Genomic DNA, 134039 nt, shown 5'->3' with positions numbered 1-134039 from the left:
ATTCCAGATACTTACTTTTCTAAGTATTCGATAAAAATCCACCCCTCGAGGCCGTGGGGACCGATACCTTCGAATCTTGTAGCAAGAGGGTCGTGAGGTGGTTCTATAAGGTTTACAATGTGCCTGGCCTTTTGCATCATCTATAATCATGTGAGCTACTATCATGTAGTGACTGAACTGGAAATAATTGTAACAAACCTTAAGACCATTGCGCTCGTTCACGAGATGATGAGCGGAGGGGTCAAAAGTATACGGAATCCGGCCGTCTATCTCGTCATTGTAGTCAATGCCCTCATTTTCGTTATTATTCTGACTGTCATTATTATCTTGACTGTCGTTATCATCTTGACTGTCGTTATTATCCTGACTATCGTTATTATTCTGATTGCCGTCATTGGCTTCATATTCATCTTCGTTGTTGCCGTCGTCGTTGCCGCCGTCGTTGCCGTCGTTGCTGCCGCTGTTGTTGCCGTTGTTGCTACCGTTGTTGCTACCGTTGTCGAAGTCGTCGAGGCCGTCGTCGAGGTCGGCGTCAAAGTCGTCTTCAAGGTCGCTAAAGTCGCCAAAGACATCGACGTTAGGCATAGGTGTATCTGCTTCGGCATTGCTTTGAGACAGCGGCTCTTGAGGGCGGTCTACCTTCAGGACTAAACGCCTTGTTTGTGTTTGCCCTTGTACTCGTTCCTTATACTTCACTTTCCATGCTACTCCGCTCATTCCGGCCCCGATCGCTCCTTCGAGTTCGAAGCGTTGTTCTGGGTCGCGTGAGAAGTACGTTCTCAGAAGAGTTTCCGCTTGAGCAGTATCTCCGGCGTGTAGACTAAATACAAGTTAGCGACTCCTCTACGTGACGCCGTGGGGAAGATAGCACACATAATCGCAAGGCAATACATACGTCATCTTCACTATATTCTCCTTTCCTTTCCGTTCGGATATTTGTTGATTGGTTGTAAAAGGAAGTTCAATATGTTCGCTAGTGATTTAAATTATGAGCTATCAATTTTTGCTTTATAAACACGGGTAATAAAGCAGATCCTTAAGAGTAGCGCTTTGGTTCCCGTACTTATGTTTTCTCAAAGAAACCGTTTTATTTTAACTATCTATTGTTCCATTAATTATATAGATTTTGCTTTCATGGTTCCGTAACAATCTATTATTTAATACTTTAATATCGAACAAGACTCCCTAAAACTAGAGGATGTTTCATTATCCCTTTCTCTAGAAATGGTTTAGCCAATTTCTAAATCGGAACCTTACATGGTAACGGTAGTAGAATCGAGCTGGAGGCCTGTTATTTTCTGGGACAGCTTTCCCTTGTCCTACTTACCCTAAGCTGGTTTGCTTTTTTTAGATTTTGGCATCAGATTTCTCAATCACCACGCGAAGGGACCTTTCAGCAATGTATAGCAGTCTTTCGTAGGGAATACGCATCACGACAATCTGTTGAAGTTGACTAGCTTGATGTGTATAAAGCCATCCTTAACTTGACCTGTCACAATAACAGGCCTGTGCACCTAGGCAATTAAACAGTCATTTACTTAAATCCTTCCCAGCTGGTAAAATAATAGCTAGAGGCAGAGATAGCCACCCTCGAGAGCAGTCTGGCAGACGTGAGTTTCCGAGACGGCGTACAACCAATTCATGAGTGAAATAGGGGCAACATCAACCGGGATTTGATGGGCCACGATCACATATTTCTGGGTGATATAGAGTTTTCATTTACATGTTATCTCTTTCATTATAAATAGTATTGCATTGCTACTTTCTACGCTTTAGGGAGCCTGTGGAATGGTAGGTAAAGTGATGTTGTATCGTTAAGATTCTTATACCTCTACTTGGGTCAAATCTTATATATGCACTTATACCATCATAACTTCCCCTTATAACACTTGCCAACGTAGACTTTGCAAGCATGACCTGACCTTTGTTAGTATATTTACATATATAAGTAGAAGCCACGTTTTTAATTTATTTAAAGGGAGTCTTATCAGCAAGTATACCTGTTACTATAACTTCAAAAAAATATACTTACGAAAATGTAAAGGTAATGGTGATAGTGGCATAGACCAATGTACTACAATACTGGGAATGGGTTTTGAGTGGATTCTCTATTGCGTGATCATACTCAATATACATGCCTCTGCGTTAAGAAAGAAGGGGGGGAGCGCAGGTAACCCGGCCACTAAGTACGCTAGATCGTGAACCTGAAGATCATGCTTTGCAAACAATTCTCACAGCTGAGCTTCGTATGCTAGATACGGCTGTAAGAGTTCGCGCGTTGGGGTTCGAGGATGATTGGCAAGGTACGACATAAAATGAGAAGACGGCGTCGAAGGCACGAAACTGCACTCAGATGTTCTCGGAAGAAGACTCATCGATATATCCGCGCCGGCTGGTGCGCTGTTGGGACAATCTGATGCGATCCAAAGCATCATATGAGCAAGTGCTGAGAGGCAGCACATTTGTGTGTCTGGAGATTACTATCTCTACGATAGTAGTTTCGATATAATGCTCTTAGAAACTGCCTTATACATATAACAGGCGTCTAATATGCCTAATCCATGTCTTTAATAGGAAGGTTGCTCTGAGACAACACTCAAATTTCTATACATTTGGATGCGGACAATTAGGATTGGTTGCAGTAATGAGCAAAGGAGGTAATTATTGATAGCCACGTCATCTCAGCTCATGAATTACAAGCTAATAAGGAAATCGACAGGGAAGAGAGCATCCTCTTGACTCCTCATTGGACTACTAGGAAGCAGGCTCTACTACAAAATATGAGTATTATTGGCTGCCTCAAAATTTTAAGTATACTGGTATATCACCCCTCTGAGTCCTATCATATGGACCAATGTTATAGTCTTTACGAGCTAAGGGGAAAAAATTCGGCATGCTCGTGTTTAAATAATTATGTACCTACTTGGGGCAGATCTATGGCCTAAACTCTCCGCACCTTGAAGCACTAGCCAATCAACAGACTTGCTACTTCTCATCGTCCATATTTCCCCATATAAGCCGAGCGAGCTTGAGACTAAACTACCTCATGGTAGAATTCAGGTTTACAAACCAGTTGTTCACTTCTGCCTTTCAAATAAAAGCAAAGAATAAAATATATACGGCAATCGAGAAATTTAAGTGAATCATGGCAGACTCTTGTTCAAAATGGCAAATTCCAGAGCGGCCCAGGCACTATCTGTGCAGCATCTGTGAGAAGTTAGATCTGGAAAGGAGGTTTGGTAATGAAACACAAGAACAGGCTATTGGTAACCCTTCCAAGTATAACGATCTTGGCTGTCCGTTCTGTATTCTTGTTTCTAGGGCTATCAACCGTGCATGGGGGACTGACTCAAATCCTGCTAAGGTTTCATGTCGGCTCTTCATCCAAAGTCGAAGTCCATTATCCGTCAAGGAAAACGGACATATTCACCATCCCCAACCCAGGTTGCTACTCGCGACTGATAAGAAGCCACCAGAGTTTCATAATAATAGAATTCCGCTCAGACAAATAGATCGGGTAAAAAACCGATTTATAATCGCCGAGATCGAACGTTTCCCGAGCGAATCGGAACCGAATTACCTCCCTCGGCTAGAAGTTGGAACCCGGCTCAATATCGCGCTTCTAAAGAATTGGTTGAAGGAATGTCAGAATCACGAGCATTCGAAGCTAGCCATTGAACGAGGAAGCAGTTATCTATTTCAGTCTCAACATCCCTTCCGTCTCATCGATGTCAATCAGGAGTGTCTAGTGCAGAAGGATACGAGATGCGACTATGTGGCACTATCTTATGTCTGGGGTCAACGCCCGACTCTCCAATTCCCTGGCAACAACGAACAAGAGGTGCCAATCCTCCTTAGTCTTCGAGAGAATGTGAAAGAACTGAGTGTTCCTATGGGATTATCCAAGTTAAGGCCAGAGACACGGAAGACCGGAAGGATACCGCGGACAATCCGCGACGCTATGGAGTTTACTCGACAGATGGGGATGAGATACTTGTGGGTTGACACATTGTGCATTGTACAGGACGACCTGGAAGACAAAGCACGATTGATAGGGCGCATGGACGATGTCTACGACTGTGCTGCTGTAACCATAATCGCTGCGGCAGGCTGCGATGCGGATGCTGGGTTAAGGGGGGTTAGTCCACGGGCAGGTCATCCTCTCAAGCCAGCGAAGATTATTGACGCATCAGATGGATCCGTTCTCAATATTTCAACTTGTTTACGGTCCCTATGCGAGGAAGTGCGAAGTGCGACTTGGAATACGCGAGGGTGGGTTTTCCAGGAACAGTCGTTATCGCAGCGCTGTCTTTACTTCACATCCGAGGAAGTCTTTTTCAACTGTCGCGAAGCGCAGTGGAGAGAAGGGTACGACTATTCACAAAAAAGGAATGCCCACGTCCACATCGATGTGAGGACAGGACCGCCTTGGTGGACGAGGAGTCTCAGGAAGGATCTTGATCCAACACCATACCATTATCTCGGGGGTGTAGGTGCAAAACTAGATATCCAGGCTTTTCAAACAGCAGTTCAGGAATACAGCAGAAAGAACCTCACATATGCACATGATATACTTAACGCGTTTGAAGGCATATTTAATAGGTTCAACGGACATAGAGATGCCTTGGGTTTAAGTATTCGTCAAGCCCAAGGAATACCTCCTCATTTATTATATCAGTCAATCCTCTGGTTTCCTTATGGCCAGCCTAAGAAGCGCCTATGTCAATCCGAACTGGAAGCTGATCGATTTTCAACATGGTCATGGTATGTGACCTCCTTGGTCCGATTTAACCGAAATTCGGTCGGAATCAATGTTATAATGCTGATCATACGGTTATAGGGTATATTGGACCGGTCCTGTTGAGTTTACCTTTGCCGATAGCCTTTGGTTATCTCGAAACATTTCCCAAGCCCCTATCAAGCGAGTGCCTATTTACGTTCCTATTATATGCTGGTATTACGGAGGTTCTAAAAAGCAGTTCTGGACCAGAGATGTCTGGAAGACTATCTGCGAAACCCAGGATTATGCAACCATGAAGACCCCCGAAGAATTCAGACGCACGAAACACTATCTCAGCCGCATTGGGATGGATATCGGCGTATTGCTGGACTGGTCACGTAACACACAGCCGCCTGATCTTAACTACGGCGAGCTTGGATTTGTCGGGCCTTATTTGAAAGCAGGACAGTTTGAAATAACAACTGCGAAAGATGAACATGCTTGGATTTTAAAGGTATCTTCCCATCAAGGCCAGTTCAGGTTTGATAATGAAATTGAGGTAATCGACGAACTTGTCGTCATTGTTGCTGCCAATACTATTACCAAACCGCCCGATACACAGTCAATTTTATTGGGTCTGACTACAAGGGATGGTGTTTCTAGGAGAGTGGGCATCGGGTATATATACTACTCCAGGGATACAGATTTCATTAAACCACAGTGGAACTATAAACTCTTTAGGGTTCAGTGAGTGTTATTATACCTCTGTTGATAGAGTATAGATAAAGACATAATATATGGGAACTTGGGAGGATTAACGCTTAATGAAGCTGTAATTCTTATTTAGTAGGTGGTTTAATAAATTTACAGGAGTTAAATCTTTGAGGGTGGCTTGTCAATATGGTATTGTGAGTCAGGTGCTAGAGTTGTCTATTGATTAGGTAGTTTATTTGAATATTAATATGTAGGTACCTGTCACGAAATAGTATAGTTGCCTGCCCCTTATTGGATAGTTATCCATTATTATAACTACGCCACGATGAGTCAACGTAACGACTCTCAAGGTCTAGCTCCAACACTGGGCTTACTTTCTGACAAACTCAACACATAATTGTTTCTTGGCGCCAAAGAAAGTCTTACGTATTGCAGCTGCATGTCTTATTGCGTCTTATGATATTTCTATATTATGGCTTGAGAGGTATTATAGTTGGCCGTGTGAGTAATTCAATGTCATCTCCGCACCCATTGTTTCAACATTAGCGAGATTTAACGACGCTCTAAGCCACCACGTAATATTCTACGGTCAGTATAGGCATACCCAATCTACCTATATATTGTCTATTGTCGCTTTGTGTGAATCTCAATCGACTCGCACCCAACTACCTAAGGAACCTAAGCCTTACCCCTGAGTACAGATACTCTACAATTCATCATCACTATCATATATCACTCATCATGGACGTTTTCCACTCCGAAGCTTTTTCTTCTAGTATCAAGGAATTGATGGATGAGCATCACGTACCTGGTTTCTCTATTGCAATTGTTCACAACGGCAAAGTTGCTTCTGCTGGTTATGGATATGCAGATGTCGAATCATCGAAACCATGTACAGCGGATACGCTTTTTGACATCGCGTCGTCTTCTAAATCGCTTACTGCAGCAGCCGTCGCATTACTCATAGATGACGATGAAAAGTATCCCGAGGTGCAGTATGAAGCGATCATGTCACGCTTATTACCGGATGACTTCTTGATGCCCAGTACCGAATACACAGAGAGCGTTACTGTAGAGGACATCTTGAGCCACAGATCTGGCATGCCCAGGTAAGAGCTTCGTATCTTTCAATTTATTACCTATATTTGGAAATAATAACCGTAGAACCAGGCACGACGATTCTTATATGGGTCCGCACGCAGCTCATCCAGATGATGCACGATCCGTGACCAGGAATCTGCGGAATTTGCCTGTGGCTGCCCCTCTGCGAGTAAAATATTTATACTGTAACATGATGTATACAGCAGCAGCATATTTAGTCGAGGCAAAGACTCAGCAAACTTTCTCCAGTTTTCTAGAAGAACGCTTCTTCCAGCCACTCGATATGAAATCAACCAGCGTCCAGCCCGCAAGAGCTCGAGCAAAGGGGCTCGCAGACCGCATGGCCACTGGATACTGTTGGAATGAGGAGAAGTCTACATATAAAGGGTTCCCGCCCCCGGATTGTCCAGAGGGAGAGGGTGCTGGTTCGATAATCACCAGCGCGAACGACTTTATTAAATGGGCCAAAGCACTACTCTACCACGAAGGCCCTATCAACAAGAAGGTATATGAAGGTCTCGTGCGGTTGCGCAGCCTAGCAAATCCAGATGCTCAAGATTTAGAACCGTTTACATCTCCAATTATATACGCAGCTGGTATAGAAGTATATTATTACCGAGGATATACGGTTGTGGGTCACGATGGGATGATCTCTGGGTTCACGAGCCTTTTTTTCTTCCTCCCCCAGCTAGGATTTGGAGCTGTCATGATGGGAAATGCGTTAGGGGCAGAACATGTTGCTAATGCTGTGCGCCGAAAGTTATTCAGCGCAATACTGAAGGTGCCGGAAGAAGAGCTTGCCAAGAATGTTTCTTCGGATAAAAAAGGAGACAATAAGGAAGATGATGGTACTGAGGACAAGGAAAAGGAAGATGACGAGGTACAGCCCCAGGTAACACCTCTAAGTGCTTATGTGGGAAAGTACTGGAACCCAGGATACCACACTATTACGGTTCAAATTAAAGACGAGAAGCTCTTCATCGACGCTACCGACCGCTCTTTTAGATCTACGATTACTTTCGATCACGTATCAGATCAGACAAAATATACCGCTCGCCTATGTAGTATATATGAAGATGGCGACGAACTGCTCAAAGCCGAATTCGTGTTTGGGGGTGGCCGAGCTATTAGATTGGGCATAGATTATCAAGATATCTTGAACGAGTTGATATGGTTCGAGTTTATGCCTGAGGAAAAGGCTTGATGTGTTTATTTCCACGTCTCGTCAAGTACCTAGGTAGGTAATCTATCACGCATAGATAGCATTTAGGAGACTATTAGAATAGGATATCGATCACTACCTTAGGTTAGGTACTTTATAACTTTCAACTTTTTATTCCAAAGCCAATAATATCGTGAGTGTTTAATACTAATAGGCCGATTGTACGTTAGTTATGTAGGAGGTACCTAAGTATATTTATTAACCTAAGGAAGAGCTTAGGTTACATTCTTTCCTTCTGTACAAGATGCCTAACGTACTTACCTCAGGTATATATTTTTACCTGGTCATTGCCATGGCAGGCGGCATTATAAGGCGGTGACGTATAACCTTAAGTACTTCTTGAACTAAATTCTTCGACGGGGTTTCAACTTTACAAATTCATAACCAGCTACCTACCTACCTAACCTTAACCAAACCAAACCAAACACACAACATTACTTCATCCAATCCTCCCTCCCTTATTTAATACCAACTCTTCGTTTTCTTCAACATAAACGAGGATATTTCTAAACATATATAAGCTCACCTATCGCAAACAACCATCTTTCACCAAAGCCGAGGTACCGTCTCGGTCTAAGTACAAAAAAAAAAGACCATAAGTCAGAGCCTATCGCGATGATACTTCCTATTGATAACCAACTTCTGAGCATACTGCAAAGCTTGGAAAACACGACTTCACAAGCACGTGTTGCAAGAAATACGCGATACATTCAAACGTCAGGCTTCAGGCACCTAGAAGAAACAACGCAGCCAATTCATTAATGGCAACTGCGCTTTCTCAAGGATGGAGATGCTAAGAAGAATGAGGATGATAAAAATGGCCACCGCTATAATAACACAGAATAACAAAATTCTATTTATCCTATACTAGCGTTACGACCGACGATCTATATTCCATTCTTATACGAACTACGTCGCTCTCAAGCATAGCAAGATAGGGCAAAATCATAACGAACATGCTCATCTTGCAAATGATGGTTCGAGGTGAAGCAAGTAGCGAACATATTGGTGCGTTGCAATTAGTTACACTTCCGTGTTACACAGCCCAGTCTTGGCGACGGAGTCCTCTTTTACTTCGTATTACAAACCCGCCGACTTAGATGTTTGAAGAACACAAGTCTTGGCCACTAGCTTACATGCCGAACTATCAAAAGACCGGGAATCGGCAAAAGAAAATGACAGAGAGGCGAGATAACAGATCACAATCCTGGCAGGTACACTGACCAAATTGACGAAAAGCCTTGACGAACTCTGCCAGACACAAAAATCTTTTTTAAAAGACCTGAAAACAAACGCACAGAAGCCTGGCAAGCCTTCACCAGCAAAGGCGGCACTGCCTAAGGTAAATATACCTAGTGATATAGTAAAAACGCTGGCAGATAGAAAAAATCGTGAGGAAGAAGAAGACAAAGACAAAGATAAAAGACGATACCATAAACGAGGTCGTTTCTAAGAATTTTCGCGAAGGAGGGGGTTATGTAATTAGCTGTAGCATTAGCTTAGCTTACTATAAGTTTTACATGTATGTTCGAACGTATATCTTGGCTAAAGTAGCGTGAGATCAAGAGCTACTTACCATGTAACTAGTAACACGTTACTATGTTACATAAAGTAGACAATCAATTGAATATTACCATCTCAAGTCTCAAATAACACAGACATATGTAATATCAAAGTGCACCAGCGGCAGAGTCTCTATTCTAGACCAAGATGATGCTTTAAACAACACATGCAAATTGCGATGTGGCTACTCAGCCGATGAAAAAAGTCAGCAGGACATCTCCCGCTCAGATTTCATCTACTTGTCCTTTGCCAGATTCCGCAGCCCCTTTTCATAGTACATACGATTTCCACCCCCAACTCCGGGCGTGACCATTGTCATTCGTCAACCCGTTTCCGTCCAGCCCATTCATGCAGTTATATAACCTGAACGCCGGGTCAAGGAGAAGCCCATGTTCTCCCCACCATTCTCCCCCCCGAGTAAAAAATAAAAAATAAAAACAAAAAGCAAAAAGAATTTGTATATAATGCTACCCAGCCCAAATAGGTCCGTTGCGCCGGTGATTTTATTCCAGAATGCCTATGACGATGCAGGCCACAAATGAGAACGACATATTCGGGCGTCGTGATAGTAGGATGCGTAGATAGGTACAGGCCGCAGGTAAATACAGGGTAAGCTGTACTTCGACTGCGGTAGAAGTGATATTAGACAAATGAGAGTCGGTAAATAGCCGGTCATCATATTCTAGGTGGGCAAAGCCAGGTAAATTTAACCGCTTTAGATGCTGAATGTTGGGGTATATATTTCGGTTTCTCTAATTATTAGGCGGCATGCGTGATGTTAGTGATTGGTAATGATAAAATCAGTATTTTCGTAGAGCGCGTTATCTTCGGTGTGGATCTCTCGGATCCTGGAATTGTTGGTTGCGCCGACCGTTCTCTCCGCGAGCAGCAACCCATTCAGCATTACCGCTCTGTCGGGTGGGCTGCTCAGCAGGCAGCTTTTGATCATCACTAGTAGAAGAAGAGACGGGAGGCCGACTTGTAGAGCTAGAGCTAGAGCCAGATGTAGAACTCGATGGGCCGGGAACCATGCGCGTAACTGCCTGCGTGATCGAAGCGACTACGTAGCCTCGAAGCTCGCGATCTTCTCTCGAATCTTCCTTCTCTAATCGGAATCGATCCTCCTTGCTCATGTTGGCGCGCCGGATGGTCTTGATTTCCTGCATGATGTAGAGCATTACCTCTTCGGGGCACTTATTCCTCTCCAGCGCATGCTCACTTTTGCGCACGTATCTGCGGGTGACATCGGTTGCACCGTCGGCGCTGAAGGCAATGCAGTACGACATCTGCTTACCCCAACCTTCAGTATAGAGGCGTGGGTTATCCCACGCTTCTTCGCACGCGTCGACGTGGATCCATCGCTGCTTATGTTCCGAATAAACCTCGGTCCACACGTGGTCCTCAGCGTTCCATACCCAGCGCACGCGGCCGCCGACGGCTCGACACAGCATGCTGAAGCAGTTAGCCCACTCGCCGCATCGGCCTCGTCTCGTTTGCAATAGCCGCCAGACGTCGCTGTACCGCGGGAATCGCTCGTATGCTCTGCATGCTTGGTTGGAACATTCGTACAGCTCTACGCGCAATGCTCCAAATGCGTTTTCCTCTGGCGTCGGTTGCGTCATGCCCTTTGCGACGGTTGGCGAGAAGCACACGGGGCACGGCGGGTTATTGACCCATGAAAAGAATGTTCGCTTGAACCATCTGCAATCGAAGCGGGTTAGGGATTCAATTCTCAATAGCATTGGGGGTATTGAGTTAAGAGGCCGACTCACCTTAATAGTGCTCGAATCACGCAATCTTGGTATCCCCATTCTGGCTTGCGACCATCACCCATGCTTTCCGCCTGCGCCTGCAATACCTGAGACTCCTCTTCGGCTTCGCCGTATATCCTATCCAGAGGAATCGCCTGGAGCGCTTCATCGAGTAGACCGGGGTTCTCATACTTCGTCGGCGTCTGCGACAGCGATAGCATCAGGCTACGAAATTTCTGCGACTCTTTGTCGTGCGGTGATGGCGGAGTCGGAATCTTGGGTAGGTTACGCAAGGAAGAGTACGAAGGCGGTAACGCGGGAGAGCTGCGGCTATGGCTTGGGCCGTAAGAAGAAGAAGGTCTACTATTACTACTACTACCGGAGGGCGTCGCTGGTACTCGGAGGTTTGATGACGATGCTCTTTCTCGGGGATTTTGAGAGTCCGGACGTGATCGATTCGCTCGCGACTCCTCGATTTCGGTTAATCGCTTTGTTCTCAGCAGCTGTTCGAATTGAATTCGCAGATCCCGAGCCCAATCCTCCCCATAATCGCCCTGGCCGCTGCCGGGGCCATCACTACGACTAGCCATGATGTTGCTGCCTAATAATTGAACCGGAGAACGGTTCGAGGTCGAGACGGCAAGGTATCCTATAGCGTAGAATTCCTGCAAAATGGCCCGACTGGTTATCGGTTGGGATAGTGCTTGCTAAAGATGTTATTAAACTCGAGCCTAGTACTAGGCGGATTCGAGATTACGCGGAACGAGACGATAGACTTCGTCAGCTGGAGGATTGCTGATGATGTGGACTCGGCCACTCCCTCCGAAAAGTCAATCGCCACCGGTTAGCAAGGTGCCCGCTTCGTCGAACAAGACAAATCGGTCGTGGACAGTTAATTAATCCCCCATAATCATCGATCGCTGCATTCGTGTGTCGTTGCCTCTATGCGTCGTACCGTAGCGTATACTCCTCGTCTATTTCTTATTTAGGTAATCCTACAGAGATATGTGTCCCCTCGACGTTGCGCAGTAAAAGAAACGAGCGGACGACAGAATCGGCCAGTGTCGACTGCCTGGGAGGAAAGGAGGCGACAAGATTCTGGCGAAGAGGTGTAAAGGCGTAGAGGAATATGTGAAGTAGACGACGATGAGCAATGAGGAATATGCAACGAGGCGGAAAAGCGGGAGAAGGGACGGATGGATGAATATGGATTATTAGATAGGGTAAGTAAGTTTGTAAATGAGGTAAGGTGTAGTAGTGTAGGGTGTAGGGTGTAGGGGGAGGACCTAGAAGATGGGGAATTATGAATTTACTAAGTGTAACATTCGTAAGTTAGGAAGAGTGTAAAGTGGTCAATGGTGGGGGGGCGTGTGGATGTATTATTTCTGGGTGTGTATTTCTTTTGCAGGGAGGGAAAAGCCGACGACGCAAGCGCAAGCGGACAATTCGCTAGAAAAAAAATTAATGATAATAATACTAATAATAATAAGTAACAGTGACAATAAAAGCAATAGGCAGCATAGGCAGCATACATAAAAGTAGGTAATGTACTAAATTAGATGTAAATGCCAATGTAAGTGCATGCGTACTTGGATGCGCAACTCATAGTCCGGATAGGGATGGTTTTAGGACACATGTGGTAAGAAATGGGCTTGGAATTATCTTAGGCTTGCTTAAAGATGGGTAAGAAACGGGTATGGGAAAAAAAGGGAAAGCCCCATGGCAAGCAACGAAAGCTACGAAGCGATGAAGCAATGAAGTGATGGGCAGGGTTTGCGTAGGCTGCGTAGGCCTTCTCCGCCTACTGTTGTCTAGGACTCGCGTAATTGGCCGGTACTCGCACTAAGTACAGTGCACAGCACTAAACTGGGCTTCATCGATACTGTACTTCGCGGCAGAAAGCACACTAGGGCGCAGAAGAGAAAGCGTGAACGCGCGTCTCCTACGAACCTCTAACCAATCATCTAACACGTATTCGGCCTTAGGGACCTTAAGGAGTGGGGTCACGACGACTACGACGACTACCTACACTTTAAGATAGTGTTTCTTCTTCATCTTCCATCGACACCATCTGGACCCCTTCTTTTTTAGAGTCGCAATTCCTTTTTTTTTTTCCCTTCGCGTGCATACATCCACGTAGTCTTGGTTTGAATAGGATAACTTAGGGTAGTTATTTTTTTTTGGTACGTACGAAATCTCTAATAGTTCTTGGGGTTTGACGTATTGTAGTTACAAGAACTAAAACATTTAAATATAGGTACATGATACATCATCTAAGTACATGTACGTACATGTAACCGAAGTCTTGGAGCGAACTCAATGATTGGGCTAAATTATAGTTCCGGTCTACATCCGAGTTTTTTTTGTACCTTTTTGGTGGAGGCGATGACGAGGCGTGGCTTTTTTTATAGTGGCTGAAAATGTTTAATGAGAATGGAAATGGAAGTCTGCCACAGGCGTTTCTCGCTTCGCCCGAACCGCTGTGCCCCCTTCGGCTTTTTTAGTTACATTTATTATTCTAATAGCAGAATTAACGATACGATTCTCTTCACTTATGATACGACTAGGCCTACTTAATAGTAAGATATGTATGTAATTGTCGGTATGCAAGCTCTACGCTTCAACGCGTTCTCCCTTCTATAGCAGATAATAGCCGTTACGATTCGGTCTTGGCCTTGTTACCGGACGCAGTTGTAAACTGACCCGTCCAATTACTGCTAGTTATAGATATATATTGGTAAGTATGTTAGTAAGTCACTATGTTGGTAAAGGTACGTCGGTAAGTAACCATAGTAATGGTAATGTATGTTCGGGTTTGATGCCCGGTTACATTTCGACGAATAACATCAATACACTAATATCTAATATCAATGTTATAACTACGAGTCTCATCACGATTCCCACACTCTCTTTCAGCCTCATCCTCGAGCAGAGGTCCTTTCATGCTTGCGGCTGATACCTAGCACGTACACAAAACATAAAGCATATAACCAAACCAACCAACCTTTCGGTAACCCGGGAGGATCCAACTCCACGGCACTGAAGATAAACTTGTCGGTCAACACGGCGGTAAGCTTAAATCTGCCTACTATCACTCGACAATTCTCCGGGCCGATTGTACGCAGCTACGAATGAGTTGTACGTGGTCAGCAATCCCACGTGTCGCACCGTATGCAGTTCAACGAGCGGTGCGTCACCTAACCCTTCTTCAGTGTTGGTTTTCTTACACGGACCATCATTTATAGAAGCCTCAAAGTGACTGGTCAGTTGCTTTCATCGGAGTCTAGAAATAGTTATCTCAGATTACGTGAGAGATTTCTTCGACAATTCAACTTCTCATTAGATAACTGATGAGAGGTTTAAAAAAAAACAAGAAAATAAACCTAGTCGACTTCAATTGCCTCAACCCTCATCTCATGACTATTTTCAGATATCCCTTCTCAGACTGTAACATACACTACATATCCCATATCTCAAATCCCATCAAAAAGTTGTTATAAATCACGTGTAGATTTATGGCCCCCATGGCGTGGTCTTAGTTAGGCTCTCCTTTTTAGTGTCGAGGCTGCTTGCGCGTCCTCCTCCCCTTCAGGAGACTTGCGTGTTTCTAACCAATAGCAACATTGCCACCTCTTTCAAATGTCGAATCCCACCGCTCCTGTATGATGATTTGCTAAGCTAGTTGACCTCTCATTCTGGGTCATGCTACGTTGCTTGCTTCGGCTCTTTACATATCGTCTAAATTTCGAGGCTTGGCGGTCCTTCTAATTCTAAAATATGCGGCTGACTGCTACGGATTGCTACGGATTGTCACGGACTGCCACGAATACCGTGTCTACTGGTTTATAGCATGTAACATTATTGACCCGATCAAATTCATCTCGCACCATTAAGTAAATTTACTTCGTCGCTATACCCAAAACATGACGGGACGGGAATATCCTTCGCGTCGAGGATATCAGATGAAAATCGCATCATAATAGATGCTACACTATTACGCTATTACGCTACTACGTATAGAGAATATTAACTGATCAGATATCTTCCCGGTAACAGAGCATGTTTCATCTTCGGCTTGATCCGATCCAAGACACATATTCCCCTATGGGGGTCGTCATCCGGGTACCTAGATTTATTCGGATGGTCCAAGGTTCCGAAGCCCACACTGGCGCGGCGCCGCCTCTTGGATTTGAAGGCCCCTCTATACTACATACCTTAGGTATGTACAGGGTTGATGATCTTTCGTAGTTTTAAAATTACCGTCGCGAAATTCGCATTTCGTAAGCCAGCATGCCAATTAGTGTCTTCATATTGCCGACCTTGTCGTCGTAATATGAGTGACTACACTAACCTAGTAGGTTAGATCACTACGAATCGATATGTGCGAGACAGGCTGACAGGGACTTGCGTTTGTATTCCCCAGGACGCGCGTCTCTTGTCTTCACACGGACTTTGTCTAGTGGAGAAATTCGCCCTAGGCCGTACAGAGAAAATCCCTGTCGATCTCCAAATGACGGCATAAGATCGTGCACCCCTGTTCGATATCAGTGTATGTAGCGGGTTGCTACCCAATAAGCTACGATGCAAGTGATCGTAGGGGTCGTAATACAGTACGACTACCTTCAAGATTCGAGACTCGGGTCTCGATAGCCACGAGGTGGCAATCCGGTGACGCGCAGCGACGACCCTTCAAGAACACGGTCATATCCCTTCTACTCCGGATCCCAAATAACCGGGCGCACCGACATCTATATCCTATATGCGAGCTTTCAGGTGAAGCGCCTGGACCTCTCAAAGCCCCCTCGTCTCTTATCATGCTAACCAGGTTTCGCCCTCACTCAGATACGAATGATATCTCGCCAAGCTTTTTATATATGACATTATCAAGCGAACCGCAGGTTATTCAACACGGTTCCTCCAAAAACTATATATGATAAGGCGCCCGCACCAGAAAACCCCCAAGGAACCCCCATCTTATCAACCCACGCGCTCTGTCTCGAAGTATTGATCCTACGGTGAAATCAGTCCGGCTCGCTTATTTAGGAAGCCATCGCGATCTTCCATACGTCCAACATAACTTTCTTACACGTTAGGTTAAAGGGGTATCGGTGTTAACGCCGAAACTTGCCTTATCGTGACAATTAACCGCAGACGATGGGGAGATTCAAGACGTTCTTCTAGTAGACTCGCCGACCAGTAGCCGAATATGGTGGTCTAGAAGGGAGACTTAATTTCACTTAGCCTAGAGACGGACCATTCTAGAAATATTCTAGCATCTTAGTCATAACCACAGTCCTTCCATTGTAGTTTCGTAGTCACTTAGGTCTATGCAAGCCGCACGTATCTTTATTTATACGGATACCTAGCGTCTCGTAAGATTCGGTACGTAGTTCTAAGAAATATACTGAACGCGCGGCCGTAAAGTGGCCCAATATCGAAGTAGAATGATTATGATATCTACCTAAAATATCTGTTGACTCTTACAATAGTTAGGTAATCATACGTTAGGTACGTACGCATGTCAGCAAGGAGCTATTCAAGAGCCTAATTTATAATATCACCTTCACACGTGTACGACTATAAACTTTACCGAATAATACACGGGTGACTTCCTCAGTGTAGGAGTTGATGTACTAGAAACTCCGTGATGACTTATAATTAGTGTCTCGCCTAGGTCCATTCATCCAGTACACCCTTGTTGAAGCATAAACATGGAGTAAGTGTCTAAAGAATGCGCAGTTTTCCACATCTCGTCTCTCGTAGTAACTGCGCTAGGATCGTCGATGTCGTGCTTCAAGATTAGAACAAGAGCAGCTGCATATTTTAAGTACAGCTTCTTTACCGCCATGTCCATTCAAGATTCATAAACTACTCGTATTGAGTTGATTCTGGGTACTATGCGAGCCATAATTCTAAGATGATGTAGGCTGCTACAAATCTAGGTTAGGGTCATTCACTCTTCTACATTTTAAACAAGAAAGACCGGCAATCCGTGTAGAGTTAATATATTGTAAATTAAATGTGTCTCGAATCGGGCGTCTACTTTAAACATATCTTCTCACTTAACCGCCGACTCTTATCTTCAACGAATGTCTTCGAAGACACTCCGAACACCGTAGGTGCCCGTGGGGTAGGACTGGCATGTGAAGTACCAAATAGCACAGTGATAGACCTCGGAGAGGGATTCCTCAAAAGTCTGGGCTAGGTAGCATCTATAGTTTGTCAATGCGGTTGTATTATCCAATGTAGGTAGATCAAAACTCTTCCTTCTACTCGGTCGCTTCAGGATTTATATTATGATATGCGTCAAATTCTTGGTCATATTACTAGACCCTTATATTCTATCGTGAAATAATGGCTGTATTTTACAGGAGGGCCCCAAAATAGGAGCCCAGAATATCTGAGTAGATATTACATAGGTAGTTGGAGACTTTTATGAAGGTACAATTCTGTTCATAGTCCTTTAGCCTACCTACCTGGAGTACGTATAATTGGTATATTTATACCGATAATTAGTATGATAAAGTTACTGGAATAACGCTGACTCTGAACTGAGGCATATTCTAGGAGGAAAGGGACCCAGGGAACTTGATGTTACTTTTGTCTCTTCTAGTAAGTTACGCACATTAGTGTCAATATTTATGTCTCCTTTTTTTATTAGTTAGATCTTTAGCTCTAGCGCATTGGTAAGCCTATGGCTCTTTTACGTGTTATCCTAATTCCTAACACTATTGTGCTCTCATTGCTACTAGTAATGGGCATCTTTCGGGCCTTATCGTTCAGGCTGTAGTAACTCCTTGGTTAGGATATATTCGATTAATAGGCTTATCCCTGAATTTGCTCCTTGAAGTATGCCCTTCAACAGCTGGCCATTCTCCTTTTGGGGATATCTATGATATCTATTCAATGATTGAATGACTGTTAGGTAGAAACCTGGCCGCCCAATCGGGAAGAAGCTTGTACTTTGTAGTTCGTGAACCCAGACTCTTAGCATGGCTATAATTGAATTGCTATCGCCTCGGGTTTGCTCTTTCGATTTTGATTAAGTAAACTCAACCCCTTCCTATTTGCCTACCTGCACTAATGCAATATCCTAAGCTCTTTAATTAATTTACGCCAATGCTATGCCCCTCCAGGACCTTCTCAATAGTCGCGAAATGCCCATCTAGGTCACAAATGTCTTCGATGATAAGTTAACTTCCACAGTATCTTTCCGGGATTTTAATCATTTAACTGTTTAATATGCATACCTAAGGTAATGACATACCACCATCCCGTTATATAGCGGAGCAATCAAGTCTATTGTAGTTCGACTGAAGAAGCCGATTGCCTCATAGGTATTTATATACCTATCTAGGATGCTTAAGCCCAACACTAATATTGATAGTCAAAACACTGACTAGGATATTATATTTCTTGCCTAGTCTTTTAGAACTTTAGTATCGAAAAAGGACCTAGGATCTTGGTATCAATACTAGATAGTAAGACTTTTATAACACGTATTATTGTAGTAGGCCACTTGTAGTTGATCATATTCGTGAGTCCCTCTGGAGTTTTTTTTTTTTCATCTTATATTCATCAAGTATTGTTCACAACTCATCGTGGATTTGCTCCAACCTTGGTTGAGTCATTATTTATTCTTTCGTCTAATAAGTTTACTGAGATAACCAACTGGAGTTTTCTATCTAAAGACTTGAGCACTCAGTGAACTCTGCTTGGACCATGATTCATTAAGCGCCAAACAAATTGAAATTGATTAATTCTCATGATTTAGTTTCACGTGTCATATAATAGCACAATCACAATAACTACTATAGTCACAACTAGTCCAGGTGTGTTAGTTTAAAGTGCCACTTAGATTGACTCAGGAGTGAGTTGGGCAGTTTTCATTTACAAGTAACTACACGACATAAATCTCATCTACAGAATCGCATATAATTTCTCGGGCAACCCATAACTGCGTATGGAACCCAACATAGCTCATCTACCACTAATTCGCATATACTACCCGATATATACTATCCATCATCATGCCAGACTCTAGACCAGCCCCGCAAGAAGTCATCACCCGACACAAGACAATTCCACGCATGAATCTTCCAGAGAGTAGATGTGTGTGGGAACGAATTTTCATATTAGAAAAGTAGCTCACTTAGTTATAGTGTACTCTTAGTTTCAGAGGTTTGGAGAAAGTTACCTACCACGAAGCTTCTCTGAAGGAAAAGAGGGAAGATGAGCGATGATTTATCGATTTTTCAGGTCTTACAACGACTTTCAGTTATTGGACCTTCTAGTTAGTCTGCGGAAAGATCGCCTTGTGTGTTAGCGTAGCAATCTATATGACTTCACTTCGCCTCGGAAAGCATCAGGGGGATGAACATGTCCCTAAATTATGATTAATCTTGCATGAATATAGGAATGCCAATGCTGCTTCTTATGTGGCTCTCATCCTATTAATATTTACTCTATTATCTTACAATTTAGGCTTAAGTGAGTCTTCGAGTGAACAAACTCCATCCCTCATAGCAGCCATCTGCTTCCTTAGTATCTTCCCCGTCGCATTTTTCGACAACCTCTTGATCTCCCAGACTCCTCCCCTGAGCTTCTTGTAACCGCTCACCTGACTGTCAACCGCCTGATGTACCTCCTTGAGAGCCCTTTTCTTTTCTTGCGGAGTCTTGAATCTATCTTTCAATATGACCCAAGCTGTCGGGAGTTCCGTCAATTGACTTTCGTCCCAGAGTGCACTCACACCCCCTTCCACCACGTTAGGATGGGCGTTAATGTAACTCTCTAGCTCTGCTGGCGATACCTGGAAGCCTTTATACTTGATAAGGTCTTTTGTTCTCCCTACTACGCTTATTCGACCTTCTGCGTCGATGGTGCATACATCTCCCGTGTTGTACCATCCTTTCATCGGAAACCCTTTCTTATTTGCTTCCTCGTTGAAGGCGTATCCTCGCGTGAAATTCGGTCCCCTCAACCAGAGCTCGCCTGGTTGACCTTCGGGCACGTCTTCTATACTTCCCTCTTTCTTGAGGCAGGCCTCAACGTTGGGTAATAACTTGCCTGTCACTCCATCTGGTGGCTCCTCGCTTGCTTTCTGGTATGCGACATATCCGGCAGCTTCCGTCATTCCATACACTTGGATGAGCTTCCACGGCGCCTTGCTTAGCAGCCGGTCTTTAAGATCATTCTTTAGCGGACCGCCGACATTGATATATTTTGCACGACTGAAATCGAATCGACTGGTTATATCAGAATTTGCCATCTGAAGGACAACGCTTGGCACACCTTGGAAAGTTGTAGCTTGGTTCGATCCGACTAGCCTCGCAAATTCTTCGATGTTGTAACTTGGCATGGCGTGGTGCAGCATCCCGGTGTAAGGGCCCAAGAAAAGCGGCAATGTGGTCATGGCTATATGAGTCCATGGCGTGAAAGCTACCGTCCGAGAAGACGGATTAAATTGCTCTCGGTCATGTGCGACGAGTTGATAACAATTTGAAACGAAATTGTAGTGCGTCAGCTCAACTCCCTTCGGTTTGCCTGTGGTTCCAGATGACAGGTGAATTGATGCAAGGCGATCTGTCGTATCGCGCCAATGAGGGATTGGTAAACGCTCTGATGAGATGTAGTCATCTGGTAAGTGAGGAAGTCCGTTAATTTGAGTGATAATCGTTATTATTTTAGGCTTCTCCCAGCTTACTCCTTGGTCGGCAAGCTCTTTTTCAGCGACTCGTAAGGCTTCCTTGACAATCGGAACTGTGGCCCCGTAGGATACCACAAAGTGTGGTCTTGCGACAACAAGTCCATGACCGATCTCCGTAGCTTTTAGTGCGTGATTAATAGGGCATACGACGCCGCCCGTCCAAAGTATCGCGTGGAAGATCTCGAGAAAGTCGACACTATTAGGTAGAATAATGGCCCATCTTGCTTGGTCGACTGGCTTCAATTTTATTTTGAGACCTTTCGCAATCTTACCAGCTCGGTCGCGTAGCTGTCCGATCGTAATACTTCGATTCGTTAAACTATCCTTGGCGATTAGATGAGACTCAGGAAGGTCTGAATATGCTGATCTATGGAGGAGTTCTGTTAAATTCAGATCTTTAGGAATGTCTATTGTGTCGGAGCGATAGACTTTCATGGTTGCTCGAGAATAGTAAGGCCCGTGAATATAAGCTTATTAAGGAGCTACCGATAGAGATTTGGATTAATGAGTAGTAGATCGACAGTTGAGCTGCCAAAAATTGATATCACAAACAGCCTTCAACAAGACTCTTGTTCCATCGTAATTATCTCTTTACACAAGTGACCTCATTCTCGTTAATATTTACTAACCTCTTTTGCCAAGTTTAATGCTTGCTCCTATGTATGTATGTATGTATGTATGTATGTATGTATGTATGTATGTATGTATGTATGTATGTATAATTATTAGTTATTGCCGATGTGATGCTATCTATGGGTGAATGCGCCGCGAATCCTCTAGGGAAGTTCCGATTGCAAGGTAGCCAATGGAGTATTCTTTTCGTGTATATCCGCAAATAGTATTTCTTACATGGATACCATTCAAGTGCCTACCTATGTAGGTAATCGCTAGATACGACTATGTAATTGTAACGATCAAACGTGGGATGAGAGCGGGCTCTATGTAATTAATCCCCGCCTCAGGGGTAGAATATGCTTATATCGGGGTATAGTATTCTCATCCTTACAGCGAAGTAGAACTGAGAGAGTAGAAACATCAAAAATATGGAATTATTAGTCTTTGGGTGAGTTAGGTTGGCCGAGAACCATTTAATTATTTAGCGATAGGATTGAAATGCCTGTATACCACCCACTTTGGGCCTTGCCGGCAACCAGGTTCTGGAAGAGAATTCGGCAACTTGAGTGTCGCTTAATAGACACCAGGTATGATGATGTTAGCTTCATGCTGGCGCCGGAAAGATGCTTTGGGAACTAGTTATACTAAAACAATTCAATTAAACAACTTTTCTGGCTTTTAATAACTACCTACCTAAGTTATAAGTCCTATGTTTGATGAAGTACCTCTTATCATGAGCAACGTATCTAGATATGGTGTAAATATGTAACTGTTTATCGATCTATCTACATCACATATACCCCTCTGTATTAGTGCAATATAGGTGCCACTTTAAGTGTTTTAGTTGACCATTTTCTCTTGATTAATGCTGAACTGCCCCCAATGCCGAAGACCCTCCGCTACAATAGCTGCCGAAGCCGCCGTGGGGCAACCCAAAGACAACGTCGTTTGTCTCAGTATCAAGGACTCTAAGTTTATCTTAATATAAAAAGTCTTATATTTATAGGTAGCAATGGTGAATCTGGTCATAGTCCAACATCCTTTAGGTATTTTTATATGTTAGGTATTTAAGTAAATGGTGATTGTAAATAGTAATATCTTTGGTACTTACCTCTTATGTACCTAGAATTCATTTTCGCAATGATGCCAAAGTTGCGGCACAGAGCTTAGTTTCCTACTGCAAGGACTGCTTTATCGACGGCCAATCTCGGTGTTAATTACGATATCTGTTTTCCGATTTCCTTCTTTTTAGACCCTAGAGATTCGTTATATGGTTCTGACAGCAGAGAGCAACGTTCGTCTCGAGGTCTGAGCGGTTCCATACTTGGTGGATCGCTTTCCCGGGGTGTCTGGCATTAACTGTGGTATGGTATGCATGGAGTGGACTTGGCGGACCCCAGTTAAGAGTTGGCGAACTTCCGAATACGCTTAAGCGATGATACAACCTCGGTTTCTTCTAGTGCAGGTAATTTGTTTTGGTCGTATATATCACAAATCCAGCTACGAATCCAAGAGTTTCGCCCCGTAGTTCGATATAGTACTATGTAGACTTTCTTGCGTCCCCCACGCGTTCGCATGATTGGAACCGAGAGTCATTTCCTGCTAATCAAGGAGACGAGAAGCCGAAGAACATCACTGCCGAGAATATCTGTTTCAGAGAAGAGGCTCTAAATCATTCGTGATAACACATTAGATCCATACCACTCTTCGAATACATCGCAATACGAAACTTCACTATACACTTTATAAAGTCATGGCGCCGACAGAGACAGAACCGCCGGCAACGCCAGCTTTCCTGAGACTATCATATCCGGCACCTCGTGTGCTCCTGATACGAATGGATCGCCCAAAGGACTTGAATGCAATGTCTACGGCGGCTCAATGGGAGATGGATTCCGTCTGGAAATGGTTCGACCTCGAGCCTCGTCTAAGCGTGGCAATCATCACGGGAACTGGCCGTGCTTTCTCGGCGGGAGCAGACTTAAAGGAATGGAATAATTCCATGTCGGATAATGCAGACCCGAAGAATCGTATGGGCAATGCACCGGCTTTCAAACCATTGAGTCGTCGACTTGGAAAGAAACCGGTGATCGCAGCAGTAAACGGGTTGGCAATGGGTGGTGGATGCGAGTTTGTCATCAACTGCGACCTCGTCGTCGCCGCCGAAGACGCCTACTTTGCGCTTCCAGAGGTGAAGAGAGGAATAGCTGCAATCGGCGGTGCGTTGCCGCGACTAATCCGTACTATCGGATTACAGAGGGCATCAGAATTCGCACTTACCGGCCGGAACGCCACGGCGCAGGAGATGTTCCAATGGGGCATCGTCAACAAGGTAGTGCCGAAAGACCATGTGGTAGCGGAGGCTGTCAAGTATGCAGAACTTATCGCGAAGAATAGCCCAGATGCTATAATATGCACACGTGCCGGCCTAAGGCAGGGATGGGAGACGGCGAGCGTGGAACGAGCCGTGGAGTGGACGCTGGAAAAGGAATTTGCTGAGCTGCAAAGGGGAGAGAACATGTTGGAGGGCCTAAAAGCGTTTTCCGAGAAAAGAGAACCTCAATGGAAAGGAAGCAAGCTTTAAGATACCCTACTACGTTGCTTGAGTCAGAATATAGCTTCAAATGAATTTATTTACGAGTCAGATAGATAGAGAATGCCTGGAAGAGATCTGCATGAGGATACAGAGGTATTCTGGAAGCAGGGTATACGAAGATCAGAGGCGAAACGATTGGCTGTAGATGCTGTGTTAGTAAATCTCGTCAGATTTCGTACATGATATTCACATCAAGTATATCATCATGTACATAATTATAATTCCTAACCTAGACACTTGTCGAAGGTTCAACATATTCTAAATGCTACTTTCCTCTATCGTAACTAACGTTGGGATCAATTTATATTCGTTCAGGGGTGGCATGACAAGTGCCGCTTGGCATATGCAACTAGAAGGATGTTGGATGGCATAACGACTTTGCACCATACCTGAAACTAATTGACAAGATACAAGGGCTCCAACGTCTTGCAGTTCTTGGTAGACACCGTAACATTTGAATTGCAAATCCTTACCCGGGGCACCGCGAACGAGAGGCACAGGCCCTAGCATTTTTTTTCGCCGAGCCAATGCAGCTCGCGGTCGTCCACTCGGGTTGATCTCCTCGTCTTCGGCCGCATCTGTGGCGGGTGCTACGAAGGTCGTGCACATTAGGTTAGCGAGGTATCATCAGCTCCAGGATATGCCTACAAACCCATACTGAAGTCACGTCTTCCGTGTTCCCTAAGCGTATTTTCTCTCCGACGAGCCTCTACTTGCCACCCGCTTCAGGAACTAGGTCCGGGTTGAACTATTTTATCTAGACAGCGATCTGCTCGGACCCCCCCAGTATAGCAACTTACGGTTGCTTAGTATGGTAAGTTCATCATAGCCATCCTAGCTAAACCAATAGACCCTTTCTATAGGATCTCGACGATCTCTAGGAAGACTAAAAAGAGGGATTCCCACTTACATACTTTATTCTCCCACCGTCGATCACTCATTTCACGGCCGCATACCCCTCGACAGAGCGGCAGCCTTCATTCTATTGTCCCGTGCGGCTCGACTCTGTCTGGATTCTCTCGTTTAAAGTGCCTCTATAATATGGACAATAAAGCTCCGGTGCCCGTTGAGCGGGTTGAGAAGTTTGGCAAGGAAGTAGATGACGATGCTTCATCGATTAGGTCGGCGGCAAGAGGAGATGACTTGCCAAAGGGTTATTTCTACTCTATCGGATTCCTTGGGGCCGTAGCCGTGAGTAGTAATAGGCCATATAACTCAATATATTTTTGATACTGACGATAACCAGGGGTTCTGCTTGTCGGCTATATCAGCTTTCATCTTCTTACTCTTGCCAACCAATGTGTTAACGTACATCAACGCAGATATAGGTAAGACTAAAAAACATGATAACTATAACTAGGATAAAAAAGGAGCTCTATTAGATTAACAATAGATTAGGTCCAAGCCCTTATATCTCGTGGGTTAATATCGCTAGGACTCTATCCCTATCCTTTACCTATACGATTCTCGGTCGATTGTCAGATCTCTTTGGACGAAGATGGTTCTTCATTGGAGGCAATATTGTTGCCCTCATCGGTATCATCGTGTGCTCAGTCGCCCAGAATGTCGATAGTTTAATCGTGGGTAGTGCGATCTACGGTCTGGGGGAGACAGTTCAGTTGAGCTTCAATGTGGCTGTGGGCGAATTGGTTCCTAACAAGCATCGCCCGATGGTCCTATCGTTGATCTTTGCAACTAACGCACCAATTGCCGGCATTGGTCCTATGATTGGTAAGATATGGTTTAAATTTTAATAGGCAGGAATAATAACTGATTTTCGCGATAGCCCGGGCTGTATTACAGCACCCTAACATGGGATGGCGATGGTGCTACTATCTCAACATCATTGTGGTTTCTGTAGCGATAGTCCTACTATTCTTCTTCTACCACCCTCCAACTTTTGACCTCCTACACGAACGAAAGACTAAGACGCAACTACTTAAGCAACTTGACTGTGAGTTTGATTACCCCTTAATCATTGACACGAAGCTTATGAGGATCAGACGTCGGAATCTTTATGTGGACTGCTGGTCTCACTCTCCTACTCATGGGTGTGAGCTGGGGTGGCACTATTTACCCCTGGAAATCAGTCGCGACTATCTCTTCGATCGTAATTGGAATTGTTCTTCTTATTGCGCTATTCGTTTACGAAGCATATGCCAAGCTTGAATATCCAGCTATTCCAGTTCAGTTCTTCGCCAACCGAGGATTTATTAGTCTTGTCGCTTGCGCTACAGTTGCGACTATGTCCTACTACTCTGCAGTTCTACTATGGCCTCAACAAGTCAAGGCTCTCTACACTTCCGACATCACCTACGGTGGTTGGATCTCTGTAAGCATGCTTATGTATAAACAGGGTATCATTAAGAAACTAACTGGGAATCTAGTGTACCGTGGCCAGCGCTACGGCCTTGGGTCAAGCATTTGGCGGTTTCTTCGTAAAGTGGGGAGGAAACGTTCGATACTGGATTATCTTCTCGACTTTTTCCATGGTCGCATTCGTCGGTGCCTGCGCGTCGCTTACTCCAGATACCTTAAACGCTGGTATTGCTTTCACGATGATCGGTCCTTTCTTCGTTGGCGTCATCGAAGTTTGCGCACTCGCACTCGCCCCCCTTTTCTGTAAGCCTGTCGATATTGGTCTTGCGTCCGGCCTGTTGGCTTCAATTCGATCCGCCGGTGGTTCTATCGCCGTAGCTGTCTACAGTAGCATCTTGTCGAATCGTCTTGCTTCGACAGTCCCCGCAAATGTTGGCCCGGCTGCAATTGCTGCTGGTCTCCCGGCGGAGGAAGTTCCTGCTCTCGTTGCAGCAGTCCTAGGAAGTAAACTCGCTACTTTCCCGGGACTGAGCGACGCCGGAAAAGCTGCCGTTGCTGGTGTGTTACCAATAGCATACTCTCAAGCGTTCAAGACCGTATACTTAGCTAGTCTGGGATTCGGAGGTATCGCCATCGTTGGCTGTCTCTTCTCCAAGAATGCTCAGAAGCATCTCACCGATAAGGTTGAGCGGAAGATGCACGGGAAGGTAACCGGGAAAGATAGCCCAGACTCCGCATCATCGGCATAAAGGGGGGATTAATTGAGTCAAATGTTGTGTTTGTCTTTATCCTTAACGAAAGGACGACGTCTAACGTAGGATTCGTTTTACATGATTTGAACGTATCGTACTTATCTAATGCCTACCTACCTATGTTATTACCGTTCTAAACAATGATACCTATTTGTATTTAAGTAGCAATATTTTAGCGAAAGGTGGAAATCTGATTTATATTATTGATGTGAGAATAGTACCTAGTTGGCCTGCTATTGGTCCTTCTTAGGTCTGCAAACCTCCCTATATTCATGAGACTAATATTATTTTTGGTACTCTTACACAGATGTCGTTATTATGAATATACTATTATTATAGAAGTGACTCAATATTTGGAATGGGTTACCATAAAGGTTTAACAGGCATCTGAATTGAATCAACTTATAAGCTTAATCGGTCCGGGTATGGAACTAAAGAATTGGACCGACGCTTATGGTTGGAGAGATTACCGCTTATGGAAATAGAACAATGATCTGATTGGTGGAGTTGAGACGATAGTGTTGTTGACAAGCCCTATAGAAGTATATTGGAGGGGATACTAGCGCTGAAGGATTAAGTTATGTTATTAAGCTCTACAACGTGGTATTCGGTGCAGCATTTAGCGAACTCTATTCGTTATAGAAGCTACTGATCTCTTAGGTAATTTAACTTGCTTCCGTTATCTTAGGTACCTCTTAAACAAATCGACATATAAATTCCAAAGCTACATAGATTTAACAAGTGACATTAGGGAAAGCCTCAAAGTCTCAACAGGATCAACATCACCCAACCACCTATTTAGCGAGATTACTTATAGCCAGATACTTGGGGAAATGGGAAGCTACCCCGCAGTCGTCTCCTCATTAACCCCAGATTTACTATGCAAACATTGGCATAAATGTTTGGCACACGATGGAGAAGTGCAACGTTGACCTGGAACTATTCCGACCGTTCCATAATACTGCAAAGGAACTGCAAAGGATTCGACCTGGATCATCCTAGCTTTTTGTATAACTTGCTCACCCCCCATGCATGAGTGATTTCGAATCGCGAATGAGATTCCATGCCTTATACCTAGGCACTCGCTAAGATGGAGCTGACTTCAGACCGCTTGGGCAAGATCCGGGCAAGAGCTGGGAAATATCGTTCCACGGCATCGGATCCGCATAAGAGGGATAGGAAGGTAGAAAGAAGTATATAAGATGGATATCCAGGTTCCATGCGAGTGCGTTCCACCTAGGAACCTTCCCCCTCTTGCCTCTCGTCAGTCTAAGCGACACACCAGTAGAAGTTAGATTCACTCCCTGGCTACGTCAAAATGAAGGGCATCTTATCCTCTCGGCTTGTCATCCTCACTTCTTGTCTGTGTTTAAGTACGGTCACTGCCCAGGTCTTCGACCCGAATAAGGGCAGCTCATCGGGATGGGATCCAGCTGTAGTCGGAACGAATAAGACCACCAATGTCACCTTCTCGAATCCCGTCATGACCCTCAATGTTGGAGATCCTTTCATGACCAAGTACACTGCCGACGACGAGGACTGGTATCTTTTCACATACACAACGAACTCTAATATTACGTTGAAGCGTTCGAGATACCTCACTGACAATTGGGATAATGTCGAGAGTAGGGTCGTCTTCAATCCGGATCCTACTAGCGGAGAACCATGGTCGACAAGCTTATGGGCTCCTGAGATTCATAACATATCCGGTTCTTGGTATATTATCTTCACTGCTACATCTGACGGTGATAACCCACCGCCGCTCCTCGACGCCATGTGCCCGATTAACTGTCCCGTATGTCTTCACCTTACAATAAAGCAATATAGTAATAAAAAGCGTATATTTCAAATGGGAATCTAGGAGTTAACATAAACTACAATAGGCAATTAACCATCGTATGTTCGTTCTTGCAGGTGATGGGCCCGATCCTTGGACAGCTAAATTCGAGATGAAACCTATGCTGGATACTTACGACATGTTCGCTATCGATGGCACATATTTCCACTTCGAGGATAAGCTATACCATATCTACTCCTGCTGGGAGCAAAAGTACTCCTCATGGCCGGCCAACTTGTGCATCACGCGCATGTCAGACCCGTGGACGATCAACTCGACACTCTCCGAACGCCGGATCATCAGTATACCAAACGAGCCCTGGGAGCAAGTCCCGTATGGCCGTCCAATACGACTTGCGACGAACGAGGGACCTCAGCAGCTCACGAACCCCAAGACGGGCCAGAACTTCGTCATCTACTCGGCAGCACGCGTAAATACGCCATTCTACTGCCTAGGTATGCTTGAGCTTGTTGGTAACGACCCAATGGAGTACCAATCGTGGAAGAAGCACAAAGATGGATGCGTCTTCCATCAAAATACAGCGACGGGAATTTACGGTACGGGTCACGCAAGCTTCGTCTCTTCGCCTGACGGCTCCGAGGACTATATCGTATACCACGCGCAGACGACGCCGAACCCAGCTTCAGACCTGTTTCGCACGGCTCGGATACAGAAGTTCACATGGAACGAGGACGGCACACCTAAGTTTCCACTTGCGGAGAATGGTCCCTTCTCTGTTCCTGCTGGGCAGAAAGCTCTCACGCATTAATAGACAATAAGAGTTACGATAGAATATATATTTGCATAATAGATAATAGCGAGTATTTTTCTACGTCAATGCGACTCTGCTAATATGATAAAGAGCCTATAATATATACATTTCCATATCCTAACGGCTGTATAAACCCCTAATCTACCTACCTGTATATAATACATCCTCTCGTCCCAAGCTCTTTTTTCGTTTATGCAAATTCGTTCCGAGTCGTATAAATAATACACACAACCTTCCTTTTACCATATATATATAGGTACCCAACCCTAGACGCCCAAATTTAGATATACCTACAAATTAACCCAATCCCATTATCGCGCTTTTCTCGCATATACTTCTTGAGCATAAGAACATCATATCAACCCCCACCACGCAACCATCGTCGCACCAACAACCAACACCTCAGCAGCCCATGAGCCCACCCCTTTCTTCGTCCTCAGCGCCGCTGCACCGCTCTCCGGCTCAACCTCCTCGGCAAACGCACCGATAATGTTCCCGCGCGGCCAGTACTCGCACGCAAGATACCAACCGTAATTCCCAGGACACAGTTTCGCTCCACAACCGACGTCGGTCGTATCGCGCCATACTAACTGCGTAAAATGCCCCGTCGCCTCGCTGAACCCCGGGTCATCATAGTTATACTGTGCATCTTCGTTACCCCATAGATCTACGCAGTCTCCTACGTCAGAGCATCCCAGTGCTAGGTTTTCGCCATAAGGGCCTCCTGAGTGCTTCATGCGGCAGGTCTCTTTTTGGGAATGTGGCGATGAGGAAGAGTGTGAAGATAAGTATCCCGAGGCGAAGGCCGCTAGGGTGTCGTTCCAGCGGACCGTGGAGGCGTTGTGTGCGGTGCGGTGGAAGTTGGTGCTATTGATGATGGCGGAGGTGAAGGTGTCGTGGTTGGTGAATGAAGGGACTTCGCTGGGGATAGGAGGAGCGACGGTTATGACGATTACGGTTTGGCCGCTGACAAGAGGGACAAGGAGGAGGGAAGATATGAGGAGAGAGCGTATGAGGGCGCCGAAAGGGGATAAGGCTTTAATTAGTGAACGGGGGTATATAGCCACCATTGAGGCTATCAAGAGGTTGAGGCCGGAGGGTATTGTATAAGTCGACAGTGGGTTAAGAATTATGGGCAACGCAACAAGTCTATATTCGACTTATACGTTTTAGATTATTGATAGCAATATCCAGCTTGCTAATTGATTTTCCCTTCTAGAGTAATGAAATAAAACTTGGCAATTAATAGTATATGGGTGATGTAATTGTATAAAACAAGGAAGAAGACAATACCACCCAACTCAACAAGAGAAATAATACTATGGTGACTTACAAAGGCCTTTTTCATCCCATCTTTAAAGGTGAACAAAAGAATCCAGGTCAACCCTGACTACGACCCAGACTCACCTCTTAATGTTCCTTACCTGTTAATGACAATACGACATCTAAGCGCGGGCGGCTAAGGACCCAGGTCAGAAGGTTTTTTTCGAAGCGCAGATGGCGTGGAGCTGGCGAGTTTCTAGGAATATGAAGACATATATGTAATAGAGCTAAGCTTGACACGGATGACGTAGCCGCTGAAGGAATCGTAATTGGCGCTTCTCAGCCTATCATGAGTTGGCGCCACTGTCGAGGGGAAACATTTGGAGATAACTTCCTTGGCAGGGGAGTTTTCCATATAAAAAGCGAATAAAATAGGTAACTACCTCTTGGTTAAAGTATGGATTATATAAGCTTGTTAACAATTAGTTATACTTTTTTATTCTATAGTTGTTATGAATGGAGTATATATCGTATCGCATACTTGAATATTTCCATTTCGTCAATAATTCCATAACTAATACCTTTTTTTTTTTTTTTTTTTTAAACATGATATATATTCTCCCACCACTCTATTCAACGCTCACAATGCATTAACCCCTCTTAACCCCTCTTATGGAAGCAATACACCCCTAAAGCGGGCTTTATTCGCCGCACACGACTCCATCGCCTTCGCCGCGTCCGCAAGCGGATACTTCTCAACCCAGCATTTCACGCCGTGATCAACCGAGAACTTAATCGCCTCCTCGGAATCCAGCGCGTGTCCGTTTGACCAGCCGTGCACGGATAAGCTCTTGATATTCATCAGCAGCGTATCGAACGGGACGGGATCGTGCGGCGGGCCCAACACCAGTAATTTCCCTCCAGCCTGCAGCCCGCCGACTAATGGACTAATAGCAGCTGCATTCGGTGCTGTGGACACGATCATCGCTGCACCCCCTAATGCTTGCAGGGCCTTGACTGGGTCTTCTTTGCTTGCATCGATGTAGCCATGCGCCCCGAGCTGTTCGGCGAACTTGCGCTTCGAGTCGCCGGAGCTGATGGCTACGACGTGGTATCCCATCTTGTTCGCGTACTGCACGGCTAAGTGCCCTAGGCCGCCGACGCCCTGGACCGCTACCATATTTCCCTGTTCTACGTGCATCTTACGCATCGAGTTAAACACGGTGACGCCGGCGCATAGTAATGGTGCGGTTTCTGCTGGATCTACTTCTGAAGGCACGCGTACGACAGCTTCTTCTCGGAGGAGTGTGTACTCGGCATATCCACCGTCCCGGCTAACGCCGTTGACTTCCTGGTTATCACACATTTGGAATTGACCGCGTGCGCACTGACGACATGTCCAGTCGTGGCCTATTAGTTATTAGTCTTATTGAATTTCAGTGTATAATATCAGAAGGGTAAGAAGAAACTGACCTCCATGCCACGGCCCGCCTACTCGTTCACCACCCTTAAACCTCGTCACGTTGCTACCGATAGCAACAACATCGCCAACGAGTTCATGTCCCGGGACGCGTGGGTATACATCGTCGCCATACTCGCCACGTTGCGCACATACGTCCGAGAAACACACTCCGCAGGCAAGTATTTTGACGAGGACCTGACCAGGACCCGGGAGCTTTAGCTCTCTATCCTGGAATTCGATGGGTATATTTTTCCCCGTCAGGACGCCGGCCTTGAAGGTCTTCGGTAACGAGTCCGCCATTTTCTCTTTGGTTGATTTATTTCGAGGTAGTAAAATGCCTTATTATATCAAGTAGGTAGGTAAGGTCGATATTTGTTTCAACAGCGAGATAACTTTTACTACTAAGAGCGAATCAAGTTGATAAGCAAACGGCTACGGAAGATGGAAATTTAAGTCGAGGTATAAGACAACCACAATAAGACAAAACGAGACAAGACAAGACAAAGTTTTAATATAGGTAGCTAGGCGCATTAACCAGTAAAATCATCTCCTACTTTACAAAGAACACTCCGATCTAATTATCGTCGTAATAGCTAGGTATCTATGTAAGACCACATGCCTACGATAAGGTGAGTTACTTTCACTTACTTACTATGTAAGCTTATACCCACAACCCGTTCATCACCGAGCCAATAACGGGCGGAGCACCTCCGAGCCCGTCACCACCATCGCGTACGCTGTGTGATCCGTGATCCGTGATACCGTGATACCGCAATGCCAGTGGTTACCCCTCCTCAAGCGACGTCGTACGGCAGCGCACATAGTCGCAACGTAGATCGGGTAAATTGCCTAGCTCATTATTAGCATATACATACCATGTCTGAGCAGCAAAATCTGGGTCTCGGAGTGACGGAGTGGCGGAGTTGATGTCTCACCGGGAACTGTTAGGTGCTACGTATACTACATATATTACATTCCATAATTTACTTACCGCCTCAGCCTGCTCCTTTTTTTTTCGTTTTCTTTTTCGGATATAGGATTTAATCCATCAAGACAAAGTGAACACGTAAGGGGGCCTTTATCTTAATCTAAATACCTCCCCGTAAATACGTTCCAACACCGCTATTATTATGTTCTTAACAGGTAGGTAGTCGATTACTTACTTACCTATTCTTAGACAATGGCGCCAGTCTTATGTAGGTCTCATGTATCCCTATATCTAGTAACGTTGGCATAAGCCAACGTAACACGCGGCATGATAACATAATTTTATCAATTCTCCATTAGTCTCGGCTAGAAACCCTTCAACCACGTAAATACTGAGGTATCAATCGCATTATGAAATATCATACTATAACTATCGCGCCCCTAATGTAGCCAGCGCCGCCTGCAGCTCTCTCACTGCCGTTGGTACGTCCTCGAAATTCAGCGCTGAAATTGCCCACTTGGCGTGTTTCTGTGCTTGCACGATCGCCATGTCATCTGTATTCAGCGCACCCGAGGACCCGCTGTTACCGCCGTACTGCTGCGCCGGGGCTACCGGCTGTGAAGGCTGTGAAGGCTGTGGATAGTAATTCCGACTAGCTGGAGGTGCCTGGGGAGGGACCTGTCTCTGTGGCGGCGGCACGACTGGCGGTGTAGGTGTAGGGCGATAAAAGTCTTGAGGCGTTGAGGCCGCGTCTGGTGGCGAAAAGGGAGCAGGAGGTAATCCGGCTGGATCGTGAGAGCTATGACTGGGTATTACCGGGGGAACTCCTCTGGGATTGAAGGAACCCGAGCCTGGAAGGGGCATATTCGTTGTGGATGGTAGATTTAAGTCATCTGGGGCGCTGGGGAAATAATTTCCTGGGTCTGATGTAGGCGGGCCGGGAGGCGCTATAGGAGACACTTGCTCGACCCCTAATGTTGATGGAGCTGGAGGTGAAGTTGGCGCAGATACGGGCGCAGGGAAGGTTTGATAAGATCCGGTCGATGTTGGATGTGGTCTACCATCTTCGTCGGGCGCGTCCTCTATGCTCACTGGTTTGGGATGTGTACCTGCAAGCATCCGCACTTCTGGGTCGTTCGGGTCTAGTGCCGGCGGCATCTCTTCATGTTGAACCTCTTCCTGTTTCGGGTTTGACTCGTTGGGATCTCTTCCCTCTTTGACCGCCTTCAGTATGCGAGCAGCATTCCACTTTGCGTACTTGACCTTCTCTTGCGTCTCGGGGTCAGGCGTTGCCCAGATATTAATCAGTTGGAAGAACGTCGCCGCGGCCTCAAATGTACTTGCTGTCTGCCTATATTAATTATTAGCATCGGTCTATAGGAACCGCATTACTCTGTAAGTAATTCGTACTGTGTGACTTTGTTGGCTTTCAACGGTCGTAGCGCTCTCTCGAAGGTCTCTTGCGCAAACTGCTCCACGTATGCTTGACCAGCTACATCGTCATGAATTGCATCGTTTCCTGCTTGATCCCCCTTGATCTATGCGAAGATAAAACCTGGTCAGCGCATTGTAACTTGGAACAAGTGATAAATATCTTGCTATCGTACATTCTCGAGTTTCTCCATAAGGTTCGTAGTGAAAAGGTGGCATTCTTCGTCGGCGGAGTGTAGGTTTTTACCAAGGATCTGATTTACAGCCCAGTAGAAGCCTTTAGAATCGTAACGTTAGCAAGTAGAACTCGTGTTAATACGACGACGACGACGACAATTTAACTTACACCAATAAGCTATAACCGGTTTCGCGGCTTCGAGTTGCGTAGCGCGCACGATGAAGGGCGTGATGCCAGCCTGTTTTAGCTTCTGAGGTATGTTGGCCGCCATCGTGGACGTATATGGTCTTCTTTAAGAAGCGCAATTGAGATTCGATGGATTGTAAAGATGCTCGGGATGTATTTGAATTAGTTAGTACCTAGTATATAGACGGCACCTGAATATCAGCGGTTCTTAATTTATGACCGAATTGGGAGAAAGCAAGGTTATTTGGACTAAAATTCGTGATAATGTAAGGTGAGGTTTAAAGCTAGACCATTGATGTCTACGGGTATGTAATGCGTAACTTGCATCAGGCACGACATTTCCAAAACTCCAAACCCCGCTGAAGTCACTATCTGGGTATCTGTGCTAGGAGGTACCTAGTTCCCCACTTCTGCGGGCAGCTTCGGTGTTATGTATTCCTTAAAGATAAGCTGATAAAGATGAGAGCTCGCGCCACAGATTTCTCATCAATATAATGGATGTGTTCCGTACTCTTTCTAGCCACAATGTACCCCAGATTCTTCTATCTGACCAATCAATTTCAATCAAGTAAGCGGGGCAGAGGGGCTTGCATATATTAGCGTCGTAGTTCAACAGCGAATTGGATCGAATTTCCACGGTGGCCTTTTGCTCGATTTAGTACCTAAAGAAGACAGAAAATCATTTAAAGCTTCACCTCTGTCTCTACCACATATCGTGTGACGCCAGTGACCGGATGATCTGTCATGTTCATGTCCAGCATCTCTTCGATTATAAACATATGGGAGTGGAAACACCTCACGGTTTGATGTAACTCTTTCTTTTTCGTTCATCTCATCCAATTCTCTTTTTTAGCTTACCCTGTGATTTTTGCATTATCAAGTCTTATACCTACTTATACCTACCTCTTATAACTATACCTTATTCTATCGTAAGATTTTTTTACCAAGACAGGCCATGCACGCCTTCAATATCAACCCTACTACAGCAATTGCTGCGGTGGCTCTGCTCTCTGCCCTGCCGACTGCCCAGGCTGGCTTATATCTTAAGAGCTCGCCCGTAGTCCAGGTAGACGCCAAGAACTATGATAGGATAATTAACAGATCAAACCATACTTCTGTAAGTATACATGCCTATATGTATATATATATATATACCGTAATAATAGAAAATTAGCCAATAGGACCAACATAAACTAATGGGTTTTATTCTAGGTTGTCGAATTTTACGCGCCATGGTGCGGCCATTGCCAGAACCTCAAGCCCGCCTACGAAAAGGCAGCTAAAAACCTTGAGGGTCTTGCCAAGGTCGCCGCCGTAAATTGTGATGAAGATGAAAACAAGCAACTATGCGGCATGATGGGCGTCAAGGGTTTCCCAACGCTCAAAACCGTGCGCCCTGGCAAGAAGGGGAAGCCGATCGTGGAAGACTACAATGGTCCTCGAACCGCCAAGGGCATTGTAGATGCGGTTGTTGACAAGATCAACAATCACGTAAAACGCGTAACGGATAAGGATCTTGATTCCTTCCTTTCGACCAAGAACGATACGGCCAAGGCTATTTTATTCACGGAGAAGGGTACTACGAGCGCTTTACTAAAGAGTATCGCCATTGACTTCCTCGATGTTATCACTATTGCGCAAATTCGAGACAAGGAGACCAAGGCGAATGAATTGTTTGGCATCAAGTCCTATCCCACTTTCGTATTACTACCCGGTGGCGATAAAGAGAGCATAGTATACGACGGAGATTTGAAGAAGGATGATATGCTCAAGTTCTTGTCGCAAGTTGGCCAACCAAACCCGGAGGCAGCACCCGCTAAATCAAAGGGGGAGAAGAAGTCTGAGAAGAAAAACAAGAAGGCGTCTCCCAAATCTTCCGACTCCAGTTCCAAGACTACCTCAACTGAATCGGAAGAGTCTACCGATGCTCCTCCTGCTGAAAATTCCGTCGAGGTCGCTCCCCCTATCCCAGCTATCACCGAGGCGGACAAGCTAACTCAGGAATGCCTGAACCGAAAGGCTCACACCTGTGTTCTTGCTTTCGTGCCCTCCGCTCACGGAGAGATTGCAGAAAAGGCTTTGACTAGCCTAGCCGAACTAGCATTCAAACACGCCCACGCCCACCGCCACTTATTCCCCTTCTTCGAGGTTCACCACGACAATGAAGCTGCCGAGTCGGTATTCAAGAGTTTAGAACTCTCAGGTGAAGTTGAGATTGTTGCTATCAACGGCAAGAGAGGATGGTGGCGTCACTACGAGGGAGATTTTAGCTCTGAGAGTGTTGAGAGCTGGATTGACGCTATCCGTCTTAGTGAAGGTGCCAAGAAGAAGTTGCCAGCGGGCGTTATTGGCGAGGTCGTCGAGAAGCCGACAGAGTCTGTTGAGGTAAAGATTGAGGAGGATGTTAAGGTCGAGGTCGAGACTGAATCTAACACGTCCACTAAGGGTGCCGAGCCGACTCCTGAGGCTACACCCGCGGTAGAATCGAATGAGGTACCCAAACACGAAGAGCTATAAGTAAGGACTTTAGGTTAGTTAGTATAGTACTAGGTTTTAGTTTCGATCGGGTATAATAATAAAGCAAAAATGCCATATTAAATTTCCTGACAAGGGTTGACTTACCCGCGAGTAAATGAACCTCAAACCTGAACACCTGTCATACTATACCGCCAACCCAAACTCCTTCATAATTCTCTCATCATTCTATTAACTGAACTCCTTCGACGGAGCCTAAGCATCAATATCCATAGCCATACTGGCACCCTTCTCTATCGCCCCTTCAGTCACCATCCTATGTCCCTTATCCCTCACAACCGAATCAAGATACGCGCGTATATTGGCACAGCCGTCCGCCGCCGCGACCATCATTCCCTCCAACCTACTAACCTGGACTCTGCTCTCACAGACAAGTACGACGACCTTATCAGTAGCGCCTAACGTACCGACCGTCAAAAAAGGTAATTCCTGTTCTTCTTGGTTATTCAAGTCAATAAGCGGGTCAGCATTCTCGTCAGCCGCCGAGTGCGAGGATGTACTACCCGCGCTACAGGCGACTAAGTAATCCGTCATAGGGACACCGGCATCGACGAGCGCGAGAGTCGCAGCGTTGATGAGGCAGGCCAGGAGGCTACCGTCTTGTGATAGGATATGTAGGGATAGTGATATAGTAGAGCGCGGGAATAGGTGCGTGTGTAGGACCGCGGCTAGGGATTTAGCGAGAGTAGCTTGGAGTTCTTGGATGCGCCTATTCGGACAGACTCATTAGCATTTGTTCTCTGTACATCTAACTATCCAGACTAGATACTTGTTCAAAGGAAAAGTTACATACTTATCGCTCCTTGCCCTCTTTTTCCTATCCACGGTACTAAACCCGCCGACCACAACACTAACCAAGATATCCGCAGCATTGGTTGTCGAAGCAGAAGTTAATGAGCTGGAACCAGCGGCGGAGGCAGAGGAGGCGCCTTGGTTACGTCGCTTTCCGTCTTCGCTGGGGCCGGTAACCACGCACATGATTTTCGTATTGCCCATTTCGAGGTATGAAGATCCGTCGGCGGCGGCCTGCGTCCGGATCTGGCCGCGCAATTGGCGTAGCTCGTTCCATCTGCGACCGTCGATGCGCAGGAGCGCAAGGTTGTAGGTTGATGTGTCGAGGGGCATTTTTATTTATTTTAATATATATTTTTTATATATATCCTTCCTCTTCCTTTGCTACTTCCAAAGGGCCTTTAAGTGAATTCGTCGGTAAGTTTACTATTTGGTAGATTATCAGGAACCTAATTTGTTGATCGAATATGTAAGTTGATTAATTCAACTTTATCTGTCTTAAGGTTTAAAATTGTTTGTTATCGGTTGTAAAGCACCTGAGCTCTATTTCGTATCTGCCCGTTAGAAATTTTTGGTGGGGTTCCGTGCTACATTCCCCAGACCAAGGCCCAACTTTGTAGCTACCTCTAACTTGTATTAGCATTTATACTAGGTACTCCTTGCTTATATAGAAATAAAAGACTTGTCAATATTTTATGTATGAAGGCTTTAATTTGAACACAACTACCTAGAGATAAAATTACATATCATATACAATAAAAGTGTAATAGATAATACAGTCTTCATTGAGATGCTATTGATTCCCTCCTATGCCGCTACATTATCCAAATGAGAGGTGAATTCCGTACATAAGACAGGTTGCTATAGCCATTGCTACGATAAAGAATAGTAAGGAATAAATAACCCGCCCTTTGTCACCTACTATCTGGCTATCCTTACCATTTGCCTATTCTAATTTGAGCGGGTTATAATACTTTCAATGAAGAATCCGCGTCCTTGTCCTACACTGCGACCATAATGTCTGTATTTCCGTGATCTTTAATAAGGGGGGCGTTGAGGTCCAGCGCGGGAGGTGGTTCTACCTCATCCGCATCAGTCCATCCTCTTTCCTTACCCCAAAGGATCTTCAACCCCCGAGATTTCACTACGTCAATTAGCCCGCGCATGAGCACCCCTGACTTCTTCACGTTAAGCCAAGCCTCGAACTCAATCCGTTCGACCCACGGCATCTCGTCGAGAACATTAGTTAGTAGCGACTTCGAAAATCGCTCATAGAAGTTGTCCGGCTGGCGGAATCCTCTGAAGAAATCGTTTCCCGGGTCGCACTCGACGTAGACCGTGATCTTAGTAATATTTACGCAGTCTGGTAATCCTAACGCAGGGTTTACTACCCAACCGCGAGGAGGGCTACTCCAGCCTGGACCCAAGCGTAGCTCGAGAGAGGTCAAGCTAGCTCGCTGACATGGCTTCATACGGGCCAAAAGCGGCTTCTTGGTTTTGAAATAACGTCCGGGATGCGTCGGGAAGATGCGAACAGGGTGTGTACTGTAGAAAAAATAAGACGCTTCCCGGTATATGGTACTACAGGATCGCAGGATAGCTAATTTTTGGTGGATCCTCTTATAGTTGTCCGGATCAAGGTCAAGTACTCCGCCGGTATTGGCGAAATGGTAACCGTATACCTTCAAGCGCAGTTCGGACGGTAGATCGAGAAATCGAAAGGGTCGAGGTTTCTCTCGTTTCGGTTTGCGTAGGTCTGACGCTGATGCACCTAGCGTGAGGGCGCCAATCTGTAATTTGGATACCTCGTCGCTAACATCGTATTCGGCTTCGGAAGCGTAGGTCAAAGGGTAGGCTGAACTAAGAGGAGTAGGAAGGGTGGAAGAGATAGGTGTCGGGCCCGAGGCATGTCTTACAGCCCGCGAGCCTTTCGCCTTGCTAGGTTTATGACGCATTCTGTATATAATTATGTATATATCGAGTTACTCTAGGACCGCAGGTGACTCAAACAACGCGACGAAACTACTATCGCGCGACAGTCGATGTAAGTTTATAAGAGGCGATGCGAGGTGAGAAGGAAGGTTCTGAGCTAAGATGGAGTTTTGCAAAGATTCGCCCCTACTTAAATTAAGGCAATTGGTGATTAAATCGAGGTACAAGGTGGCATCCCGAGGGTGGTGCCATCGCGATATACTTCAACGACTGCGACCACCCTCTAGAACGCAGCACTCTTGGCTGCCATGTTGGATGAAGAAGGAAATCGGTCGTATGTAGCGGGATTCATAAGAGAGTTGAGTAGTTATGGTTGTTATGACAAATAGGCTAAGAATCAGCAGCCAAATAAATAGGAGATCTCAATTGCCTCAGAGTGAAGAGAGGGGGAATCTACCGGCAGAAGAGAACGGAGAGAAGAATGAATAGTAAGTAGGCGGAAGGTATTGGTATGTAGTACAAGTGGTAGTAGTTGGAGAAAAGAGGTCGAGTCGATTCGATTCGATCTAATATTGGTCGGAGTAAAGTGAAGGTTCAAGGAAGTCTTACTAGGTAAATCGGATTCAGTAACTGATTGATAACATTAGATAATAGGGAGCTAAGTAAGTGGGGTCGAGTCAAGTGATTCGGGGAAGACGGATCAAAGGTGGCGGAGGCCCAATTTTTACAGGTGGACCGGCATTACCTATGCCTAAATTAGGCTTAGTTGATGAAAGTCTTTAAGAGAAGTTTGCGACGGAAAGTCTACATAGGTGTATGCCTTATATTAGTAGTCAATTCAGCTTTTACAATGGTTCTTTATGTATTACAGTTTCTATGTTAACTGTATAAACAATATCGTTTAAATTCCTTACAGACTATTTACTTATATAAAAAGGTTATAAAAGCTAGTACCTAGGTAACTTAGGTACCTAAACATTGAACCCTCCGATGACGTGACGTGGGGCTTATACAAAACGGAGAAAATTGGCGCCGATGCACGGAGTATTCGAGAATTGAGACATGACCTAGGTATGCCTCTAGTACAGATTCTACCTATTCTCATGCTAGGGCAGTACAAAACTTACGTAGTGCGGGCAGAACTTCGGTAAGAGGAAAAAAAATTTGGAGTTTGTCTTCAAAGGTTTTTATCTTTTATCGGTTTATCGTGCTGCGGGTGAGGGTCAAGCTTTAACCTAGAGTGTACTTTAAATTTTCCCATCAGCTGCTATTCAATCTTCTTCGTCCCGTCTTTTTAACGGAGGAGTCGTCTCTGATTTATCTCTGATCTATAAATAAATCCTTCCCAGTATAACAAAAGTTAGGATCTGTGATACGCACTGACGACGATAATTAAGTTATAAGTTGCTTGACCTGCGCAACAAGGTCGGCAACCCGACGTCATGTTGTCTAGAGCCTTCGCGCACTCTGCGCGATTACCAGCGCTCTCAAGATCAGTTATAACAACTTCGGTATTTTCTAGAGTTTCTAGCAAAGCAATTCCAATCAGCCGGCCAGCTCCGATATGGGTGCGAGGTATGGCTAAGGACCGATCTCAAAAAGTGCCACCAAGTACGAGTTCAAACCCTCAATCTACTCCCAACCAACCTTCACCGAGCGCTACTCATTCTCAACCTGCGCGATCCTCTGAAGGCCCCGAATCCGAGTCCCCTGTCTCCAAACCCGACTTGAACTCTCTTCCCGATCTCACACAAGGTATTCCTTCAACTCTCGAATATGAGACGAGTGGCGCTACCGATAAGTCGGCGCTTACAGCCCTCGAAGAGACGCCAGAAACCCAAGCTGGTGGCCGTGGTCGTGGGGAGTTACCTGCGTCTGCATACGTAAGCTCAACAGAGAAGCGAAGGGCTAAGGTAGCCAATCGCATGTACGCCGCGTCGCTCGCACTAGGCATTGTTCTCTTAGGTTATCTAGGCCGGGACTGGGATGAGGAAGAAGCCAGAATGCATACCGATATCCCCAACGGCTGGTCGCTTGGACTATGGTGGAAGAGAATGATGGCTCGATTTGGTGACGTTACAAGTTATTATAGTGAACCCGCCTTCGAAAAGTTACTACCCGATCCCGACCCTATGTTCGAACGACCTTATACGCTATGCATTAGTCTCGAGGATCTGTTGGTACATAGCGAGTGGACGCGGGAGCACGGTTGGAGAGTCGCGAAGCGCCCCGGGGTAGATTATTTCTTACATTACCTCAGCCAGTACTACGAACTGGTGTTGTTTACGAGCGTTCCTTTCGCTATTGGAGAGCCTATAGTCCGAAAGCTGGATCCTTTCCGATTCATTGTGTGGCCCTTATTTAGAGAAGCTACCAAATATAAAGACGGCGAGATTGTCAAGGTTGGTTCTATTCATTTTCCGCAATCGTGTTCGTTCAGTGTCACTAAAACGTAACCTCGAAGGATTTATCTTACTTGAACCGTGATCTTTCTAAAGTCATTATAATCGATACGAAGGCTGAGCACGTTCGGAATCAACCCGAGAATGCGATCGTGCTTAACAAATGGACTGGAGACCCGAAGGACAAGGAACTTGTAGCATTAGTTCCGTTCCTAGAGTATATTCACACTATGCAATATAAGGATGTGCGCGAGGTTCTCAAGTCTTTCGAGGGCAAGCATATCCCAACAGAATTTGCGCGCCGGGAGGCGATAGCGCGCGCCGAGTTCCAGAAGCGGTATGAAACCGAGAAAAGGAAGCGGAAGAGCGGGATAGGTGCTCTAGGAAATATGCTCGGACTGAAGCCGAGTAACATGAGTTTAATGGTCCCTCTAGAAGGCGAGATTAGTCCGAGCGAAGCTTTTGCGCAAGGCAAAATGTTACAGGATATTGCGCGGGAGAGAGGTCGACGCAACTACGAAATGATGGAGGAGCAGATCCGTGAGAACGGAGAGAAGTGGCTTAAGGAGGAGCAAATGGCGAATGAGAAGCTCCAAGCCGAAGCTATGAGTAGTATGAAGTCGTCTTTCACGAACTGGTTTCTACCCACGAAAGAGTCGGAAAATTCTACCGACCCTAAAAAAGAGGCGTAGAGGGGTTAGGAATGCATGTAATCTATGAAAAATTGTATGATATGGAGAGCGCTCATTGGGGGGGGCGTCGAATTGGTCGCATCACGGTTGTATAAGAGGACTATGAGAACAGCCACTGCTACCACTATTACTACCATATTACCCCGGAACGAAACTCTACTCTGAAGCGGCGGCATCACACTTGCATAGGATGGATTATATTAAGATAGGGGAGAATCCACCACGGCTACGGCTAAAGAAAAAGGTGCTCATATCATATCTGAAGGTGTACCTGGAGGAAAAGGGACAACTTGAAGAAGGAGAGAAAGACGAAGGATACACGCCGAGATAAAACCTAATCTCTGTATTATTGTAGTATAAGTGAGCGACTCGAGGCTCGCCTACCCGGCCTCAGATTGCGGTGTATAGAATCCATCCAGCAGCTTCGAAGGAATCTTTTTGAAAGGAGATGTCATCATCATGTGATATTATGATAAATATTTTGCATCGTATTGTTTGTGTTGTGGTTACCCCTTGATACCAAAATAGCAAATAAGATGTAAATTTGATCTCAGATTTCCAGAAGGTGTACGTAGCAAAGTGAAACGACCCGTCGCCGCTATCATTGTCGCTATCATCCTTCTAGCCTCCCGTTCATGTAGTATCTCCCTATTGTTGCTTGGCATGAAAATGGATAATGATAGGGGGCAGCCACTTTAAGCCTTCGACGATGAGGTTGGGTTCTCGTCACCCCAAGCGTTGTGGTCACGACACCATTCACAATTCAGGTTGGTCTCGCATTGGAAATCTCTATAAGGGTAAATTAGTCGGTTATGAATAGTATATGTGACTATATTGTAAGAAATAAATAACGGGAAATAAAAGGCGGTCGTACTCGTCCTTGCACTTGCAGTACTCCTCGATCGAAGTGCAGTCCGGAGTGGCAGCAGCCGCAAACTCGGCAACCGGAGTCGGCGGAATCGGGGCTGTGTTAGATGGGACGGCCACGGCGACCACACCACCACAGATGGCGAGAGCGAGGGCAAAGAAGCTTGAAGAATGCATTTTTGGTTGGTTATATAAGACAGCACAGAACAAAATGTTTGAGTTGGTTACTTCGATGAGCAAATTCTCTCAAGAGCTGATGTATGAAGATCTATATATTTATAGAAAAAACGTAAGTACATTACCTACCTAAGTTATCTATAATGTTAGATATAGTTTCATAATCAAGATCCAAGCCGACTCCGTATGAATCTTAGCCGAAGGTATCACATATTCCCCCTTAGTCATAAGCGATCTTCGTTTACGGCAAGTAAACAAGCTGGTTTGGTAGACGGGCGCTTCTTGTACTCGCCGACTCTGACTCAAGCCCTGACAGGCTACGTGAAACGGAAGCATGGTAGAATAGTTACAGCAGAGATGGCTAGATGATATGAGGATCAACTTATCCCGTGGTCTTCTACCGCTAGATTTTCACCGCTATTTATTCTATTATGATATTACGGCAGATGTTGCAATATCACAACGCATCGTGTTCCCCCCCCCTTTTTTTTCCCTCTCTCTCTGTCTTTCGAGTATTCTTCCTCCTTTTCAGGCCACTTGCTAAGCAAGACTTTCGAAGAATCTTGAGGAAGCTTGATCCAAGGCAGGTACAAGCAGAACCAACGAATCATCTTGCCGTAGCACGATATCGTCCATGTGGATAAGTTCCCCTCGTGCTTATAGTTATTGTGAAGCATCCTCATGCCGCACAAAGGAAGCGAACCGTGGATGAGGATCTTTGTGGTATCAACCAAAACAAGAATTACTTTGAAACAGGAGTATGGTGAGCCGACGGGGAGCTAGGTATAGAGCCGTTATTGTAACTAACTGCCTGTATACAGAACGTTTCGTGCAACTAATCTGGTTTGTCGGTGTGTCAGCTATCTAAAATAGATCAATTTTAGAATTTACTGGTTAAGTCGCAAGGTATATATGTGAACTGAGAGGTTAAGTTTCTTTGACTTACAACATAATTATTTTTAAAACTAAGCCATAGTAATACTAATAAACCCATATTTCACTCTTCTAGATAAAATAATGCTTAGTATATACTATTTAGCTAGAAGAAGAGAAAAAAAGGTTAACTACTCCGAATACTGGGATGTAGAATTCCCCTGATCTTCTGATTTATGAAAATACATATCTCTTCCATATTCGATTCATCTAACGTGGCTTGAGTCGAGCCAAGAGATCAACAATCTTAGCAGCATACTTTTCATAATCTTCGGATGATGAATTATACATAATTCCCTAAAATTACGCCGGCTTAGCACTTGTAGAGATCCCAGAAGAGTAGAAGTAGGAGAGGCCGTAAAGCTTCAATCCCCTTCAATCCAGTACCTCACCCGTCCGTACCACCGAACTCCGGCCTAGAACAATCCAAAGGCCGGCTAGAGACGAATTGGAAAGCCATGTGCTACCATCCCGCGGTAGCACAACGACGACTCAGATCAAAACACCAACCCTATCCCTCGATCTTTTACGATTCACATCTAAGCGCCCAACCCCCCACACCTCAGGTCCCTCACCCGGTAATGATGCCGTCACACCAAACAATGGCAGATGACTAAGTAACTGCCATACATGGCCTGCGTATGCATGCGTACAAGTACGACATTGGATCTACCGAACGCACATAACCGTGTCGCCAAGCAGGGCGGTGTTCCACGTCGATCGGATCATGTAGCCTTCCGCCACCGTTAGCTTGACGCCTGTAAGGAGCAGCATATACCCCGTGTGCGATTTGGACTACTTACCGAGATTAGATTTTGAATAGAAGGGAAGAGAAAGAAGGGATGAATAAGAAACATCAGCACGTATTCTTAAGGTATCAACATAATAGCATCTCTTACAGACGGGTCGCCATATTACGAGGCCGAACGAGCAATGAAGCTTCGTAGTGGTAAGTGGTATCTTTAGTCACGATTAAATACTAGGTATCCCGGTCCCCTATTTCGCCGCACGCCCGTCTCCAGACCGAGGAGTCCCCCCCTCCTGAGTTTTATGTACAAATATCTAAATATACAGTAGCCCCTTTCGTACCCCAAGCTGTCATATGGTACATGACCGTCGTTAGAAGTAACCACTCGGATAACTAACGCCGCTTTAACTCCCCTCAGATAAACATTTAAAATGCCAGCTAAGACTCTGATATTGGTGATAACGATTAAAAAAAAAAAGATCTCCTCCCAAAAATGCGCGCTCGTGAGAGATAGCGAAACTTCATCTAGACGCCCCCTCACCCGTAAATATAAATACTCTAGATTGCTTCCAAAATGGAGTGACAAAGTCGGTAATAAAATGCTATTTTTCAAGTACCGCCGACCCCGTCTGAAAAAAGAAGTAATGGCCACTGCATGGTGGCCGTAGTGGTCGTAGGAGTCCCGTTGATAGGCACTGCCATACCCAGCCCGTTGGCCCCGGTGCCGTCAACATGTGTCCCGGGTCTCGGATCGGAACTACCTAGGGACATCAAAGCAGTAGCGCTATATCTCTCTTGGTTATCTACGATGGCGGCCGTCCAGTCCTGCCAGGTATTTCCTCCCGAAGGCTGCTGCCGCCACATTATATGTGCTGGTTGCGTCATCTGCGTAGTTTGCGTAGCGAATGTTGTAAGTGGATTGTGGTCCGTTGCTTGGACTTGAGCTTGAGCTTGTGCCTGCACCTGTACTTGGGCATGCGCGTGAGCATGAGCCTGCGCTTGAACTACGGCAACCTGCCCAGCTGCTTGCGCATATAGGAAAGGATTGTTCGGGTCGTAGGCGATAGTATTGGTTGGATGCGTAGTAGAGTCGGCGTACGAAAGCGAAGTGTATGTTCCCGACTCGGAACCTGCTTCTGTGTAGTAATTGTTGCGCTGTGCTGCGATGACGTGGCTTGCCGAGCCATTCACCGACTCTGTATCGTTATGGTTGGGGTTAGAATTTGGTACCGCAGGTAGACTAACGTAAGCTGGCGAGTGCGGGGACTGTTTAATTATGTCTTGTGATAGAGGTGGTTGCTGAACAGGATCGTTGGTCTTTTGAACTTGAGCGTGTTCTATCCAGGTGATGGTGCGGTCTATGATAGAGGATACGGCATCATGGAGACCCATACCGCAGTCTATGATAGTGGGCACGCTATTAGTGACTTACGAAATCAAAATCGAAATCGAAATATAAACTTACCCATCATATTGCCAGTCTCGGCGAGGAGAGTTAACCATAGTTTCATATCCTCACGAAGGGATTGGACCTCGGCCGCGTCGGTCTCATGCCGTCTCTCCCAGTGTGCAACCAAAGTCGAAAATATCGCTGTGACGTATATAGCAAGACAATACCATGTGGTGTCTAGAGACTTTAATCTGTACAGTTTATATAGAATCCCAAGCAAATCTTTTGCAGTATCTTCACATATCTTCGTGTTTTCAGCCATTATTTTTGAATTATTTGCTATACAGGCGGCCGGGTGCCGTAATGTGATCCCTAGAATACTTGTATTAGTAACCGGTGTGTAGATATCGTATTTGGGGTGAGGTCTAAGGGATCATTTATATGATTATCCATAGAAAATCCCGAAATATAAATCATAGGTAGAGTTTGTCGTTGAGCGTTTGGGGGCGCTTACTAAATTCGAGGGCCATATATTCAGCATAAAGGGCAAACATGGATTGATCATGCTCGGATTGCCCCATGCCACGGTACTTTAAGCCGGGAGGGAGATTTTCTCTCCACGTTTCGAGTTGTTCTTCGAGCGCCTCAATTACGGGAAGATATCTGCTCGGATCCTTTCTTGCGCAATATATGTTCGCAAACATCTCAAGAAATAACGCAGATATTCTGAAGGCAGAGACGCCAATCTCGTAGCGGCACGTGGCTGTTCTTGTGGTATCAACTCCGTCCTCAGTTAGAAGTTCATCCGGTATCGTCTCTGGAAATTCAGTATCGATATCTTCCAACCGAATGGGCATAGGACGTCCCATTCGGCCGTTTAATGTAACAGCTGTCGAAACAATGGCCCACCATATCCGTTTTCGAAGCTCATTCTCAAGGTTAGTTTCCTCGCCGGGGCTCTTCCAGGCGCGGTGCAAGTTAAGTTCGATAGCCATAGCTAGAGTATAGTTGCTTAACATATTACTAGTTGTAGACTTAGGAAACCGCATTGTGTGCACACAGAGCATAGCTAAGGCTTGAACGTCGTACAGGGTCTTGGATGTGGAGAGGTCGAAAAACTTGCTTAAAGCAAAGTGATAATGTTTATTAGATAAGTCGTTTAAGCGAGCCCTCTGGTCAGGTTGTTCCCGATTCCGAATTCCATATTGGAGGTATATCGAGGCAAATACTAGATGAATCATGGTAGTTTCGGCTACCGTAGGCTTGAAATTAGGGTCGTCGTAAAGACGCGATAGCTGAGGCGATTATTTAATGAGTTAAAACTAAATATATGTAGGTATAACAATGTGTACTTACGAGTGTCATAAAGGTGGGCTTATGTAGGATTGGGTGAAAGGGGTAAATCATGAGGAAATACCATTCGGCGTACGTGAAAGCGTCATCTCTAGGTGGATAGTCGACATGTAATACCGGGTTGATATTCGTAACAGACTGCATCATAGCCTGGGCGGATTTGTTGTAAACCGGAGTGTGAGCTGGAGCATCAGGAGAGGGCTCGTCCATGTCCGGTGCATCGAACGATCCGATATCTATGGTGCTTCCGAGAATTGATAAAGTCGTGCCTTTGATGGAACTCAGAGGAGCCTGGTCCGCACCAACTCCTATATGAGCGTCTGTCGGTCTTGGCTCGACAGCAGAACGCAATGTGCTTGCGTAAGGTATACTAGAGAGTCGATTTCGATCCTTCGTCCAAGTAGATGATCCAGGTTGGTTCCATTGAGTCTTTCCTATGGAAATAGAATCTGGTATCTGACCGCTTAGATTATCAATACCCCCATCAGTAGAGTTATTGGCCGAAGAGAATGAACGCGAGTGTTTAATTTCAACACCATTTTGATAAAGAAGCTTTTCCAATTCTCGAATATGATTTAACATATCAGTCTTCTCGCGCTCTAACTGTTGCATATATCCTCTTCGCTCCGTCCGGCCTGTGACTCGATCTGTTACGTAACATTCGAGGTTCTGATTGATGCAATGCGAACAACCCTCGGGTAGAGCATCGCAGCGGATCTTGCGAACCTAACGTGATCTATGTTAGATCTCGGCTGCTTGGTATTGGACAAAGGAGTGAAGAAGCACGGCGTGGCTAAATTCGAAGAACGGTGTCGTTTGGGGGGAGGGATTCGGTGCAACGATTGTCTCTCTCTCTCTCTCGTTCCTCCTTTATTTCTTCCTCTAATGTAACCGGATGTTCAGATTAAAAAACATACCTTACACCGGTCGCATGCTTGTCCGGTCCTTGTGTAGGATTGAAGTTTGCTCTTTACGACACTCGAGAAATCGCTAGGAGCGGCACGGTCGCGGTCTAGGCGAGGCAGCTTGCATTTGGCGGCGCCATCGGAAGGGTCGAGGTCGGTAACGTCACCAGGCCGTTTCGGCGGACGGCCTGGAGGCATGGCAACACGAAGCTTTAGAGGCCCGCGATTTAGGAAAGAAAAAAAAAACCTACAAACCTACAAGACCTGCGGTTCGTTGGCGCACAATGGTTGGAGCTTGTTTCGCGACAAATCGAAAATGGAGTTTCCCGAAACTCTAAGACCGGACGACTTGGGGAGGGCCTTACCTAATAAGAGCTAGCTAACAGGTAGCAGGAGAACCTTGGAAGGCAGTACCTAAACAGCAGGAGGCAGTTGAAATTCAGTACAAGCACTCAAGGTACGCAATGCAGGCTTGCAGGCGTGCATGTATTGTATGTATTGCATGTATGTACCTATATTAGCGTACATTATGTACATCTTACCCAGATAAGGGTGCATTTGATACATGTATACATATATACAAGTACACGGACTCTGAAAGTCTATGCCATTGTGCAGTTAGTCAATCTGAGCTCAACTTTAAAAGAGCTTAATCCAAATTAGCTTTATGTGCACAGCCTCCCTTTTCAAGTTTATTTTCAAGTTTACCTATGTATTAATTATTGTGTATAGGAAGGAATACGAAATGTCCGTCACAGGAAATGTCAAGTCAACGGGGGGAAACGGAATATGCCGCCGTGCTCGGTCTTGATTCTAAAACCCGTCGCGCATTATTCAGATCGAACGGGTCTCAACCAACGATATGGAGATGACGGGACCACGGGGATTTTTTTATTTTTTTTAATTGTTAGTGATATCAACGCAAGGTGCAGTCAGGGTGCCATCAGGGCGTCTACTTGTCTCATTCGCTATTCGCTATTCGCTACCCGCCATGAAAACCTCCACCTAAGAACGACATGTCTGTTTCTGCATAGCTCGTGCCAGCCAGGACGCAAGGAGCCGACCAAGTCGGGGTTTTGTCTAGAATCAGGAATCCGATCGATAATCAGAGATTACGTGCGAGTGCGAATCCGAGCATCATCAGCAGACGATACAAAGCTTCAAGCGTCTCGATCGAACCATCCTGCAAATCAATAAAGGTATTCATCGGTAATCGGATTGGAATTCTAACGACAGCCGATTATGACGGACCTGTGGCTTACTAGGGAGATCAACCTCATACGATACGGATGTTTAAAAGATAAAGTCAGATCATAAAATTAACGGTATAATTATAGTTGTCATATACTAGGTTAGTTAGTTAACTATACTATATTAACTTCTCAGTTCTAAAATTGCAGGAAAAAAAAAGGAAACACTTCCAATTATACAAAATTTCTGTTATACAAAAACCGTACTAGCGTCCTTCAGGAGCCTCTCGACTTTTGCTTAAGCTCTAGAGATAGGGTCTTGGCTTGAAACCTAAGCGTATATTAAACCAGGTTACTAATAATACGTAGGTAAGTAGCCCCGGTCACAATGGGGTTTCTAGAAGGATGGGTAACATAGATGACGGAGCCGCCATAATTACGCAACAAAATAAGAACCTAAAATAGACTTACCATGATGGATATTAAGGGACTATGCTTCAATTTGAATAGGAGAATATAATTTTCATTTCTATTTCCATTTCTGTTTATATGTTCATAATTTGGCTATGCTAGGGAGTGTCGGTACCGAAGCCATAAGAATCCCTATCTTAGATTATCATATCATAAGCTTTACCTGCTTCGTCCGCTTCACTTTTTTCTATATTAGTATACACGGCGAAGAATGTTGGGGGCGGTGATGGCTTAAAATGTGATTGATGAAACGAAATGAACCAGATGGTCGGGTCAGCACAACATTATCAGATATCCGACACGGTTCCAATTATTTATTATATTTATTAGATCTATTTATTAGTATGTCATGAGACTTAGTGGTAGCCTCGTCATACCATTCCTTAAAGTTGAGATGTGACGATTGTCTGAAAAAAGGGGTTTAAGTTACCAGGAAGCAGGAAGATACATACCGATAACGAAATATCTAACATAAAATAGTAAGCGAACCAGCTGCTGTCAACTGTTCGTCGTGCCCCTCCAAGATACCTAATGTACCCCTCTCCGCTAGTGAAACCTAGTGAAACCCACTATCAGTTATCATTCCAAACACTTAACTACACTACTGCATAGTTGAAGTATCATCACCATTCACCCCGGCGACTTAAATTTATAACTCTTTTGATACTACAAAGTCGGAATTACGGAATTTGCCAACGGGCTAGCTAATAACAATGGCCCCTCCAAGCAATATTCAAGTAGCATCATCAAGCTTCATAGAAACTATCAAACTCGAACACGTGCCTTCAACATATACAGTTCTCGTTGGTCTCTTTAAGGACGTTACAAACGCAGAGTTCCTACAACAGCAACTTCTTAGTCGGAATGCCGAGTATGAGTATGCTTTCATCGATGCCAGTTCTGTATGTTCCCGTCTTTTAAATTTTATACCTATTATGTCGTCTATGTACTCTCATTTCCTAAGATAGGTGTATAAATACGTATACCTATATAAATCGGAATATGAAAACATTTACATACTTGTTATATTTATACATTCAACTTATAAGACTAAAAATAAGTACAAATAATGTTAAAAATAAGCTATACTAATCTGATTATCTCACCACCAATAGATAATATCTCGTGTTCAAGTCTTAGCCGCCGTATACAAAGCGATAACGATACATATGAGCGGTAGCATGAAAACGCCCAATGTTCATTCTGAGATTGTGTGCTCCCTCAGCCCAAACAACAATGTACGTAGCAATACGTCTCGCCCCTTCTTATTTCACTCTCATCCATAAACTTGTTAACTTATTCCTATATCTAACAATATCCAGATCTCAGAAGCTTACCGCCGCTTCGGTATCACACCAAGTAGCAAATACCTAATCATTGTCAAAGTACTAGTATCACCCTCTACCCTCACACCCGAAGCAGTACAGCAGCACCTCCTTGATAATGTTCAAGGCACACCCACCCAATTCACAGACGAGGTCCTGCAATCGGGCCTTACAGATCGGGCTAAGGTGCGCAAGTACTACAAGCTGAACGGCATTGGCTGGCTAGACGGTATTAAGGATGAGTCCCTCCAACGTAGAGAGACCGAGCTACTAGTGATTGGGAGCATGGCACTGAGAAGTCTCTAACTATAGATATTAAGGCGAAGCGCAAAAAGGACGTAGTTAGGTAACCATATATAACATTAATAGTGGCTATTGATAGCTTTCGGTTTTACAACCGTAAGTTTCCCCCTAGCAAATTGAGGTGATCCTGCTCTCCCCTGATAGTAAATATTTATATCGAAATCCTATTAATTCGTAATTCATTGCGCCCGCACACCTAGACGTAGTAGGGTATTTGTGTGCTTCTCTATCGAGTCCCCTATTGGTACTCAACTCGCCTTATGCTGCAGCTGTTCTAACTCGTAACCCCTAACTTTAATACACCTCACGCCGTCGCTAATCCTAGAGAAGTCTTAAAACGCCTCTTAATCTCATTCCACATGGCATCACGCCCGCTCTTCGTTCTTGCTACTGCGTCCTTATTTTCGTTCGCTCTCCTGAGTAAGTACTTCATGCACTCGCCTGTTGTACCCCAAACGATGTACTTATAAGCCTTTGGCACGTCACCCTTGTCCCGGACATAGCCGTCGCATCGCCGTGACGCGCAGACTAGCTCGCAACTGACCTCATCCGCCATGCCCTGTAGCTGTGCAATCGCCAACTCCGTGGTACGGTCGGACTGCTCGCTATCTCGGATTGCCCGTGCCCGGCGCACCGACTCTAGATTATGAGACCCTAATATAATACTGACACGCGGGAATTTGAGGTCTTCTTCCGGCGACTTTAACACGGAACCCCACTGCCGGCAGATAAGGCTCGTCGTTATTCCATTGTACGTCGCGTCTGTGTCGGCTTTGGTATCGTGGATGATGTACCGTGGATCTGAGCCGAGGTATGCGCCACGCACGAGTTTGACACCTAACGTGAATCCCTCCTTGGCCGCCACCGCGAGGTGTTCACCAAGTGTCGCTGCTGTGGATTTCAGATAAGCTTGATATGTGCCATAGATAAGAGCATGACCAGGTATCTTGTTATGCTTGCGCTGGTACTCTAAGGTCCAGTCGTCGATGCCGGCCTGAACCGTCATCTGTTCGGCATCGAATAGCAGAGGCACATCCCTCTCCGCAGCCAGGGCACATATTTCGTCGATAGCCTTGCGCAGATGCTTCGGCGGTGGTAGGCGATTCTTGAGCGCATACAATGCTTGTCGTCCGGCACCAGTAAACTTGAGCGCGACGAAGTCCCCAGGCTGCGCGAGTCTCACCGTCTCTAAAGTTCCTGCCGCCCAGGGACTAATTTCGTTACGTACGCATTCCTCGGCTACGGATCCCTCTTCACACGCCGAGAGCTTCTGAGTCTGTGCGTCGGTGAGGACGATCTCTCGGGCGTACCCCAGGATAACACCCGTAAAGCCGATCTTCTTGAGGCTGTCGATAGTATGATGAACCTCAGCCGCATTCTCACCCGCGCAGAATTGCGCGTAGAACGTCTTCTTTAAGAACCAGCGGAGCAAGGGGTTTTTATCTGGGTTTAGGACTGGCTGGTTGGAGTGTGCGAGGATGTTCATGATGGCCAATGAAGGAGGTAATAGAATTGGAGAAGATGATATGCTAGTAGTGGCTAGGTTACGTAGCACTGTGGACAGAGGAAGAACTGATAGTGGCGCGGATTTTGCCATCGGAATCGAGTCACCCGGTACTTCTGAGGGAAGATGGCTTACAGATGCCGTAGCAGCTAAAGCAGATTGGTCTGCGGGTGGTGAAGGTCTCGTTGAGGAAGAGTGTATCTTCCTTCTCGTCGTCGAGACTACCCTGAGTTTTTGGTTCGAGCCATTGCGACTTACGACATAAAGGCCGCATTGCGGATTCCTTATCGCATTTACATATATTGGCAGAAGGGACGACCTGCTTAACACCGAACTTCGTATCATTGTTAGCGTTTCGCGGTACTTGGACGACCTTGAAAGTTGAAAGTAAACTGGATAGGTTATGAGAGATAAAGGATGGTAAAGTATGAGCGAGGGATATAGGTAGGAATAACACGAATGGGAGTGCTTATGCAAATATAATGAACAAACAGGAACAATGGAAAGTATCAGTATGGGAGCGGGATGCTGTACTTTAACTACATATATGTATCTTAGATTTCTACTGCTGTGTATTTTAGGTGAACTCTTTATCTCCGGCATCGCAACGATCTCAGTCGCGTTGCTAAATGAAACCCGACTGGAGCGCATCGAACGGCATCAAGGAAAAACCTCGAGAATAGCGAATAGTCTACCTCGAAGCTCCGATATTCCAATCACGACTCAATGACAATCCACCGGGAGTTCTTATCATTGATGATCACGTGGACCCATTGAGTTCAAGAATGCCGTCTATAGCCGTGATGCAAAGATGCAGCAAATGCAGCCATTGTCCAATCAGAAGCCGCATCGTGGGGCAGCGGCATGAGAGGACCCGGAAGAGTGAGTAATAGACTGAGGCTAGTGCGCGTAGTCGACCTGACAATCCCCTGGCATATTGTGGTCCGGTCCGGCTGCTGAAGGTGGCCGAATATAGCAAGAATAACCTGCGCAGAGATTCTCCATGGTTCGAGGCCTCCGCGCTTAACGTGGGGTACACTAACCTAAGCCGACTGGTAGACCCTGACATAGGTTTGCAGAGAGATTATATGCGACGTTGGCCGAACCCGCTGATTCATAATGATGGCTTGTCGGGTAAACTATAACGTAACTCGATCTCATGGAAGTAAGCCATGTGCCTTATTAGCCAACTAGCAGCCCGTGATCATATCTCTTTGACACAATCCTCACCAGCCAGAATGCTGCCAAAAAAAAAGGTCCCATACTATGATGACCAGTATCTCTTTTTGAGGGCATTCTGCCAGCGTCTCAGTAGTCATGACAACCTTTATCTTTCTCTGTGGTGTACCTAGGTAGATACCGCGTCCCATCCGAACAAGTGGGTAAGCTGTCTAGTGCGGTTATTATAGTACTACTCCTATGCATGGAGCCGCAGTGTAGATATACTGTTAAGGCCGAGACCGAGCTAAAGCCTACAGCCCTTTGCGACGCTCTCGGCACAACGCGGATGTAAGTGGGTGTCTACAAATCCGTGATGTTAATAACCCTAGTTTCATGTCGTTTTCTCCTCAAGTTGGGTGACCTTTCCGATATGCCTCCGGATGAACTCGATATATCCAACAGACCGGCCTTTAGCAAGAGACACCATATCCTGGGCAGCACCGTATGCGAATCCGAATATGAGGCCTTTTCTAGCAGTCCTCGCAGTTTCCGCAGCTGAAAAGCGATCTACATTGAGATAAGCCATTAGATCAGGATAAATCAAAGCGACTAAATCAAAAGTGAAAAAAGAAAGAAAGAAAGAAAAGAAAAGAAAAGAAAACCCATACTCCAAAAACTGAAGCCACCAGCTACAGCTAGACTGGCCATCACGGTGCTGAAAAGATCCTTGGTGCCTCGGTATACATCAAACAGATTCTCGGCACAGAACATGGAGGTACTCAGAACACTGAGTCTCACACCGACCTTAAATCCTTCCTTCAACCCACCATATGCCAAATGGTAGTTCTTGCTCTTGTGGTATAGGTACCACCCGGTTGTAGTTGTAGGTAGTCTATGAGCATGTTCGGCTCTAAATCGTAAGCCGGCCATCTTACTACCTTGAGCGAGACCCAAAGTCATGCCTACACCAAATGCTGTCAACGCCGCAGCTGGAATACGAATTAAAGGCGGAATGGATAAGCGAGAATCTTTCCATAGCTGAGCATATTCTTCTCGAGTGGGAGACCACTGACGTCTAACCTCGCTGTCGCTGTCGGATTCTGTCATATTGGACTATACTGGACCGAACTGGACTGGACTATAATCTTGATATAAGTAGTTGTACAAGAATATTGTATGGTGTTAATTATGGTGTTAATTATTCGGTTCGGCAGAAATAATTAATCTTTGCAGGTTTAGGCAAGTGGGAAAGCTTTAAGAACAAGAGGCAACCCCGTTGGGTTGCACAATAGCCTTGAGTTTACGTCGAAACCAAACCAAGCCAAACGATTGATTTGATTGGTTAAATCTCGTAAAATGGCCATCTAGCCTCGGCGCGCCAAAAAAAGTCGCATAACCATATTTTAAAATAAAAAATCTTTTTTAAAAATAATATAATTTTTAAATTTATTTAATAATAATAATAATAATAATAATAATAATAATATTTTAAAATTAAATAAATAAATTTTAAATAAATTTAAAATAAATTTAAAATATTATATAAAAATATTTTTTATTATTTATATTAAAAAATAAAATATTATTATAAAAAATTAATAAAATAATTAATAAAAAATAAAAATAATTAATAAATATAATAAATAAAATTTATTTAAAATAAAATCAATTATTTATATTAAATAAATTAAAAAACTATTATAAAAAATTAATAAAATAATAAATAAAAATAAAAAAATTAATAAATATTACATAAATAATTAATAAATATAAAAACTAATAAAATTTATATTATTTTATTATTTTAAATTTAAAATTATTACATTATAATAACAATATTAATTAATATAAAAAAATAAAAAATAAAATATAAATTTTTTATTAAAATTATTAAATTAATATAGTAAATTAAAATAATATAATAATATAAATTTTATTAATTTATATATTTTTTAATAATTTTTATTTTAAAAAAAATTTAAATTATAAAAAAAATTAAATTATAAATAAATATAATTTTAAAAATATTAATAAAATTAAAATTTATAAATATAATAAATATTTAAAAAGTTTATTTATTAAAAAATTTAAAATAATATAAATTTTAATTTTTTTTAAAAAAAAATAAAAAACTTAAATATAAAAAAAAGTTTATTTTTTAAAAGTTTTTTTAAAATAAAATAAAATATAATAATATTTTAAATAATAAATTTCGATTAAATAAAAAAATATATAAAAATAAATTTAAATAAAAAATATTTAAATTAATAAAATTAATAAATTATAATATTTTAAAATTTGTTAATTTATACGTTTATTAATCATTTACGTAATATTTATTAATTTTTTATAATAAGTTTTAAATTTATTTAATATAAATAATATTTATTATTTATTATTTATTATATTAATTTTTTATAATAATTTTTTAATTTATTTAATATAAATAATAAATTATATTATTTTTATTTATAATATTATTACATTATAAAATTTAAAATTTATTTTATTATTAAATATATATTAAATAATTTTAAAATAAATAAATTATAATTAAATATTTTTATAAAAATTTTATAAATTTTTTTAATATTTTAATTTATAAATCATAATTTTTTTAAAAAATTTAAAAAAAATAAATATATTAATTTTTAATAAATTAATATTATATTATAATTAAAATAATAATTTAATATAAATAACTTTTTAATATTTTAATAAATATTAATAAATAAAAATAATAAATTATTTTATTATTAAATAAAAATATATTAAATATATTTATTTTAAAATATTAATATAATTTTAATTAAAAATAATAAAATATTTAATAATAAAATATAAAAATTTAAATAAATATTATAAATAATTATAAAAATAATTAAATTTAAACATATTAATTTTAAATAAAAATTTTAATAAAAATATTAAATTTTATAAAATAAATATTATTATTATTATAATTTATTAAAATAATAAAATTTAAATAAAAATAAAAATAAAAAATAAAAAATAAAAAATAAAAATAAAAATAAAAAATAAAAATAAAAAATAAAAATAAAAAATAAAAATAAAAATAATTTTTTTCATATAAAATAAAATAAAAACTATTGCTATTAATACACCCTCATTTTGCTATCGAAAGTTTATTGGTACACCTTATACAATAAGTACATCCCCACCAATTTTTTCAATTTAATTAATTATATTACATTTTAACCTTTTAATTTTCATAATTTATTTAATTTTACAAGTTAATATATAAAATTTATATCATTATTTTCGCTTTAATTAAAGCTTTTTAATAATATAATTTTTAATTAATTATATATATTATTTTAAAAATTATTTAAATATATATATATATTTAATTAAATGTAAATATAATTGTAAAAAAACCTTTTTATAAAACTTTTTTTTAAAACTTTATTAAATATATTAATTTTAATAATTTATTTAATTTTATATTTTAATATATAAAGTTTATATCGTTATTTTCGCTTTAATTAAAGTTTTTTATTAATATATATATTAGTTTAATACAAGCTTTTAATATGGAGTTATTCGAGTATGTGTAATGGTGGCTTTTAGGGATACCACGTGATATCCTTTCGTGTGGTCGCATTTGCATTAAATTAAATATATATTCGAATAACTTTTAATATAAAACATGCATTTAATTGAAACTTATATTATTAAAAAGTTTTAATTAAAACAAAAATAACGATATAAACTTTATATATTAAAATATAAAATTAAATAAATTATTAAAGTTAATATATTTAATATAATTTTAAAAAAAAACTTTATAAAAAAGTTTTTTTATAATTATATTTACATTTAATTAAATATATATATATATTTAAATAATTTTTAAAATAATATATATAATTAATTAAAAATTATATTATTAAAAAGTTTTAATTAAAGTAAAAATAATGATATAAATTTTATATATTAATTTACGAAATTAAATAAATTATAAAAGTTAATACATTATAATACATTAAAAGTTAAAAATAAATGGGATGTATTTAAATGTATTAAATGTATTAATAAGCTTCGATAGTAAAACGAGGGTATATTAATAATAATAGTTAAAATAAAATAAAAATATTATATATTAAATTTTATTTTATTTTATTTTATTTTATTTTATTTTTTTATGGTATTTTATTTTATGATATTTTATGGTATAATTATAATTATTATTATAATAATGGTTATTATAAATTACATTTTATTTAATTATATTATATAACGTTAAACCACGCTAAAATTATTGCCGTAACCCATTTTATTTTACAATACATTTAATTAAATTTTAACTTAAATTTCACTTTATTTTAAAACTTATTTTAATGTGTTAAAATTAAAGATTTAAAAAACAAATTTTATTTATTTTTATTTTTTATTATAAAACTTATGGTTTATATATTTATATTTATAAATCATAAAAAAAACGTTTTTTAAATTTTAATTTTAAATAATTTCGTATATTATAAAACAAATTAATATAAATTTAAACTTTTAATAAAATTATATCGATAATAATATAATAAATAATAATAACGTTTAAAATATCTTATATTTTAATTATTTAAAATTAATTTTTTACTTTTATTACTTTTTTATTTTTTTTATATATTTATATAATATTACGTTATAATATTACAAGTTTTAACGTTTAAAAATATGTAATAATTTTAAAACGTTATATTTACGCGTTTACATTTACGCGTTTATATTTACAATTATTTACAACCATTTATAACCACGTTTAAAATATCTTTTATTTTAATAATTTAAGGTTAATTTTTTATTTTTGTTATTTTCTTGTTTTTTTTACATATTTATATAACATTACGTTATAATATTATAAATTTTAACGTATTTATTACAATTATTATATATAATTAATGTTATAATTAATTTTAATTTAAAACGTATATGTTTTATATATAATAATTTATTTAAATGATTAAATTAATATTTATTTTTTATATAAAAATTTTATTTATTATATTTTTAATTAATTTAATTATTAATATAACCGTTTAAATAAAAAATATTTAAAATTACCTTAAATTAAAAATTTAAAAATGTTTTAAAAAAGTGTGTTAAAGTGTAATTAATTGGAAAAAAATGTAGTTAAAAAAAGTATTTTTTTTTAAACCATTTTTAAATTTTTAGTTTAAACTTGTTAAAATAATTTAAAATGCAATTAATTAAATTTTAACTTAAAAAACTTTAATAAAATTTTATTTTATTTTAAAATACATTTAATTAACGTAAAAAAAAGTTGTTTTTTACAGTAATTTTATTAATTTCAATTAAATTAAATAAAAAAAAAATGTCGATTTTTATATAAAAAAATCGTAACATAATAACTTTTTATAAACTTAAAATATTATTTAAAACTATTATTATAAAATTATTTCATACATGTATTTATTACAATAAACCATTATTACAATTATGTTAAAATTAAAAAAATAAATTAAATTTATCCAAAAAAAACTAATATAAAAAGTATATAATATATTATGTAAAATATATATAAGTTTTTTTATTATTTATTTATATTATTAATAATTTTTTAAATATTTATTTTAAAAATTAAAATAAAATATTATTATTTTAATTAAAGTATAAAAGAATTTATTAAATTAATTGTATAATTGTTTAAATTTATTTCGTAAAAATAATATGTCATATATACATGATGTATATATGGGATTCCAAAGTGGTCATAAAAGGTATCACGTGCTAGCCTCTTTGTATAAGACTTATTAATATTAACACAACATGCCAACTAAAAACTATATAAAATTTAAGAAAACGCATGTACTCGCAAGCTCGCGCAAACGTTTTCACGTGCTCGTAAGTTCGCACGGTAAAATCTATCGGAAACATTTAATTTTTTATTAATTTTTTATCATTTATTAATCAATTATTTATCAATTATTTACTAATTATTTATTAATTTTTTATAATAATTTTAAAAAATTTAAACGTAAAAAATGTTTTTAATAAATAAATGTAATTTACATTATTATTTTTACATTAAATAAAATTATAATATTATATTAATTATAATATTTAAAATAATATATTAATAAAATTATTTAATTAAATATATATATACGTGTAAATAAATGTTATTATTAAATTTATGTATTTTATATATATAAAGTTAAAATTAAAACTAAAATTAAAATAAAAACAATATTTAATTGGTTAATTTTTTAAAATAAAAAAAATTACATGTATATAATTATTTTAATATTTTTACAAATTTTAAGTTAAATCGCATATAATTTAAACAATAATTTTTATTTTTTTTTAATTAAAATATTAATAATTTTAAAAAAATATTCGGATAAAAATTCGTAAAGTTATTATGGTATAAAGTTAAAAAAGGTATTAATTATATATATAACGCATATTAATTAAGCTTATATTATATTTTTACTTTACTATTACTTTATTAAATATAATGCCACTTATTTTTTTATTTTAATGTGTTAAAACTAAAGATTCGAGGAACGGCGGGGTTTCGCCTGCCTTCGCCTCCCTTTCGTTGGCGCCACAAGCGCCACAAAACCTTTAATTTGTATGTTTATATTTATGGGTCTTAAAGAAGGCGTTTTTTAAATTTTAGTTTTAACCACTATTTAACATTTTAATTATATTTGGTACATATTTAATAAAACTATATTAATAATAATATAATAAATAATAATAATGTTTAAAATACTTTTTATTTTAATTATTTAAGATTAATCTTTTACTTTTGTTATTTTCTCGTCTTTTTTATATATTTATACGGCATTACATTGTAATATTATAAGCTTTAACGTTTAAAAATACGTAATAATTTTAAGGTTATACCCACACATTTACACCTATACGTTTGCATTTATAACCATATTTAAAATACTTTTTATTTTAATTATTTAAGGCTAATCTTTTATTTTTGCTATCTTTTTGTATTTTTTATATATTTATATAATATTACGTTGTAATATTACAGGCCTTAACGTCCAAATAACTTTAAAACGTTATACTTACGCATTTACACTTATATGCTTATACTTGCAACCACGCGTTTACACCTATAACCACCCATAACCACGTTTAAAATACCTTTTATTTTTTAGTTCGAGGCTATTTATTCAATTGACCGGTTTTTTTAACCTTTTTTATATATTTATACGATATTACGTTGTAATATTATAAGCTTTAACGTTTATTACGGCTATTACGTTACGACCGGTACTATAGCTAATCTTAACCCGAAACGCGTACGTTTTATTTATTAACTTATTTAAATAATTAAATTAATACCTACTTTTTATATAAAAACTTTACTTATTATAAATGCGTTAAAATTAATGTTTTTAATTAATATTTTTAATTGATTTAATTATTGCTATACCAAATAAGGGGAAAATATTTAAAATTACCTTAGACTAGAGATTAGAAAATAGTTTGGGGGGGTGTGTTAGGGTGTAATTGGCTGAAAAGTTATGTGGCTGGGGGAGGTATTTCCCCCCGAACCATTTCCAATTTCTAATCTGAGCTCGCTGAGATAACTATTTTCTTGATTTTAGCACAGTTGTAATAATGGTCCACCGTACCTGCCTTAGAAAATTCAAAGCTTAAAAGCTTAGACCCACTCGTCTAGGTACACCCTCAGACCCTGCAGGCACTTTACGCGGGCCACGTGCGGTCGCGATTTATTTAAGTTACAAGGTGGGTACATCGGCTCTACATATCCTCATCCCCGCCATGAATAAGAATTATCGCGTCGTAAAGCTGAGAATTTACACAACAAAGAGTAATTTACAATTTACAAATTGCCATCAGCAAAAAAAAGGTGATTGGATATTTCCCATGAATTAAGATGGTAAGTTGTTTTTATTATATTCTCTGTTGTTTTCATTAAAGTACCACACTCTTCATGTTTAATCATAAAGGATTTATAACTGTGAAGTACATCTCAAACGTTGTATAGTTATAAGCCTCTTGATAGTCCTTCAAATTTCACGTTATACAAAAGCATCCGTTTATTACTCATTTTCTCACTTCGGTATAGGATGTCAATGATATCGACCTATCTCTACGCTTCAAACATGGCATTCATACCATATTCTTATTTGTCGATCCATCAAGACCTTTTGGAAGCATAGCAGAAGATCTTTTGGAAGCTCTGACGGCACGCTACCCATCGGGATTGACTACTTCCCTTTCCTCACCGGACAAGACCGAGCTACCGAATGATCATCTACAGATCAAGTTCGCCTCACCAAAGATACCTACTGACCTCAGCCAAGGTTGGAATCCTCTTGAAGTTGGAGAGAATGATACCCCGGTTAGCAAAGGCATCAAGGACAACAGCATTTTAGCGTTCGCATTCTGCCCTGAGGATGCAGATGAGGACTACGAGCCTGAGTTCACAGTCGAGTTCCCTAGCTTCGACGAGGAAATGGAGGAGCAATGAGGATAGTAGTAGAGGGATGATGTTTATGAGACATGACTTGGGATACGATGGCTAGCCGTGATGGGATGCAAGTTCGGAAGAGGAGCGGCTTTCGGATCTCTAGAGACGCGGAATAGGCAGTTCTGAAACTCATAATTAGGAAAACCTTGTGCAATCTTGCCGTAATTCGAGGATGGAATGACAACCGCCCTATGGGTTATCCCAGAGGCTCGTATTGGCATATGAGATTTAAATAAGAAATCGACGGTAAATAATATGCAGTAAGGCACTCAAATTAGGTAAACCAAACATGAGTGAAGTTGTTGCTATTTTTGTTGATTGCGTCGGGAAGTTTAAATCCCAACCTACAATATTCAAATATTGAATGAAGTAGTTTGCCAATAATCAATAAAAGGTATGAAGCTGAATCTGTTTGTGCTTTCGGTTCGTATCGGCACATTTAGCAACAAGAAACCGACGCGCGGTTAAGGATCCCAAAGCACTATAATGTCCGAGAGCCGGTCTTTCTGTTAGTGGGCATGGAGGTGGGCTAAGTGGAACATCGGTACCTAATATAAGGTACCAGAGCCACCAGGGGCCATCAGGGGCTTAGGCATGTAAGAGGATCGACCCCTATTTTTATCTTTTTTTTTTTTTTCTTCCTAAAAACTTCTTTGACAACACACAACTACAGTACCTAGTTCAGTTATGCCTGAAATGTTTTTTCTTTTCCTTCTCAAGTACCATTCTTAGGTACAATTTGTTATCAATAGGCTTCGGCCATATGCCGTCTTCTACATGTCCCCTGCGACTCTTCTTCGCAATGCTTTGCGAGCCCTCATTCCTCTCGCTGTAGCTTGTACTTTTTACTTGTATCTTTATCCTGTCTTTCTTGGCTGTGCGTTCCCACTCCCACAAACAGAGGACAACGTCGCCGCGTTTCAGGACACGGTCCGACAGCATGTCCTTCCGCATTCGAGTATTGCAGCACCGTTTCGGCTTCTCGCGCTTGGTGATCCCCAGTTAGAGGGTGATACGTCTATCCCAAATTATAACCGCGAATCTTTCCCTCATTTGACATGGGCTATTCGTCATCTTACCTACAAGACTGATCACCCGTCCCTGCGTAAACGCTTACGACAGGTGGTTCACGATATTGTCGACGTCTTCTTCGACGATATTCCCGACACGCTTGAGTCGATTCGCAAGCGAATAGACTTGTTTGGAAACGATTTCTACCTTGCCCACATTTATCGAACGCTACGATGGTGGACAAAACCCACCCATGTTACTGTTCTGGGGGACTTGTTAGGAAGCCAATGGATCAAGGAGAAAGAGTTCAACCGGAGAAGTTGGAGGTTTTGGAACCGTTCGTTTAAAGGGGGCGAGCGTGTCCCTGATGAAGTTGCTGCCTATCCTGCTGAGGAATATGATTTAGCTGGATTATTGGGTGTTGAGGATGACAATGCTGCAGCCTGGCGCCGCAGAATTATCAATGTAGCCGGCAATCATGATGTCGGCTACGCTGGTGACCTGACGGTTGAGCGACTGGAGCGATTCGAACGTGTCTTTGGCAAGGCCGCATACGAGCTGCGATTCGAGTTACCCATTACCAACCCAGCAGCCAATGCGACTATCTACAACGAAGAGACAAACCCAGATTCCGATCGTTTAGCCCCTGAGCTCCGGATTCTTAACGTCAACAACATGAATCTTGATACCCCGGCTGCCGACCAGAGCCTCCAAGACAAAACGTATGCCTTCGTAAACGATGTCATTAATACGGCCACTGCGGTCGAGTATCAGGGCCAGTTCACTCTTGTCCTAACACACATACCGTTGTACAAACCTGAGGGCGTTTGCGTTGATGCCCCTTTCTTCGACTTCCATGCTGGTGGCGGTGTTAAGGAGCAGAACCATCTATCGGCAGATGCGTCTCGTGGATTCTTGGAAGGTATCTTTGGGTTGAATGGTGATCCAGGCGCACCAGGGCACGGTACAGGTCGCAAAGGTGTCGTGTTGAATGGGCATGATCATGAAGGCTGCGATACATACCATTATATCAACCAAAAGGAAGAGGGTGAGGAACGTCAATGGCGAGTTACTCGGTGGCCCACTGCCAAAGCAGACGAGCTTCCTGGAAAATCCGGAGTCCCAGGTCTAAGGGAAATCACTGTTCGAAGTATGATGGCTATGTATGGCGGTAATGCCGGCTTGCTCAGTGTTTGGTTCGAAGAGGATACCTGGGAGTGGAAATACGAGTTCGCCACTTGTGCCCTAGGTCGTCAATATTTTTGGTGGTTTGTCCATGTATTTGACCTAATCGTGATTCTTGCCACTGTGGTCTACGTCGCCTTGCGGGCAGCAGTAGCGGCAGGTTTTGATATCGATAGATGGCCGGCAACGAAAACCGATGCCCCTCCTGTTACAGTCAGCGTTACCCCAAACGGAAATGGTGTAAAAGCGCCCGTTCGGGCTGGTAACGGCGAAGCTAAGAAGGTATAGATTATCTTGTATAACAAGTAACGGATCTACAGCACGGAAGTGTAACGAGTCATGAGTACCTTGTACCAATATAAAACATAGATTAGACAACTAGTAGAATACCAATATTAGTATCAGCATTGTTATACGTATGAATTCCTCCTTTCTTATACGTGATTTGAGTTTCAAGTATAGAATTCGAACTACCTAGGTTAATAAATGAAACGAGTGTCTTGGGCCTCATTATAACTTAAAATCAATAACCACAACATCAACTCGTGGGCTCGACTCTATATCTGCTCCATTAGTAGCTCGTGTGAACACCGATAGTACGTTGTCATAATCTAGCCGCGTAGTGTCAACTAAGGGCTCCGTCGGCGGGAATCCGTTCTCCCGCCACACGAGCTCGTATTCGGAGTAATTAGATGCCTTAGATGCCTTTAAGACTGTCAATACTGGCGTCGTGTAGTCCGGTAAGATAAGATACAAGTCGTCATCTTTGCTCACGGCTAGCTGTCCTCTCTTGCCTCCTTTTACGCCCTGGACGTGAGGGAGGGCATGTTGCGTCCAGACGCCTGCTTTTTGGTTATCACTTCTTAGCACATATTTCCATAGCAACAATTAGGGGAAAGGGAAAGGCGAACGAGGGGGGAAAAAAAGGATAGACAAACCTTTCGGTGATCGATAATAATGTTTCCACTTCTGCTCACCATCTACTGCATCCCGATTCAACACATGTACCCCTCCCTCATGATCGATAGCCTGCGCTTCCTGATTCGAGAGCCCCGAGCCCTTAGGAATCTCAAACGCCACGATTCCCGGTGCATCAGGCTGTACACTCTCGCCCTTCGCCAAATCCGCAATCAACTCTCCCGCCCCGTTCCGCCACGACCAGCCCCCATCGTCGGAGTACGCATAGCAGATATTATGATTATTCTCAGCGGAATTCGGTCCGCGTTGTTGCTTGTGCTTGATATCTAGAGGGTCGTCCCAGCCCTCGTACCACACGAAACCTCGGTATACCCACGTCGCGTGTAGCCGGCCGGCGCGTATGTCTAGGCCGTGGATATACGGGTTATTATCGATACCTTTTAGATTCGTGCCTAGAACCGTGTACCCATAGGAACTATCTTTCTGCGGTCCATATACAGCCAAGTGGTCGTCGCCTAGACCGGCCTTGCCAGTGCGGAACGAGAAGAGTAGGTTGCGGTTCAGTTGTACGAAGCGCGGGTATGTGACATAGCTAAGTAGCTCGTCGTGTTCTTCCCCGAGACCGGGGAGCTGCGATAGGTGTGGTGTGAAAAGAGAGGCGGACCACAGGAAGGATTCTGGGGTGTGGGCGACGCCGGGTTGGGAGTAGCGATATCTTATTCTACCATGTTTGTAAGTACAGAGCCTAGTAACTACGTATTTTAGGTATATCATGATATCATACCTATCGCAGTGGTGGTCATACGAAAGATGGATGGTGCCGTCTCCGGGACAGATACCGAGCTTACTTCTTACTCAGTATGCTTCCTTTCTCTACTCTTGAGATATTTGTTTATATTACCTGTATAGTGTTGTGCCCATCATCTGTTGTCTGAGGATAATCCTCAAAGATGAGAGTCTCCCACTTTCCCTCCGGAAGTTTCCTACGTGATAGATGGATATACAGCGGCTCTTGAGCGGAGTCCACCGATAGAGAGCTGTAGAAGCTTGCATACTGCCACCCGTTGTATGATTGGATAACATCTTGCTGAAACGCGTTGCCGTTCAGGACGCAGTTCCGGTGCGTCGGGTCCAAGCCAAGGACCGATATGGATGGTTCAGCCAGCATTTTCTTTTCTACTATTCCGTTAAAGAAAAATATATGAATGATAACAAAAGATAAGCCTGGAAGGAATGTAGTAAAACGTGGCGCGCCGGTAGAAGATGTTAAGAGGCTAAATGCAATTACGAAGATCTGCCGTTTGATGTAACAGTATCGACTTCTAGAACGGATCGAGTGGTTCGTGATAGTGTCACAATAGATTGCGCGCAGCTTAGAGGTTAACAGATACTATATTCAATTGTGACTATAGCCTATCTCCGTAGTCGATCGATTTTACAACAACACTCGTATGATGGAGCCGATATTCAATTATGTATTGTTTAGACGACCAAGTGCCGGTATAGCAATCGCCCGAGCTGAAGGCCGATAGGATAGACAAAAGAAGTCTCGAGTTGAGGTGTGATCCGCAATAGTTGAACCGACCCATTAAACGATACGAAGTACCCCGCGCATGTAGGTGATGAGTAGGTGATGAGTATGAGATGGAGGATTTTATTCATATTATTCGATAACTACGACGTGCTGCTTCCTTTAAACATTGCCGTATACTACTTCAAGATAATTTTTGTAGCTTTAATATCTTGTGGTACGTATCTTTTATATTGTTCGCCCCTGAATGTATTTACACATATCTTCCTTGCATGCAATTCTATGTTTTAATGTTGTAATGAGCTCTCGAGGACCTACTTAAACTAAATAACCTCTATCTCGAATTGACTTCTTTGTAGTTGGAAGGAATATATCCCATCAACAATTACACCGGTATCAAGATTGTCGTATATTATTATTTGTATAATGATATCTTCACCATCAAATACGAAAGCTCTTCATATTCGTCATACGAAGTAATCGTCCCTAAGCCTACCTTTATTCGGTTGGCCCCGGCTTGTCCCCCCCGCATTGAGCCTAAAATGAAGTCCATCTCCGTAGTGGAGGTCGACCGTCACCCTGAACCGGTCAGGCTGGTTGGTCGGATCTACGCTAAAGAACTAGGAGAGCTTGCCACACCACCTCAATATTCGGCCCTCAGTTCCAACCCCCAGAGGTACATCTCCACTTCTCCTACAACCTCGACTTCTAACCCTGTCAGCATATACCTAGCGCTAGAAGGTGTTCTGCATTTGAACCATTGAAATTTATGTGATGGGACGATAATGGTTGGCATCTTTGCTGAGGATATAGAATCTGTAGTCGTGTGAAGTTTCCTATATCCAGAGAAGAGAATGTAGCTTCAAATATCTTAAATCTAAGCGCTATTGAATCTCTCCAGTAAGAATCTAACTCTAAATATATGGAATAATTCCCCAACCTTGGCTACTCCAGTCCCCAGATCCTTTAGCTTAGTGTCCCTGGCGGCCCATGGGGTAAAGAGGACCACAAAGCCTACACAAGGGTAGGCTATCGGTGTACTTGCTAGGATTTCCTCGGTACAGCGAGCCCCAGCGCCTTTCATCCAGGCTGTCTAGTTAATCTGTTTGGTGGAAGAATAATAGAGCCTGCCGATTTCCTATTTTCCACCCATCACATGTGTTCCCTAACGGGGCTCCAGGCCCCAGATCTCCCATTCCGCCAAGTTGTGCCTTATCCTGACCCTGGTCCCCCAATAACGTGGTACTGCAGCAAGGCGAGAGAAACCTCTATCGGCAGCTCACCCGCAGCGTGCATCTTTTAAAGGTAGGGTCTCGCCGCCCATCTCGCCCGGAACTACTTGTCTGTCCTCCTTCTCGCGTATCGCTAAATATTCCCGGACGATAGCGGCGTGCCTGTTCACGATAAAAGAGAGTATCGCGGACAAATAAGAGACGTTGAAATAGGGAATAGCGGTCTGGGATTTATCCCATCTGTCGACAATCATGCCGTCCTTATTAAGGTATATCGTCAAAAATGACGCGATGAAAAATGATCCTAAGGAGATATATGGATGGAGGGTCTATCTTCTGGCCTGTTCTGTAAGCAATTGTTCTTTTATAATAAAATCATCTCTTATATAGGTAACTAACAGATGTTTTATTAGGCTTGCTTCGGCGCCATGTCTTTTGGTTGGGATAGCGGTGTAATCGGAGGAGTTATTAATCTTGACTCATTCATAGCGTAAGTCTCCCTATAAGAAACTACATTTTTGTAGTCTCAACTTAGGCTCAGAATAATTTCTAACATTCCCCTCTGTAATAGTGCATATGGTCTAGGGAGTAAAGACGATGTGGCGACGGCCAATCTTCAAGGAAATATTGTTTCGGTATTACAAGCTGGATGCTTCGTAGGCGCTCTCGTTGCTTACCCCCTAACGGATATTTATGGTCGCAGGCCCTGCTTGATGGGCGGTGCTCTCTTCACTCTTGCTGGCGTAGCTATGCAGGCTGCTGCTTCTGGTCATCTTGAGCCTATGTATATTGGTCGATTCATCTCTGGTAAGTCCGTCCTGAATTTATATCTACCACCTCTTTCGTACGCTAATATATAATCTATTAAATAGGTCTTGGTGTTGGTTGCTCTAGTGTCGTTAACCCAATATATGTTACCGAAAATGCTCCTAGAGCCATCCGTGGTCTGCTTACCGGATTATATCAAATGTTCATCGTCACTGGTGGTATGATAGCGTTCTGGGGCAATTATGCAGTCAGTATACACTTAAGTGGTCCTGCGCAGTACATTGTTCCACTGTCGATTCAAGGATTACCCCCTCTACTACTTTTCTCCCTTATGGCTATCTGCAATGAGTCGCCGCGTTATCTTGCTCGCAAGGATCGTTGGGAGGAAGCGAAGGCGGTGCTTACACGGATCCGACATCTCGCGCCTGACCATCCCTATCTACAAGATGAATTCCAGGAGATTGCCGATCAACTTGAGTACGAGCGACGTCTGATTGGTGACGCTGGTTTCTGGACGTTACAGAGGGAGATGTGGACGATCCCCACAAACCGGAAGCGAGCTATCCTGAGCATCGTGCTCATGATTTGCCAGCAGATGACAGGTACTAACGCTATCAACACATATGCGCCGCAGATTTTCAAGAATCTTGGCATCACGGGTACCTCCAACTCGTTACTTAGTACCGGTGTTTACGGCATTGTTAAGGTCGTAGCGTGCGCCTTGTTCTTATTGTTCATGGCCGACTCTCTTGGCCGCCGCCGCTCGCTGCTGGTCTCATCCGTCGGGCAGGCTTTCTGTATGTTCTATATTGGTCTATACGTACGCATCTCGCCGCCCGTCGACGGAGCCCCTGTGCCAAGCGCCGGCTACTTCGCATTGGTCTGCATCTTCGTTTTTGCCGCCTTTTTCCAATTCGGATGGGGCCCTGCCTGCTGGATTTTGGTCTCAGAGATTCCAGCTGCTCGCCTACGACCCATGAATGTCGCACTAGGAGCTGCCACACAATGGTTGTTTAACTTTGTGGTGGCTCGCGCTGTGCCAAACATGCTAGCTACCGTCGGAGAGCACGGATATGGTACATACTTAATCTTCGGTAGTTTCTGCGTGTGCATGTTTTTCTTCGTCTGGTTTTTCATCCCCGAAACCAAGGGTGTTTCGCTCGAACATATGGATGAGCTTTTTGGAGTTCCCGAAGAAGAAAGATTAAACATTACCGAGGGTACGAAGCGAGATATGTCCAGGATTGAAGTTGAGGAACATTCCAACCGGTCGGATAACAAAAGCGTTTAAAGGAAACGATGGTTATGAAACTGGAGATACCCTTTCATGCTAGTTAAGCTATTATAGCTCTAGGTAGCTAGCGATCTGCCACTTTAAAAAAAGAAATTATTTTACCCGATCTCGTCTTTCTGCCAACCCCTTAACTTGTGATTGGTATATAAGGTAAGGACGTACTTAATGTATCCCTTATATTTGGGCAATTGATAACTCTACTACCTCGGGTGCACCAAGCATAGGATGTATATTCTATTAAATCTATTAGATATTCATACCGTCAGATACTCGTTCACGTCACTTACAGATACACTTACAAGGATTACTATGGATTCAACATCTCAAATTTGTACAATTATTCGTGCTTGTAATCTGAGTAATGACTCCCGCGCGAAGTCCTTCCACAGAAAACATAATGTCCTACTCCAATTGGCCAAAAACAAGCATGATAAGTAGTAATCAGCCACATATACTCCTTTGCACAGAATATAGTTTATTTATTGTTCGGCATAGTATAATGAATAGAAGGCCTCGAATCAACAGCACTCCGGACTCCAATGCTGGACATGTCAATCTCACAGAGTCATCAATAATAGATAAATATTACTACGACCCAGTTGTCGTTTTTAATCCCACAGGTACTAAAACGCCCCTTTAGCTCGTCCATCCTGATTTTAGATAAGTTCTCGTCTTCGTTGGGTCAGCCCAACACCTAGTAGCGGGTGATCGCCAAGTATATGCGCTTCGCGCTCGCGGGTTTAAGTCCGGCCAAAATGCTTTCACATCCATTCCCGAGGTAGTCAACATATACGTAGCAGCAGTTCGTCGCTAGAATTGTTAAGAGTATCAATATTTTCCATGCCGAACTCCTTAAGGTTGCTACGGCATCGAGCAAGGAGTAGGTACATAAACATCTTAACCGATGGAAGGAATTTCGTCGAATAGAACCTCGATTCTATGAGGCTCAGGGGCAACATTATACTATGCTTGGGCAGGATCATGTCTTTAGCTTTTCTGACAAGCTACGGGCAGCTTTAAGGGATAGATGACTATAGAAATGCCTTCACCGATAAGGATATATTCGCAACATTCTCATCATCTTGTTGATAGGGACTAGCATATGAGCTTTATATGATGATCTAGCAGCTAATACGGCAGGGGTGGTTAACCTAGACGGTATTTTAGCTCTATCGAAATTATAGGAGGATCGGATATAAATATCTCTGGAACGTCTGAATTATGTTTATAGTTCGCAATTCTAAGCAGGGACGTAAGCATCTTTTCGCTCGGAATGGCCCCGGGAGATAGTTAGTTTAGGTACCTAATTGGTTATCTTGCAACGCTATAAATACTTCGATCGAGATGAAGTGGTATTACCAGTTCATCGATCATAGTATTAGGATTGAAATGGACACAAATCTCCCATAAACTACCCACCCAGCGAAAAAAGCTGATGCGGCTACTTGTTGACGTCTTGCTACGGCTTTGAAAAAGTTAGCAGATTCTATTGAAGATACCGATGGTACCATACACAGATATAGATACCTATATTGTGAGATAATCAAAAGAAGATATAATTCATTTCTTTGTGAGGTTACTAATAACACAAAGGCAACAATCTAGGTAGGCTTTAACCTGAATATTTTCAGGTTTCTGGATGGGGTAGAAGGCCCTTACACGGGAAAGGAAGTTGCTCAGTAGGTAAATTCAGAACCTCAATCAAGAAGTACGGAAAAAAGAATTATTGAACCAATCTATAGTTGTTTAATCTTCTATCGGAGAAAATTCGTCGCTATTATGCCACAGGCAATATTGTCACTCAAGTCTCTTCGAATAGACACACGCGTACATATATTACCGAGAATCCTACTTAGAAGATCATGAAACCGGCTCTAGGACGTGAGTACGTTTGATATTATATGGTATCTTTAATTGACCCCTTGGTCTAGGTTTTAACTTAACGTGAAGTTGTGATGTAAGCTGTTGAATGAGTGGGCAAGGGGCTACTTTAAGATATAGCACAAGGTAGAATGTATAAAAGACGTACCTCCTCACTCACACAGTTGATAGAAGTTGATAGACAGAGTCAATGTTTAAAATACGGCTCGTATACCGTATCCTTTTAGGACAAGCCGTCAGCACCAGGCTATGCCATCCTACTTAATTTGCATAGAATAAGTAGTGATATTAAGAGGATTCATTCTTGTAAACATAAGATTAATTATCAATAGTTACTTGGTTAATTTCTGCGAAGTCAGACTGGTTTTTAGATATATACAGCCAATTGAATAGTATGTGGACATTAGATGTTAGCGAATCGGCGTGTAAAGTCACTTCTCGCCTGTCTCTGATTTGCGTAGATTAAGAAAATGTTTGAAGAAGCCACCCTCTAACAAGCCAAACGGCCATGCTGATAAGCATGAGAATAAAAAACCATGATAAACAACCCGCTGTTACATGATCCCGGAAAGTTTGCGCCGCATCGCCTTTGCTATTATTATGCGGGAATGGGCGATCAGGTATAGGGACGTTCAGGATTTTGCATAGTGGCTCCCACCCTTGGCTGACCTCGTAAAAGAATAGCTTCTCTGGAGGTACGACCTGCCTTAGATGTTCCTCGTGCCTGCGAAGCGTGTCCTCTTCAATCTTATCCTGGTGGTAGCGCCATTTCATAATTTGATGGAAGCGTTCGCGCCAAACTCCGTAAACTTGAGTCTTATGCAACCATAAGACCACGATAGGGAGATACCACGTCCCCATTAGACTATTCAGATAGTTCATACTCTTCCACCAGGATTTTTCCTCTCTGGTCGTTGCTATCACTATGGCGTCGGGATAGACGCGCATGATTTCAGGGGTGAGAGTCGCAGCGGGGCAGTCCATGGTTGCAACATAGCCGTCAAGCACCTCCGAGATGAGCCAATCAAGCTTCTTCTGTTCAGAGAACGTCTGCACCTTTGGAGCGAGCTCCATGATATCGAGCCAAGCTTTTATTTGAATAATTGGGCCCCCGAGGGACTGGATCCCGGAGTCGTGGACGGGGCCATCGAGAAGAATGGTGAGAGCTTCGTTAAAAGTCTTCGTGCCGGTACGTGACCTGTATGGAGTTAACGATATTTCTTAAGAGTCACAACGGTACATGTACACTGCGCTATAATAATTCGGCCCATTTCATGCCCAGGGACATATGGTCCTAGAGTAAAATATTATGCGACTCGCTTGGACTTACATTCCAGCACCAATGACGCGAAACTTGGTCCCAGGCGGACCCGGTAGCGAAGGACCTTGACCCATTATGACGACTTCGATCACCAATTAGGTGTTCATACGACTCCACAGGACTGCGATTTCAATGTCGATATCTCGATGTTCTAGACGCTCGAACTGTCAAAGTATTAATGGCGTCGTATGAGCTGAAAATGGTGTCATCAATGGTGTCAATAGCATTTTTATACTTTTGCCAATCGTACCCCCGTACGTAGCTCTCGACAAGCTGCAGCAAGGTTACAGAGCGCCAAGAACCGGGAAACGTATAGATGATGCACGTTTCTCGATTATATTGCATTGGTTACACGGGTGATCTTGATGGCTAAACTGCGTATACTACGCATGCTTGAGTATCTACAGGGCTTATGGTCAATCACTCACTGCCGAACGACTGAACCGGCTTCCTCATGCACTTTAATCGGTCTACAATATAGTTTCCTAGCAGGCTTATTGCCTCGTCTGTCTATACCGTAGCAACATTCTCCGAAAAAATCCCCAAAAATCCCCAAAGCTCTCATCTTCTGCTTCAGCTGTACGCGAGTGCCAAGCCGGCTGAAAGTAGACCCAGGAACGCAGATCTGGCATTCCTTAAGGCTTGCCATATGCCGACGCAGATCAAGCTGAGCAAGATCAGCATAATCCCTCTCGTGATAATCTATAAATCAGGGTGATCGTCGCTCCTAGTTTCGCGAAATGGCTAATAGGCGGGCTTTCAAGGCCCGTATAATGCAACGAATTGGTTCCCGGACTTAGGTAGCCTAGGTGGTAGCAACGTTGCCCTTTAGCATTTTCGAATTCGGATAAGAAAATAGGAAGCCTCCATATCGCATCGGACCATAGTTGGAACTGTCGGAACCTTCACAGGAAAAACAGCGGATAATATGTTCCCTAGCTAGTCAAGACTTACTGATACAGCCACTTCGTCACAATCTCACATTTTAACGCTGGCCGAAGTTGATACTCATCTTGTGCCCTTCGGGCAGTAATGCGCTTCAATTAAAGCAGACAACTAGATTATGAGTAAGTAATCATATATTAAGGTCCATGATTTTTCATGTTTTCCAAAGCGTCGTAGAATAAGACACTCACTGTTTACAATATTTCATAAACTATATCACACTTCTACCAGACATCTCGTCCCCTATCAATGAGAATTGTCTGAAGAGTGTAATGAAGATTTCAATCCAGTAATAGTACAACGAGTTATCTTTATTGTAGTATTAGGAACGCCGCGATCTATAATGTTTGGCTAGCTATCAATAATATTTCACAGATAACTTACTAGAAGCTCAGAATAGGTCGATTAAATTTGTTTGTTCGCGCTGTACCATGAGAGTTATTTCTGTCTCTAACTCTTGTTGGTTATCAAAACTGCATATTACGTTAGAAACACATAGTCTACCACCTAAGCGTATATAATGAGATTCGGTTTAAGACTTTATATATTTTATATTTTACGAATTTAATACAGAGTAATAACTCTTTCGCATATGTTTCTTTATGAAATCCTCTCAATCTTGCTGTTATGGAGAAGTTCCATAATAGAATCGCTAAGTCATAAGATCACAAGGTTGTCCTGAAAGACACTTTAAGACAGGTAACTACAGAATCACGCGGTCGTACATATTGAAAGTACCTTGTGTTCTAGATGTCTCATTTGGAAACTTTACATATACCAGGTTTTCGTAAATGATCGTCTTATACTTGAAGTGATGACTTAGAATAGCCCTACGAACGGCATCAGCAACAGACAACTGTAATTATATGAAATTCAACTATAGTATAAAGAGTCACTTTTATATGATAATTATAGGTAGGTAGCTTTGGTTTGTATGGATTCTGGGGCTTACTATATAGGTGTTACATAGCAACCACCATAACAGTCCAGTCAGTGGATTACAACAAATTCAATACGGCCTCGTGGCGCAACGGTAGCGCGTTCGACTCCAGATCGAAAGGTTATCCGTTCAAATCGGGTCGGGGTCAGATATTTTTGCTGTTGGGATGTATTATCGTGGGAACCCGTGGATCGGTTTCTAGTGCTTGGGTCTAGACGGTCTGAAAAGTGTATGCCCTCAATTTAGAGTGCAAACACTTACCTGTCTAAGTGGAGTAGCCCTAAACGCCTTGTATCCTGAGAGGAGCCGGACCCGGCGCTAGATACGCATACGTACGCGCGCGACTAGTCTAGGGCTATCTTGGACGCTTAAGTTAGCCCCTTATCCTTTATCGAGTAGTAGTTTGAAGCTGACTGTCGATGTTAGTTTTATTGGCACTCTGGATATCAAATGTCTTAGTTTCGTGTCTTTGATTTGTTTGATGCAGAGTAGATGGGTTTAAACTGGTAGCAAACAAGCTCCATAAATTCCGCCCTTGTCACTATATTAGCGGTTTGCTTAGAGTTAGGTACAGAAGTTAGTAAATCTCCAAGTTTTGACACTAGTTGGAATCATATGTGTTTTAGTCTGAGTGGTTCTTATGTAGAGCCTCATTAATCACTGTTCTATTTAAATATATGGTAAGAATGTAGACGTGTAACCTTTGTTATAAACAGCCTTGATGTTTGACTCTTTAGTTGGATATAGTTACTAATAACTAAACTAATGAGATAATATTCTGCTTAAAACGCCTATCTAATTTCATACTAATTATTCGGTTTGAGCTGTAATACCTTCGGCGACATGGAGGCTTATCTTTGGAATATAATCACACCTTTTAAATGCCGAAGGATTCGGATTCGGGTTTAGGCGTATAAAAGTTCTATACGGGTTTAGTTTAAATAATAAGGCCGGCGTGGCAGCGTTTTTCAAAAAATTTCTTTTATACCAAGACTTAACTCCGCTATTCAGTTTTTAGTTTTGGTTTTTAAAAGATAGAGATGAATACATGTACGGCCCAGTAACTTTCTACGTACGCTAAGGGCTGTAAGCTACCTGCCTATGTGGGTATGATCGTCGTGTTTCCGTGCTATAATCGTGTTTGCATTAGTTGATGCGAATGTTGCGTCCCTTTTAAGATAGGAAAAGTTTAGGATTTGAATCCTCTAAGAAAAGGTAGGTCGCAATCGTTGACTTGGTGAATGCTTTTATCGTATATCCAGGTAGTTATCGTTGCTCAATTCTTCTACCTTTTTGTAATTATGTACTCCTTTTAATTTTAGCGAACCCTTCCTATTTTAGGAGTAGAGTACCAGGTAGGAGGTAGTCTTTATCTTTCCTATAATAATATGGACACGACTGTGCTTTTCTTCTGGATCGGATTATCTTGCTGCAACTTGCAACTCTTAGATGAAGAATTTGTTACTTCAGCTTTGCAACTATAATAATTGAATAAGCGCCTTTCCACGTATTCGACTTGGTCATTTTTGACGTGTCATATTATGAGTAAATTTTTAAGAAAAAAATTGGTGATGATATAAACCCCATAGCACTGCAGGCTTATGTCGTGATCAATGTAGTCCTAAAACCTATACGCAGTGAAAGCCGAGAAGATGCATAACGTAGGCGCTATAGGTAAGTAAGCAACCTTACGAATCAAGTAAACTTCCCGAACTCGGCTAGATCTTCGGCTCCAAGCGCGAAGTTATGTCGCGGTAACATTCAACCCTTCTATCGCTGATATGCTCAGATGCAAGGTTGAACTCGGGGTGCAACCCCCCGTCTCTAGTATTATTTTTTCAACATCCTCAACTATACCCTCCCGTATAAAAGTCGATATTTTGGACATAGGGAATTACCGATGGCGACGACAATCCTATATCGTAAATATCCTAATTAGAAGATTACTACATTACATCATAACTGTACTATTCCAATGCTGCTTCTATATATGCTGGCTGTGTACCGAGCATATTCGTACGGTAAATACATAGTCGTGACTGGTGGATGGAAATTATTCTTGACGAGATGTACGGATTAATAGTAGATTCTTACGGCGGCAATAATTCAATTAGAAAGCAATCAGTATAGGTTTGTTCGACTACTGTGTACTTCTTTCATAAGTATGGCTCGGGATGTCGGATAGTCTCATGTATGCTCCGTAGATCATACTTTCGGGATGTCAGCGACAAGACTACACCCCGTCCGATGACAAACGGACTTTTGCCATAATTTACCATAGGTAGTTTACCATAATTTTAAAGTCGTACGCGTCTCGAGATCTTCGGCACAGTGGAGCTATATCATACAAAATTAGCATCATACAAGATTAGCTTGGTCTATCACTTGCATCGCTACCACTTGAACTGGGAAGCAGAGCACTGTTCTCTCGGGAGTCATGCCGGTGGGTATTATCCTCGTCGCGGCTTTGAAGGATTGCCTCTGGCTTCAACCAAACTGCCGGGTCAGGGACCTCGATCAACAACTTGGCCATCTTGGCAAATGCCTTAGAAGCTATATTAAATCGTTGAATTAGACTAAAAAAGAAGCTCGCCTAGGAATTCTGTCTAGTTTAGGTCCGCGCTACGGATCTCATATCCGCTGTTAGGCGGGCTTGGACTAAATAGCTTGATTTGGCGCCACCCGCTCGGGAGGTGGGAGAGGTCCCACAACGGACGCCTTCTCCCAATAAAGGTTTTCACGCCGGCGAAGTTTTATTACCATAATACACCACGAAGCATCGTCAATGGTTCATTTTCATTTCTTGTCCAGAATCGATCTAAGGCGGTCATACGGGAAGGACGTACTGCAGGACTGTCAGCTTCGGAGAATGTAGAGAGCAACTCGGATTTTAGACGGATATGAACTAGATGCACGTTGGACGGCGGCAGCGCTGTAATTGGGCGAGATGGTCGCCTAGACACGTTCAAGTGGTTGTGAGGGGGCAAACCCGCTGTTGGGGCCGAGACGAGCAAGATCAGCAGGGGAATATGAGGGTACAGAGGTTATATGTATTAATAAGGCCTCAAAGCCTAGCGATTGCGTTTTCCTACGATTGACATGATTGACAAGATTGACGCGATTGTCGTTCAAATACGAGAGCCTCACCATGCAAGACTATGCGCGCTGGCAGATGCTGGGCAGATTAGGTACTGGGTAGGCACGGGCAGATAGATAATGGAGACTGTTACGGATATTAGTAGATATTTGCAGCATATTTTTCCGTCCTTTTTTTTTATTTATCTTCTATATTCGTATACACCGACAGAACCTTGGGAATGAAAAATCGGAGCCTACGATGTGCCAAGCCTATAAATTCTTATGAAGACCTATAAGTATTATAAGTATAAATGGGGAACGTGGCTCGATTAGGAACTCGTTCCAATTTCTTTGATTAATGTGTGCATTGTCCTCTGCCCATCACTTGTTCCTATGGTGGCCCATCACACTTGGCTTCTCCGAGAGATCGTCTTGGAGGGTTTCTCTCACGGGCGAGGTGGACACGATCAGGAGACGCAAACACCACATCCGGTCCGTTTATCCCCAGAAAAATATTTTATTACAAGCTTATTGCAAGCCTATTGCACAAGTCTACTGCACAGGCGTATCGCAAGCGAGCAAGCTTGCGATTTGCCAGTTCGTCGAAATACCTACCTCACAACAAGCATACATACAACATACAACATACAACATACAGCCCAATATTCCCGCACCCTGCCAACCGTCTTTCGGTGATCGACTTTATTATTTCTGATGTGTCTTTCGCTACCACGGTTCTCTCTTTTTCCATCGAATTCCATTCCTGCGAATGGGGATGTGATACGATATCGGCCGAAAAGGTATCCCGCAGTCTTGGCTGCGTCTTTAACATCGCACCCTCGCAGGGCAGTGGTCAGACTCGGTAGGAGCCGACGATGCCGAATAAGACGGGCATTCTAGGCGAGCACCACGTGGTAAACGTGGTCAGCTTCTGTCTTTGGCATGTCTGTAGAATATTGGACGGGACATGCTTCCTAAATAAATTCGACCTAAGCCTGTAGGCACCTCTCTCTCTCCATTCGCTTAGGCGGCAACCCATTCCATCTATTCCCTGTCCCGTCCTGCCTAAGCTGCCTGTACATATGCAGTGTATGTATGAACATATGTAAGTATGTATATACTATTATATATGTATGTATATTTTATTTGCCTAGCTTCTCTGCTTGGCCTGCCTGGCGTTACCCGTCGCGCTATTGGCAAAGACCCTTACATAGTATTGTAGTAGTACTGTAGTAGGCAGGTGGTGTTGTGGGTCTATTCCGCCAGCCATCGTGAACTTATTGATGGATCGTGCATTAGAGCCAAATTGGGATGGATATTAAAGTTGTTAATCCACATAGACGATCCATCCCTCAAGGGACCTTGGACCTTGCTGAGCAAACCCCCCAGCATACAATTTCTAGTCTAGCTTCCCCAGAAACGGAGGGGAGAGCCATCACTTTGAATTTATTCTTTTATCAAACGCATCAAACGCACAATCTTCTCTTCGTCGCCTCAGCCACAGCTACAGCTTCAACTTCTAATACCTAAACACTCCTTCACGTATTCATATTCCCATCTCAACAAGAAATCTAAAAACACCGAACACAGCATCCCAATATAGTACTCGTAAGTTGAACTGACCCACGCTTCCGTATCGCCTAGGGTAAAAAAAAATTTGTCTGACTTGGCAGCAATAGGTGCACCTAATCCGCCGGCTATCATAGCATACATACATCCTACCCAGAGGAAAACATCATATATATCGACAATATGCAGATGCATACGTGTGGCAACTGTGGAACCGAGTACACGACAGGCAGCTGTTGGTACTGCCATCCTCAAAACAAGCCTCAAGTACCTATGCCTCGACATTTGGTAACAGCACACGCGACACATACCCATTAAGCGGATGATGCCATCTCCGCGTTAATACAAGGGGAAGAGAGCGTGTGTTGTTGGGTTTAAAGGAAAGGAAAAAAAAAGGACGACTTTCAATACGGGGTCCCACGGCCCCGGAACCAAAATCACTCGTTTAGTCTCTGAGGAGACTGCTTCACGAGACATGTTATTTCTCCTCCGTTACACTTTGCGTCTTTACTCGTCCGCTGTTCGATTTGGAACAGCACGCACACACATACCTAGACGTCAATTCGAGCTTTTGGCGTAATGAATCTACAACAGGCACCGGATTCCTTAATGGACATTGGTTCCAGTATCCCTTATTTCCGTTTTAAAATTTAGAGGCCCCTGGGAGCGCCTCATCGGCCTCTGCTTCGAGGTTTTGATTTACATTTGATGGCCTTCTGGCTAAAGCTTTACGAAGAGATGATCAGTGGGTTATTGAGGGATTATCAACACCTCGGAGACAGTTGGCATTTTACCGGCGTTATATGATATCACTAAAGGGACGGGCATATTAATTGAGGAAAAAAATTTCACGATTGTTCAAACGGAAGCATTAATTCATTAGAATCCACCCCCTGGCCTAGCATGCGATACCTTCACGATTAAGAATGTCAGGCGCATCATACTAAAATAAAATATTTATAGCTTGTGTCTACACTCTTTGAAGTACTGTAGTATCGCTATTGCTTAATTCTAATAGAATGGTATTATTATGTATTATCTTAACAATCATTACATCGTGATATTAAGCTTTAAACTGTTAACACCACCATCTTCAGTCTAGCATGGCAACACTCTATTACGATTGAGCAGTATAGTGAATCTAATCAACATCTATCATTGTTATTAATAGCGTACTGCTCATAAACTTGACGGAGTGTTTGCCGTAGCTTAGTCAAACTTCATAGCGGAATGCGACATAGACTGATCTAGGCGCGGCACCTATTGATTACGTCGACAAGGAAATCTAAAGCCATACCGATTCCAGCATACCGTCGTCAACCCGCACGATACTAGCTCCAGGAACATCGGGATCTCAGCACCGGGAAGTTCTAAACACGATCCACCTAACTGCGAACCCGCATGAAGAAAAAGAGTCCGAAAGAGTAATATAACATGCAGTCCCGAAAAGGGTGAAATTTTCTATAAATAGCGCTTCTAGACCAGACCCTGATATGATGTCCTCCCAGGATGGGAATGTGACACGTACATACATACCTACATACCTACATACATACATATATAGGTACATATATATATGCCCATGTACCGGATTTCTACATACATACATACATACATACATACATAGGGCGGACCCCTATCCGGGGAGCTTCGAAAGCTTATTTGATTTAGCCTTTTTGGCCCGATGCCCTCCTCTTCCCCGTGGGGATGGGGCTCCCACGTATCACAACAGGAAGAGGTGGATGGATGTTTAAGGCGACAGCGAATTCGGAAGGCTAACCCGGCTGAGTACGTACTCTGCATTAAGGCGGACGTCGTACAAACTATAGTATACGGGTCTGGACTTTTGTTGACACGGGTCGGAGGTTTACGTGCATCAATAGTACATCTTGGGTATCACCGGTCGAAATTAGATATAAGTCACGAGTCTAGAGTTAGGATCGGAATATCGTCATTGCTAATTCGTAAAGAAAGCCTTGGCTGGTATGTATCATACATATTATACGAATGTTGTGTCATCTCCGAAAGATACTATGTCCTGCGGTGGTAGCCTCATGTCGTTCGATATTATCGTGAGATAAGGCTGCTAGGATCGTGATACCTATAACAAAATTCTAATGCAGTTTCTTAAGCGCGAAAACTGCTTAGTTAGTCGTCCTAGCAGATACTAGGAGAGGGGTTTAACGAGATCAACTATTTTAGCCTTCGATTGGACTCCATCTTTCTGTGCCTTTTTTCTTCAAAATTTAACTATCCCCTCGCTTTTCGAGGGTCTATCAAGATTCATATGTAAGCAAACTGGAGATAAACGAACCAATGACTGAGAGTTTAGATTCAAAAATAACATGGCTGCAAAGAGCCTCATTTGGAAATATTAACTAAGCTTATATGCACCTAAATATATAATGGCACGGTGAGCTCCTGAGCTGATCCGATTCCGTTCCGGCTAATAACTGCAACTGCTGTTGCCAATGATATGTATATGTATATACATACCTAGGTAGGTATGTATGTTTAATCAGCACAATCAAATCGTTACACTCATACTCTCCCTCATCTCCGCGATCCTGGTTCAAGGATCCCGACCCGGACTCCGAGGCCAGGCTCTTCGTATCCGTGTAACGCGGTCCCAGCACACATTGCCGCATATGCAACCGCAATTAGAACCACTATATATAGTCCAAGTAAAATGTATACAGTAGCCTAGTGATTACTGAAATTGCGTGGTTCTATATCCAAAATATACCTTAGCCAAGATCAAGATATCGAGCCCACACTGACGCACCAAGAAGCGAACTTATATTAACGAGCTTATCGAACGCGCGCAAAGTATCATAGAAGAGCGACCCCCAGTGTCATTCGGGCAAAAACGGGTTCTCTAGCTGCTTCTCAACGTAGACGGCGGTGCCCGAGACTGAGACCTGGATGAAGCCTAAAACCTCTTTCTCTTCGAAGTCCAGGCCTACAACGGCGTTCGCGCCGCGCGACACGCAGTCCCGCGTCATTCTTTCAACAGCTTGGTCTCGCGCGTTGTACATGATATGCGTTAGACTCCTGACCTCGCCACCCGCGGCAGCCGCCTTCAGTAGGGTCTTAGTATCTTTAAGCGCGTAGGTAGTAGAGCCGTATACGGCGCCTAGGACGCGCGCGACGCGGTAACCGGGTAGTGTCGGCATCGTAGATGTCAAGATGGAAGGGGCGGTGCAGTGAGGTTCGTTTTCCGGCTTCGCGCTACCGAGGGTAGGCGGTGCACCAGGGTTCGGGCGCCCGTTACCGTTCGACGGTATCATCAACGTTGAGCGACGGTTGGTCAGCATTTTGGCGGTGAACTTCTAGCGAAGAAGAAATATGTATATATAGTATAGTTATATAGTATATATAGTATATATATAGGGGGTTGTCGTTAATAGCGATATACGCGGACGTGGTCCCACAGACCAATTGCGCTTTGGCGAAGAGCAAGCGAAAAAGCAGGTAGGGATGATGCCGAATTAAGAATTGTACTGTGCAAAATGCGAACCAAATAATATCGATATACCCCTAAGCAGATCGATCTGTCCCAGAGATCGAGTGAGTTTTATCCGATCAGAAGGTAAGTACCCACGTCATTATTTGGGTGAGGCCTCACGAAGCGAGCGTAGCAAGAAGAACCGCATCTGCTTGAAATTTCCTATCGCCTGAAACGCGGTTTGGAACGTGGCACGAGCTATCGTCTGGACATGCCTCGATCTTCTTCTGAATTGCCTTGCTCGCAGGGATCCCCCACAGGGTTCTGCAACGCGCCAAGGATCCCCTTGCCATGGGCGAGACTTGAGGCACATACAGATACCGGTCCAGCGTGACGGGACTGTGACTGCATTGCAGACTGCAGACCGCAAACTGCAAACTGCATGATATACCAAGGAAGCAATGACGTCGTTGATGATCGAGATGTTTGGAATAGTAACACCTGTTCATAAGAGCTAACTCACCCACGGGTAGAGTTGCATGGAAAGGGGCAAGTCTAAATGCCTCGATTATGCCTTTTTAATGGTTTGTTAGAGAAATAATGCCTACGGATTTAGGAGTTCTCACCTCCAGGCTCAGTCCAAGTTTAGGAGTATAGAATTGTTATGGTATAGTTAGTTAGTATAATTAGATGTTATGATATAGTGACACACCGTCATGAAGAGATGAGAGATCTTGATTGTTTCCAAATCGATTGCGGTACCTATTATAAATAATTGAAAAAGAAAAAAAAGAAAGAAACTTAAATTATAGCCAAATAAGAAATGAGGTTATTCAAGTCCAAATTATCTTGTCAACATTGATAGATGGAATCTTCGTAGGGCTGAGCTGAGAAGGCTTACATAAGATGAAGCCTTAGGTACCTAAGTACTTCGTACGGATCCGTATTTGGAATCTGCATTTTACGACTGGAGGGCACCCCAGAGGGCTGCCACAATAGCCCGAGTTTACAGAGTTTATAGTTAAATATATTGAATATTTTGAAAGAGGACTCGGCACCCAAGAAAAGGGCTCGGCATCCTGACCTCGATACCCTCACCCACCCAAAAGGAAGACTCGGCACCCAAGAGAAGGGCTCGGCACCCTGACCTCGATATCCTCACCCTCGATATCCTCACCCTCGATACCCTCACCCACGGCTCGGCACCCAAAAGGAGAACTTGTCACCCAGGAAAAGGGCTCGGCACCCTCAGCACCCAGTAAAAGGGCCCGAAGCCCTTACCTATAACACCCTCGAAACCCTCACCCTCAATACCCTCACCCTCAATACCCTCACCCTCAATACCCTTACCCTCAATACCCTCACCCACCCAAAAGGAGGGCTCGACACCCAGGGATTCGGAAGCAAAAAGATACGTATTTTAAGAAAAAGATGAAAGTGGGGACTTTGGAAAATTCCACTTATTTTAGGGATGCACCCAATAAGAATGCCTAAAATTCGCGCACAGACGAACTTCCTACTTCGTAAACCAGACCCTAAGACAATATCCCTCGTAAACTCGGGCATAGGAAGCTTAGGATGGCACGGACCACATATTTAAGTTCCCCCCTACCCTTGTTCCTCGAATTAGATCACATCATTCTGTAAACTGGTGGCGTCGACCGAGATTTGTCATTGTTCGCGGGAGCTACGTTCTAAACGTCACCGTTATGCCCCTCCATTCGGACTTTGATGTGGAATCAAGAACCGCATTATGCTATTTTGCTCTCTACACTAATAGCGTAAACGGGAAGGAATTGATCCGTATTATTTACTTATTAATATAAATATAATTATTTCGAACCTATCTTCAAGTTAGCTTCATCAGTTTATGGCCATATCGTCAATCGCAGTAATATAATAGTCGCTATCGTAACCGAAGCCCTTATCTTATCCCATCCCTCATCGTGCCCGCAATTGTAGTCTCAATCGCAATCGCAATCGCAATCGCAACTATCACAATAATGGCTTTCACGATGCCTAACTTCGTGTCGCGGTTCTTTCGACCCTTCATGTCTAGTACGCGCTTAGGAATAACCGCTGATACTAACGCGGGCACCAACGGTGCGTCTGTGGTCCCCGAGGGCGCCGAGAAGGCTACTCTCGCCGCCGGATGCTTCTGGGGTGTAGAGCACTTATATCGTAAACACTTCGACGGAAAGGGACTCTACGACGCCCGTGTCGGCTACACCGGTGGGGATCTAAGAGGTCCGACTTACCGTGTCGTGTGCTCGGGGCAAACAGGTCGTATGTTTCTCTCCTAGTTATTCCATTTTTCTTTTCTTTTTTTTTGTCTTTGTCGTACCCTTCTCTCTTCTCTCCTACTTTTACATATTAGCTAATGTGCCATCGCAATCGCAACAGACGCCGAGAGTGTACAGCTGCACTACGACCCTTCGCGCATAACCTACCGGCAGATACTCGAGTTCTTCTACCGGCTACACGATCCGACGACGGCTAACCGCCAGGGCCCCGATGTCGGACCTCAGTACCGCAGCGCCATCTATTACCACAGTCCTGAGCAGGAGCGCATCGCGCGCGAAATCACGAAGCAGGCCAGCGAGCAATGGTATAAGGGCGCCATCGTTACTGAAATCGTGCCCGCTGACCAATGGTGGGATGCTGAGGATTACCATCAGCAGTATCTGCATAATAATCCCTCGGGCTATGAGTGTCCGACCCACTTCCTGAGGACGTTCCCGCCGTTGAAGTGAGGTGGAAGAAATAAACAGCTGGTGTAGTTTACCGCGTCATGTATTGTAAAGAATCTGATCATCGTGATATTAAGTCCATGCCATGGATAGCTCTGCGATTTCAGAAACATGTTTGGAATGTCGCAAACCCAGGTACTTGAGGCATATTAGCATAGATGGATGAAGGAGAGATGGAGGCAAAATTATTAGTGTAGGCTTCAAAACTGCAGGTTGAGGCTCTCCTAATATATATGAAGAAGCTAATATTAATCACATGTTAGTTATAATGCGGACCTATAGACTCCTTGCCCTATTCTATTAGTTCCTTACTGAAACGAAAATACCTCCCATGACCTTGAAACGCCCACCCATGCATATAAATCCCGCTTTATCAAGATTGAATTAGTATGGACATCCCACCCCCAAGTCTTCGTGACGATGATATCTGGGCGTCATATTCTCTCGTCAGTAATCTGCCTCATCTAGCGGATCTGGATCCTCTATTCGACCCGTCGCCGGATTGCAGGTGTGCCCAGAAGACCAGTTAATATGTTTTTCTTTCCCGCTCATCACCCGTGTACTCCATCCGTAGTTGTGCATCCTCTCTATATTAAGCTCACTGATCTGCGGCCGATGATCGTGCTTCGATGTTATGTCCTCGAATCTTTGACATATATCGCCGCCAAGGAAGTCTCGTTTAATCTCTCGGCACGCCCGCGCGTCCCTGTGGCTGTCCCATTTCTTACAGAAGTCAATCTTACCAACATCAATCCACGTTGTTAGGATCAAGCCCCAGTTGAAAGGTTCTGGTAAGGGGATGACATCGATGCTATAATCAGCCGTACATTTATCACAACCTAGAACATCTCCCAATAGCACAGGTACGTCCATCGGATTCCATCTTGTCCCAGAGGATAACCATTTAAGTCTTTCGTAAATCATGTGGCCATCCTGTTTTGATACGTCGACCGACTCGCTACTAAAACAAGATGGCAGATGCTGCACCTCAGTTTCACCAGTATGATCAGCAGTGCAGAAGGGCTCGATCCACTGCTTTACCATCGGTGCGTAGACCGTATTCCAATTTTGATGGTTGCATATTGGATGAATCTTCGGTAACGATATAAACGTGTGAGATGGGTCTCGCAGTATCTGCCCGAACAACCATAATGCCAGCACCGACTTATCAATGGAGGAGACCACTTGCTGTTTTCTGAGAATTAGATCATCCTCGCGATATCTCATGCGAAGGGAATATTGAATCATGAATCCCTTTTGGTAAGATGTCTGTGTATTATTGACCTGCTGTAACAGATGTCTATATTCAGCACCATGAATTCGGCATTTTGTAATGGTACGAAGCAACTTCCTAGTTGCACGCGAAGGCATATGATGCTCCATAGACCAATCAATACATTTGGAAGCTTTCCGCGGCGCAAAAGCGCGGTCTTTAAACGTTAGGAATGGATCGTGGAGCTTTTTGCACTTATAGCAGTAGACGCGGTCCAACAAGTCATAGTCTAAAAGGCTAAGCAACGTCCCTCGTATCTTGGTTTTAGAGCCATCCGATTTTTTAATAAATGCGTTTAGAGCTTTATATGAAGAGGGTTCACCGGGGCCCAGTAGCTCAAGTTCCGTACACGAATACAAGAAACGTGATAATAGTTCTTTATTAACGAGGGCCAGGCATACGATGTTGGCATGGGAGAGGTAGCTGGTTATGTTGTCAAACAGCTCCTGGGGAAGAAGTAATAAGCCAGAGATATTCCGCTCGGATTGATTTTCTCCAAGTGAATGAGTTATGCTGGTCTTGAGCTTTGACGTATCGCTGTTGGCGTCGCTAATATTGGTCATAGCGGTGCTAGAATCAGCAGGGCTGACTGGGTTGCCGATAGATGACTGATCATCATTATCGACAACATCATTAGAATCCTCTCTATCATCGATATGACTCTTGCGTCGCTTGATGGATAATATCTTCAAGATATCCTGCATTCGATGAGATCGCCTCAACTTGAAACATGCATTACTTTATCAAATGGTCAGCTCTTAATCAGTGACGATGAGATAGCTTGGAGGAGAGCAGGTAACTTACTCAAATAATGATTTGCTATTAAACGGAGCCATATTGTATATTTGGTATGGAAGAGGGTTCCAATGATTGATTGGAACCCTCTTTTGTTAAAAGAAGGTAACAAATAACAAAGGTAGATTTAACCTAAGTATACCTGTAAAAGTTAATACGAAATATGGCGATGTTTAGGTAAATTAACGTGTTGTAATGTATGTAATTGTGAGATATTACAAGATGATGTTAAGTAGGTAGTTTGAAGACTGAAGGTTCCAGTTGAGAGGCGTAGAGGTAGGTATATGGACTTTAGGTAGAGAGGTACTCACCTATGTAATATACCTCTAGGTAGGCACCTAGGTAAGCTTTGGTACAGGTACTTTAGGTACTTAATGCAGCTGCTTAGGCGGGAGTTAAACGTTATTAATAACCTTGTGTCATCAATTGAGCTGAGAGTTGTTTTCTCTCCCTTTCACTGTTAGAATCAGAACTTACGTTAAATTAGGGTAGTTAACTTACGAAATAGTACGAACTATAGTATGAATTATGGCACATACCTAATAAAAAGGGTTGAGAAGAAGATCGGACTTACCGGCCTCTTCATTCAGGTGTCAGCCTCAAATTTCAATGGAATTCGGGGGGGTCGTCGAATCAGCTGAACCCCTTACCCGTATGTACATGGCGTATGTACATGGGTACCTAGCGGTGAGTGGTTGGTGACTCTATTACTGTTGCGCGTGTTCGGATTGTCAAGTCACCAGTCACCCGAGAATATCATACTACCTTATACCTACCAATCAATCTAGCCAGGGGGGGCTGTTCGCCCATGCAGTTCTTATGCAGTTCTTTAGGCAGAGTCCTTGGCATGTAATATCAAGATCTTATCAATTACTCATAACTACGGAATACATACTGGTTATACATATTTGATACCTAATAGTTATTCCCAATTGTTTTACTATTTTTATTTGACTACGCTAGTTAATACATTCGTATAGTCCTAGACAATCCTTACGTTGCCAGGAGAGGAGAGTTTCCATTCTGCCTCTGATACCTTAGGTAGGTTAAGCTATCATGATAATATGCCCTACTAACAAGTCCTTATCCTAATCACCACCCGATTATTTCCTGCGGTTCTGCTGCATCATCAAGATCTGAACCATCCTGATGAAAATGTTCAAGAAGTCCAACTCGAGCGAAATGCTCTCGTTGACTGGGTCCTTCTTTATGATACCCTGCTCAGCCAAACGGGAGTGGTAGAGGATCTTTTGCACATCGTATAGCGTGAAGCCACCAAAGACTGCTAGACCACCGTACAGCCAAAGATTCTCCGTAATTGCTAATGTTCGGACGGCTGTAACTGGTAGGACAAGCGGGGCAAGACCCGAAACGGCAACGATTGCAGCTCCGGCAAGGAGAGGGCCACCAATGTACATGTACTTCTCTTGTTTAGCGGTAGCACCCACGAACGAGATGGATCCCATCATCGCGACAGTATAGAGACCGGCGCGAGCGATCAGAGCACCGGGAGCGAAAGCGATAAGAGGGGCGATGAAGGCAGCCTGAGTAGCATTGAACGCGGTCCAGAGGGCGTACTTGGGTACGTAGCTGTCTTCTGTTAGCTATGTGTTGATTCTTCTTCTTTATTCCCCTAGGAATCGAAAGGAACTACTTACTTATCAGGGTCGATAGCTCGAGTTCCAAGCATGGTACCAAAGCTGAGAGCTAGACCTCCAATAGCTACAACCCACGGGCTCGTTACCATTATTCTATAAACGAAACCGCTCTGAATCATCTGCCGCGCCGTGATACCGATGATGCCGATGCCAAGGCCAGTGTGAAGGAAGGTCTGATTAAGGTAAGATCGCTCGAACGGTGGCATACCGCCATCCTCTCGGGTCTCGCGGTTGAAAACGGCGTTGATTGCGATGAGAGTACCACCGAAGATTGCGCCACCGGTTAACAGTCGGCGGATCGTCGAGCCAGAGTCGGTCGCGGGGGCAGCAGGCTGTTGTATGTAGGTTCTTGACGATTTCGTAAATGCATTTTTCGGCGTCGTCCGCGATAGCGTTGATACGAGTGTCGTACGCGATGTGAAGAAGTTGGATGGTCTGGTGGCGGACTGATGGAAAGCTCGGGCGGGAACTACGGTTCGAAGAGAGGATTTAGAGATTTTTGGCAACCTGGATGCCAGGCGCGCAGGTCCTTGGCGGAGAGTGATCGCGAATGACATTTTTGTGTGCTTCACAGGTAGGTGGTTATAAAAAGCGACAAAAGGAATGATTAAGGTTGGACGATTTGTTCAAGTTGTAGAAGAAGATTGCGAACAATGACGACGAGTTGATGTTCAATAGAGGAAATTGCTGATGTAATAACCCACTTATGACTGGTAAAAAATGATAAGTGGAGGCGGAGAAGGAGCTGGAAAGAGCCGACGGGTTTCTGTAGGATGGAAGCTAAGCTTCTTAACCCCGGCATTGCTCCGAACATAGGAACCTACTATGTACCTACATAGGTACTATTTTCTTACCTGTTATCAAGTTAGGTTCTTATCAAGTTCAAGTTCGTAACATTAATGGCTCGAACGTAACAGAACACCTTTTCATACTCAGCTTTGATTCGATTAAATTCATTAAATGTCAACAAAAATTGCCTTATAACACCCATAGACCTTCCAGAGATACGCTTCATATTAGTACCTTTCTTCATGAAACTAAACTCACCCAATTCGGGGTTAACACGCAAGCAGTAAGTTGACATAGAAGAATGAGAGCAAACAATTGGTATACGTGATTATGAGAACTGACTGACTACTTCCGTAAACCCGGTGCGTTGCATGTAAGCAGGCTCTGGTGTTTCGAGGCGATGCCCCTCCTTCGCAAAACGCCGTCGCTATTGGCGAAGGTCACTATGTTTGGGCTATGGAGAGGTAGAAGAGACTAAGAGAGCTCTCTTCAGAGTTTTCTGTTCTTTTTCTTTTTTCTCTCTATTCAAAATGGCTCGGTATCATTACTCATATCCAACTACGCGTTGTATATTTGTATTCGAAACTTTGGAAACGCTAGAGAAAAGATGTCCGAGACACCGCCCTCCGTGCTTCAATGGCTTCGCCTCTCAAACCGTGATGTCTCTGACATATGGATTGGGTGCCTAGTTACTATCTCGGCTAGCACTTTCTTAGCACTTCATCTCAGCGTGAAGCCCTATAATCCTCCGGCGACCCCAGGGTCATTGCTAAAAAGGTGGTGGCTATCACGTTTTAACCATGAATTCTGACGGCAAATACTCTGGACTATCGTAATGGTTATTGCGCCCGAACTGATGGTCGGGCTCTCATTTGGTGATTGGCGTGCGGCATGTGTAGGCTCTCATATGTTTAAGACCTTCGGAGAAGGACACGTTCACGACTGGTCTAAGACTCATGCTAGTTTTGCGAATATGGGCGGGTTCAAATTTAGGATGAAGACGGATTCACTCAACGGTGCCCAATTCAGGCTGATTGATGAGAAGGCCTTGTTGGGAAGATTTAAGAGTACCGATGTTACGACTTTCAAGGCCCTAAGGTGTCTCATCGGAACCTATACCACGCTACTAATCTCATGGCTGAAAAATACCTCCAAGCGGCCTGCTGAGTATTGCAAGGGTATCCGGGATTATATTAAAAGCCTTGCAGGAGGAAAAGCACCAATTACTCCCCCTAACGATAGATCATCAGCTATAAATTCCCCCACTGAGAATATCGAGCTCGCCGACTTAAATACCCAGCTCCGAATCTTAGGAAATAGTGAAACGTCCTCGACGCAAGCAGAGAGTCCAGCATCTCATATGCCAGGCGAGGCTATGGGTTCTACAGCAGTGTCAGCCACTAGTGCTAACAATGTATCTCAACATTCACGCACAGCCAGGAACGAAGAAACGACGGAGTTAGTCCATGGCGAAGTAATTCTCTATCTAAACGCGGCGCAGATTGTCGTAGCCCAGTATCTAGAGATTCTCGACGAAGGACCCTTATCAAGCGAAGAAGCTATCGAAGACAAGAGCAAGACCAACCCTCTGGCGAAGGGCATCGCAATTATATCACTGTTTTGGTTCATCTTGGGAATATTCATCCAGCTCTTCCAAAACGAGGAACTTACTCAGCTGGAGCTGTCAACTTTTACGTATGCGACCTGCGCAGCTATTGCGTATTGTCTATATTGGACCAAGCCCCAGGCCGTCGAAGTTCCGATAGAGCATTCAGTTATGAACTCAGATGCCGTCCGCTCGATAACCCATGACGATATTCAAATTCTCAAGTACTTTAGTGGCAGTTCCTTCCTATCGCGAAACTGTACCCCGCGGTTCTACACAGACAAGAGAATAGCAGAGCCATCAAACCCGGTCCCCACAGACGTATCTCTCACGGTATTTGCTATTGTTGGGTCTAAAGACCAAGCTGTATTACTATATGATGCTGATCTGGCTAGCATCGCCATGGGCGTGGTATTCGGAGCGATATACTGCATTGGATGGAACAATACCTTCCCTTCGCACTGGGAGCAACTTGCTTGGCGCATATCATCTTTAACTATAACAGCATCCCTCATACCATACTCTATCGCTAACGCTATCTGTACAGTAGCATTCGGAAAGTTCACCAGCAGTAGGGCACGAATGACGCATCCCGTGCATATTCTAGCGCTTGTTTTCCTGGGAAGTATTTACGTTGCCTGTCGATTTTTTATGCTATACGAGATGATTAGGGCGCTGATAACATAGGCTAAACAAGGTAAAGGCCAATATCTCCTGTACAGGTTGAGGGAATAATTTGATACGGAAACAATTGTTAACTCTAAGGGGTATCTTCTACTAAGCTTGAATTATACGAATAGAAACAGTGTATAGCGGCATAGGTACGACGATTCTTTTAACTAAACGGGGTCTACGAGATTGCTTTAGTCGATCATATTCCTTTCCACGTTCTTTAGCTTCATGAACCTTCTCTTATTTAGGGGGTTTCGGGCTATATTTTAGGTCGAAGACAAGATACGGGTGGATATAGGGGTTTGACATATTTCATAGTCGAATTCAAATATTTGAAGTAACTATAATAAATCATTACACTTTTTAGCTTGGAAATAGGTATATCCTGAAAGGTACAGTAATATTCTATTCCTGTGATAGCTCGTAATAACGAGCATTTAACTTCCGCGGCGGATTTGCTTTATGTCTCATAACATCTTTCCTATGTTAAACTTTAACTTTCAAGTCCACCATTGATAGAATCAAGAATACGGATGTCTCAATATCTCTTGAATCACGGGATCCGTGCGACAGTCTATTATCTAATCTTCCGGGGGGTTATATTTAAAGCATTTCAGCCCCTCTTGCTGGTATTTTTATTCGACTACACAAACAACACAAACAACAATAAGCACCATATGAGAACGCGATATATCTACCTGATAATCTGCGCTGTTATGAATTTAAGCTTAAGATATGGATGGTCTATATTTTGATACATTTGGCGAATACCCGATCGATAGTTCCATCTCGACTGGTGTCCAAAGCGGTTACTCGTCTTGTTCCGAGGCAGAAGACACCCCTTGTCCTAGATGTCTAAAACTGCGTGGAAAGCTTTGCCGGAAATGCAAACTTAGGTTACACGCTCGTGATGCCAAACAAAATGTCAAATCATCTTTAGAACTCGTCTCAGGCAAGAAATCAAATATATCAGATGACTATACCACAGGACAGTATCTGGAAGGCTTTGGCATATCGATGTATAAGATGCCGTATCGATTTTCATCAGATAATCCGCCCACAGAACATGACGAACCTGCGGGAATTAGCGGAGAAGAAATATCGCAGTATATGACGTGGGGAGAGAGTAGCCGCGAAGGCTATAAAAGACGAACCGATAGAGACATGGGCTATAACAAGTACCATGAATGGGAGCACGTCAACTACGTGGAGTCGAGCTATATCACATATCAAGAATGGAACCGAAATGGAAACCAAGAATGGAGTTATGGCAAATATGAAGAATGGCATCAAAGGGATTATAGAGAATGCTGGCGCAACCAAGATGAATATCGGCCAAAGCGAGATAGAGAGCCTATTTACTTCGTACAGGGAAGGGCACTACAGCCCTGTCAGATTCGGTCGATTAAACCAGGCATTGACCGCGACGAGCCGCGCTACATGGCTGAGATATGGCAATATACTTCTGGCAAGCGAGCGTCAAGTACATGTTTGGTACTTTACGGCCTGCAAAGCTGCGGGATATTAACACTTCCATATGGCAGCAGAGTGTATGCTCGGCAGCGAAAGCTATACCTCGAAACTCCTACTAGCTATCTTTGGTTTATACTTTCGAGATGGGTTATAAGGATGTGTGTAAGGATTGTCGCATTTCCCTACACACTCCTTTGGTATAGAAAACTTCCCGACCCTGTACCGGAGGAGCTGGACTAGTTTCTATCTTCGAGGTAGGAGATTCGACGGGGTATATTTGATTTGATATATTGGAATACGTGATAGGTACCTGGGTAATTTATAGAGATGTCCGAGATATTAAATAGTTAGTATAGAATATGTGGTGTTTACGAGACAAATATGAATTAAAAGAGAGAAATCGTAATCAGAGCCTTCCTCTCTATTTCTCTCATCTGACACTGCGTTGACTTCATGATCCATCAGTTCTCACGACGAGGAAAGTTAATTTCACGCATATATGGGTACGCTAGTAAGGCTGAAGGAAGCGGAAAGGAAGCGGCAGGAAGATTGATCTCTCCTTAATTCCTGTACGCCATGTAGGAATCCCGAGGTTCTCTTGAGTATTCACCACTGGTGCTTAGGCTGAATTATAGATAACATGGCGGTAGGGTATATCTATAATTACGAGTGCCTACCTTTATAATGGCTTTAAGGTTTATTTTGCTACCGCGGATTACCGGTGTTAAATTTTGCGTATGAACAACAAGAAAAAAAAAACTACTGATGATAGCAGTTATCAACTCAAATAAAATTGGGAGTATATTAGGCGTGATGAACCTGAAATAGAGATACAGTGTAATCTGTACGCCCTAAGCGCAGAATAGATATGAGAGAGAGAGAGGGATCATATTTTCGCTTTTGGGGACACTTTGTTAGACTGTGGGAGAAGAGGTAGATTATAGCTTGAAACTTACCTACATATGCTTGCTCCTTCATTGGGAACATGTCTTTACGCTATCATGCTTATTGAAATTCACAATTCGGGTAGTTATACGAACATGACTCCGCCGGATTTTCTTAAGGGTATAAGCATTTGGGGTTCGTACCTAAGCCAGTCAAAATCTGACATATCACAATCTTGAAATTTTCAAAGCCAGCGCTAGAAACATGGCTGACGTTATCGTACTTAGATATAATTGTACACTTATTATGTAGATACCCGTCTTAAGAGGAAACTCACTGCCTTCCTCTTTGACACTCTTCGGCGGTAATGTAACCTATAAACTAAACGGAAAACAGAGGGTTACATTTTAACCTAGACCTTCCCGTTGTAGATCAATAGTCTAAATAAAATGAGTTGTGTACGTGTATCTTTCACGACTTTGGTAGTATTGCAGCCAATACTCTTCAGTCCTCAAATCGCGCGTATAATCTTAGAGTCCTTATATCTACAGCTATATCTTCGGCATTTGAGAAATTTGAGCAAATCCTACATCACCACGGATTACTTACCATACGCGTCTACTAAGCACTATGGGTGATACCAAGACCTAGGAGGGGTAGTGGTAGTGATAGTGGGCGGTAGTGGGGGATAGAAGGGCGCTAGAACTCTTCTCGAAGCTCATTCGAGTCAGGCAATCTTCTTGGCCGTGGCCCGTGTAGTCGTATCTTCACGACTTGACATGTTTCGGGAGGGCTTCGAGAATGGTGACACTATGTAGGTTAGGTACATACGTACCGAATCGCCGACCAGGATTCGATCCATCGCATCTCCCGATTGCTAGTAATCAAGATCTTTTATTTCACATTGGACGTCATCTACATCTATCTCATATATCTCATAGCCAATCAATTAGTCTAAAGTCCTATGTTGGTATATCCATTCCAACTGACACAGCTATGCACCTCTCGTCTGATGCTGCATGTATTGCCAGGGGTCTTTGCGCATTAACAATTGCTAACATCATGCTGATCCTACAATGCGTGGAAGGCGTAAAGAAAATTTCTTCCAAATTATTCTCGCCCCATCCGGATCGCGTTTTTCTTGTGTTTTCATAACATTGAGTATATAAATAGACCTGTACGCGGGCTGTACGAGCGGAGTGGTAATTAATACGCTTACTCCGAGAAGGCTGTTGGATGTTACCAGTATCTGGTAGCTGTTTCAGTATATATTATGGGCTTGGCTAACAAGAGTGCGACTACTGCATGTAAGGCGCCTTTGGTCGCAATTCTGGACTTTGAAATAGAAGCCTAAATCAAGTCTTACGCTCCTAATATAGCTAAGCACTATAGATACGCCGTCTGAGAAGTAGGCTAGGTTAGTTTAACTCGCCAAGGATTTCTAATCATAGCTATAGCTTCGTAAGGCTAATGGGAAGAGGGAACAAATCTAATGGCTTTTTGGGGTTCTGTCGTAATCATGTTTTCTTATAGCATCCTTGTTCTTTTGCGTGTAAGGTTCTCTTACCCGAGCTCTCTCATGGCTTATACATATGTAGGTACCGAAGCGAAATGGTACCTTGAAATCTCAGACTGGTATACATAATCCTAGTAGCCATGGACCCTACAGTTACTAAGTTTAGTAACTGAATCCTCATCTACATACGACCCCAGAGGGGTTCCTCGTGTAGCCCGTGCATTTCAGGGGTAGTTCGGTGCCAGTATGCGCCCCGTGCTGAGAGCTTCTTTGTCCACGGAATCCTTCCATTCGATCTCCAAAAATCTACAACGCATCATTGTCATAAAATACGTACAAGACAGGGCTAGGACAGGACGAGACAAGAGAAAAAGCAGCCAGAGTAGGCAAAGTCGATGAAGAGGTCCCACAATCCCCTCACATATCGCACATATCGCACATATCGGGATAGATCTGCATCAGCTCGACGTGTTTCACCTCCCGTCATTTTTCTGGCCCTACAGCCTCGACACACAACTTTTCTATACCGTCTTCTCCGCGTTTTTCCTTGCTTAAAGCACCTGTCATTAGGTACTACGGGTACCTCTTAGCAGTTAAGCACCTAAGCACACTAAGCCCAGCTCCAACCGCCCCGGGTAGCGGTTTTCTGCAGCTGCACGCACATTAAGTCGCATACGACAAAGAGGACGACATCTTACATTACCTACATGCACATCATAATTTGGATTCTCACACCAAAAAGAGTTATCATGATTCTTTAAGTTTGTTCTTATTATTGTTATTATTGTTTGTAGCCCTAGTTAGTGTGCTCTCCCCCTGAAAGCACAGAGGACCCCCGACTGTTTCTTTTCTCTCATTTTTATTCTTACATGCAAATACGTATGTATATACGCATTGTCTTTGGAAAGTTGCTGTATCTCTAAAGTACCACCAAGTAAAGCTTCTCTCGGCGAAGGCTTACGCCTCATTAACATTCAGCGTATTGAATTAACAAAACACCTACCTTGGCGCACCTTTCCGCTTTCTCCCCCCCTCTCTCTGTTCTATCCCGGGGCAATTGAACTTCAACAGTCTGCCTACCCACCAACTGAGTAATTCAAGCCAGGTTCTACATATGCAATAGATTGTGAGTTCTATATCAGCCCTATTATATATCTAGATCTTATTGAGAGAGTAGAATAATCTAATATAGATTTGCGTTTAGAATCAACTCCGAACGATCTCCGTTAGTATAACTTCTCGAACCGGACTTATTTCCTATGCACACACGCGACTACGACTACGACCCCCGCCATGTATCTTAGCTTCCTGGCTTGATAACTTCCTCAATATCTCTTAGTAGCGCCACTCGAGTCAGCTCTTCTACTAATGACGTCGCGAGCTTCTTTAGCGCCAGAAGCTCCATCTCATAGAATCAGTTCCGACATACTTTAGCTCCCAAGCTTCCGCTCTAGTTAAAGTCGTCGCCCTCCACATGTCAGATTAAGGAGACATAAAGAAAATCCCCCCCAAAAAAGAACGTACCCCGTATTTGGCGTTGTCGCCGCATGGGTAACCCGCGATTTATCGGCAGGGTATAGTAGGAACCATTCCTTGCCTAAAGTGCCAGATCAAAGTTTCCCCTCAGTTTAGAGAGACCAAAGCGATCTGAGAACATTATCTACTATCTGGAACTATCTAAGGCTGTTAAGGAAAAAAAGAAAAAAAAGGAATAATTGTTCCTCGGAAACTGGCTGAATAGGGAGCTTACATACTAAGCCTTCACACGAGGACTTGTGAAGTAGCCATGAGGCGGAATAGGGTGCCAGGCTCTCCGCCTTCGCCCTATAGGGCCCTGGCCCACCACCCGGCTAATGGCCAACCTGCCGATTCTGTCTCCTTGATTAGGTCCTTCAATAGTGAGACCAACCCGACCCGGCCTATACGCCCCTCCCCACTTACGGCTTCGACCATCCCTGATATGCCGCTCGACCTTCTCGACCGCATGAGATCCTTTCCACTCTTCATGTCAGCTCCCGAGGAGTTTCTAGTAGCCATCGGCAAACATCTAAGGCCCCAGATCCATTCCGCGCACGACCATATCTTAACGGAGGGCGACGAGGCAAAAGCGATGTACTGGCTAGTTCGGGGAGTCGTTGGGGTAACCTCACGGGATGGCGAGGCCGTATACGCCGAGCTCAAACCGGGCTCTTTCTTTGGTGAGATAGGTGTGCTTATGAATATGCCTCGAACGGCGACTATTGTCGCGCGCACGAAATGTTTACTTCTTGTACTCAAGAAGGAAGATCTCACCCTGGAGCTACCTGGATTTCCCGATATGGAAATGGCTATTAGACAAGAGGCACATGAACGTCTAACCATTCTTAATAAGAAACGCCAGGAACGGGGACATAGCCTCAAAGTTGCAAATGGATCTGCGGCTCGGGAGGCTGCTCCCGGCGAGGTATCAACTGGAGATATTGGTATCATTAAGGAAGGGGCCGTAGTAAACCACAAGAAGAGAAAATCCCCTAGTCCGGGAGGGATGGAGGACCCAACAGCAGGAAGTGCATTGGGAAGTGGCCTCGTAAACGTGCGGCAGACGCTTAAGGAGCTACCCCTATTTTCGACGCTACCTCCTGATATTCTTCATTTCCTGGGGATGAGTGCGCAACCTAAGACCTATCCACCTTTCACCGATATAATCCGTCAAGGGACTTCCGGTAACGAGATTTTCTTCATTGTGCGGGGCGAGGCGGAGGTGATCCACGATGCGGCCGAGGGGCAGAAAAAAAGGATAACACGCTCGTCCGTAATAAGGCCACGCCTCAGACAAGGTCAATATTTCGGAGAGGTTGCTAGCCTGGGTCTTTCTGTCCGACGAACTGCGACAGTTAGGTCTATAACGGCTGTCGAATGCCTCATGATTAGTGGAGAAGCTCTGAGTGAACTATGGAAACGATGCCCTCCGGAAATAAAGAAGCAGGTTGAAGACACGGCAAGGACGCGGATTAGACCGAAAGAAGATATCGAGATGGTAGACGCGGATCCGATACATAAGAAGGGTTCGATACCACTAGCCCCTCTACGGCCTCCGCAGGTTACGTTTACAACACCCTCTATACCCGCTTCCCCGGTAAAGGATGAATTAGATCAGATGGAACCAAAAGATCCCGACCCTTTTCTAAGCGTCGATATGGAAAATCTAAGAAACCGACGGCGAGGATCTCTCGCACCACCTATACCACCGCCAAACGAACCTCATAGCACTCCAACAACCAACGGCTTACGTCTACACAAGCTCAACACTAAGTTTAATACTTCTACAACTATCCAATCCCCCTTATCATACTTCTCCCCCGACATAGAAGTACCAGCAAAGAAAGCCAAGATATTTCCCAGCCGGCCGCAACCTATCCAAGACGCTCTACTTCCCGACGATATCCTGGTGACGATATTCCGATTCCTCGACTTAGCCGAGCTCATTCGGCTAAGACAACTCTCATCCCACGTGCGCAGACTCCTAGCTACCTCGCCGAAACTATGTACTCACGTAGACCTTACTTCCTATAACCGCTTTATAACAGATGACGTCCTCATCAACATAATCGCGCCGTTTCTCGGACCGCGACCGATTTCGATAGATCTTAGCAACTGCTTCCACATCACGGATGAGGGATTCTCTACGTTATGGAAGGTCTGCGGGAAGCATATCAAAGTCTGGAGGATGAAATCTGTATGGGACGTCTCGGCCAACCAGATCTTGGAGATGAGCGACAATGCTAAGGATTTGGAAGAGGTCGATTGGAGTAACTGTAGGAAGGTTGGTGATAACCTGTTAGCTCGAGTAGTCGGCTGGGTCGTTCCAGACCATCCTTCGCAAAACGCAAAGCAAATTGCGAATTCGAACCCCGCCGCTGCTGCAGCACGCCTTCGAGCCCAGCAGCGGCCACAGGCACAGACAATAGTCCTCCCGCCTCCCGGCACCGTAATCGGTTGTCCGAAGCTCAAACGTCTCGACCTATCATACTGCAAGCATATAACAGATCGATCAATGGCACACATGGCAGCGCACGCCTCAAACAGGCTGGAATCTCTAACTCTAACCCGATGTACCTCGATCACAGACGGTGGCTTCCAAAGCTGGGCCCCATTCCGATTCTCTAACTTATCCCGCCTCTGCCTCGCTGATTGCACATACCTCTCCGACAACGCGATAGTCGCCCTAGTCCACGCCGCCAAAGCCCTAACGCACCTTGACTTATCCTTCTGCTGCGCGCTCTCAGACACCGCAACCGAAGTCGTCGCTCTGGGTCTTCCCGGCCTGCGCGAACTGAAAATGGCCTTCTGTGGCAGCGCTGTGAGCGACAATAGCCTCGCGTGCGTCGCGCTGCACCTCAATGACCTTGAGCGGCTTAGCGTGCGCGGTTGCGTGCGTGTCACGGCCTCGGGCATTGAGAGCGTGCTAGACGGGTGTGCAAATCTTGAATGGGCGGATGTGAGTCAGTGTCGTAATTTGGATGGGTGGATTAGGGGGGGAGGGGTTGCGAGATGGGGATACGACGAGAGAGCTGAGATTGGAGAGAGTGATAGTAGGAGGGAGAGCGGGATGCAGAATACGGATTATGAGAAGTCCGGAGTTGCATTTGTGGTTGAAAAGGGGGCGGGTGCGCTGCGTTGAACGAGATGAGATGAGATGAGACGATGTTCGACATCGAAGCTACGCTGTCGAATGAAATCTTAAAATGAGGAACTGGCTTGCATTACTTACGGCTTTGGAGATCTACGATACGACGCTTTTGCGATGTTTGCGTAACTTGTATGGTCGTTGGTCTGTTTTGGATCTTGACAGCTTGTGATATACCCCTGTCACATCACATGTATGGAGTTGGAGTGTTCGATTCGCTGCTGTGGGATTTCTGCCACTCAGACTTGGGCTGCTTACTACACTATTTTGGATAGGATATGTGTAGCTATCTAACATTTAACTTATGAATGCGCACCTATTTATGTATTACTATTTATGATGTTGCTCAAACGAACCTGTTTGAATTTTAACTACCTAGGTTTAAATAGAAGGGTAGCTTATAACTATATGAAAGCGAACTTGTGTATTTTCAGTATTATGGTATCGAGCATGATTGATGTGTTTATGGCTTGGATCGTTGGGTTTTATATTAGATTAGACTTCGTTAACGTTAGTTAGGGCTATATAATAGTATAAATACCCACGTAGGCTTTGGTTATAACTACTATGCTTTAGATATATCTCTACACTAAATTTATATCACATTATCCCACTAATTAAAGTCTAAATAGGAGGTAGCTAACAACATCGAGAGCCATTTCAACTTCATGATATTATGAAACCTCAATTAACTATCATGTGAGATAGCTTCTTGCAAACTTGTTCTTTGAATTTTATACCACTTTCATCAGTTTATATTAATTATAGTTAATAGATGCTTAACGAAAACTTATTGTGTTGGATAACTACTTGCTTTTTATACCATATTATTAACCGAATCATAGTATAAAACCATTCCCTATTGTAAACAAATTCATCGCTTGGTATTTATACTACTAATATTCGCTTAGTTATTCGTCGCTTTACTCGAGATATAAGTGCCATGCCTCGGTTAACTTCTGCGAGCACTGTTAGGCTATATTCCAAGAGCCAAGACACCGGATTATGTAGTGTTTAAGTCTAAGACGCCTAGGTTCGAGCTATCATAAGACTTAAAGCTCACGAAGTCTAGATCTAAACAGCCGGGAAAGGGGGATTTCCTGGTAGCATATAGTATGCGGCTACATGTCGACCAATACTGTAAAAAGCCTACACGCTAAGAAATAATAGTTTCTATCTTGAATTCCCTCTTTACTGCCACTACTTTTCCAACCGAATACTTTACTTTATATAATATCAACACTGCACTCTGCTCTATTGGCTCGATTTCTGAGAAATAACTTGATCTCATAGAACACAGCACATTAATTATATCTATAATTCTTGAGGCCTGCGTTTTGCGACTTGACTTTTGAGCTTCGCCTATTATATAGGATGGCGTGACATTTGATCCCGGTTGATTGGTTCCCCACCGTAGTATAAACCGCCCGGCAAACTGCGCCTAATGTCACATATAGTACCGCCTCGCATACCTCTTCATGCCCTCGCCCCCCTTTTTTCTTCATATTGGGTGAATGACATCACCGTGGATGATCTTATAGTCCGCGAGTCCGTTCAGCCGGCCGTCTCAAGTTGCGCTAGCTATCGGCGTAGTATACCCTACCCCAAGCAATAAACATAGGCATCTCACGCTCCATGCAGGGACTTGCGTCTAGACTGCGGGGAAACCTATCGGCTCGCTCTATTAACCAGGCACATGGTCTCGGCAAGTGTACGAATACCCTCCCAAGTCGGGGTTCGGGTACTTTCAAGCTAGCAAGGGTAGGTGACTAAATGGTCGACGAAAGGATCCAACACGATCCATGAGAAAACGCACCACTGTCAACACGTTTTCCTCACCTTCACCCCGCGTTTCATAGGACAGCCATCCTGCCTACATACATACATACATACATACATACATCCTTCAGCAGACGCAAAGTCACTTTACCCAAGAATCATGTCACGGCCATTCCAAAAGGTAGAGTCCAGAATTTATAAAACATTACATATTCCCTTCCCCTTTTCTATTTTCGCGGGCAAGACTAATATAAATATTACGGTTATTAGGTAATTATCGTGGGAGCCGGCCCCTCGGGTCTACTGCTTGCGCTGCTCCTTTCTAAACATGGGATTCCTGTGGAAATCCTGGAAGCCTCGCACGAGCTGGACAAGCAGCCGCGGGCCGCTATTTATGGTCCTCCGGCAATCCCGGATTTAAGGCGTGCCGGTGTGATCGATCAGATACGCGAGAAGGGCATAAGCCCGACATCGATGTGCTGGCGGCGCTTCGAGGACCACAGCTGGATTACGGGCATGGACGCCGCTGCGTTGGCTGACTACAACGGCGAGGACCTGCGCCTTGCGTGTCTAGTATTAGACCAACTAGACCAATTAATGCTTGATGAGTTCCTGTCCAAGTACAATGGCAAGATCAGCTGGAACCACAAGGTCACAGGAACGGGCCAGGACGAGAAGCAAGCTTGGGTCGACGTCGAGACCCCAGAGGGTACGAAAAAGATATATGGCGACTACGTTATCGGATGTGATGGTGCGGGAAGCCAAGTGAGGAAGTCCCTCTTTGGAGACGAGTACCCTGGTTTTACCTGGGAGAGGCAGATCGTAGCGACAAATGTGAGATAACAAACCCTCCACTGACACGACGACAGCTAACCAGAGGATATAGGTCTACTACGACTTCACAAAGTTCGGATTCAGAGACTCTAATTTTATCCTACATCCTGATCATTTCTACGTGAGTTATTTCTGATGCCGCATCATACTTGTAAGAAGCGAAGAAGCGAAATGGGAGAACTCTTACATGTAGAAAACTAACTGAGACACGTATATAGATGGCAGCTAAGCTTACCGAAGACGGACTCTATAGGGTAACGTATGGTGAATCGCCAGGCCTAACCTGGGAGCAAATGCGCGAGCGTCAACCGTGGAAGTATGAGATAATGCTGCCGGGCCACCCAAAGCCAGACCAGTACAAACTCGTTACCGTATCGCCGTACAAGATGCACCAGAGATGTGCACCCTCCTTCCGCGTAGGCCGTATCCTATTGGCGGCCGACGCAGCACACCTGTGTAATCCTTGGGGTGGCATGGGTATTACGGGCGGATTCGTAGACGTAGGAGGGCTATACGATTGTCTAGCGGGAATTTGGGACGGCAAGGCAGATGAGTCTATCCTAGACTTATACAGCGAGAAGCGCATTGAGAAATGGAAGACGGTGATCGACCCCATTTCCCAGAGCAACTTCCGCCGCGTGTCGGACAGCGATCCGGATACCCTTCTGGAGCGCGATCCCGTCATGAAGGCATGTAAAGACGCCGAGGACGATCTTGAGAAGCAAAAAGGGATGTACCTAAATTTCTTCGACATGCGATACGACTTTACGCAACATTACAAGACGGCTTGATTAGGTATGGGGATGACGCGTCGGAAGTAGAAATGTGTGTTGTGCTATTGGTGTGTGTCAAATATATCTGCCTCTTCATGTTAGACTGTTTAGAGTAGCTACATCGAATCTCATGTTAGAATTATGATTGTTTAAACTTATTGTAGTCTAACAACGGTGGTTTTGACTCTTTTACGTTCTCAAATTATATTGCAACGCTCACTGAGCACCTAAATATACATCATTGCCAAAAGTTCTATGAGTAGCAATCCAATTTTGGATGACAGGAATGTTAGATAATAAAAGATCTCCCATAGCTCGAGACATTATAACATAGGTAGGGTATCGTTTCAGTACCGCAAGAAATATACAGAGATAGTGAATAATACGGCTCATAATTTCAATAATTTCAATGATGGCCTCTAGTCAATGAATGCGGCCCCTCGCCCAAGTTTCCGCCAAAGCGCTTAGAAAAGGGGGCCCCTTATAAACTAGCTTTTCCCCTAGATTCGAATGGTAATGTCCCCACGAGGAGTCCAGCCGCAACAAACAATGCGCCACTCGTGTAAACTGGGGCCGATGTCTCTAGATTGGCAAACATGGCAATAATAGGCGCCATAATGCCGAAGATACGGTTCGAGGTCGCTGTGAGTGCATTGCCGGTGCCTCGGTCCTTTGTCGGAAATAGCTCGGGTGTGAAAGCATATAAGACGGCATACATAATATTGCTGGTGAAGTTGTAGGCGCAATTCCACCCCAGTAGACTTGATGAGTTGGTCGCAGTAGTCGAGCAATAGAGGAAGACACCTGTTAAGATTGTGCTTAAACTTAAAGCGCCTTTTCGTCCGAAATGCGGTAGTTCGACAAGAACGCCACCAGCAAGAGCACCAGGCACACCGAGCACGGCGATGATGAGTGAGTTGCGGTATGTGATGTAAGTTGACCCGTCGCCGAAATCTACACCACGAGTACTCTGAATGTATGGGAGAAAAGCATTATATAATGGGTATCTACAAGATGTTAATAAGTGTACCTGTTAAAAAAGAAAAGCGACCTATTCTTCAGACTTACCCGAGACCAATAAAAGCCCATATCACCATTAGCGCCCCTGTGCTATATGCCAGCTTCCCTGTAGCAAATAGAGATCGGATATGAGTAAGATCAATGCTTTCCAACTTACGCTTTACGGCGTCATTCGCAGTTGTCCTGTTTTCGTATCCGTCTGGTTCGCATGCTTTCAAATCTTCGACAGTCAACGACGAGGACTTCTTATTCCGCCGTGCCACTTCATGAACTATGCGCACTGCTTCCTCATCCAACCCCTTCCCCATGAGATACTTGGGAGACTCATAGATGGTGAAGCAGAAGAAACGAAGAATAAACATGATAAGCGTCAGCCCACCCATCGTGATCATGAAATAGCGCCAGCCCATATTCTTGGCCCTGGTGCAGTTCGAATCCGTCTGCTGGCAGGTGAAGTTCCCCAGTAGTGGCCACGCAACCAAGTTAGCTACAACTTGGGCAAGAGCCCAGTCGATAGAGAGAATAGTAAGTAAGTATTGATGAGATCCGGGGAGGAACTCAAGGAAGATTGCGGAGTCGACCGGTAGGTTGCCACCAACGCCAAATGACCAAAATGCGGCGAAGACCCCAATAGCTGCGAAATTAGGCGCAGAAGCAGCTATCATGCCCCATACAGCCGTTATACCAAGAGTCAAATTAAAAGCCCATCTTCGGCCAAAGATATCGCAGCCGAAGCCCCAGAATACTGCCCCGAAGAGTAGACCGATGTTCTGGGCAAGACTTAATAGCGGGGGGCGCGACGGATGGAATTCATTAGTGATAGATGTAAATATGAGCGACGTGACGATCGGCCAAAGATTGTCGGACGCCCAGCCGAAACCCACAACGAAGAAGAGCTGCCATTGGTACCATCCCATACCAATATCCTGAATCTATAACCCAAACTATTAGGAGGATATACCAAGAAGGTGTAATATAGAAGAACTCGTACCGCTCTATTCAAAACTCTCGCTTTAGCCTCATATACGGGGTCAATTGTGCCCTTGGGGATCGTACTAATATCCTCAATCCCAACAGCAACATCTTCACCCAGTTGCTGCTCAGTGTTCGTATTACCCTTTTTGACCGAACTCTCCGCCATGATTGGCTCGCTTAATAGGCCGCCGACTCTATGCTAAAACAATAATAGTAGAAAATGATTGTAAGACTAAGAACGCCGACCCATAACAGAGTCTGTACTAAAAAAAAATGTTTTCGGCGGTCCGTAGCTAGAAAAAGCTTGTCACTTAAATGGAACTCCGGGGAAAGCCCCAAAAGTAAGTTTCAGCTACGATCAAGCAACACCAGCTGCATATGACGTGCTTGGAGAATCCTTGCTTATAAATGGTCGGAAGCGGTCATTTTTACTGGGGTTAAGGTACTTATAGAGGCACAAAGAAAGCATATTTCATAATATAAAAAGAATTATATAAAATACCTAAATATCGATAATGTATTTGATATAAGGAAGGTTAAAAGGGTAGTAAAAGGGGGTGTTTAAATACTTAGGTAAGATAGTACTCTGCCCTATTTAATAAAGTTATTAAGTTAAGTGTCGTATAAGTGAACCACCCCTCAATTCTTAAACCCCATATATTCAATTGTCGGATTTGAAAAATTGTTTACACGGCTTAATTATTATCAAAGCTACTAAGAGTTAACTATAGGATCTCTATAGCTCACAGCTCGAGCTATCGTGAGACGTCAATTAATGATTTAACCATTCATTGGACTAGTTACTTAAGAAGCCTTTCGAAAGCGAAAGCATCTCTTCCGCGAGATCCTAGGTGTGAGGTTCCTATGATGGTTCCCTTGGCTTTTCAGCTAGATTACTCTTTATTGGGTTTGGAGAACTTGGAGGTCACATATCCTGCTTGTAGAAATAAATATTGGAAAATGAATCTGATGAGTAGAAGGAAGTTTAGAGTTTCGGCGTCGTCGGTTTCCTTCTTCTTTTCAGGCTCTTGCTCGGAACTGGCCGTATTCTCATCTCCGTCGTCGTCTACAAGTGTAGTAGATGATAACCATGATGTCCGATTCATTGCGCCTGTAGATAGAGATGCATGTACCCTCTTTACTTCACCGAAGAATGGATCTTTTGGCGACTTCTGAGGAGTTTTGCGAAGTGACTTTCTCTTCGTGACATTCCTTACTTTGAGAGAATCAGTATCATCTCCATCGCCGTCATCATCGACCTCGCTATCCTCGTCTTCTGTCTCTCTTCTAGGAATGACCTCGATGACACCATTTCTCTTAGCCATCTTTTCGGGTAGATTTTTAGCCTTAGTTATTAGCTGCCTTCTTGGTAACTCGACTCCAGTATGGTTGACAACTGTTAGTGTGGACCGAAGAGGCTTGTCCCCATAGAACCCGTATTTAAGCTTTTGGAATTTTTGCTTGACGCGATCCAGTCTCTTTTCAAGTTTCCCCTGAATTTCTACCCTGATGAAGAAAGGGTTATGATCATGAACCAACGCAAAAGCAGCTTCGAAGTCTGGTCTATGATTCGACGGCGAGTCGAGCTTGTTCTCTTGTAAAAACCATTGCAGCTTTCTAAAGCCAGAGTGTTCATCATCTCCTAGTAACTGACCGGAAAAGACCCACCGATTATAATACTTGTAGGTCTTTTGCTGATCGACTCCTAGGCCGCTCAAAGAAGCATCCTTAAATGAGAGCGACGGATTCCCACTTATGTGGCGTGAGAAATCTATTTCCGTCTCTCTACCTGGCACATATACTGGTCCCAAGTGTGTAAACTGAACACGAGAAGGAATTCGTGAGGAAAGTCCGGGTCGCCGCTCGAGCGCATCAAGCTCTGCTTTATCATCAATCTCGTCAAGCGACCCTAAGGTTACTAAGATCGTTGCCGTCTCTAACTTGCACTTCTCAGGTTGGGTGAAACCAATATTCATATGTATGATAGCACCCGGAGTGTCTGCGCCGATAAGACCCCATTCCGAATCATTAAAATTGATCTGAGTCGTAACCTTGACCTCGCCGAGCTGTCCGTAGCCACAGCAAGCACTATAACGATCAAATTTGTCGAAGTCACTCGGCCCGTAGCCTCGCCCATTTGGCTTCTTACGTCGGACTAACCTGTGAAATTTTGGTTCCGTCATATCATTGCCTCGTGTCCGGATATCTGACGGTGTGAGGATTCGCGGGTCTGTCTTCACAATGAAAATACCCTAAACTGAGAAGAAGAAGAAGAAGAAAAAATATGAGAAAAGGCTGAGGAAGTACTATCGACAACAACATCCACGCGTAATTTTCCGTTTTACGCCGTACACCAGCATTACATACCAAGCTTATATCATCATCATAAGTGGCGGTCGGTAAGCCAGCTGAAATGACCCCTCCCTCCTTCCTTTTTCATATTAACACTACTTTGCTTCCATAATAGATCACCCTGTTATAGATACTATATATAAACGTATTACTAATTTAAGTTAACAAGGGAATTTCAAGGCTGTTGGCCATTGCTTATGGAAGCTCTATTTTCACAGCCTTGTTCATGTGGATTAATTTCATTCTCATCTCTGGTCTCTCAGATTTAGTAACAATCTGGGTATAGCTCATTTCTTATTTCATTTTATATCAAAGCGTTCTAACATGAGCAATTACTATCCACGTAACTCGCGCAGCACCGCTGATGTACATCGGCGGGACTCTCACCGGAGCAGTCGCCTAGATGATGTACTTTACGGTGATCACTCGGCCAGTCGGCAAAGAAAGCAAGTTGCATCTGTGCCTCGTATTCCTTCGAGATATTCGCCGGGTACACGAATAAGTAACGATACCAGAAAACCCACGGGGTTACTTTCGATGCCTCAAATAGACGCTGTTTGGATACCTAATATGTCTAAAAATATCACCATAGATATGGCGCTTGGCATAACCAAGGACATCGACCTGGAACTTGAGGAACTTAGCCGACTAAGGAGACTTGGAGATTTCGCTACTGCACAGAAGTTTTTCAAGGAAAACTTTCCAGACCGGGTAGATGACCCTTACTTCTTCGTGTTAAATGCACAGATGCTACTCGAAATGGGTGATTTTCGATCCTTTGATACACTAAGGCCCACCCAGGTGTTTGGAGATATGGAAAATGAAGGGGTGCAAAAGAATCAGGATTTGCTACGAGAGAGCTGGAATCTGCTTATACTTCTGGCAATGATTCCAGGAAGAGATTGTACGCAGCAAGCGGTTAATGAGATTGACAAAGCCCTGGCTCTTCTTGAAGCTCGAGCGAACTTGGGTTCTACCGAGGTAAGATTTAATCATGACTTGAAGTTTGTTTAATATTCAACATTTCCTTGCTCATCAAGATTAAGATACAAATACTCGCCTCGATACTTCGATTGATTGGATACATAACTCATTCGTTGGGATTCCAATCATCGCAACTAAGGGATGTTGGAAATGCGGCTCGGCAATGGACTGACTGGGCCAGCGTGTATCATCATCTTGCTTCGGAAGGGCGAGTTTGGGACTTTAGGGATTTATTCACTACATTCAAACTAGCGTTCGGACGGGACGAGGCTTTCGATGCTTTCTTCAACACTTGGTCTCTTGATGAGATTATGGACACGCTTGATTCTGACTGGGAAACTGTGAACTATGACAAATCGACAAATCTCGCTCTTTTAGATATTATGGGCTTCTTAATCCTAGAGAGCGACTTCGAGACTACCCCGCTGAAGTACTACAAGACTTGTCTTGAACGCGGAGAAAAGCTTGTCGAATCTTTAATGGACGAGGATCCTGAGACCGCAAAGAGCCGCCCGTTTTCAAGGTGGCTTGTGGCAAAGGCAGCGGTTCTTAGCTGTGACGTCCACGGTAACCCTTTTTCGTCCTTTCGATTCCTCGACTCATATCCTGGAATGCAAATTCGACAGGGCGACGGGGTTCATATCCCAATATATGTCCCGCTCCGTTCGGAGAGACCCACTTGGAAAGCCCCAGAAGCACCCCCAGAGTGGAAGGAAGCAGTTCATATGGCTTTGGGCATCGCCAAGAACTTAGGAGACTATGAGACTCAGAGTCTTTGTCTAAAGCATTTGATCATTCGATCTCAAGAACCACATATACTTCTCGGCGAACTTTCTAACTTGCAGAACTCAATCCAAGATGACCAAGATAGTTATCTACGAACATGTTTATCGAAGTTTCTCATACTTTCAGATGTCGGCTCTCAACGAGGCCTCGCAGAGGAGCTGTTCAGATTTGGACAAGACAAAACCATTATTAACCAGGCTCTGCCCATCGAACATCACAATGTGTCTCTCCAGTGGGCACGCAGTGTAATACTGCCGACATTGCCCGGAACTATAGGCGGAACTGCTACGATGAACAAGTCAGGGTCGTTCTACGCCCGCCTGCCGACTTATATCAGGCACTTTATTAGTACCAGGGAAACATTTCATACTCAGTCCAAGCCAACCAATTCTTTTCCAACCAGGGGCACAAAATTGAGACAGTGGCCTATTGGCAACATAGCTAATAAAGAAATCGAACGTAGTACCCGCTTGGTCTCGGAGTCTGAAGCCTTGGTGAATCCCAGAGTACAGACTCTAGCGAGCGATAAAGGTGGGGATGGGCTGCGAGTGCATATCAGATCTCGATATGGAGATGATAGGCAACGCGAGATCGATAGGCAGAACGAAAGGATTTCCAAGCGGTCATCTTCGGTACGTAATTTGGAAGTGGTTCAAACACAAAACGACACGGATTATCCACGAATGACAACAATACACTCCGAAAAGTCAGTTCCTCAGGACACACACCGAAATGAGACCGTTCAGACCCTAAAGACTGAGCCAGCACAGCGGGAGGTACCTCGAGAAGGAACTGGCAAAAGCGCCAAACCCTTTCAAACTCGTGGTCAGAATGCAACTACTAATGAAGCATCTATGACAGTCGAGGAAATACCAGAAGATCATGGGGCTGAACCCCAAGCAGACAGACAGGGGTCGTCGTCTCATCCCATACCCCCTGGAGGTAAACCAATCCCAAATAAAGAACTCTCGTGATTAAGACGATTCGCTAAAAGTCGATAGGTGATGAGGAACCTCTCATTGACTTGGGAGATTGATAAGTGGAGATGGGCTCTTGAAGTATTACGTATAAATTCAATATTGGGGCCTTTTTTTAACGAGTCTTTGCGGCTCTATAAGTGTTGTTTTAGGAAAGTATGAATGCTGGGCCAGCGCTAGCAACTGCAGCAGATCGATACATCCTGGCTGATTAGCGGACGGGATCTAAAATAGAAAGATATGGAGAGGATATTAGGGAAAAAGAAATTTGACCGGCCTTGAATAGGTTAGGTACTTATAGCAATAGGTAGTATGCTAAGAGAGGAAGCAAACGTTGAAGAATCCCGGGAAATTTCCCAAGGAGAAAACTAGTAGTACTAATACATTCTGGAACGTTTCAATACGTATTCCGTTGCTCCTAAACGTTGTGATACCAAAACGACGTCTTCCCAAGTTTGGCAATAAGCTTGGCGCCGGTGAAATAACTCCTTCTTAACTCTGCTACCTAGATTATCCTATCTATCTATCTATCACGTAGCCACTTGATAGTTCAGACGACATCCTTCATCTCTAGCTTCCAATCCTCCATATCTAACCTCCCAGATGGCAACAGTGCACTCCTATCCCCGTCTAGCCTATCATTCCCAAACTGCACGTTTGAGCCTGACTCTAGAGTGCCCAGGCCCTTTGCCAGTACGACCACTAAGATAATGATTACATTAGGAGCAAATGTGTCAGCAGCTGGGCAGCGGTGCGGCGCGAGGCTAAACGGTAGGTATGCCTCTTTCATGTTATCCGTGAATTCTTCTGGTAAGAACCGTGATGGCCGGAATCGTTCCGGGTTGATCCAGATATTGGGATCCATGTGGCACTTTTCGATATCGGCAATCATCTCATCGTAAATGATAAACTGGGGACTCTGATGTCCCGTAGGTACGGCACGATGAATCCTTTTTGTTGGGGGATATAAACGAAGACCCTCCTGTGAAAGTTTGAGTAGGGGTGTCAATGTCTGCGGTAAATAGGTAGGTAGTCATAGGTATTGACTTACCTTGGCGAAGTTTACTGCCATCGCTTTTATATCTTTTGATTTCCCAGCCTTAAAACATTTCGGTACACATTGGATAACTTTTCGGAACTGCCCTGCTGTTTCCTGGTCTACGTTCCGGAACCCAGCAGATATAAATGTCAACAAAACGACGCGCCACATCGTCTCGTAGGCCGGGATGATGATGTTGAGAGGGTGATCTTTGGCGCCACAAGGGAATTTTTCTGGGAGTATTTTCTGCAGTGCCACTTCAAGCATCACCAGTGCTCCTAATGGGTAGAATTGAGGTGTTATTTTCGAGTGGACCCAAAGTGAGTTGATTAATGTAGTTGCGATGCCTACGTCGTCAAGATTGACATTCTTAGGATCCACGTCGAAAAATGAATATAAGATCGAAACGAACACGAGCTGCCTAGCAAGAGTAGCTAAGGGCAACGAGTATCTTATACTCCGATATTGAAGTAAAATAAGATCTAGTGTTGTGGAGGCGGTTTTGAAAAACTTAAGCCACTTCGCGGGCTTTGTGCTCTGTAATTCTGGTCCGACCTTTTGCATGAATCTTCTGTAGGTGATTACACTTGTAGTCGTGAACGCGTTGTCGATCCCGAACGCATCTATCAGTCTTGTATTGGGTGTAGCTCGGGCCATGAGCCGGTTCTGCAAACTCTTGTTTTGGAGAAATCCGAAGCTTGCAACTGCTCTATGTTCCAGAATAGATTGTGCATTGTTACTTGACCAGGGTCTTTGCTGCTTAGTGAGAAAGTTATAGGATCTTCTAAATATCAGTGCAAGAAACCAGGTACCAAACCCGATCTTGATAGTAGTGACAATCCAATAAGTTAAATTCATTGTTGCAAGGTTTATTTATTTGAAAAACTACAGAAAACAAATATCGTTAGCAGGTTGCTTTATATTCCCCGATCTATCTGTCAAGGCATATTTTACTTGCTACGTCAGCTCCTAAATCAAGTCTTGGGCACTCACCGTTTCCCGTGTTGGTGTTGAACAAAACAAACGGCCACCCTTGGAATCGGCCAGTAGCGTCTCGGCAGCTTGTGTTACACTCAGCTCGAATCAGCAAGACGATACTAACCAATTGACCACTGGGAATGGCTCGGCTCAGATTTCCCATTTTCATATTCCATTATATAATAGCTGCGGTACTGGGATGCGTTGAACATAATTGCAAACGGGGTTTAACTACCTGTATTTCGTGATTTTCTTTTTAAAAAACAAGTGAGGCATCAATAAACATGAAGTAGAATAACTTACCAAGGTGCCTAACTCGGTATTAATGTAATTTCTCATATCGTGAAATAGAAACAGGATTTATATCGAAGTCAGAATAGAAAAGAAAGGGGGTAGCCATAGAGAAAAACCAGGTAAAAGGAAAAAGGCCAAAGGGGTTGGTAATCCTACTGCCTGAGTACATGCATGCATAGTGGTCCGTCCAAGCTACCTGTTGGTCTATGACTCCTCGTAGTGATTGTTGCTGCACTTTTTATGACTTATATGCTTAACATCCCATGCCGGTCACTCCCAGGTCCCTAGTGCCTAATATCCCAATGTGCCTTTACAAGGTTACATGTGCTTTTGTATTTTTAAAAGGTGCGTACATGATTGCAGTATTGATGTGCCATAGTATAGAAGCCACCCAACTAACATCCTATCACAGTTTGCTGCCTAAGGTTCTCAATCCTGTCATATATTACATGAATCATGCGACTTCATTTCTAGTACACTTAAAGATACCTCTTATGGGGTAAATCTTAGGCGGAATATACAGTTTTGATTGTCTTTATAAAGTAGGTACTCAGGAAATGACAAGTGACATGTAAGATAAGGCTGATTTTAATCTACCACAATCTGTGTCATACCTGAGTCTTGCCTCTTTATTAATAACAAACAGCAGCACATGTAGAGACACACCTATGAATGCATAGCTTAAATTGGCTAGTAAAATATGTGTAACCCCCATTGTTACGGAGAGTTGATATTAGGTACTCCTACCGGGTATAGACAGATGGCAGTGGATATGATATTCCCAAGTTGAGCTATGAGACTTTTGGATCTAGCTTGCGGATAGGGTTAACGTAATCCCCCCTATTGCATCGTGTTTCCTCAATCCGAGATTTCCGGGAAGATAGCAACTGCATGGCGGAGACCAAAGTCCAAGGTGAATATCACCGTATTATTTTTAATCCTCTGTAAAGTATCTACTTGGTATTGTGATATAAGGATGAGCACTTACTAAACGTCTAAACAAGGCTTTCGGAATCCATAGCGCTAGAACAGCAACAAATATGTATAAACCCGCTACAACCTTAGATATCCGGCAGGCGGAACGTCCTAGGAACCCATATCTATGGTATCTACTAACTAAGTCTTTAGAAAGCTTTCTCAAAACTCGCTCGCTCTAGTTCCACTACGAAACATTTCGAAGAAAGTAATATCCCTGTAGCCGAAAACGCCCCTTATATGCATGCAGCGATGCATATTGCCTAGTTTCTGCCAACCCGTTCGAATAGACGTTTTCAATCCTGTCCCCTCCCTTTGCCCATTAAACGCCAGTCTAACCTGTAAATGTTATTTGTGATGATTCTCACGACCCTGGTTTGACCCGGTGCCCATTTCACCTTAGGGGGCTTTGCGTCCTGTCACGTATCATTTTGAGATGAAAATTAGTACTCTTCATGTCGAACGTCTCCGTCTTCGGGTCCCACCACGCGGCAACGTCGATTGTGATAAAAGCACGCGGGGTTGTAACTTCTACAAGTCCGGCTACGTATATCGCTCCCCGCGGAGGTAACCCGCCGATGGGTCGCCATGTCTGCATAAAGGTTCGCTTAAATGCGAGCCATGGTCCACTGGTATGTTCTTGCGTAGTTTTGATACCATACATATCTTTGGCGCTCTTGGGTTTGCCTGGCTCGGCGTCGGGGATGATTGGGACCGGACTGCTCACCCCTGAACTGGAAGAGGTTGTCGAGGGCCTGGGATCTGGTGTTGTTTCAGCAGATCTTTTCTCGATAGGAGAGGTCGGGTCCGTTGACGAACTACCAGCTGCCTGTGTATTTGCAGATGAAAGAGTTTTTGGGGTTTTAGAGTTGGGCTCTTCGGTAGACTTCTTCAGCTTTTCGACGGCCTGTTGAAATGAGGTATCCGGATGAGTGGGCGCGTATCCAAATAGCTTAGCAAAATTCAAAACATTCTGCTTTAATAACGCTCCCGAGAAGCTCCATAATGACATAGTGAGTGGACTTGGCCAAAGTGCACGTCGCACTTGGATAGCAGTCACGGTATCGACAGTTTCCTCTGCGATATAAGTACCGTCGTCACCTATTGATATTCTATAAAGAAGGTTTAGAATTCCAAGTTAACTGCGCATCGTTGGGGTAGGAATGGAACATACCCTTTCCGAACGAACGTCGGCGGTGGTCGAGATGGGTACTGTATGTCGAGCCAATACCGTCCTAGTTTCATGTTCCCACCGCACCTCCGGAGAAGCATGGGATGTGTTGATGCGGTTTTGCGAACAAGATCGGCGAGTCCGCCTACGGTTTTGTCAGCCAGTGGTTCATCTTCTCTCCCTCGAGCATGCAGATTCCATAGCTTACTCTGAATGCCCCTCACTTTTTCTCTATCTTTACTAACTCTGACAAAGGCTTGCCACTCCGGGTCGGTGCTCTTGTAGGGTTCGGACGCGACCATCCTCATGGTGAAGGGGAGCGGAATAAATATATCTTCTGCTTCTTCTATCTCTTGCCGTTCCGCCTCGGTTAGGTGCTTTTCTTGATCGTCGAGCCACCTACCAAGGGTACCAAGAACAGACGACGTATATACTTGGTAGCACATATAATAAATGCACCCAGCGACTATAAAATTCCTGCGCGATACAACTTAGCATTCGTGGCGACGACTAGAAATACGGATGATAGACGTCGCATACATTGGCTTGAACCATTTTCGCCGGATATTGACTCTATGCACATGGACAATTTGAGAACTGGGCTGATTTGACCGATTAGCTCTCGAAGCAAGGGAAATGATATTCGGTCGTAATCGCAGGAGTCGCAACATGGAAGGCATTGTAATCGAGGCGCGCCCGGAATAGGCGGCCGAGGAAGAGGAGAATCGGGATATCGAGGGATTGACGAAATGGTTGAATTATTCCTTAGAGGTTACCCTTCTTCTGCGTCGCATCGATCATTTCATGACAACACTACATCGAAAAGATACTTGAGAGAATTGTCAGCGCTTAGATATAAATTATAAATTAGTGAGTGAGGCTAAATGTTAGCTTTTGTAAATAGTGATTTGGAAAAGCCGTAGAACATGTGCTTCTACACTAGAAGTTCGAGACCCTTGATTTTCTAACTTTCTAACTTTCAACTTTCAATACGTATGTATGTCGATCCCCACCGTCGAACTAAAACAGTTTACAATTACTATTCGTACTGTGCCACGTATATTCAATATTACCTTAGCGTCTATAGGGGGGTCTACCAAACGGTATATATACTGTATATATACTATTTAAAAAATTGAACCGCACTAATACTTATATGGAAAAGTTGCAGTTGGAATTTCGAACCGTTAAACCCAATTGAGTAGTTCAAAAAATTATAAACGTTTTAAAAAAGGAACGCTAAACCAAAGTGAGCCGCTTATATAATGAGCCGTATTTATACGGTATAAGTACGGCTCATTATAGCTGAACCGCTTACATAATGAACCGCTCAAAATCTGAACGGTTCAAAATTTCGAGCGGTTCATATGGTGTATAGGCATATGTAACAAAAGGGAGGTACAGCCTCATACTAATTGTATGGTGCTGCCATACTAATTATATGAGGCTGTACTTTTTATTATTTTTACATGTCGCATATTTATTTTTTACTTAAATATTACAGTCACAATGTCACAGGTTTTATTTTTCAATTGGTTAAGTCACGGACATCATTCAAATAGACCAATCAATATCAGTAGTCACGTTACGCGCGCACGTACATGATATTCTTAGTGTGGTATATATGTATCTAACAGGGCAGGTGCGCACACACCACATACCACATACCACATATAAGGCCACATACAAGGCCACACATACTAAATCAATTGAATCTATTTGACTGAGTCTATTCAATTAAATCTATTTAAATGAGTCTATTCAAATGAGTCTATTTAAATGAGTCTATTTAATTGAATCTATTATATCCTGGGTATTGAGCTGTACGTATACGGCTTATTTGATTGGATAGTTCAAATCCCTGAACGGTTCAATTTTTTGAACCGCTCATTCTGATTGAACGATATTTATACCGCTTATTCAATTGAACGGTATAGATATGGCTCTATCACATATACGTTTAAAAATATTGGCACGTGCGGCGGGGGAGCCGTACCAATACTATTCAACTAATGAATGGTAAAAATAGGGATACGTAAATAATTTGAGCGGTATATTGTAATAAACAGTATATGTACAGTTTAGGATAAATGAGCCGAATATATACAGTTATGTCAACCCATAGCAAGACGGTAAGGTATCTTTGTCATAGGCACATAGTACAAAGTATCTTATCAGATTTGTAAATGTATCACGTGTTAGTTTCACTAGTAGTCTCTAAATTACCTATGCATTAGGTATGCATATGCATTTTCCGGGTTTTAACTAGACTCTCATATCCCTGAGACGCAACAGCGTCACATAAGACCATCTTCTATCATTCCCATCATATCCAAAACAGCTTCGGGATCAACCAATCTCGACGAAATGAAGCTACACAGCTTCTTACTACCGGCCTTAGCTGGCATTGCCACTGCCCGCGCCGAAGGCCAGCAACAGAATGCTGAAGCCTATACCATCAGGCAATTAAAGACTGCAACTACCTCGAATCCTCCCTCGATACCAAACGAACTCGCCCGAGCTATCCTCCTCCAGCGCCTTAGCACGCCAGAACAACCCGCATCTCTGGGACAGCTGCCCGAGTCTCTTTCCCAAGATGAATCTATATCTTACATCAACAAGTTCGGAAAGGCACCCCGGCCACTGTTTGAAGAGACCAAAGACGCGAACGAACCTCGCCAGCTCATTATTGCTTTCTCCGGCATCACGGCTGATAAGCACAAGAACTTCAATGGCGCCATATCGCGTGTTCCTCTTGCCTTCACAGCTCCTGGGCTGAGCCGATTACCTGTTACGGGCAAGAAATCAAACTGCGCGTTCGAACAATCCATCAACTCCGATAACGAAAAGTGCTGGAAAGGGAAGACGCAGTATCTCGAATACGACGTTATCAAGGTACACACCGTCTCTTATAGATCCGGTATATTCGCAGCAAGCTGACTATCAATAGAACAAGAACGCAATCGCACAACTGGAACAAAACATCGAGTCTCTCAACGCCCAAGCCCTCGCCGGCAAGCTTGAAACTACCATTCTCCTCCTCGCACCCCCCAGCAGCGATTCCGACGAGCTTCGCCGCCGATCAGTCAAGGAAGAGAAAGTACTTGCTGAAGATGACGACATTATCGACATCCCCACGGCTGATTCCACCGTCAGTCACCCCGGCGCCAATGCCGATAAACCCTTCCACGCCTTCGGCTCCAGCCTAGAATCCTCGGCCTCCGTATCCCGCCCAGCACCTGCTCCCATCCTACCTTCCTGCTTTACCTCGCACAACGCGTGCATCACCGCGACGGACTCGTGTTCGGGCCACGGGCAGTGCGTTGATCGATGGGGTAAAGTTGACGGGGCTAAGAAAGCGTGTTTCTTCTGCCATTGCATGGCTACCAACGAGACTGACGCTCGCGGTAAAACTGGCGTGTACCACTGGGGCGGTTCTGCTTGCCACAAGCGCGATGTTAGCACCCCATTCTGGCTCTTCGCTGGCGTGTCGATTGCCCTTGTTTCTACTGTTGCCTTTGCTATCGGCCTGCTGTTTAGCGTTGGCGAGGAAAAGCTTCCTGGTGTTATCGGAGCTGGTGTCTCACGGACTACGAAGTAAGGTAGATATTTTGATATATATATACCTATTGCCGGTCGATGGTCTTCGAAATGGGACCAGGAGAACGGTATTCGCGGCGCGGGGGGGGGGGGGGATCAAAAGGGATGAATAGCAAAGTGAAGGACTCAAGCCGTTGTGTATATCACGTACGGCCATAATACACATGTATCATACGTGTATCGATACTGGGGACAAGCGAACGATTAATCAATCGAATAAACGGGCGCTGGTTAGCATATCTGTGTTTACCGTCTATGGGCGGTTCTCAGAAGGTTATTTCATTTATGTAGAAGGCTAGGTTCATAACATCAAGATTCATTAAATTGGACTCGTATTCTCTTCAGTGTTTCGAAGTGACTGCTATAGTATTCTAAGTGTTGGGTATCATAACATATTATATCTATCATATTACATCTCCATTTGGGTCCTCTGCCTCACCGGCGTAGCCCCTAAGCTATCCAACCCTCTCTGTCCGGGCGTACCACCACTAGCCCTCGCTTGATCTAAGAGCGACTGCGCGGCCACAACATTGTCTGTAGTGATACCACTCGCCATAGCATCCCCATTCTCATTGCCACTGCCGCTGCCGCTGCCACCACCTTCACCGTTTGCTGCACCCGTATTAGCGACCCCGGACATTAACATGCGGTACCTCTCGCCGGCCTCATTGAGCAGTCTCTGCACCTCCGGCTCGCGCTTAAGTATGCCCTCCCTCTCAGCGCGCACCTCTTCAATGCGCCCCCGCAGCCGCGCCATCTCCTCTTGCTTCCGACGCATGCGCGCCTTAAACTCCTCAACCAGCACGCTGAGATCTGGCAACGGCGTAATCCGCGGTATAACCGCGAGCGGATTATTTGCTGCGGCACCAAGACGTCGCCGCTGCTGCTCGCGCTCCTCGGCTAGCCCATCCATCCCCGCGCGTGTCTGCGCCGCTTCGTACGCGGCCCGCCGCTCAGCTTCCGAGTCGTCGGACTCGTCGTCCGATCCCCCTTCAGCAGCCGTAATTAGGGAGGCCATTTCTACGCGGCGGCGGCGGCGGGCTTCCCGCTCGGCTTTCTTGCCGAGGGAGAGCCCTCCATCCTCGACAAACTCGTCGAAGCCCTCGCCTAGGTCCTCGTCTTCGGCGACTAGACGCGTGTCTTTAGTGGACTTGGGCTCGTGTCGTCGCGACAGGATGTTCAGGTATGAGTCCCCAATCCCGCGATCGTCATCGGAGAGCGAAATGAAGTCGTCGGTGTCTTTGCTTCCTTCCTTAGCTAGGCGAGCGCGTCGGGCTTTCTTCTCTTGGATTTGGACTTCGGTCAAGATCGGAGTCTTCTTGGGAGATGTTGGACGTATTGTCGCGGCGTCTACTACTAGGGCGCCTTCGAGCTCGGATGGGTCTAGTATCATCTCGTCATCAGAAGTAGGTTGTAGTTTAGAAAGGTCCTGGGGCGTATTCGGAGTAGATTGTTGCAGCTCGGAGAGGTACTCTTTGCTGTATCGTGGACGATCATCGTCGTTATCGTTGGAACGCATGGGAAGCCGGCCTAAAGGTAAATTTCTGGTAATGCCCTTCTTGTAAGCGCTGTTTTCGGCTGCAGCATGGGCGAGTGCAGAAGAGCGTTTAGATGTAGAAATTTCATCTCCAAGTATCATAGAATCCTCGTTCCCGGGAGTTTCCTCAGTAGGAATTCCAAAAGATAGACGTGTGCTTGATGCCTTCTTCTTCGTCTTGCTAGACCCTGACCTTCCTCCTAGCGGCGGTCGAATTCGTAGGGGTGCATCGCCATCTTCGTCATCTTCTACTTCTGCGTTGGTATTTGTAGATTCGGATTGCCGATCGGAAGCTATTTCAAGCTTATCAACATTTATGCTCTTCCGTAGAGACGAGTGCTTAAATGGCTTATTGCGACTTGTTTTGAACGAGGGTTGTAATGGTGGTCCTTGGAGTTCTTCTGGTGGATTTAAAGATTCAGCTAAGATTATATCTTCGTCGTCATCTTGAACCGTGATCTTCCGTGCTTTTCGCTTAGCTCCAAACGCGCTCATTTCGTATAGCTATAGTGATTTGTCTGTTCGCTTTAGTATCCTAACGAGTTAGTTACGAGGTTTGATATTTGAAATATTGAAGTTCAATGAGGGAAGATTTACATAGGTACTATTATTCGCTTTGTACCTTTGTATTCTGAAGCTAGAAATTATTATCGATAAGGAATTGAGCTATGACATTATCTTATCAGCCTACAATGAGCTTGGGTTTCTTTTCGTCAATTCGTCAACAGTAACATCTTTCCTCCAACTGTCTTCAGTTTCTATAACAGACTCAAATAAATTCTGTCAAGATGGCTCCCGCACAACCCGAACTCAAGAAGGTATGCTATTCCATCGTCCTTCAATTTGCAACGCTGTGCTTACTGAGCATTTTGTAGTACCTCGATAAGAGACTGTTCGTCCAACTGAATGGAAGCCGTAAAGTCCTCGGCATTCTTCGCGGCTACGATGTGAGTTATCAAACACCTTCCTCCTTATCTACGCGACAAACTTACGCGTCATTATATGCGCGCAGGCTAAACATTACCTAGGTCTTCCTGAATATTGTTCTAGACGATGCTGTAGAAGAGAAGGACGGAGGCGAGAAGATCAGATTAGGGATGGTCGTACGTAGCTACGGTGACGACACCGCAAATACCGACACAAGCTAACTATAATACCTTAGGTCATTCGAGGCAACTCCGTGGTCATGTTAGAAGCACTAGAGAGAATCGGTGGGGATCGCGATAAATGAGCACACTAGGACATGACATGCGCAACAAATTCGAGTACGATCCGAGTTAATACCCATATGAAAGCAAGGCAGGAATGCATTCAGCTAGTTTAGAGGCCCATTTCCTGGGATCAGATGGCGTTGTGGACAACAAGAGTCCCAAGGGAGCACATACCACGATTGAGGCGGGATCGACAATTGCATTAAGTAGACCAGCACTTTATGCTTGAGAGTTCCAGGTCTGCAATATATTTGGAATCGGTTATGAGGTTTATATCACTTGCTATCAACGCCAAACACGATATCTGAGGCGTTCATATTAATCAATTGACGAAGACAACCCAACATTATTTTGAATTGGCATGTGAAGTGTTATATGACATCCCATCTAATTACCATGTGATTGCTAAGTATTTAAGGGTCAAGCAAAGCAGTGCAGCATTCTCGAAGCTAAGAATGCAGTGGTCGAAACTGGAGACGGTTACAAATCTAAGTCTCAGTAGCTCTCAATGATGACCCCTTCAATGTCACTCTAAAGGCCCAGATTATATTTTCATGAAATCAACATACTATATAACTCAAGTGTAAAGACAATGATGATTAAGTGACTTCCAGTCCTAAGGGCAAATAGTTTTATCCTAATGACAGACTTTAAATCAATAGAACGTATCAATCTACTCAAAGTGCTGTGTTAGTAGTCATTAATTCAAGTGAAAATAGACTATAAAGGGGTAAGGTTTATAAAAGCGAAGAGAAATAGCGTGGGAAAGCTAATAATTCTAATTGGATCAAAGAATTATCCTAAACAGCATAAACTTCTCATATGAATAAAGGGTTGGTCTTATGCTAGTTTGTAGATGTAGTTGCGACAGTAAAGTAGGAACTTTGTTAAACCATAAACCCATCCAAGATGATCTTAGTAACCTTAAGTACCTAGTTATTGTATTTGTACATCCCCATATCAGAGCCGGGCTTTTTAGTCAACTTTCTCATGGTTCTCGCAAGATGTCTTCTGAAATAGCTCGAAAAGACAAACAAGACTCAGCTTTCCAAGTCGGACTCCAGTAACGTATGATATGTCTTGTTCATTGTACGCGATGGATGATGCCACGTCAGAACATAAAGATTTAAAACATGGCGTTACTTAGTTTAGAGTCAATAAATAGGCGGATGATTTAAATAAGCAATTGTAATGCCGAATTATGATATGTGCTGCTTCATTATGAGATCCTGTGGACTCAGGTTATGATACTCAATTGTGTACTCCTTGGCTAAGGTCTCATATAAATGAGTTGTAATACCATACCTGTACTTTACAAGCCACCCGAGCATGATCATGAGTTGGCAAAACATTGGGTAAAAATAGTATTAACTCCGTAAAAGAATATTACGAAGGGCGTCTAGTATACTATTACTATAACATTAAGCAGTTAAAGACTCAAGGCTATATATAGCTTCAAGGTCGATATGCTATATTTCGTTACAACTCCTACTTAAATATGTTATACTCTACTTTCAGGTCTCTTGTATACAGCCTTTATATGTTAAGGCTTGACATAATGCGAACCTAAACCTATCTTCCCATCCTAAGATGCGGATTGTGACACACAAAGAGTTGCGCATGTATTATAAATCAACAAGATCAAGGACAGTGCAGGATATTTTGCTTCAACCTACTACAGTCTGTGTTCTTACATAGTAGAGCATCCTAGACTTGTCGGTATCGGCTCGTTACCCGGTGTGGTTACACTACATGAGTTCGAGTTATACAGATCGCACGAGAGGTAACACTTTCAAGATTAGCTATTTTTGATCCTTCTCAAAGATATACAGCTATCCCATAGGTTATATTAACCAAGTACCCAAGAATATGTAATCAGGCCGATATTATTTTTAAGAGAACTTTGGAATACATTTTCTGTTATAGGTAATGGGTAACAAAAAGATGCCTGCGACTTATTTTTGGATATCGGTAGCTGTTATCGGAAAGCCTTGAATTGTGGCGGTCAGACAGAGGCAACCAACCCGTGCCTCATACCAGGGGGTTAGCAACACGAAGTATCTTGTCTTAACCTGGCTATAACTAAAAGCTGTTTAGCTCTAGTAGCGCATGAGAAACTATCCGATACGGATGAGCTATTCTAAATAAAGGTTCGAGTTAATAATATTTTCCATACATCGTCATTTACCACTGATGTACATATGTGAGATTTCCAGCCCTATCTGCCTACCTGAAGGAGGATTCGACAACCTAGTAAATAGTTGTTTAATAAATAATTACGTACGATTCTCATAACCAATTGGAGGCCAAAAGCGGTCAGCCAAAGATCTACCACCCCTACCTTCGTCCCGACCTGGGTAAGACATTCAAATGCGCACCTATTTGCGGTTAGCCGCATGCTGCAACAACGTATCCGACCCAAAGGATATCGTTACACTGTCCAATCGACGGCGTCGCCGCAATTAATCACCCAATAACTTTTCACAAGCACCACAGTGTCGAAGCAAACTTATCCAAGCCGATACTTTGTTAAAAACTCCCCAGCTTCTAAGGTGGACTCCAAACGCATGGGGTACATAGACTCAGTAGTTGCGTGAGCTCTCCAATCATCATCGTAAATAGAGCGGCATCCACGGATCCTGAAGAAGCCTGAGTTGAATAGAAGCTATTAATAAACCAATCGAACGGGCATTATAATCAATTGCAAGGTGTGACTTTCATATATGCATATGTATGCTTCGCCGCTTCATTCCTCGGCAAGAACCAAGAACGCACGCTGGACACGATTATCTCCCGGGACCTGGTTTTGCTGTATGCGGTGCGACTATTGCTTACATACTTATATCACGCAGAGGTCTCTCACCTCGATGCTGACTCTCGCCTTCGAAAATGCTTGATAGATTACGGCGCTGTAGCGGTATAGCTACATAGATCTTTACTAACCTTCCCCATCTCATTCACTCGCTTCGCATCTGCATGGATAGGCTGCTGGCATCATGACTTATAACGACATAGATATTCCGTTACGTGCGTCTCCTGTAACTATCCGCTCGTGAGTACATATGTGAGCTGACTGCGTCTAGCTGCATTCATAGCGATCGACTGGGCGGGCATGACGATTGCCCTTATTCCGATAATTCTTCGTTTTTGGTTACGACCCAGAGAACCAAAGCCGCGAACAGTAATGCTCAACCTCTCTGACGGCCTCGTGCTGCTCTCGTGGCTCTCCGGCATGGTATTAATTAGCATCAACACTTGGAAGAATAATCTCCGACAGCAGTATATCTATCTTCCGCCCGATGTGCTCTATTACGGAGTTCCAAAAGAGTTATCCGCCCACCTCCTCTACGTCTCATGGATCTCTCTATTCTTCATTTACATCTCCCTGTGGGCTGCCAAGTTTTCTCTTCTCTCATTCTTCGCCGATCTGCTGCGTCTAACCGAGAATCGAGCTGCCCGTATCATGCTTATCTGCGCAAGCGTGTTTGCCAGCTGTACCTTCGTGCTGCACATGGTGCTGTTATCGGCGTGGTGTTCGCCTGTTAGCGGGAATTGGAATATCGATGGGCATCTATGCTCTGCAGTCCACGATATTAGATCCGTGTCTATATCCACGGCCTCAAATATCTTCACGGACCTCATCATTCTCACCATCCCCCTCTTTGCACTGTGTACTATGGGCCAAGAGCGCCGGGAGATAACCAAGACTCGGATAGGAAAAGCAGAAATAAGTGGGATAGTATTTGTGCTATGCATGGCAGCGTTAAGCATCGTAGCGGCTCTGGCGCGATGGATAACGTTAATGCTGGTTCGGAATGCACCCAAAGCTGACATCACTCATACCATTGATGTATGGGCGTTGGTGGAAATAGTGGCCAGTTTGGTGGCTGTCTGTCTGCCAAGCTTGCGGTCATTCCTCAGGAAACGAAGACGGCGTTTTCAACAAATTAAATAAGCACTTGATTTACACAGTTAAATATACTCAAATCAGCTAATGAGATATTTATTCTTTTGCAATTCAGTTTATAGTCCAGTAATTGACCTTTTGAGAAAAGCGTAAAATATTCAAGGGGGACGACATAAGTATCTAAAACTTAACTCCGCCACGTTAAGCTCTGTCTAAAGCACCGTGGGAGATATATGTCAATAACAAATTGCGTGGTGCTTGCAGCTCCATGCTATGGTCAAAGTGATAGCCGAGTGAATCGATTCGAGTTTCAATGTCGGGGTCGTAGACGTATACGAAGGACCCGACCCGGCGAGTTTTGCTGCTACCCACAACGAGTCATTCGGCATCTAGATTAAGTAGGTACCTGCCTTTTATAAGGCAAGTATTCGTATTATACTTATCTCATGGGATGGCTCTTGCTTATAAAAGTATATTCGTACCAGGTAAACTTGCCTGTGATCGCTTCAGACATGTTCTCGGTGCTGTGATAGAGACTAGGCAGTTCGCTACATATACAGATCAAGGCTACCAAGAATTCAATGTTCTTTTAGTAAAGTAACCCATAGTTGCTCTATTCGAAGCTTTAAAGTAAGAATTATTCGAGCTAATAAAATTGCTGAAAGATACGGTATATGAGCTGTAGTTGTATATTGACTTGATCTACTAACTGTATGAGTGAGGAGGGAGGTCTTATATATACATTCCATGCCAAAATACCATGTACTGTACCTGAGAGTAGTCCCTTGACCACTCATGTCAACAAAAAGTTCCCAAGTTTTCCTAATTCCTGTTTGATTATGCTTTATACTCCTATCTTTGTCACCTACTACGGTAAATTCCAGTATGGAAAGCTAAATTGCGTACTTGGAGAGCCAAATCCGTGCCGTTAAGGCACAGACAGCTGAGATGAAACGACAACACGAAGAAAAACAGCGACAACTCGAAGAAGTAGAGCGGCAATATAGCAATACAACAATAATGGAATATATCACATATTACCATAAGTTTGTATTTACAAAATTTGCCGTCGAATTAGATAAAGCTCGGACGTCAAAATGATCTATAACTAATCCGGACTCCAAATATTGTCTAACAATTTTGTTGCCATGGGAGGGCTTTTTAAAAGATAACAGGTGCATCTTTACATCATTTATCCTGCGTTCATTAGCTCCACCAGAGCTTTCAAAAGCCAGAGTTTCATACGTACCCTCGCTGAAAGTATAGTAAAGAAAAACATTGCAAACGAGAAGGACCTGGAATCTTTTCACTGCTTCGGTGTAGAGAAACCGATACAATGTATCATTGAGCACCTCGAAACTGAGGAAGAGTTTATAAATGCCTTCAACATCGGAGATGGTATCATCTTTGAAAATCACGCCAACGCTATAAACGACGCGACCCACGAAGTACCAAGGACGCCAGGTCAGATCTACTTTTGTAAGGACAGCAAGAAGCCGAACAAACGAAACATTGCATATGCCATTGAATACAAAGCACCCCACAAGCTCACTACAAACCATTCTAGCGCGTGCCTTCGTGCGGGGGATTCCCATGGCCAGCGGCGCTTGAACATCGTCGAAGATGTTGTGAATCGGCTGCGATCATATAAACCTTTCATTATATGATCGAAGGTCGACTTAAGTATGCATTCTTGACAACAGGCGAGGCTATCGTTTTTCTTAAAATAGATTGGTCCGATCTAGGCACGCTTTACTATCACCTTGAAGAACCTAGCCATGATGTTGCAGCGCACCCAGATAGCCTGGGCTACTGTACATCAATAAGCCAGGTCCTTGCATTCAGTCTTTTAGCTCTCAGTTCACTGGAGCAAGAACAAGACCGTAGGCAAGAGCAGGATAAGCATCGGTTACTAATAGAGAGCCTTAAGACATGATCTGTAGACTACGAGATGTTGTTAAGGTCTATTCCAATAACCGAACGGCCAGCACCCTCCTCGACCGATTATGCACCTAGTATATATAAGAGTGTTTATCGATCACCTATTCTTGGAGGTAGCAAGAAGAAGCCGAAGAAATTAAAAATTGGCGAAGATGGTCCGCTTGTTAGTAATTACGGCAGGGGCCAAACCCCGAACTCATCCGACGATGAGTCTGAGACGTATTTACCGAATGGCCATACCCCGTCTCATTCGATAACTCGCAGCTGGGTTAAGCAACAAAATCAGTCAAGTTCAACAAAGCAATCTCATAGCAACGGCACTTATAGCCCATTTTCTCGTCGCCAATACTGCACACAAAAGTGCCTTCTTGGACTGGTCAGAGGGAAGTCGTTTGATGATAGGTGTCCTAATGTCACGTTGCATCGATAATAGGGCAACGATAATCGTCATCCCGTCACTCACTCCCAATGGCTTCTCCTCCTTGAAAAACAGCTTGAGCGGACCTTAAACGATAGAATAGTAAACCCCGAACAGCAAGGAGCACGGGGCGCCTTCTTTCAGGTCACACTACTCGAGCATGGCTACAACTTTGGAGACTACAAAATACCTTAAACACGAAGAATTGGTGTATGGTCGACTTATCGATGCTCAAGGCACTGATGTACCCGTATTCTTGGGCTCGATTGACCTCCGTAAGATCTCACGCACTTACTACTACAGTCTACGATATTGGGGTGCGAATTGTGTACATGATATTTTTATCATGGGGCGGCCCGAGTTTATGTGATTTGGACTCTTCTACCATCACCTCTACAAATCTTGACCGGGATGTCATTCGATCTGTGCAAGAACTACATAAAGCAGGGGTGGTACATAAAGATGCCCGCACGCCTAATTTCTTATGGAATCAAGAAAACGGTCGTATCATGGCGATAGACTTCGAGCGGGCAGTCTTGATGGATCTACCACAGCCATCTCTTACCCGGTTGATACCTAGCAAAAGAAAGCGAACACCACAAGCATCATCTTCTATGGTTGTGGCTAAGCTAACTCATCAAGATATATTTGATCGATTGGTAGCAGAAGATATCTTATCGGCTGAGTTCATGTTTTATTACTAGATAGGCGAGCTAGCCAGGTAACTTAGGAAAGCTCTTATTCCGATAATCTTATTTCAATCAATCAGATTATTAAGTATTATATTGCAATAGCTTCTTTTGTTAATATTTACTTGTGCTATCTTCGTATACTTGATGTGACGGTGCTTCGCTTTAATTAACGCGCGAGGTACTTCCCGTTAGCTGTGCAATCCATCAAGACTTAAGTACTCCCTATTTGTAGGATATTTTCAATTAAGAAATGAATATTTAGTTAAAAAAGAGTAGCATTAAATCAGTATGTAGTGGAGTGTAATATTTAGGTAGTAGCTATAATTTTACATATTAGTAAAATGCCCGTTTTTTTTATCCACAATACCTACATGGCAATATCTTTTTACCTTTGGAATAGCCTCAACTTATTCAATTCTACCAGTTTAAATGATGATGTAAAGCGTGTATGTTAGATGATATTTGACTAGCTGCTTGACCCGTTCATGCAAGCCCTCACGGGGAGTCAACGGGAGTACACCCTTTACGTCACAGATAAATCTAGCCTCCAACCTCTTGATTGACTAGTCACACTTCAGCGCACGTCCGATGAGCTTTTTGTAAAATCAATTGAGATATTTCAGTAGAGAGTAAAAAGTCTAATAATTAGTATTGTTTGATAGAACTCGTTTTACATGAAATTTTTATCCTATTTGCATACATTTCAGACCTTATGCGATAGAATGGCAGAGGGAAAAGTTGCCAACTGCGGGCACCAAATACAATCCGTCCCCCGGCCGCGGCATTGCCGGATGTATTATATAATCTAGCTTGGCTTTATAATTAGTAGGTGTACCTAGGTATACTCCTATTTTACATCCCCGGGTATTGTCTCTTGTACAATTGTTAACATTTATTTTTATGGCTTCAAGAAATCAAAGGAGCCATCTTACTCTCAGCTGCGATGTCTGTCGCCGTCGCAAAAGCAAGGTTAGTCATTTCTCAGTAGTTGTTCCAAGCGGTCCCAATCAGGCATATCGTTTACCAATTTCCAGTGCAACCGAATGCGCAACGGGTCATGCCAGAGATGTACAAACGCCGGGATAGAATGTACTACAAGCAGCGCTAAAGGCTCCCGTCCCTACTATCAGACCTCGAAAGAGCAGTTTGAATTGATGTCAGCAGTCGTTCGTCATTTTCTCCCTAACGTATCTTTGGAAATTGAAAATCTGCGGCGCGTTGCCTCAGGTTTGGGGCTGCAAAGACAAACCTTGGTGACAGGTTACCCTCCATCTGTACGAGGACAGATACAGCCACGACATGACCTACTAGGGGCCACAGAAGCTAGCGCTTTCTTGACACCTCAAGAATTCATCATATCCAGTAGTCAATCACAAGTCCCTGATCTTCCAACCATTCCTTCAGACCCTCAAAATCTCCAAGCCGTTCCTGTGCACGCAGACATCGACACGTTCAATAAAACAGAGCAGGTTGTTTCACCTCCACAGTCCCCCTCGTCGCTAGAATATACTGGCCGTCATATTAAGCTAATCGCAGACGCTACAAATAACCTTCGTGGGTACTACATCCCCCTTATCTGCAGGTACACCTGCTGATGCTACGATACAGGATTAGATAACGGGTCAGGATGGGCGTCCTTCTTCTGGAAATTCCATTCGGATTTCTTGTCCACCAACGGAAGTGTCGCTTCGAGTCCTCTTTCCGAATACATGGATGGAAGGCCAGTTGCGGTGATCGTACCAAGAGACCTACCACCTAAAGCCAAAGTTAACGACGCCGCTAAGAAATTCTTCCGTGAAGTTAATAGTATTGTATATGTTTTAAACTTTGAACAATTTGAAGATATAGTAGAGACCGTTTACGACTTAAAAGAAAAGTCTAGCAATGCAAGCGTAGCGATTATGCTAGCGGTGGTAGCTCTGGCGGAGGGCTCAGACCATGCCTTCAACCAGGCATATTATTATTTAGACCATACGGTCTCCGAGGGAAGCCTTGAGAGCGTCCAGGCAATTATGTTATTTGTAAGTGGATTCAATATGCATTTAAGAGTAGTCACTAAGAACGAATAGTCTCTTTGTCGCCTTAACAGGGGTGAACGCAATGCAGGCTGGGTTTTACTCGGATGTGCTCAGCGTATTGCGCAATCCCTAGGCTTACACGAAGGACCAGTGGACCTACCTCAAGAGCGACGTCGCGTCAAGGAAATAAAGGCCATGTTATGGTGGTCTCTCTATTCTCTGGATACAATTCTGACTTGTAGCATTGGCCAGCCTCTCGATTCCAGGAC

General features: G+C 43.5%; 34 protein-coding genes across 35 annotated transcripts; 16 read left to right on the top strand and 18 right to left on the bottom strand.

Annotated features, from left to right (window-relative positions):
- Positions 1-6175: 6175 nt before the first annotated feature.
- GL218_07784 (Protein flp) lies at positions 6176-7739 on the top strand (the record flags this gene model as incomplete). The annotated part of the gene is made up of 2 exons (XM_033584558.1): positions 6176-6543; positions 6605-7739. 2 exons carry the CDS (start codon positions 6176-6178, stop codon positions 7737-7739), a joined length of 1503 nt encoding a protein of 500 aa, XP_033441321.1.
- A 2402-nt stretch (positions 7740-10141) lies between these two features.
- GL218_07783 (Protein PNG1) lies at positions 10142-11661 on the bottom strand (the record flags this gene model as incomplete). The annotated part of the gene is made up of 2 exons (XM_033584557.1): positions 10142-11021; positions 11093-11661. The coding sequence occupies 2 exons, from the start codon at positions 11659-11661 to the stop codon at positions 10142-10144; spliced, it is 1449 nt and encodes a 482-aa protein (XP_033441323.1).
- Positions 11662-19544: 7883 nt separating this feature from the next.
- Positions 19545-21215, bottom strand: GL218_07782 (putative 4-coumarate-CoA ligase 3; the record flags this gene model as incomplete). Its single annotated transcript, XM_033584556.1, has 1 exon — positions 19545-21215. One exon carries the CDS (start codon positions 21213-21215, stop codon positions 19545-19547), a length of 1671 nt encoding a protein of 556 aa, XP_033441322.1.
- Positions 21216-23148: 1933 nt separating this feature from the next.
- On the top strand, positions 23149-23979 carry GL218_07781 (the record flags this gene model as incomplete). 2 transcript variants are annotated; one of them, XM_033584555.1, is made up of 1 exon in its annotated part: positions 23149-23979. In XM_033584555.1, the coding sequence occupies one exon, from the start codon at positions 23149-23151 to the stop codon at positions 23977-23979; it is 831 nt and encodes a 276-aa protein (XP_033441325.1). The 2 variants fall into 2 exon arrangements, with proteins under 2 accessions (XP_033441325.1, XP_033441326.1); XM_033584554.1 differs by having other exon boundaries at positions 23398-23979.
- Positions 23980-25032: 1053 nt separating this feature from the next.
- GL218_07780 (putative HC-toxin efflux carrier TOXA) lies at positions 25033-27059 on the top strand (the record flags this gene model as incomplete). The annotated part of the gene is made up of 6 exons (XM_033584553.1): positions 25033-25182; positions 25238-25319; positions 25390-25722; positions 25778-25945; positions 25995-26323; positions 26379-27059. The coding sequence occupies 6 exons, from the start codon at positions 25033-25035 to the stop codon at positions 27057-27059; spliced, it is 1743 nt and encodes a 580-aa protein (XP_033441324.1).
- Positions 27060-28380: 1321 nt separating this feature from the next.
- Positions 28381-29668, top strand: GL218_07779 (Extracellular exo-alpha-(1->5)-L-arabinofuranosidase; the record flags this gene model as incomplete). Its single annotated transcript, XM_033584552.1, has 2 exons — positions 28381-28857; positions 28946-29668. The coding sequence occupies 2 exons, from the start codon at positions 28381-28383 to the stop codon at positions 29666-29668; spliced, it is 1200 nt and encodes a 399-aa protein (XP_033441101.1).
- Positions 29669-30024: 356 nt separating this feature from the next.
- Positions 30025-30741, bottom strand: GL218_07778 (Cell wall protein PRY3; the record flags this gene model as incomplete). Its single annotated transcript, XM_033584551.1, has 1 exon — positions 30025-30741. The coding sequence occupies one exon, from the start codon at positions 30739-30741 to the stop codon at positions 30025-30027; it is 717 nt and encodes a 238-aa protein (XP_033441102.1).
- An 863-nt stretch (positions 30742-31604) lies between these two features.
- GL218_07777 (alcohol dehydrogenase) lies at positions 31605-32696 on the bottom strand (the record flags this gene model as incomplete). The annotated part of the gene is made up of 2 exons (XM_033584550.1): positions 31605-32344; positions 32408-32696. 2 exons carry the CDS (start codon positions 32694-32696, stop codon positions 31605-31607), a joined length of 1029 nt encoding a protein of 342 aa, XP_033441103.1.
- A 1057-nt stretch (positions 32697-33753) lies between these two features.
- GL218_07776 (Vacuolar protein sorting-associated protein vts1) lies at positions 33754-35204 on the bottom strand (the record flags this gene model as incomplete). The annotated part of the gene is made up of 4 exons (XM_033584549.1): positions 33754-34675; positions 34735-34862; positions 34932-35032; positions 35102-35204. The coding sequence occupies 4 exons, from the start codon at positions 35202-35204 to the stop codon at positions 33754-33756; spliced, it is 1254 nt and encodes a 417-aa protein (XP_033441104.1).
- Positions 35205-36074: 870 nt separating this feature from the next.
- GL218_07775 (uncharacterized protein) lies at positions 36075-37636 on the top strand (the record flags this gene model as incomplete). The annotated part of the gene is made up of 2 exons (XM_033584548.1): positions 36075-36236; positions 36332-37636. The coding sequence occupies 2 exons, from the start codon at positions 36075-36077 to the stop codon at positions 37634-37636; spliced, it is 1467 nt and encodes a 488-aa protein (XP_033441105.1).
- Positions 37637-37849: 213 nt separating this feature from the next.
- On the bottom strand, positions 37850-38779 carry GL218_07774 (Exosome complex component ski6; the record flags this gene model as incomplete). The annotated part of the gene is made up of 2 exons (XM_033584547.1): positions 37850-38363; positions 38448-38779. The coding sequence occupies 2 exons, from the start codon at positions 38777-38779 to the stop codon at positions 37850-37852; spliced, it is 846 nt and encodes a 281-aa protein (XP_033441224.1).
- Positions 38780-39447: 668 nt separating this feature from the next.
- Positions 39448-40401, bottom strand: GL218_07773 (putative 3 exoribonuclease family protein; the record flags this gene model as incomplete). The annotated part of the gene is made up of 1 exon (XM_033584546.1): positions 39448-40401. The coding sequence occupies one exon, from the start codon at positions 40399-40401 to the stop codon at positions 39448-39450; it is 954 nt and encodes a 317-aa protein (XP_033441106.1).
- A 1419-nt stretch (positions 40402-41820) lies between these two features.
- GL218_07772 (Mitochondrial import inner membrane translocase subunit TIM50) lies at positions 41821-43472 on the top strand (the record flags this gene model as incomplete). The annotated part of the gene is made up of 2 exons (XM_033584545.1): positions 41821-42780; positions 42843-43472. 2 exons carry the CDS (start codon positions 41821-41823, stop codon positions 43470-43472), a joined length of 1590 nt encoding a protein of 529 aa, XP_033441107.1.
- A 3334-nt stretch (positions 43473-46806) lies between these two features.
- Positions 46807-50043, bottom strand: GL218_07771 (Transcriptional activator protein acu-15; the record flags this gene model as incomplete). The annotated part of the gene is made up of 5 exons (XM_033584544.1): positions 46807-47597; positions 47663-47959; positions 48102-48882; positions 48944-49666; positions 49858-50043. The coding sequence occupies 5 exons, from the start codon at positions 50041-50043 to the stop codon at positions 46807-46809; spliced, it is 2778 nt and encodes a 925-aa protein (XP_033441108.1).
- A 2176-nt stretch (positions 50044-52219) lies between these two features.
- Positions 52220-53137, top strand: GL218_07770 (uncharacterized protein; the record flags this gene model as incomplete). The annotated part of the gene is made up of 3 exons (XM_033584543.1): positions 52220-52408; positions 52622-52744; positions 52829-53137. The coding sequence occupies 3 exons, from the start codon at positions 52220-52222 to the stop codon at positions 53135-53137; spliced, it is 621 nt and encodes a 206-aa protein (XP_033441109.1).
- A 301-nt stretch (positions 53138-53438) lies between these two features.
- Positions 53439-54983, bottom strand: GL218_07769 (putative proline dehydrogenase, mitochondrial; the record flags this gene model as incomplete). Its single annotated transcript, XM_033584542.1, has 1 exon — positions 53439-54983. The coding sequence occupies one exon, from the start codon at positions 54981-54983 to the stop codon at positions 53439-53441; it is 1545 nt and encodes a 514-aa protein (XP_033441247.1).
- Positions 54984-56190: 1207 nt separating this feature from the next.
- GL218_07768 (uncharacterized protein) lies at positions 56191-56906 on the bottom strand (the record flags this gene model as incomplete). The annotated part of the gene is made up of 2 exons (XM_033584541.1): positions 56191-56366; positions 56468-56906. 2 exons carry the CDS (start codon positions 56904-56906, stop codon positions 56191-56193), a joined length of 615 nt encoding a protein of 204 aa, XP_033441274.1.
- Positions 56907-63708: 6802 nt separating this feature from the next.
- Positions 63709-64305, top strand: GL218_07767 (uncharacterized protein; the record flags this gene model as incomplete). Its single annotated transcript, XM_033584540.1, has 2 exons — positions 63709-63711; positions 63901-64305. The coding sequence occupies 2 exons, from the start codon at positions 63709-63711 to the stop codon at positions 64303-64305; spliced, it is 408 nt and encodes a 135-aa protein (XP_033441273.1).
- Positions 64306-65082: 777 nt separating this feature from the next.
- GL218_07766 (Protein TED1) lies at positions 65083-66789 on the top strand (the record flags this gene model as incomplete). Its single annotated transcript, XM_033584539.1, has 1 exon — positions 65083-66789. The coding sequence occupies one exon, from the start codon at positions 65083-65085 to the stop codon at positions 66787-66789; it is 1707 nt and encodes a 568-aa protein (XP_033441272.1).
- Positions 66790-67011: 222 nt separating this feature from the next.
- Positions 67012-68587, bottom strand: GL218_07765 (uncharacterized protein; the record flags this gene model as incomplete). Its single annotated transcript, XM_033584538.1, has 4 exons — positions 67012-67343; positions 67440-68140; positions 68204-68262; positions 68321-68587. The coding sequence occupies 4 exons, from the start codon at positions 68585-68587 to the stop codon at positions 67012-67014; spliced, it is 1359 nt and encodes a 452-aa protein (XP_033441271.1).
- A 1847-nt stretch (positions 68588-70434) lies between these two features.
- GL218_07764 (Quinate permease) lies at positions 70435-72241 on the top strand (the record flags this gene model as incomplete). The annotated part of the gene is made up of 4 exons (XM_033584537.1): positions 70435-70530; positions 70596-70672; positions 70754-70989; positions 71055-72241. 4 exons carry the CDS (start codon positions 70435-70437, stop codon positions 72239-72241), a joined length of 1596 nt encoding a protein of 531 aa, XP_033441270.1.
- Positions 72242-74587: 2346 nt separating this feature from the next.
- Positions 74588-75520, bottom strand: GL218_07763 (putative nad dependent epimerase dehydratase protein; the record flags this gene model as incomplete). The annotated part of the gene is made up of 2 exons (XM_033584536.1): positions 74588-75323; positions 75456-75520. The coding sequence occupies 2 exons, from the start codon at positions 75518-75520 to the stop codon at positions 74588-74590; spliced, it is 801 nt and encodes a 266-aa protein (XP_033441245.1).
- Positions 75521-84833: 9313 nt separating this feature from the next.
- On the bottom strand, positions 84834-85295 carry GL218_07762 (uncharacterized protein; the record flags this gene model as incomplete). The annotated part of the gene is made up of 1 exon (XM_033584535.1): positions 84834-85295. The coding sequence occupies one exon, from the start codon at positions 85293-85295 to the stop codon at positions 84834-84836; it is 462 nt and encodes a 153-aa protein (XP_033441269.1).
- A 2134-nt stretch (positions 85296-87429) lies between these two features.
- GL218_07761 (putative peptide methionine sulfoxide reductase) lies at positions 87430-88179 on the top strand (the record flags this gene model as incomplete). Its single annotated transcript, XM_033584534.1, has 2 exons — positions 87430-87712; positions 87830-88179. 2 exons carry the CDS (start codon positions 87430-87432, stop codon positions 88177-88179), a joined length of 633 nt encoding a protein of 210 aa, XP_033441268.1.
- A 3168-nt stretch (positions 88180-91347) lies between these two features.
- On the bottom strand, positions 91348-92459 carry GL218_07760 (Growth hormone-inducible transmembrane protein; the record flags this gene model as incomplete). Its single annotated transcript, XM_033584533.1, has 2 exons — positions 91348-91834; positions 91903-92459. The coding sequence occupies 2 exons, from the start codon at positions 92457-92459 to the stop codon at positions 91348-91350; spliced, it is 1044 nt and encodes a 347-aa protein (XP_033441267.1).
- A 1205-nt stretch (positions 92460-93664) lies between these two features.
- Positions 93665-94830, top strand: GL218_07759 (uncharacterized protein; the record flags this gene model as incomplete). The annotated part of the gene is made up of 2 exons (XM_033584532.1): positions 93665-94630; positions 94693-94830. The coding sequence occupies 2 exons, from the start codon at positions 93665-93667 to the stop codon at positions 94828-94830; spliced, it is 1104 nt and encodes a 367-aa protein (XP_033441097.1).
- A 5799-nt stretch (positions 94831-100629) lies between these two features.
- GL218_07758 (F-box/LRR-repeat protein 7) lies at positions 100630-103503 on the top strand (the record flags this gene model as incomplete). Its single annotated transcript, XM_033584531.1, has 1 exon — positions 100630-103503. The coding sequence occupies one exon, from the start codon at positions 100630-100632 to the stop codon at positions 103501-103503; it is 2874 nt and encodes a 957-aa protein (XP_033441098.1).
- Positions 103504-105144: 1641 nt separating this feature from the next.
- Positions 105145-106913, top strand: GL218_07757 (Para-nitrophenol 4-monooxygenase; the record flags this gene model as incomplete). The annotated part of the gene is made up of 4 exons (XM_033584530.1): positions 105145-105270; positions 105559-106122; positions 106175-106243; positions 106341-106913. The coding sequence occupies 4 exons, from the start codon at positions 105145-105147 to the stop codon at positions 106911-106913; spliced, it is 1332 nt and encodes a 443-aa protein (XP_033441288.1).
- Positions 106914-107376: 463 nt separating this feature from the next.
- On the bottom strand, positions 107377-109056 carry GL218_07756 (putative MFS-type transporter PB1E7.08c; the record flags this gene model as incomplete). The annotated part of the gene is made up of 3 exons (XM_033584529.1): positions 107377-107902; positions 107964-108847; positions 108907-109056. The coding sequence occupies 3 exons, from the start codon at positions 109054-109056 to the stop codon at positions 107377-107379; spliced, it is 1560 nt and encodes a 519-aa protein (XP_033441298.1).
- A 727-nt stretch (positions 109057-109783) lies between these two features.
- On the bottom strand, positions 109784-111073 carry GL218_07755 (uncharacterized protein; the record flags this gene model as incomplete). The annotated part of the gene is made up of 1 exon (XM_033584528.1): positions 109784-111073. The coding sequence occupies one exon, from the start codon at positions 111071-111073 to the stop codon at positions 109784-109786; it is 1290 nt and encodes a 429-aa protein (XP_033441160.1).
- A 6596-nt stretch (positions 111074-117669) lies between these two features.
- GL218_07754 (uncharacterized protein) lies at positions 117670-119126 on the bottom strand (the record flags this gene model as incomplete). Its single annotated transcript, XM_033584527.1, has 4 exons — positions 117670-118387; positions 118450-118591; positions 118655-118923; positions 118987-119126. The coding sequence occupies 4 exons, from the start codon at positions 119124-119126 to the stop codon at positions 117670-117672; spliced, it is 1269 nt and encodes a 422-aa protein (XP_033441161.1).
- A 1687-nt stretch (positions 119127-120813) lies between these two features.
- GL218_07753 (uncharacterized protein) lies at positions 120814-122047 on the top strand (the record flags this gene model as incomplete). The annotated part of the gene is made up of 2 exons (XM_033584526.1): positions 120814-121341; positions 121397-122047. 2 exons carry the CDS (start codon positions 120814-120816, stop codon positions 122045-122047), a joined length of 1179 nt encoding a protein of 392 aa, XP_033441159.1.
- A 408-nt stretch (positions 122048-122455) lies between these two features.
- Positions 122456-124078, bottom strand: GL218_07752 (uncharacterized protein; the record flags this gene model as incomplete). Its single annotated transcript, XM_033584525.1, has 1 exon — positions 122456-124078. The coding sequence occupies one exon, from the start codon at positions 124076-124078 to the stop codon at positions 122456-122458; it is 1623 nt and encodes a 540-aa protein (XP_033441287.1).
- Positions 124079-124371: 293 nt separating this feature from the next.
- On the top strand, positions 124372-124814 carry GL218_07751 (Small nuclear ribonucleoprotein G; the record flags this gene model as incomplete). Its single annotated transcript, XM_033584524.1, has 4 exons — positions 124372-124401; positions 124459-124530; positions 124612-124686; positions 124746-124814. The coding sequence occupies 4 exons, from the start codon at positions 124372-124374 to the stop codon at positions 124812-124814; spliced, it is 246 nt and encodes an 81-aa protein (XP_033441157.1).
- Positions 124815-134039: the final 9225 nt, after the last annotated feature.

The sequence above is a fragment of the Daldinia childiae genome, assembly GCF_008694065.1.
Source record: "Daldinia childiae strain JS-1345 chromosome Unknown Scaffold10, whole genome shotgun sequence".
Classification (NCBI taxonomy): domain Eukaryota; kingdom Fungi; phylum Ascomycota; class Sordariomycetes; order Xylariales; family Hypoxylaceae; genus Daldinia; species Daldinia childiae.
Note: the sequence above shows the minus strand (reverse complement) of the source record. Positions and strands in the feature narration are given on the sequence as shown.